This window comes from Elaeis guineensis, chromosome 7, assembly GCF_000442705.2.
Source record: "Elaeis guineensis isolate ETL-2024a chromosome 7, EG11, whole genome shotgun sequence".
In the NCBI taxonomy this organism is placed as follows: Eukaryota; Viridiplantae; Streptophyta; class Magnoliopsida; order Arecales; family Arecaceae; genus Elaeis; species Elaeis guineensis.
In genome coordinates, this window is record NC_025999.2 from 12245798 (window position 1) to 12389976 (window position 144179).

The 144179-nt window shown below is 37.1% G+C and overlaps 4 protein-coding genes across 4 annotated transcripts; 3 read left to right on the forward strand and 1 right to left on the reverse strand.

The window, feature by feature from the left end:
* Positions 1-5418: 5418 nt before the first annotated feature.
* On the forward strand, positions 5419-20026 carry LOC105049140 (T-complex protein 1 subunit epsilon). Its single transcript, XM_010928705.3, has 9 exons — positions 5419-5752; positions 6715-7033; positions 9985-10333; positions 10746-10878; positions 10964-11016; positions 15752-15854; positions 16612-16778; positions 16858-16971; positions 19610-20026. The coding sequence occupies exons 1-9, from the start codon at positions 5554-5556 to the stop codon at positions 19778-19780; spliced, it is 1608 nt and encodes a 535-aa protein (XP_010927007.1). The 5' UTR covers positions 5419-5553; the 3' UTR covers positions 19781-20026.
* A 197-nt stretch (positions 20027-20223) lies between these two features.
* On the forward strand, positions 20224-54755 carry LOC105049141 (AP2-like ethylene-responsive transcription factor SMOS1). The gene is made up of 10 exons (XM_010928708.4): positions 20224-20359; positions 29465-30536; positions 31199-31281; positions 31706-31794; positions 32932-33005; positions 33086-33136; positions 48622-48698; positions 48807-49378; positions 49486-54443; positions 54589-54755. The coding sequence occupies exons 2-9, from the start codon at positions 30226-30228 to the stop codon at positions 49717-49719; spliced, it is 1491 nt and encodes a 496-aa protein (XP_010927010.2). The 5' UTR covers positions 20224-20359; positions 29465-30225; the 3' UTR covers positions 49720-54443; positions 54589-54755.
* A 14968-nt stretch (positions 54756-69723) lies between these two features.
* On the forward strand, positions 69724-106500 carry LOC105049143 (uncharacterized). The gene is made up of 18 exons (XM_010928709.4): positions 69724-70368; positions 72536-73082; positions 74808-75056; positions 78802-78893; positions 82543-82753; positions 82835-83016; positions 83174-83416; positions 90634-90824; positions 93102-93195; positions 93295-93351; positions 93435-93569; positions 96197-96262; positions 98140-98253; positions 99087-99248; positions 99339-99467; positions 99578-99679; positions 105547-105626; positions 105721-106500. The coding sequence occupies exons 1-18, from the start codon at positions 69790-69792 to the stop codon at positions 106079-106081; spliced, it is 3594 nt and encodes a 1197-aa protein (XP_010927011.1). The 5' UTR covers positions 69724-69789; the 3' UTR covers positions 106082-106500.
* A 1535-nt stretch (positions 106501-108035) lies between these two features.
* On the reverse strand, positions 108036-118301 carry LOC105049144 (sm-like protein LSM5). Its single transcript, XM_010928712.4, has 5 exons — positions 118160-118301; positions 116853-117068; positions 116640-116763; positions 108764-108836; positions 108036-108246 (listed from the first exon to the last, which is right to left on the reverse strand). Exons 2-5 carry the CDS (start codon positions 116884-116886, stop codon positions 108214-108216), a joined length of 264 nt encoding a protein of 87 aa, XP_010927014.1. The 5' UTR covers positions 116887-117068; positions 118160-118301; the 3' UTR covers positions 108036-108213.
* Positions 118302-144179: the final 25878 nt, after the last annotated feature.

Genomic DNA, 144179 nt, shown 5'->3' on the forward strand with positions numbered 1-144179 from the left:
CCTAGTAAAAAAGTATTAAAATTCAATATCATATAATGTCTATTATTACACGTGATATCTTTGCTGTGCCGATGTTCATAATAGCATTGAAATCTATTTTTAGTACAGATCGATGTGTTCTAGACGAAAAGAGGAGTAGGATGACTTGCGAGATAATTGAGATACTGCTCTGCTTCAAAGATTGGTTGAATACTAAAACAAAAATTCAAGATAAAGATTGACATGATACAATATTCGATGATAACGACGACACAAACACTACCGATGAATGATGATTAGTAAAATTTTTAATTATTAATTTTTTATATTTGTAACTTTTTAATTTTTATCTTTTAATTATTGAGGTGAGTCACCTCTATTTCTTCTTTCTCCCTCATTATATTCTGGAGGTCAAACCTAGCCCCCTCCCTCTCTTGTACCATTTTAATTGTTATTAATAAATCGATAGGGATCAACGCCAAACCCCCCACCATTATAAGATGATGTTTTATTTTTATAAAAAATCCAACATTTATATTTAATTTTACTCCTTAACTTTTTTTTAATTTATAAAGAAAATAATATTTTTTAAATTCAAAAAAAATGATTGGGCCAGCATGCGGACCGTGCCAGACCCATGGGTCAGACCGGATCTGGCACGGGCCGTGCCAGCCTAGGCCCTTATGGGCCGTGTTGGGCCTAGGCCACAAGCCGCAAACCTTCAACCCAGTCTAGCCTCTTTTAGTGGGTCGTGCCTGGCGCGGCCCATTACTGTAGTAGTCAGGCGGGCCATTTACATGGCCCGACCCGTTTGCCCATGTCTAATGCTGATGATTTTATTTCCCTCCATAAATTTAATTTTGTTAAATTTGATGAGCTTTTTTGCCAAAAAATTATCATGATCTCTATTTAACAAATAAACACTAATTACGAACAATGCCATTCATGTTATTCTATTCCGTTATATGTGCATAGATATGCTTTGCATATCTTTTCATGATAAAAAAAAGTATGATATAATCATATTCACTTACCAGTTTTGTAGATGCCATTAGTTATATTATTGTTGTTGGTTTACAAAAGAAATCTAGAAATAGAAAATTTAAGGTCATAACTAAACTCTCCATTCTTATGTATCTTTATATAGTATGATAAAATATCATGAGATATTAATAATCATTTTATTTGATTGATAGTATGAAAAAAGACTTTAGTTTATTTTGGGGCAAATTCACCACAAAATTTAACAAAAATACCGTACGACAAAGAATGAAAAAAAAGTTCAATTATTATAATTTTAGTGTGCATGACTGTGAGAATATACAAAGGTAATTTATTTCTCTCTGTCTCTTTTTTTTTTAAAAAAGCTGACAAATCAATATATCTTTAACAAAAATAATATGTTTATCGTCGCCCTCTGCATCCAGATACTATATAGATTCATAAATATCCAAAATTATAGAATATTTAAATAGGTTATGAGATAAAATCTTATAATAATGTTCTCTATAAATATCGAGTTTGTATTTTAGTATTTGGATGTGGCTAAAAATTCATGTATAGGCTTGAAATGCTCATTGCTTGAATAGCAAACTATTTTTGACTCACAGCAGAAAGTTACTATTAATAGAAAAATAATTAAAAAATTACTTGAATTAGAGCTAGACTAATTCGGATATGGTCCAAAATTATTTTATGCTCAAACATATACTCAAAATAAGAATCTTAAATTGATTCAATATTTTTTCTAAACACAAAATTTATATGCAAGATAAACCTAAGATCGATTGATACATCCTATGACTTACGATATAAAGCCTGCTTTAGTTGTAAATCTACGGTAAAAACATATAATGATGCTTTTTAGTACAATCAATGGGGCAAGAATGGTCAATATCCAATATCATGATAAAATCATAGTCTTTTAAATTTAATTTGCTTTCCCAACAAATTAATAGTTATTTCTATAAAATGAATCTCATAAAAATCTAATATCCTCTACGATGCATAAATTGAATATCACTATCCAAGATGATACAAGTAAAACAACTTTCATTATATTTGAAAAATTGACTCAATAACTAATTGTTATATCATTTATTAATCTTGCATTAGACTTAAGATTCGATAAATTCACTCTTCTACCCATTATGAAGAAGATTCTTGACTAGACTATATCTTCCGGATCATGTTTGGTTAGTAAAATCTTAATGATAATTTCTTTAATTCTAAGATAACAAAAATTTTCAACAAAAATGATTTTGGATTAGTAGATTTTTAATCAAAATCACAAAAATGATTTTGGATTAGTAGATTTTCATCATAATTTTGATGTCCGACGTCAGTTCAAAACTTGAAAGAAGTTGTTGTTGTAAGTCCCAACAAAGAAGTTCAAATTGAATTTTTTTAGAAAAACTCTACTATAAAAACATCATTGCTCGTAGCTCGATAATATTTCATATTTTTTTAATTATTATTCTACTACTATTTGAATAATAAATTGAATAATTTTTTTATATCCTATTCAGAGATTTATCTTCATTATCAATCATTAAGAAACATCATGCAGGATAATTTATCATCAATCATTATCTTAATATTTTCTTTTTTTAACAAGTTCAAGGAGATGGCCAGGTTCTTGATCCAACCTTTATTTTTTCTATTTTGTAGCTCAAGCAAAGACCATCTAACCTTTAAAAAATAAGACTATTTATATTTGTTATAAATTTTCATACACTTTAATATATTTTGCTCTAACCTTAGAAAGATGTGATTTTTTGATATTTATTATCAATTTTACAACCTTCTAAATAAATTTCAATTAAAGTCCCATCACGAAGTATAAGTTACCTACTAATATAGTCAAAAGATGGTAGAACACTGGAAAAAAAGCCAAAATCTATTGTGGGATCATAAATATATCCCTTGGTTTCTAATCTTAGGATAGACATTGACACACAAATAGTTTAGTTTATATCCCATTCAAACTCACCCATAACAAAGTTTTATTATTATTATTATATTTGAGACTTCCAATAGATTCAAAAATCTTTTATTAGTTATCTTCTTAGACTAGAAAACTTTCAACTAAGAGATTTTACAGAAATACTAGCTAAAACCCATTAATTATAAATCAATAAGCATACTTTTATCAGCTTTTCTAACTTTTTAATAAAATTTCATAAAATTAATTCTTAAAATCAAGATGATAATGATTTTTAATGAACACCAATATATTATGAATTTGAAATCCAATATTATAATTTAAAATTACGAATTTCAGAGAGTTCAGTTTTTAAGGATATCATATCCATATATATATATCAACATCACAATAGGATCCTTTAAATTTGATGAGTTATCATATAAACACCAAAATTCGCAGTTTCTTTTGAAGCATAAATTAAAACATTATTGTTGTTTGCCCAATGTAAGGTCAAGACCTTGCATTAAATAACAAAATCAAGAATCTCATTTTGGTTGATTCTTTAATTTCTTATCGAGGTATGAATAAGGATATGCTTCATGTAAGAAGTGCTTAACGTTTGTGGAGTCCAAAGCTTCACTTATAATATTCACGTTCTAGGTCTAATTTGGTTTGATGCTGCATAATTCTAATTCTAAATACTTTTTTGCAACCTAAAGGCAAGGCTTGTTTTGATTGATTTATTGATTTTGTATCTTTATAATGATTCTAATTAAATAAATTTATCGGTCCTCAATGTTTATAGATAGAAATCGCATTCGTGTTTTTATATTGTAACATATATGCATTTTATATGTTCACATGTATGTATGCGCATGCATGCATATTAATGTAAATTATCTTAGTGTTTGCTCATGTGGCAAATCCAACTATGTGTCAGACACGGTATATAGCATATGGAATGGACATGCATTTTAAGAGATAGTGCGAGAGAGAAATCGGAAGAAATATTAAGATCATGATTTTTTCTATTTTTTATTGGCTCTAAGGGAGAAGTAGACGTATGGTAGCATGCTCTAGGAAAAGAGTTGAGTTTGGACACCTGGACTCTTTAAAAAAAGATAGAACATAATAATAATATAAATTCAAAACTTTTAAGAGATATAAGTTGAAAAATAACAAAAAAAAAAAAAAAAAAAGGATGGAATCGAACTTTAAGCTGGTGCTTATATATTAGAGTTCACATTATAATAATAAAAATATGTTTAAATATATATTTTGGAAACTAGAGTGACGGGAAGTTTGATCGGATAGCGGAGTGAATATAAGTAAGAGAGGAGGATGGCTATTGATTGACTTGTGCTGTATGGTATGGAAAGATTTCATCGAACATGTCCACAGAAGAGAACTTGCATATGATAAAGTGGACGCCCAATTGACATGGTGGTCCATGGAATAAACTATTAAAGTCGAATCTCATATAAAGTCTATATCTCGAAATTTACTTTAGAATTCTTTTGATTGGGATATGCAAGAGATAGATATAATCTAATGATTTCTAAGAATAATTTATCTAAAAAAAATTATAGAAGAAATAAATTTTATCATGTAAAAAAATTACTTGGCAAGATGCATTAGAAAAAAAAATTATTATATTTGATTGGAGACAATCTTATAAAAAAGTATTATCAAATTTTTAATAATACCCTTGGATAAAGAGTTTAAGCAATAACAATTTTTCTTCTCAATCTATTTATTGGCCATCCATGACCTAGTTACACAAATATTGGCAATATTAGCTAATTTGAATATTAAAATATATTTATAACTTAATAAATATTTTATATTAATTATACATATATTAAAAATATGCTTCTTATTAGAAATCAATTTTAGTATATTTTGATACATAAATAAATATATTAATTATCAATCAATCCTATGTTAGATTTATTGATAATTTATAAATATTTATTAATAATAAATAATAAATATAATAATATATTAAATATACTATTTATTAATATTATTAATCAATATATTAATATATTTATAATTTATTTATATATATTAACATTAAATATATTAATGTAATTAATATAATATTAATATAATTGAGGCCATTTTCATGCAGAAATGATATTTTTAGACTATCATAAGTTGGTAATTCAGCATTAGCAAATAAATCCTTTTGATGATATTTATTTTATCTTTTTTTTTTAAAATATAATTTTTTATATTAAATATAATAATTTAATATAAAATTTATTTATTTTTTTTTAATGTCAGAGTACCCCTAACCAAATAGGCCCACTAGAGATGAGAAAGGAACTTCGAACCAGAATACCCGTGAAGATCACAATCATCCCCCCACGTGAGTGGCGCGTGACATGCACCAGACCCGTTATGGGTGTTTTGAGTTAGGTGCTTGGCTCTCCCAGGAGGCCAGGATGGGTTTGAACAAGTTCGATCATCACCGAGCCCCAGCTCGGCTTATTTTCGGCTCCGTGGGGCCGGAGCTCCTGGACGAGAAATATAATGAGGTCTCCTCTTTTCTGGAACTTACCACTGCTTCCGCCCACTCTCTTCCCCCCTTGCGGCGGTCGGTGTTCCTCTTCTCCGTTCCAGGTTGGAGGAGGAGGACGAGAATGGCGTTGGCGTTCGACGAGTATGGGAGGCCGTTCATCATCCTAAAGGAGCAGGAGCGGAAGAGCCGGTTGAGGGGCTTGGAGGCTCAGAAGGCCAACATCTCGGCCGGGAAGGCCGTCGCTCGGATCCTCCGCACCTCCCTCGGTCCTAAGGGCATGGACAAGATGCTCCAGAGCCCCGACGGCGATGTCACCATCAGTCAGTTCTCTTTCCCATCGCTCTCTCTCCCTCTCTTTATCTCTGTTTGGTTTCTGTTTGTAGCTAGGGTTTTAGGAGTCCAGAAAGAATGAAGGAAATAAGTTTTCTTTTGTTTTATTTGATGCGTATTTAGTAGCATAAAAACTTTTTTTTCTTTTTTTTTTTTTTTAAATGTCTATGTTGATGGATTTAGTGGCTGATGAAGGAGTTTGGAAAATAATAGTGGGATTGAGCGGTACTGCGGAGAAAGATCGAGGGCGGGAGAGACGGTGTTTTTGGGTATTTTGGAATGATCTGGTGCATTTGGTAGGTTTCCAGCTCTAGTTAGGGTTTTGGTCGATGGTTGATATGGAGAGCTGGTACCTGCTTAATTTTGTTTGCCATTGATTTATACTTTTTTTTTTTTCTTCAAACTGTTTTTTTGGAGAAATGGGAGATGGGAAATTGTGGGATGGGTGAGGTGATGGGTTTTGTCAACTGAACTAATGTGACTGGCTTGGATTTTATCGTATTTTTTTGACAGAAGAGAGGAAGGGAGATGTTGCAGTGCCTCTCAAAAATCTTCCCGATTTAAAAGAATCATAAAAATTGGAAAATGTTGGTGGAGTTGTATTTGTTCCTGTGAACTAGTGATGGACTTTCAAAAGTAATGTAATGCCACCGGTGATGACTGTAATGATGACAGCATGCTATTTGAAGGTCAAGGGAGCAGATTATCACAAAGTAGGAGTGGCATTTATGATTGGCTTAGAACAGTTCTCTAAAAACCTGAAACTAGAGAGGATTAGGTTGAGAGTTCAAGTACTATCTTACGATCTAATAGTTCCTTGCATTTATAGAAAGGTTAATAGCTTTAGATCAATGTATCAGTGTAGCTCATAAATATCGGATTCATTTTCAAATTTTGCACTTTCATGAACACTTTTTCTTTTTTTTTTTTTTTTGTTTTGTTATATGGACAGCAAATGATGGGGCAACAATCTTGGAGCAGATGGACGTTAACAACCAGATTGCAAAGTTGATGGTGGAATTGTCCCGGAGTCAGGACTGTGAAATTGGTGATGGCACCACAGGAGTTGTTGTTGTGGCTGGTGCACTTCTAGAACAGGCTGAGAAGCTTCTGGAACGTGGCATTCATCCTATTTGGATTGCAGAGGGTTATGAGATGGCCTCTAGGATAGCTGTGGAGCATCTTGAGCGAATATCTCAGAAATTTGAATTCAGTGTTAGTAATATTGAACCTTTGGTGCAGACCTGCATGACCACATTGTCTTCAAAGATGTAAGCTCGATTAGTTTTTCAGTTTCTTTTTATTTTTAAGCAGAATGATCATAATATTTATACTTTAGGATTTTTTGTTTCAAGTCTTTTTCTTGTTTAATGAGTTTTGAGTTTAAATTTGGATTGTTGTGAGTTTACGTTTGGAATGTTGATATTTATACCACTATTGTACTATGAGTATAGTAAAATCTTTCTCTCTCTGCACATGCATGCTTGCTTGCTCGCCCACTCTGGTTTGTGCTGCAATCAGTCAGATGCTTATTGCTTTGGTTTGGCTTTTCTTATCTAAGTTTCTTTTAGATCATAATGTCAAGGAAGAATATAATTAGGTCAATTTGATTTTATGTTGATGCTTTTTTGGGGTTCTGCTTTGTCTGAAGCTTAATCTGATTCATTTTCATCTTTATAAAGAAATCATAGGGACTTTCAGTTATCTTTCTGCTATGGAAGTATGATTTGATGATCAAAGCATACATGATGTCTTTGTAGAAGATACAAGATTTGGATGAGTAAGTAATATATTCTTATTATGGAAAAAATAAAGATCTATCTAAAAAAAGAAAAAAAAAACACATTAAAGGAAGAAGAAGGTGCTTGGAATCCTTGTTTGTAATGCAAAAAGGCATTGGACTTAAATAATGAAGGAAAAAAATGGGGGTAGATTCATATCTCATTATAGATAGAAGCCAGGGAGTAATCCTTGTTTGTCAAGTGCAAACAGCAACCAAAGATTTGAGTGATCAAATATAATAAATGATAATTGAAACACATAATAAGATTCATGAGTTAACTTAGTTGGCTTTTCAATGTCTCCAGAACAATGCTAGAGAATCTGTTCACAACTTTACGATTTTGTGAAAATCTTTTAGAATTAAAATAAAATTATGGTATGTCGTTAGACCATGAAATAATTCGGCCCAAGATTTGTCTTGTTTATGGATTTTTTTTTTTCTTATTTGTGTTGTATGCCAAAGGCTTTCAAGGGTCCTAGGGTTAGTATGTAGTTGTAATATTGCTGAAATTTCAAGTTTTGAGTGCTTGGTTGGGAGTTCATCATCTTTTGTGGTGGAGTAGTGCGGCTCAATCCCTTGGTGTGAATCCAAGGATGCTTTTCCTAGGTGTGATTTCTTGGGATCCTTTTCCTGGGTGTGATTCCTTGGGATCCTTATATGAACATAGGTGCCACATTTCAAGTGTAGTATGAGAGGGCTTGTGAGATTCTAGTTTATTGGAGCAAAGGGACTCATGTGACAGGAATTTGGTAGCCCTTTGTCTAGATATAATATCTTACTTAAAGCCCATAGGTCATCTATGAAATAATTCATAACTTTCTATCTTTTCAATTTTGTTTGGTTGTATATAATTGATTTATTGTTTGCTTTTGTGACAACCTTGAACACCACTAGTTGCATTTTCTTTACCATAAATTTGCATCTTTGTTGGTCTTTATTGGTTCTGCTTGCAAACCTAATCTAATCACTTGAAAAAATGCGTCATCATTTGTGAACCCTCACAATTGTGAGGACTTATGCAAGCATATGTTTAGTCGTATATGGGCTATGCATTGGGTAGCAAGGATTCAGGTCCCAGCAAAATGTTGTATGGGACACTGGGACGAGATACTATCCCATGTGTCGAGAAAGAACGTCTTGCTAGCATTCCAGCATTTCGATCGGGACGCCTTGGGACATCCTCTGTCTCAAGTGTCGGGATGAGTCGGGACAGCGGCGCATCCAATTCCATGAAAAAGTTGAGACAGCCCCATCCCACGGAATTTAAAATCTTGCTGGGTAGATTTTGGATATTTATATAGGATCAAAGAATCCAAATAATACTTTTCGCTAGCATTTTTAGATGAGATTTTGGGTTGTGACAAATGGTATTGGAGTGAACCTAGTCCATGGTCCATGTGGACGAGGGGATGCTATAGCACGGGTCTATTGGGCTGACTATGTTTGCTATACCATCCTATACTGCTTAGTACAGGGCGTGCTGTACTATATCGATCTCATATTAGTATGTTGTCTTATACCATACTGGATCACATATTGACACCATGATAGGATGGTATCAGTATGGGATCCGATATCGAGATAGCAAAATTTGGGGCCGACCATGGGCCGATCATGGTATTTATAATTGGATTTATGGTACTTTTGAATGGATTTGGATGTTTAGCTTGGTGAGGATGCTGGGTCTTAAATGAGGAGAGTATGTGAGGATCAGCAGGTGTTCAATCCCATATCGGCTATGTATCCGGTAGATCTTGGGTACTTATACAGGGCCAAAGAATTCAAATAATATCATTCAGCTAGTCTTTTTGGTTAAGGTCTTGGGTTGTGACAAATATGCTGCATCACTCTCTTGATGTTGCTTTCAGCAAGTTGTTTAGTGGGGGGAAAATCTTTGGTCACTGGCGGTTGTGAGTCTCTAGTTGCTTATTTTCTTTCTATCTGATAACTTTTCCAACCTGTTTTTCTTTGTATTTACTACTGAAAATTGGAATTGCCTTCTATGTATTGTAAAAGTGAATGCATCTACTTGTCCTCTAAAACACTGACATTGGGTATTGTACCTCTTCTTCATAGGTTTTTTCAGCTGTATCTCCCATAGTCAGGTTAATTTTTTATGACCTTTGTAATGCATTCACTTAAGATATCTTTGATATAAGGTTATTATCCTTGATGTATGATTTAACCATTTTGGACTAAAACTTATCTGTATTTGTGAATTCACTTGCACTTAAAGCATATCTGTACCCACAAAGCATATTGTGTCGATAAGATTGAGGAAATTGTCATTTGCTTAAGGTATAGGTCTAATTTTTATGCTAATATTGTAAAGGACCATTCCTACTTGGAACAATAACAGCATAAAAATAATTGTCAGAGTCCTTGTTCTGTCATTCTATGATCTTGTGCAAGTAGAAGTTTATTTTGGTGATGTTGCAGTGTTAATCGATGCAAGCGTATGCTAGCTGAGATTGCTGTTAAGGCGGTTCTGGCAGTTGCAGATCTCGAAAGGAAGGATGTAAACCTTGATTTGATTAAAATAGAAGGAAAGGTTGGAGGTAAGTTGGAAGATACCGAGCTCATCTATGGAATAACTGTTGACAAGGAGATGAGCCACCCTCAGATGCCAAAGAGAATTGAAGATGCGAAAATTGCTATTCTGACTTGCCCATTTGAACCACCGAAGCCAAAGACAAAGCATAAGGTTGACATTGACACTGTGGAGAAATTTCAGACCTTACGTCAGCAAGAGCAGAAGTACTTTGATGATATGGTTCAAAAATGCAAGGTAAATAAGCTTTATAGTGTATGCCCAATCTAATATGTTAAAACTAGTACCTATTGACTATGGAACTGATCTGTCTAAGCAACCTTCAGAATCTCAAGGTTGTGCTGATGGTACAAGATTCTAGATCATACTGTATTTCATCTGTCTATTTGAATGATTCCTTCTTCTCAGACTTTGTCCACCTGATCTTCTGCCTTAATCTGTTAAGTTGTTTGCTTCTGTTTTTAGTGACTTTGTTTTTGTTAGAAATTTCAAAATTTAGATTCTTTGATTTTTCATTGTTTCCATGCTCATTAATATGAGAAACAAGCTGTATCTTAGTATCCTATCATATGAAAAGGTAAATTGTTATATGTGTTTCTGCTTTTTAAAAGAGAGCATTTTTATGTAGTTATTTTTGTGATACACACAGGATGTTGGAGCAACCCTCATTATTTGTCAATGGGGTTTTGATGATGAAGCAAATCATCTTTTGATGCATCGGAATTTGCCTGCTGTCAGATGGGTTGGTGGTGTTGAGTTGGAATTGATTGCCATTGCTACAGGTTTGCATTAATGCATTGTTGTTCCTGGGCAGCGAAGAGGTTGCAAATACAACCAAGTTGACTGATAATCTGTTTATTCTGACAGGTGGAAGAATAGTTCCCAGATTCCAAGAACTGACACCTGAAAAGCTGGGAAGGGTGTGATTTATTTTGAATTTTGTTAACATAAGGGTTTTATAATTTTGGAATTTTCAACATTTGCTTCTATCATATCTTGATCAGCTAAATTTTAAAGTCCAAATTAACTTGTTTAAATAATTTTAGTCTCTTGTTTTTGTGTCGATGATGAATGGACCACTGGTCTTCAAGAGATGATGCCTTGGTGGAGAATTAAATTGCTTGTAGTAGAGTGAGCAAAGTGCTATAATTAAATTCTGGATAATGTGCCGGGTGGATAAGACTTAGTTAACAATTTAACTAAATAAAGAGCATAAAAAGACTAGGGTAAAGTTAGTAGGACTCCTGCAATTTGATGACTCGAATATAGATCAATGACTTGTTCTATAATTTTACTTTCCTATTTTATAGTGGTTTAGATATACTTTCAAGTATATTTAGACCAAGTTAAGGGTAGATTGTGTTGGCAGTTGTTTTGGAGCATTTTTGGATTAAAGAAAATTGAACTAGAAAAGTGTATTTCAATTTTTTAAATGAGAGATAGAAGTATAGAAATGTGACTTTATGGAGAGTCAATAAAATAATATGAGAGTACATGTTTGTAGTAATTGTAGTGACTGACTAAATTTTAGATCTTCTAACAATTTAGGATTTAGAAAACTGAAGAGCATTAAGTATGTTGGAACACATATATACATACTCTTTTGATGAAGAATACTTTGAATAAAATTTGTGATTAAGAACTAGGGTATGTAAAGTCACGGATAATGCTGTCCTAAGCATGATTATATTTTATATCTTTATGGTAAAATGGCAGATTCAAAGCATGTGGAATGAAATCAGTCTGTTTTTTTATTAAGAACTTGCTGATAGGGCTAGAGCAAAAATCTTTTGATGTTCATTGCTATGTTTGGTAGGCCACAACAATTGAAACATTTGTTATGGATGTATGGATAAAACTCTATAACTACAATACATGTTTGTCTTGTGAGTCCATGAAAGGGTGTTGATGACATTTTTCACCATGAAAAATGTGAAGTAGATTCTTTTATCAATCAACTGCATTTGTTCTGTGTGATTTTTCGTAGAAAAATCTATTCAAGCAATTTATCAAGGGAAAACTAAGGTATGATTTTTTGCAAATTCATGCAGAACCACCTATCAAAACTAAAAAGTGTAACTAAAACTTCTTCCTTTTTTTTTTTTTTCCTTTTATCATCATGCTTTCTCATTTCAAGTTCCTTCTTTTCATTTTACAAACATAGTTTATCACCTGTGTAAAAACATCTTAAGTTGGCCTGGAATTTACAGTATTATCATTTTCTTGTCATAGTGCTCAAGTTCTTTATTTAAATCAGGTGCATGTATATTTGAAAATGAATTTGAGGATATATTATACGTAATTACATACATTAGGTACACCATGCATGCATGCTGATCACTCAGAGTTCTCACATATATCAAGTTGAGATAGAATCCTGTTAGTGGGATTCAATTTAGAAAGCAACTAGTGCAAAGCTAATGGTAGACTTGAGTTAATAATGTATCATAACTGATCATCTATAGCATCAAAATGCCTGAACCGAAGAAGTCATATGTTTTTGCAGTTTCTTATGTATTTACTAAATGAACACAAATGAAGGGATATTAAAAGGGCTAGTGTCTCAAAATGTTTATAGGCCTTTTAAATTAAGACTCCACATTAGGGTTCACTGAACTGGATAGAACCGTCCGATTTGGGGTGCGCTAAACCAAATGGGTGGTCAATCGGGATGGTTCTAGTGTGCAAAATGAGACATTGCAAGGATGGGGGAGGGAGAAGGAAAAAGAGGAAAAGAGAGAGGAAGGGGGAGGAGAAGGAAAGGCTAGGAAGGCCATCGGAGGATCGCTGAGGCCACTAGAGGGGTGTCGAGGCCACTCGAGCTCTGCCCTCCTCCTCCTCTTGGGGGAGAGGGGGAGAGGGAGTGAGAGAGAGGGTAGGGAGGCCGGCGGTGGCTGCTGGAGGGCCGTGGATGGCTAGACCTCCGTTTTCGACCTCCTGTGGTTTTGATTGATCTGTTTTACTTTTTTGATGACTTAGTGAAGTTGGCTGTCCTATTTCAATTGAAACAAGGGCGAGCACCCCTGTTTTATTTTTTTGTTGCCGATTTCACTTAAAACTGATCGATCAAAGTAGGAGCGAGCACCTAAGCTGCAAGAGGTTGGGGAGGTTTGGCCTCCCCACCCCCTTTCTCTCTTCCCTCTCCTCCCCTTCTTTCCTCTCTTGATTCTTCCTCTACCCCGCTCCTTCGGTCATTCGAAAACTCTACGGCCCTCCAGCGGCTACTGCTGACCTCCCCGATTTCTCCCTGCCCCTCTCTGCCCCCTCTCTCTTTTCAGTTCTCCCTCTCTTCTTCTCTTTCTCTATTGTGTTAGTTTGGATCTAGCACGGAATGGCATGGAGGCGTACCGAATCATACCACCAACTGATCGGTATGGGCCCCACTACTAGCACAACCAACCTTGCTCCACATTGTAGATCATTATCTACACATGTTAAAGTGCATAAGAACCAAACTTAAGGGAGGTGCTTCTAAGTTGCAATTCAAGTTCAAATAGTTGCTTCATGCCTCTGTGAGTCTATGGCCAGCCAATGCACAAGTAGAAAGTCTATCAAAAGAAAAGTGATTTGCATTTTAGAATGTTGTTAGTCATTCTAAATGAGATGATCAATGCCTCCATGTTTGTTAGTCATTCTTAATGACTAAATCTTTAGTTTGGATTGCTTATCATTGATTTGCACTGATAGAATGTGGGCTCAAATCTTGCTTCTAGGATTATGTTTCAAATCTACATATTATTTGTATATACGTGTAAGCTATAGATAGACTATGTTTATGGATATATGGGTTCATTATAATGCGAGACCCTAGGGTGAATTGAACAGTTTCTCTTATGCTATTATAAAGATGATCCTTTTGATTGAAGTTCTTTAGGAAGACAAAAATATGAGAATTACACTTACCGAGAAAGGGATATATTTCAGGACCCATAAATAAATTTATAGTACCGTCATCCCCAGCATATCATGAGTTGATGGCCTTTTATCTAATGCTCTTTTCTCTTGAATTACAACCCTTGTATGCACAGAATGCATCTTTCCTCATAAAAGGAGTGGGAGTTTGCCTTAAGACAACATAATATGCTATCTATAACAGAGTCTAACAGAGAAAAATCCAAGTACTCTACCTGAGATCTGTTAGATATGATGGTAGAATTTTCAAATTATTTTTTCTCCAATTCTCAAATCATTGGACTATTTAATAAACGCATGAGAAGGACCAAAGTTATCAACAAAAATCTTTTCATATTATATTTTTATAATTTTAAGGTGCTTCACATGTCTGCTTCATACTACTTTTTCCCCTTTTAAAATCTTTTCCCATTTATAGATGCTTTTCTTTGTTATCTATATTGTTTGTATTGTACTTTTCATATTAGAAATCAACTTTTTATGTCTTTGCTATGAATCATTTTGCCATCTGTTCCCATAAAGGACCAAGACTGCTTGTTTTACCAAACATTTCCTTACAATTTCTCTCCATGTTTTAGATCGCTCAGATGCTACAGTGCTAATGTCAGATCTAAAGTGTTCCATATTTAGATGCATGGGAACAACTAGAATTCAGGTTGCTCTAAATGCTTCCTTTTAAACTTGCAAGTCAAACCTTCTCCAACTTTTCCAAATCTTCTTTTCCCCTTTTGTTTGGAGAAGCTTGCTTGCTTCCCATTTTCAGTAGGCAATGCTTCATCAGCTGCTTTGGGTTGTTTTGACCAACTTTTGGCACTTCACTACCGAAAATGTAGGTGCCAAACCAGTTAAACATCTACCCTTTGGCATGCTTTTAACATGATTGCCTGGTAGATAAGACATTTTGAGGGAAATTTGTCAACCTAACATTTAGACTCAAGCATTGGGCTGATTTCAGCATAGAGTTAATATGCCACCTGTGGGCATGAGCATGATATCATGCAGCTTGGTCTCGGGGGCTTAAGAATAAGAAAGAGGAATCTTGTGGAAATATCATGGAATAAGATTCGATCTATTTATGGGGATTTTATAAGTATCCCATTCCAAAAATAGAAAGTTTGAAATAATTGAGATTTTTTCGAAGATTGGATGTAGTTACTAATTCATGATCTGGCATGTACAGAATGAAAACTTCATTCTTGATTCTATGAGAATTTTTATGAAAGCATTTCATTTGCTTCTCGTCTATGAAAGTTACGTTTTCCTATAATGTATCCTAATTTTTGGCCTAATTTTTCATCTGATGATCGATTCAGCCTCTGATAAAAAATATAGACCTTGCTTATATTTCACTCTTCAACAAGTTCAGTAAGTGCAGTCAATTTTGTCTCTCCTAGATGCTGGTTAGTGATCTCCCATTTTGGAACCTGTTCTTTCCATGACCCCCCTTAGAAATCTCATTGATATCTATTCTTTTTTTTTTTTTTTGGGTTCTGGCTTGGCTAGGTGGGATAGCCGAGCCATCCCCTTTTATTTCATATGAGGGGCCAGGCCAAATGAATGAAGAAACAAATTTATTCAACCAATAAAAGGAAGATGGTGGATCCTTTGCCATTGCAATGTCTATATGAATCTTCTGCCCTCTCTCTTACATTATCTCTTTAAATATTGTTACTGTTCTTAGTTGATTGCTTGCATGCATGTGTTTCCTGAGAGAATTGTTTTCTACTTGTTGTGACTAACCAGGCTGGACTAGTTAGAGAAAAATCATTTGGAACAACGAAGGATCGGATGTTGTATATTGAACAATGCGCAAACTCAAGGGCTGTGACCATATTCATTCGTGGTGGTATGTAAATATAGTTCATATCTGCCTTATTTTTTAATTATTGATGGAATAAGGTGTTGATTTGCGTTATCATTTATATAATGTCATATAATTTCCAGGTAAGCATTATTATTGGCTCATTGTGAGTCCACATTTGGTTTTATCATTGTTATTGGCTCATTGTGGTTTGCCTTGTCAAGTTGTTTGAGTTATACATACATAGATATATGCATGCATGCATATGTATATGTATGTATGTGCAAGCTAAGTCTGTGATGTAAATCTGACTAACATGAATGCTTGATCTGATTCCTTGGGCCTTGATTGGGCCTTGATGCTGTTATCAGCTAGTTCAGCTCCCACTAGCAAGACCTGCAGCTTAGTTGAACCAGCGCAGCTTGTAGAACTTTTAATGACACTTATCCATCTAACACTGTTTTATTATGTATTTTTGGGTGCACTTGCCTAGTGCATGTGCATATATATGAACCACTGAGAAATGATTCTGGAGAATAGATATTTATATCTTGTGCAGCAGAGTGGTGTGTCTGTATAGGCACACCTCAGTGTGCAGGTACACCTGGAAATGTCATATTTGTTAGTAATGCCTGCTTCTGGCCATGGATTTTGAGATTCTGCTCTAAACATATGTTTGTGATCCACTTAATGCTTGTCTTGGAAATTAATCTATTTTTGTTGTGCAAAATGGATGTAAAGGAATAAAAACTTGAGGAAAAATGCTGCTAATTTATGTGAATTTTCAATTGTGGTTGAATAGGTAACAAAATGGTGATAGAGGAAACTAAGCGTAGTCTTCATGATGCGCTATGTGTGGCAAGGAATCTGATCCGTAACAATTCCATTGTTTATGGTGGTGGTTCAGCTGAGATATCTTGCTCGATCGCCGTAGAAGCCGCTGCAGATAGATACCCTGGAGTCGAGCAAGTAAATGGCTTTTGGGTTTTTGAAATATTTGTTAATATATGATGATCCTACTTTCACCTTTTTCCTTCTATATCTGCAGTATGCTATCAGGTCCTTTGCTGAAGCTTTAGATTCTATTCCGATGGCTCTGGCAGAGAACAGTGGTCTCCAACTTATTGATACTCTCACTGCAGTCAAATCTCAGCAAATCAAGGTTTGTTGTTAAATTTACTGTTTCTACTGTACGAGAGTATTAAACATTGGGATGCTGTGCCTTTATTAAAAAAGGTGTGCTCTGTTTTGCTGCCCTTGTTTTTGATAATTTATCAACTCATTATGTTTTAGCTGGAAGCCCCATGATTCATGTGTTCTCCTACTTTTAATTCCATGCACTTTCTAATTTTAGGATACGAGGTATTGGACCAATATAAGTCATCTTTCCACTGTGTAGATCAACCAATATGGTCTGATTGCAGAGAGCCATATAATCCTTTTTTTTAAAAAAAGTCAAGCTAGTCCCGGAAAAATCTAGCAAAAAGCAAGTGGGGAAAGGATAAAAGACTCAGAAAAGACTGTTTGCACGTTGAGAATTGTCTCCTTTTCCATGTTCTCACTATTATGGTCTACTTTCAAAAAAACAGTACATTTTTTGTAATTAGAATACAGGTTTTGGTGTATCGACTATCCTATTTTCCTCATATGAACAGCATATTAAGTGAATTAAGTTTAAAATTAATTGTATTACTAGCTACAAAGTCTTCAAAGTTTAAAGTTACTATCATTTAATATGCAGATCTTCTCATTGTTAGCTTGGCTTATGTTTCTCCCTTTCAATATTCTGTATATGCTTGGGAGCAGAAGCAAAGCAAAAAGTAATAGTTTGCAAAATTTAAAAATGCACATAAGCATTACAATAAAAAAAACCTCTTTCATAAACTTCTATGTCTGGATGTTTTGTATCATATATCCATATTACTTTGTATGGAGCTATATAAATCAAGGTTTGCCATCTTGATACCTGGACCCTATATTAGTACCATCTTATTACATCATTAGTACACGGTATGGTACGGTAAGGTTCAGCATACCTAGTATTCTGTACAGCTACAATATGGTATGCTCGGTTCGGTATGGTACCAATTAGTATGGCAAATCTTGATATAAATGATGTACATGCCAGTGTGTGTGAGAGAGAGAGAGAGAGGTTTCATGGAGTGGCCGGCGATGTTGCTGGTGGTGTTGCAAGGGCTGGAAGAAAGGGAGGGAGTGAGACAAGATGTGAGAAGTATGGGACCCTGCCGGCCTTGACTGCCTTCACATCCACTGTGAGGCTTTCATAGTGCCACCTCACTTGGACCACCATCTTCTTGGGAATCCTTGTAGTGATTAGTTCTCACCATCTGTGCTCCTCCTCTGCTTTCATGGGTGTTGCCATGTTGTTGCCACAATGTTCTTGAAGGCTTTCTCCACCCTACTCTAGCTGACCTCCGTACAGTTGACCTCTATACTGCTGCCACCGACAACATGATGATGGATGAAGATTAGGGTAGGTGAGAAAGGGTGGCAGGTGAAGGTGGCAGGGCTAAGTGGGGTGTGGTAATGTGGGAGAGAAAGGGAAACTAAATACGGCTCTCATTTATCACATTCACCTGACTGAGCCGTTGAATTAAAATCTAACAGCTGATTATTTGTAACATAAAATTATAGATAACATAAAATTATATAGATAATATATAATAAATGTAATATTATATGTAATTATATTTGAGCTGGCTTGTGAGCCGAAACCGAAGTCGAGCCCAACTTGTGCTTGACTCATTATGTTCAGATGTCGAAAAACTGGCTTGAGCTCGCTTTGTTCGGTAATCTAGCAAGCTGAGTTTGAGTTGAATTATGAGCTGAACACAGGTTGGCATGTGAGCAGCTTGCTGGTTTGTCAGCCCTAGTTACAAGGATGAGGGGGTGGGGACCTTTTTTCCCCTTTTTTCGATGAATGTTGATCTTTTAGTGATGGATGGTTTATTTTAGAGTTTGTAATGTTGATACTATTGTATGGATTGCAATCTATGTATTTGAACAAGGACAACTTGGAGTTTGTGGATATTGATGTCATTGCCTGTAGCATGAATTATCAATATCGGGACAACCCATTATACTAAATTTTCTTTTCACATACAATTAATGTGAGTACATGTACCAGCTGAGTAGTAATATTTTTTTTCAGAGATTTGTTATATCAATGTATCTAGATATGTTGGAGCTGTAACCCTTGTCTGTGGCCATCCTTCATAGATTTTGCTAAAGATCAAAGTTCAACAATGGACATATACCATCTCATTTCACTTTTCATTAGATTTCTTTCAGACAATTCTAAGTATATTTTGGAAATTAGGAGGTGTCCAATCTACACTGGATGTACAAGGATAAGATGGCTGTAGTATCAGTGCTATACCACAGAACTAATTGACGAGATTTGTTGGGCATTAGTTTTTAATTGACAGGCATGTGCGGGGTATGTAATCACTTGTAGGGATTGTCAGGTCTTCTTGTGTCTCTTGTATTTTCTGATTTCTTCCTTACTCTTGACTCTTTTTCCCTGTTACAATGGCATGGTATCCATGTATAGCAACCCCAGGCATCTAAATGCCCCTAGAACCCTCTGTTTAATGGCTCTCTCTATGCATTATATAGGTCTTCATAGTTTGAAGTAGGTATTCCATTAATCAACTTTATTGACAGGAACCAGTAGCTATGTACGGTGGTTCTGGCAGATTTTACTTGTACCCTGACTTTTCCTAATATGGCTCAGAGATGTATGTGGTTTGTAAGCTTTTTTGAATGCTTTTCTGCAGGAGAACAATCCATATTGTGGCATAGATTGTAATGATGTTGGGACGAACAACATGCAAGAGCAAAATGTATTTGAGACGCTGATCGGCAAGCAGCAGCAGATCTTGCTTGCAACACAGGTGGTGAAAATGATTTTGAAAATTGACGACGTGATCACCCCTTCTGATTATTGATTGTATTTGAGAGGCCAAAATTTGTGGCAGAGTTATGCGTTCATGAGAATCCATTTAGCTATGTGGAAGAGAAAGTTACAGTTGTTAGATGAGTTTGGTGTCTGAATCTGTTATTCATTTTTTGCTTTGGGTGCAACTTTTGTGCTGAGGTTATGATTTGTAGATGGAGTTGTGACTCAAAATTTTTCTATTGCGTTTTTGGTGGTTTATTTAACTGATGTTAAAGCCATCTTTGTTTTCTACTCAGATTCTCGTATGAGCTTATCATGGGATTGTTTGTAACTACGAACTGGAGGAAGATATATGGCACGGCAAGTAGTATTTAAATTTACAATCATCAGGTCTCGCCTTGTTGCCCATCAGGGGAGAGAGCTATGTTCTGTTTCTTGGGTGCTTGAAGGCTACTATTTTCAATCCTAAATCTGTTTCTTAATGAAAAGCATTCATGTTTGGATGGCTGATAAAGGTCAAGGGTCGTACGTTAATCAAGAGTTCAATTGTAGCCATCGCGGTGATGGCAAAACCTGTGATCTACGGGCTGGTAATCTCATGTCCATCACGGTTTCTTGCGTTTGAACTGTAAGTCTTTGAGTGTGCCCTTTGTCTTCTGCCATGTACGTTTGGTATTTTGTACTTCTGTGCTTGCTAGATGTGCATAACAAAGTTCTTCAGAATGATGTGCGATAAGTTTTTGAGCTGTTGGGTATAAAATATCCACGATCGAAGTTCTCAGCGGGATTGATCTTTGCGAGTTCCGTCTACGACGTCAAGGAGGACTCCGTTCGGACTCCTACGAGAGTCGGGTTCCGTCCGCGACTCCAAAGAAGACTCCGTCCGGACTTCTACGGGAGTCGGGCTCCGTCGGCGACTCCAAGGAGAATTCCGTCCGGACTCCTACGGGAGTCGGGCTTCATCCACGACTTCAATCGCAAAGAGGACTTTGCTCGGGCTCCTAAGGGAGCCGGGCTCCGTCCTCAACTTCAACTGCCAGTAAGCCTTGTCCGGACTCCCACGGGAGTCGGACTTTGCCTTTGATTTTAATTGCAGGAAGACTCCGCCCGGACTCCCACGGGAGCCGGACTCCGCCTACGACTTCGACCGCAAGTAGACTCCGCCCGGACTTCTACGGAAGCCGGGCTCCGTCCTCAACTTCAACTGCCAGTAAGCCTTGTCCAGACTCCCACGGGAGCCGGACTTCGCCTTTGATTTTAATTGCAGGAAGACTCCGCCCGGACTCCTACGGGAGCCGGACTCCGCCTACGACTTCAACCGCAAGTAGACTCCGCTCGGATTTCTACGGGAGCCGGGCTCCGTCCTCAATTTCAACTGCCAGTAAGCCTTGTCCGGACTCCTACGGGAGCCGGACTTCGCCTTTGATTTTATTTGCAGGTAGACTCCACCCGAACTCCTACGGGAGCCGGACTCCGCCTATGACTTCAACTGTAAGTAGACTTCGCCCAAACTCCTACGGGTACCGGACCTCGCTACCGACTCCAACCGAACTTCGGCCGACAAGTCTGGACCCCCTGGCGCGACGCAGCAATGGCCACGATCCTGCTCCACTCCCTGCGGCGGACCCTACGCAGCTCCATCACTCCCTGACAGACCGTATTAACGGCCACAATTCTACTCCACTCCCTGCGGCGGATCTTGTACGATTCTACCACTCCCTGACAAGTCACGACGGCGGACGCCGCTCCACTCCCGTAACTGACTCCACGTGGCAAGCCACGGCGATAGCCACGATCCCACTCCACTACCCTCCGTAATAAATTTCTCCTGACTCTGGGCGGCCCACTATCAGACGGTTACAGGCGTCGCTATCAATTTGTCACCCCCTCCGCCTATAAAAGGGGAACCCCAGATACGTTATTCGATAAGCTCTAGTTTTTACCTAAAAACTCTGCTAAAATCTCCATTCGAGCACTCCATTCTTATTAAGGCAGAGAACTGACTTGAGCGTCGGAGGGTCTTGCCGGAGCAACCCCACCTCCGATTTAGACTTCTTTTGCAGGTCCCGACGGCGACCGCGACTCCCTCGACTCCAGCTTCTCCGACGCAAGCGGATTTTTGCACCAACAGGATTGGCGCTAGAGGAAGGGGCCTGTGTCTTCGCAGTATCCTTGTTCTTAAAGGAGCGCTCAACGGAGCCGCCTCCGGTCATCTTCTCCGGCGCCCACCCCTCCTTTCCCCCACTGGATCCTCGCCGGATGCCTTCTCGCGAAGCATCCGCGCAGCTACCCACGGCCTTCGCAGCCATATCTCGGACCCCGATCTCGCCTCTGGTTTCCCAGGCCTCGCATCCTCCGACTATGGTCGCCGACATGGAATGGCCGGGCGATCGGCCTCCGACGGACTCCGCCAACACCATCTCGGGAGGATCCCGGCAGAAAACGACCGGCATACCGGCTGTATCCCCCAAGCGGCAAAAGACTGAAGAGCCCATAACCTTTACCGAAGAAGACACTCAGGGAGTCCAATTTTCTAATAACGACGCGGTCGTAGTTTCCTTGAATATAGCAAACTACGACATCCGTCGCGTTCTTGTCGACAATGGAAGTTCGGCCGACATCTTGTTCTACGACGCCTTTTCAAGAATGTCCACCCTTGACAGCCATCTGAGGCCGATTAGCTCCCCTTTGGTAGGGTTTACCGGCGATGCCGTTCTGACGGAAGGAATAATAACTTTGACTGTGGCCGCAGGTCAATATCCAAGACAATCCAGAGCCCTGATGAATTTCTTGGTGGTGAAGGCGCCATCAGCCTACAATGTAATCCTCGGCCGACCCGGCCTCAACGCTCTCCGAGCCGTCGTATCGACCTACCATTTGAAGTTGAAGTTCCCCACCAGCCAGGGGATCAGAGAGGTCCGGGGAGACCAAGCCCTGGCCAGACACTACTACAATATAGCCTTGCAAAGAAGCGATCAATCCGACCCCTGTCCCGTCGATGGACTGGATGCTCGTGATGACCTCGCCGAAGAAAGGGGCGCCCCAATCGAAGATCTGGTACCAATCCCTTTGAATGACGGGAACGCGGAGCATGTAGCGATGATCGGCTCCAACCTAGGGGAGGAGGTGCGGACGCATCTCATTGATTTTCTGCGAAGGAATGCGGACGTTTTCGCTTGGGTTCCAGCAGACATGCCAGGGATTGACACGGAGGTCATGAAGCATCATCTGGCCGTCGATCCAAAGCATCGACCGACGAAAGAAAGAATCCGGAGTCACGCTCCAGAGAGACAGAAGGCGATAGCCGAGGAAGTGGATAAGCTCCTTAAAGCCAGATTCATTAAGAAAGTCAATTATCCCGATTGGATTTCCAACGTTGTCCTGATCAAAAAAGCAAACGGCAAGTGGAGGATGTGCATAGACTTCAAAAAGCTGAATAAGGCCTGTCCGAAGGACAGCTACCCCCTTTCCAGAATCGATCAACTGGTGGACGCGACCTCGGGCCACGAGCTCCTCACCTTCATGGACGCGTTCTCCGGCTATAATCAAATTAGAATGGCGTCGGAAGACGAAGAAAAGACAGCCTTCATCACTAATCGTGGCCTTTACTGTTACAGGGTCATGCCCTTCGGCCTCAAGAACGCGGGCGCAACCTACCAACGGTTGGTGAACAAAATCTTCAAGGAGCAGATCGGCCGTAACATGGAGGTCTACATGGACGATATGCTCGTAAAAAGCAAGTCTTCCAGAGATCATGTTGCCGACCTCGAGGAGACCTTCGACGCTCTCCGAAAATATAGAATGAAGCTGAACCCAACTAAATGCGCTTTCGGAGTAACCTCAGGAAAGTTCCTGGGCTTCATGGTATCAGGGCGCGGGATCAAGGCCAATCCAGAGAAAATTCGCGCCATCCAGGAGATGACCGCCCCAAAGTCGATAAAAGAGGTTCAGCGCCTCACGGGGAGGATAGCGGTCCTTAATCGCTTCGTCGCAAGGTCGGCCGAATGATGCTTGCCCTTCTTTCAAACCATCAAGCAGCCGAAGAACTTCTGTTGGACCTCCGAGTGCCAACAGGCGTTCGAAGAATTGAAGGGCTACCTTGGCTCACCCCCGCTGTTAGCAAAGCCTGAACCCGGAGAGGAGCTATTTTTATACCTGGCGGTCTCTCACATGGCCCTCGCGGTCATTCTTGTCAAAGAGGAAGCGAAAGTCCAGCGGCCAATCTACTACGTTAGCCGCACGTTGAGGGACGCCGAGACCAGGTACATCAAATTAGAAAAACTGACTTACGCCTTATTGATCGCAGCCCGGAGGCTCCGACCCTACTTTCAAGGGCACACCGTGACGCTACTCATCGATCAACCGATCAAGGTGGTTTTGCACCAGGCGGATACCTCCAAGAGGATGGCAAAATGGACGATCGAGCTCACGAAATTCGACATCAACTATCGACCCAGGCCAGCGGTGAAAGCCCAAATACTGGCAGATTTCATAGTAGAGTGTACCATCCCAGAGGAAGCTGAACCTGAACAAAGCAAAGTCGACGACCTAAAGTCCCAACCGAACTCTCTCGAAGAAGAGGCCGATCCCTCTGATCGCTTTTGGACCCTCTATGTGGACGGATCTTCCAACATGTCAGGCACAGGTGCAGACCTGATTTTGGTCAGTCCGGAGGGAGTCATCGCGGAATACGTTCTGCGTTTCGAGTTCTCCGCAACAAACAATGGAGCCGAATACGAAGCTCTGATCGCAGGACTAAGGATCGCCAAAGAGTTGGGAATAGGTCAGCTCCGGGTGCACAGTGACTCTCAACTAGTGGTGGGACAAGTCAGCGAGAGTTACGAAGTGCGGGAGGACAGTATGGCCAAATACCTTGAGAAGGTAAAGGAGCTCACTCCCGCCTTTAGCAGCTTCAACATTAGACAGATTCCAAGGTTGGAAAATACCAGGGCTGACCTTCTCTCCAAGCTGGCGACGTCGGCTCCGGCCGAATTGCCCCAAGGCATTCTCTTTGAAGTTCTAAGGCGCCCGAGTACAGAAGAATCGCAGCCCGTGATGGAGATTGACCACGAGCCCAGCTGGGTCGACCCACTGATAATCTATCTCAGAGATGGAGTTCTCCCCCAGGATGCGAAAGAAGCCTGGAAGCTCCGAAATCAGGCCTCCCGGTACATCCTTTATGAGGGCAAGTTGTACAAGAGATCATACTCCTTGCCCCTCTTAAAATGTCTCCGACCCTCGGAAGCTGACTACGCCTTGTGGGAAGTACATGAAGAAATTTGCGAAAACCATTTGGAGGCTAGATCTTTATCCCACAAGTTGCTCCGCCAGGGATATTACTGGCCAACAATGCATCATGATTCGATTGAATATGTCAAAAAGTGTGATCGATGCCAGAGATACGCCAACGTCCAGAGACAGCCCGCCACCGAGCTCACACCCTTGAGTGCCCCATGGCCTTTTGCACAATGGGGGATGGACATTCTCGGCCCCTCTCCCCTGGCATCTGGGCAAAGGAAGTTCCTCCTTGTAGCGATTGACTACTTCACCAAATGGGTTGAAGCCGAACCACTAGCGAAAATCACAAAAGCAAAAGTGCAAGATTTCGTCTGGAAGTCGATCGTGTGTAGGTTCGATCTGCCTAGAACCCTAATCACTGATAATGGACGGTAATTCGCGGGAGCAAAATTCGTCGAATTCTGTGAAGATCTGAACATCTCCCACAACTTCACATCAGTAGCCCATCCCTAGGCGAATGGCGAAGCTGAGGTAACTAATCGAACCCTTTTGCAGGGGATTAAGACAAGGCTCGAAAAAGCAAGGAAAACTTGGGCGGACGAACTTTATCATGTGTTGTGGGCGTATCGAACTACCCAGAGGCTACCTACGGGGGAGACTCCCTTTGCTTTAGCCTTCGGTATGGAAGCCGTCATCCCAATCGAGCTTAAACTCCCGTCGGCACGAGTCGTGGCATTCGACGAACACCAAAATTCGCAAAGTCTTAGAGCTAATCTCGACCTGCTGGAAGAAAGACGGGAGATAGCTCAGGTTCGAATGGCATCCTACAGACAGAAAGTCGCTCGATATTACAACACCCGGGTCAAGAACAAAATCTTTAGAGCAGGAGATCTAGTGCTTCGACGAGCCGCTGTCTCGCAACCTCAGGATCGGGGGAAACTCACCCCAAACTGAGAAGGACCGTATGAAGTCAAAGAAGTAGTCCGGCCCGGAGCTTATTATCTTAAGGAACTCGGAGGAGCCGACCTCCCACGACCATGGAGCTCGGAAAACTTACGGATGTACTACCAATAACTTCATTTTAATCAAAAGTTGTATACCTGTATGTCTTTGGACATTTCAAACAAACTAAAGGAAAACCTCGTCCCGACAAAGTCGAAGGCCCGGTTCCATTTAGACCGGATGGGGGGAGAGGCCCTGCAACGCCCACATGCGCCCCCACAGCCCTGTTAGGGACAGGAGGAAAACCTCGTCCTAACTTGAGCAAAGTCAAAGGCCCGGTTCCATTTAGACCGGATGGGGGAGAGGCTCTGCAACGCCCACATGCGCCCCCACAGCCCTGTTAGGGACAGGAGGAAAACCTCACCCTAACTTAAGCAAAGTCGAAGGCCCGGTTCCATTTAGACCGGATGGGGGAAGAGGCCCTGCAACGTCCACATGCGCCCCCACAGCCCTATTAGGGACAGGAGAAAAATCTCGTCCTAACTTGAGCAAAGTCGAAGGCCCGGTTCCATTTAGACCGGATGGGAGGAGAGGCCCTGCAACACCCATATGCGCCCCCACAGTCCTGTTAGGGACAGGAGGAAAACCTTGCCCTAACTTGAGCAAAGTCGGAAGGTCCGGTTCCATTCAGACCGGATGGGGGGAGAGGCCCTGCAATGCCCACATGCGCCCCCACAACCCTGTTAAGGACGGGAGAAAAATCTTGCCCTAGCTTGAGCAAAATCGAAGGTCCGGACTCCTACGGGAGCCGGGCTCCATCACCAACTTCAACGGCTGGTAATCTTCGTCCGGACTCCCACGGGAGTCGAACTTCGCCCCGGCTTCACCTACGGGAACCGAACTCCCGTAGCCTCGCTGAAAGTAGAGGAAAAATTTCAGGCGAAAAAGAAAAAGGAAGGCGATGGGCCACATCAGCGACGATTGGAAAATAAACAGCGCCCAAGGTGCGGAGAACCCTGTCGCGGCAAGGATTGGGGCCCTCATCAGGAATCCCAGCTTTCAAGAAAGCTTTCTACGCAAATCCAAGGTAGGATAACTTTCTCGGGGTGACAGAAGCTCAGACCTCCGAGCTCAAGCCCTAAGGGGGGACACCAAGCCCGAATGGCCCCCAGGCGAGTCCGCAGCCGCTGGCGAAAAAGATGGATCGATATGATGGCAACCGAGTATCTTCGAGCGATGCAAAAACCGAAAAGGAGCTCGGCAAACGACAATTCAACACAAATAAAAGAGCCGCTGGTGACCTAAGGACGACGTCAAAAAAAAAAAAAGAAGAAAAAAGAGAAAAAAGAAGATGAGAGAGGGAAGAAAGTTCGGCGGACAGCAATTCACGAGGTAACAAAATCTCCCTCTCATTCTTCAACTAACAGGATGTACGTTACAAGATCCGGAGGGCCAGAAAAGAATACATTATTATAAGGCTCGAAATACAGCTTGGAAAGGATACCCCGGAGGCCGCTTCAAACTGCAAACTTCTCTTTCCGTTCCTGTCCTTCCCGACCGCATTTTCCAGTGCGTGTACCAGATCTATCGGCTCTTGCCCCGCCTTGTTTCGCTCCACCTCCGAAATCCCAACCCCGAGGGGAAAAGAATGGGATAGATTCCACGGGGCAATCAGGGCGACGGCAGCGGCGACGAAGACCTGTTTCAAGAAGAACCGGAGTCACCTCGGAGGCAGCGGCGGTGCCAGAGATATGCGCTATCACCAAATGCTCCGCGACAACCACCGTCCAAAGTGTTCCGACAAGGTCGGCGTGCGCTACTTCCACCGTCCCCGCAACAAGTTTTGCTGCCCCGCCGTCGACGCCGACCGCTTCTGGTCCCTCGGCACCAACGACATCAAGGATCCCGCCACAGCTTGCGACGACAACTCTGCCCTCCTGACCGGTGTCACCCCGTCTTGCTACTCCGAAATTCTCAGGCAGAACGCCTTTACCGGCGATCTCCGTCATTAAACCCCTGTTGTTGAAGGAATTCTTCCTCAAACCCCCTTTGAAGCGACAGGGACCTTCAGCGGCCGCTCGATGACTGGAGAACTCACAGACCGCTGTTCTCCTCCTTGCCTTCCTCCAAGCCCTAGGCATCCTCTTGAGGATGGCCTTCGGGGTGGAGGACCTGACGGGGTTACCCCCTAGAGAGAAATCGGGGGGCTGAGGACGGCAGAGAGATGGCAAAGACCGGCGCGGAAGACGCTCGGAGTTGGCAGGGGTACCGAGGGAGTGGCTGAGTAGCCAGGCTCTCAGACGAAAGAAAGATGCCATCTTTTAGGCGGAGTAAAGCCCCGAAGGAAGGGTAGGGGGTTTAAATAGGCAGCGGATCTCAGCGCAATCATGGTGGCGGATATCCCTAGACCAATCGGTGCTTACCACGTGTCCCGCGTGTCCCACTCGCCGCTATCGAGGATTGACTGTTCGCAAATTTTCATGGCGCGACGCTTGGGATTGCATCTCGGTGGGAGTTCCGAAAAGACTTTTCGGATCACCCTAATCGGAAAAAGGGCTCTGGCATGCGCGCATTAAATGCTGACATATCCGAGGGCGGTTGCGCCGAGACGTCAGAAGGGAAACTTCGGCTGCGACAACCTCTCTGAACTTCCTTCATTCGAAATTCAAACTCGGAAGTGAGGGGACCGGTGTTGGGTATAAAATACCCACGGCCGAAGTTCTCAGCGGGATTGACCCTTGTGGGCTCCGTCCACGACGCCAAGGAGGACTCCGCCCGGACTCCTACGGGAGCCGGACTCCGTCCGCGACTCCAAGGAAGACTCCGTCCGGACTCCTACGGGAGCCGGGCTCCGCCTACGACTTCAACTGTAAGTAGACTTCGCTCAAACTCCTACGGGTACCGGACCTCGCTACCGACTCCAACCGAACTTCGGCCGACAAGTCTGGACCCCCTAGCGCGATGCAGCAACGGCCACAATCCTGCTCCACTCCCTGCGGCGGACCCTACGCAGCTCCATCACTCCCTGACAGACTGTATTAACGGCCACGATTCTACTCCACTCCCTGCAGCGGATCCTGTGCGATTCTATCACTCCCTGACAAGTCACGACGGCGGACGCCGCTCCACTCCCGTAACTGACTCCACGTGGCAAGCCACGGCGATAGCCACGATCCCACTCTACTACCCTCCGTAATAAATTCTTCCTGACTCTGGGCGGCCCACTATCAGACGGTTACAGGCGTCGCTATCAATTTGTCGCCCCCTTCGCCTATAAAAGGAGAACCCCAGATACGTTATTCGATAAGCTCTAGTTTTTACCTAAAAACTCTACTAAAATCTCCGTTCGAGCACTCCATTCTTGTTGAGGCAGAGAACTGACTTGAGCGTCGGAGGGTCTTGCCAGAGCAATCCCACCTCCGATTTAGACTTCTTTTGCAGGTTCCGGCGGCGATCGCGACTCCTTCGACTCCAGCTTCTCCGGCGCAAGCGGATTTTTGCACCAACATGAGCAAACGAAGTTAAATCCTCTATTTTTCTTTTTTATTCTAAGGTATGCATTACCGGATCCAAAGAAATTGGGCTGAATGCACTTTGAATGCCTCGCGGGATCTCCAGAACTTTGGAGTTGGCAAGTGCGGCGTCAGATGGTTGCATGAAGGGGATTTGTTTTTCCAATCCTGTTATTTGAAGCACTATTTGGAGGTCGTGCTAATCCAAGTCCAATCGCTTGTGATTTTTATGTTTTTTTTGGATCTTCAGATAGGGCACATCAGCCCCATTTCACAAAAAATACCGGAGAAATCTCTTTTTTTCCTTTTTCTTTTTGGGAAGATACCAAAAAGAAATCTTTGGGGGAGCCTTCTCGGAACGGACATTACACTGCCCGCCATCCCATCACAGTGATGGTTTGTGCTCCCCTTTCGGTGGTATCATGAGGTGACGTGCAGATGGGCATCGTGCGCATATCTCCGACAAAAATGCAGGCATTTGATCTGCAGAAAGAAAATTTTCATCCTGCCTAACAGCTTTAACGTAGGGAAGTGTTGGAAGTTTCCTCGCCAAATTGTAGACTTTTCATGCCGTTGGATCCCTCAAAGATCAAATTGGACCTGAAAGCGATGAGTCAGCAACTGTTCTTGCCTTGGATTCCCTTTCTTTTTTTTTTTTTCCCCTCCCCGATGCGTCCACACGAGCCTTCTCCATGGCCCCCACCACCCTTCCGTCCATTTGCTCTCCAGTTTTCTAGCGGGCGGGCCGTCCGTTTGAAATAGGCCCTGCAAGTCGACTACCCCATCATCACATATAAATGAAATGAAACTGAAACAAAAAAAAAAAAATCCCTTTTCGTTCTGTCCTTTTGGATCGGCGAACTCGATTCTCATGGCGACGGCTTCGTCGTCTTCGGCCGATCATGGGCTTCCGAAGGCGGAGGCGGCGACGGGCGAAGGAGGAGGAGGGGAGGGGTCGTCGGAGGGGCGGCGGGCGGCGGCCAGCGACCAGATGAGCTTCAGGGGAATCAAGAAGGCGAGGAAGGAGAGGGTTTGCACCGCCAAGGAGCGCATCAGCCGGATGCCGCCCTGCGCTGCTGGCAAGCGGAGCTCCATCTACAGAGGAGTCACCCGGTAAAAACTAAACCTGTCGAAGTGAAACCCTTGTCTTCTTCGTTCGTTTTCGCTCATTGCACGTGAACTGAGTGAATGCATTTCTTTGATTCAAATGGAGATCCCGGTTCTATATTGTGTTTAATCGAATGTTTGGTAAAAGGAAATTAAAATGGTTGAGCTGATCCTGTTAAATTTCTATTTGTTGATTTGATACTAAAACTACACTACTTGGAAAGTGAGATAAGAATTATCATGAAAAGGTGCCCGAAATCACGCGATATAAAACAGCACTTTTTTGCCTCCTAGGGTAATTAAAAGGACCACTTCATGGATTTAGATTATGTAGTGATGATTAGTCAAGGAGTTGGTGATTTTTTACCATGCGGGGTACCGTGGATCATGTTACCACCTTCTTTTATGTAAAGTTCTGGGATGTTTTAGTCTATTTCCTAGGCTTCCTAGTGTTATTTGATTTTGCATTATTGTATTCTCTTGTCGTGTATTCTGTAGTCTTGCGAGTTAGACTCGTAAACTATTGATTTGTGAGGATTATAACAGCTGTTAGATAATTACTTAAATTTATAATGGATCACATCTGATCCTTGCAGCAACATAGCTCCTTTTATTTGTACTACCTAGGTTTTAACTGCTTGCTGGATATTTTCTGTTTCAAATAATAGACACAGGTGGACAGGTCGATATGAAGCTCACCTTTGGGATAAAAGTACCTGGAACCAAAACCAAAATAAGAAAGGGAAACAAGGTAATTCTGAAAAAAGTACATTTCTAGTGTGATATATTACATGGAATGCTTGACTCAAATTGAAAATTACATGGACTACAGTATTCATTGGTATCCAAATGAAATTATGGTTATAACAATGAATATTTCAGGATATCATGTAGTTTTTCTAGTCAATTAGTCTTTGAGGAATGTGGACATATTCCTGCAAATCAAATTATTATCTACAATGCAATATAGGATCTTAGCTCGTATTTTCCTTAAAAGTTCTAACTCAGCCTTTCTTGATTTGCATGGGAATTTCTTGGCATGTGACTTGTTTATTCAGTATACTTAGGTATGTCAACAAATTTTTAGTAGTCAATCTTCTATACAGTTGGTAACCATTAACTCCTTTGGAAAATTCTTTCAAAATTATTTATTTTATCATTCTGATGTACTATAGGTGCATATGATGATGAAGAGGCTGCTGCTAGAGCTTATGATCTTGCTGCTCTGAAATATTGGGGTGCTGGGACAGTCATTAACTTCCCTGTGAGATATATTAATCTGCATTTTTGGTCATTAATTGTGGGTAGCTTTAGTTAGGGAATTCTTGACCCATTGTGGCCGTGTGATGTCATGAGTGATCTCAGAGTTATGCAGTATGGTTTTGTTTGGAGATAATAACAAGCATCTCTAGTACTACATTTGAAAAATTTGAGTGCATGGATCAAAGTTCAAAATATTGTGCTTCTTGCCTATGCTGGTCAGGGACTGCCAGACAGGCATAGCATGCAAAACACACAGTACCAGTATACCTGGTAAACACTTGGCTTGTACTTCCTCAGAAAGATACAGGACAGTGCCCAAATGTTGCATGCCTAAATAAGCTAAGAAAACCTCTTCTGCATCTAGTTGATTCTAATTGTTGTTCCATTGAAATTGGTCAAGTTTGAACAGTTAAACATGATTCTTAACCCATGTAAAATGTTCTGGCAGGCTAACTTATAGTAAAAGCCTCCGCTTTTGTTGATAAATGGGCCCTACACATTACATAGCATAAAGAATTCTGATCAACAGCATTCGTGAACTAGCATTTTTCAGATTAAACAGACAAGAAAAAGCTTTGAGGTAAAAGGTATATGAAAACCATGTGATTGATAAAAACTATGAAAAAACCATGTGATTACTAAAATAACTAGATATTCATGAACAGTGAATCAATGAACATATTATTCTCCAGAATAAGTACAAAAAATAGCTGTATGGTTATCTACCTGCTTGTACCATAATATGCTACATTTATGCATCATTATCGATGCATTCAGACCTTGAGCTATGCCTATTTTTTACAATGTTTTGGTACATGGTGGTGCAAAATTTTATTTCTTTTACAATGCTTCAAGTTGAGATTCAGTTACACGAATAGTTCATGTATTTCAACTTTTAGGTAGAGATTTAAAGGATACAAGTTAATGCGTGCTTGGGACAATGAAAGAACTTTGCTTATAAATGTATACACCTTTCTACTTTTAAGTGGCAATCGGGTTTTAGATGCTTGGACAGATGAACTTCTGACTTACAAGGCATAGTCATTAAAAAATTTTTGTCTCTAGGCTTTGTAATTTTGGTGATTGATTTTAGCATGCATCCACTGATCATATATTATCCTATATTTCACATATATAGGTTAGCGATTATGCAAGAGATCTTGAAGAAATGCAGATGGTTTCAAAGGAGGAGTATCTTGTGTCTCTTAGAAGGCATGCATCTATCCTAGAAGCATGGTATTCTTTTTCTTTTGTCATTGTTATCACTGACATAAAACGATCAATTACTGCAGAAAAAGCAGTGCTTTCTCAAGAGGGTTTCCTAAATATCGTGGACTTTCCAGGTATGTAATGTTCATCTAGATAATACATGTTCACTCAGTTGCTGCTTAGAAAAAACTAGAATACATCCCTTGGCCTATTCTTTGCAATTCAACAATTTGTCTGGCTGGACACTAGTCCATGTGTATGGATCATAGCAGGTTGACTTCTTACTTTCTATAGCTTAGGATGCTATTATATGATCGTAAGTGGTTCAGGAATGTATTGTGTTTTGTTATCTCTGACATGTAGGTAGAAATAAAAGGAAGAAGAAACTAACAACTATTATTATACAATGCCCATTGAGATTCTTTGGTGCAAGCAGAAATAGTTTAAAGATTATACATTTCTTTTGGACATCAATTTGCTGAAGACTATAGGATTGATTTGTGGCTATGAAACAAGAAGCTATACACAAAAGAATTCCTAGTCTCGCATTACACCCTATGTAGTATGTGCTGTGAAATATATTTAACCACGAACTCATCTAAAATATATCTTGTTCAATACCATTCATGATTATCTGGATTCTGGTGTCAGGGTCAAGGGATTCCATCATTCCGTGCAGGATTCTGAAGAGACTTCATGTGAAGCAAAGTCGGTTTTTTAAATGCCGAACTGTGGTGGTAAAATATGTACTGCATCCCAAGGTTTTAAATCTTGTGGGATGGGGCTGTCTCATTTTTCTCATGGAACGGGGCGCAATGCCATCCCACCCCATCCCGACATTTTGGATAAGGGATGCCTTAAGACCTGCTGATCGAGACACTGGGACGATAGCAGGACGGCCTTGTCCTGGCACATGGGATGTTAACCCATTCCGATGTCTCATGAGACGTCTTGTCGGGATTTGAATCCTTGCTCAGAAATTTGGGATTTGATGACACCTCTCAAAATTAATGTCTTAGAATGGCACCTATCTAAGGTTAGGATGTTTTCAAAGGACAATCTCATGAAAATAGATATCCTACTCAATCCTACTTGTGTTTTGTGTGGGGTGCAAGATGGAACATGGAACCAACTTCTTCATTGGTGTAGATTCATTTGATCACTTTGGTAAAAGCTTATGGTTGTGTTTTATTCGAAGTTTCGGTGCAAAGTTCAAATATCTTTTGGTCTATGTGGAGGAACACCAAATTACATTGCGATAAGGAAGCATTCAAGACCATCCAACACAAACACTATGAGTCCGATGTGTCTGATGGAGAGATACTTCAGTGTTTGATCATAATTTTAAATTGATTGAGGATGTTTGGAAGTTGACGTGGTTTTTATTCTAATCCTGGGTCTTGATCCAAGAGGACAAGGTATTGCAGGCCTGGATTGGAGATCTTTGGTGGACATGTTGCTACCATTGTCTTCATTTGTAACCTTAGCAACTCCGACTTAGATTCCCATGTGGAACCTTGCCTTTTGGGGTCCCCTATCTTTTACATCCTAAGCTAAGGAGTTGCATGCTTTCAAGTTTTAACTATAGGTTGGCAAGACAAGGAAATAATGGCTGAGGAAATGATGGTTAATAACATGAACTGTATGCTGCAGTCCCTTGCTTACTCGGAAGACAGTACCCTGGTTGTCACTTGTAGCGATGGCTTGAGCATTGCATGACAATTATCTTGAAGGCAAGTAAGCAATCTTGTATGCTTCATTTGTCTTCCGGAAACAGAAGTATCACTTCAAAAGGTTTGAAGGATGCAATGAAATATTACATAGTATCATATCCATCAATTGGCATTTGGCTGTATACTCAAGATCTACATTAAGGTTGCAAAGTGCAAAAAATGCAGTGTCGTGCAAGCAGTCTAATTAGACTAACAACAAAGCATTGGTGTAATGACAGAGTATCTAGTCACCTGCACAACTTTTCCATCAAGCTGAGACATGCTGAAATGAATGTTGCTAGCTTTGAGCTCAGGAATGATGGTAGGAAGAGGCTAACTATCAGCAGTTTCAGGAGGCTAACTATCACTGTTTCCATGATTCATGTTGTGCATAACGGAGGTGATGACAACATTAGTAGTAATTAAGCAAGGAAGAAGAGTGCATCACTGGTTCTCTCTTCATAATGGTAGATGTGCACAATACCCATAATCTACCTTGAAGTAAGGGGAAATTAATGTTAAGGACAAAAAATGATCAACTTAACTGATGTTGAAGTGATTATTCATTATTTAACTATTAGCTAACTCGTCTTAACAAATAATATTATTTACATCGAATATAAGAATAACACAAACAACCTAATTGGACAAGATGAATTACATGCTGTAATAGAAAGAGAATGATTGCTGAATCAGCCCAATTGTAAGGGCACCTAACTAAATTTCTCAGGTTAGATATGAGAACTTATTTAAACCGACAAATTAGAAAGTATGTGACAAGAATTCAGGAATTGGTACCGGTACCATACCGTATCGAGTGTCGGTACGGTGTGGCGTGCCGATTACGTATCGGCATGCAATTTTTTTATTTTTTTAATCTGTTTTGATTTCAATTAATTTTTTATTAATTTTTAAATTACTTTAGATCCAAATTAATGTTTATTTATATTATATAACAATTCTATCATCTTGAAATAAAATAAAAGAAGTCTAAAATAATGTATTAAACACATTTAATATACAAACTACAAAGAATAAAATACTAACCTCAAGATTTCTACTGATCTAATATCTCGTCGAGTGTCTGTGATATTTGTAGATATCCAGATGATCCACATATTCCGAAGGAACATCAGTTCATCCTTCTGACCAAGCAGTATTGTAGTCCTAAACATTCATCCCATAAGATATCCTCTCTGGATTGTAAGACATCTCAGATCTCTCGCTCAAATTCTGGCTCTGCAAGGTATCCTTGAGATGATGGTATGGCTGTGGAGGGGCCTATCTAAATATGTCAGTAGCAAAATTCGATCCATAAGATGTTCTGGATTGCATAGGGCAGTAGTTATCGGAAGACGATGTCTCCGATGCACCATATCTATATCCATATCCATATGGATCATAAGCTGCCTACGGATGATAGGATCTATAATGCGAGGATGATCTAGATATATCCATGGATCCTACTCCATATACAAGGTCATCTACAGTTGCATCATATGCTAGATGACTTCTAGAAGGCCATCGCCTATATGAAATCGTATCCTTGCGGAGGCCATCGCATATATGAAATCGTATCCTCACGAGCTCTATCAGCTCGTGCATCGTGGTTTCTATCTTGTATGGCATGTATAAATTGAGACTCACCAATGAATCGAATACCACCCTATCGCTGTATCTCATGAACAATGGTCTCATATCCTCCAGTCTCTCCCTGGTTATCAGATCCATGACTACTATCATCTCTCTTGATCTTCGAATCTGAGTTAGCTAACTTCTACACTTTCGAGGGTGCTGCAACTGTCTTTTCTTTTGCTTTGTCTTTTCGACCTCTCCTGATGCGTCTCTATGACTGACCTTGCTATGCCTGAAAGGATGGATATCTTCTTCCTGCTTGAGATAACCGGTCTAGTCTCAATATTTCTCACTCAAACATTTGGAAGGATGTCTCGGACATGGAGTCACATGATGAATGACTCTCTTGTGGCCCCTCAGGCTGTAGCTGATCAGCTAAAATCTTACGTGGAATATTTGTATCTGCCCATTGTCTTGGATCCACCCTGATCTCCCTAGTATCATATTGTCTGTTCTGTAGGGGATCTCGACTCATCAAGCTCTGGCTCCTGTTGTTAGCCTATAAGCCATCCGATCATTGGATCGTCGTCCTCATCAGCATAATCACCTAACATCGGATATGTGTACTTCAGCTGCATATCCTCCTGAATGTATTTTAGCCTCAATCTCAGATTACAGTGAATGTATACAAGATCATTGAAGCACTTCTGTGTCAGACTGTTTCTCTGTTTGCTGTGAATAAGGATGAAAGTCAATTAATTATGCTCACAACCACTAGAGGAGACCATTTAGGAAAGAATGCGGATAGCTACACCTTACAATTTTTTTATGGACTATTCAAAATGAATCCACCATTCAGCTGCAAAAATATTAAGCGAAAGTACATATCAGATTCATGATATTAGTATACATGTAATGTCAGCAAAGTTTTCTCGTTATTGATATGTAATTTATCTGAATTCATCTTCTTTTTGCTGATGACAACTGATGAGACTCCAAAATTGTCTGTCTCCTCTCTAAACTGTTTCGTTTGAAAAATATATTTTTAAATTAATAAATATATTATTAATTACAGACGGAATTCAGTTAAATGCTTATACGTTAGTTAATCTAACATATCTCTTGCAGACACATAGATGCAATTTATGAATTGGGCACCATCTTATATATCACATTACGGAGAGCAGTGAGAAGCTCATTATCTATATTTATTCTAGGTATAGTGTATTGAAATCTCAGATTCAAATAGTAAGTTGCAAATAAATTTCACAAATGATTAAGTAGACTTGTATAAGTACAAGAGAAGACAAATTTTCAGAAGATTCTTGAATTTATGCTTACTAGCTAGATGCAAATTCCTATCCATCTGCTTGTCCCAACAGTGCTCAATGATATTAATGTATTCGTGAGGCATGTTTCGGATCTATCTCACTGATCTGTTTCTTTGTTCTCTCCATCATGTGATACAAAAAACCCATCTAGAGGTATCTTTTGCTGTCCATGACATAAAGCACCTCATATAACGGCTTGATAATGTTCACTATCTTATCAATCCTTTGTCAGAATGACTGACTCATCATCAAGTTATTCATATGACTTTTCTTAGTACTGGCCCTCGCATATCTAGTCTTTTGCCACTTAACACTAACAAATATTTGACGCAAGACTGCTTTCTTCTTCAAAAAGTTATCAAGTGCTATGTAGTTTGTAGCAAACCGTGTGACATTTGGTTTCAAGATCTCTCTCCCATTACATGTCCGCATCAATGATGGATCCATGTTTCATAGATGAATCTAGTAATAGTTTGGGCTGAGTCCACTATCTGCTGCACCATATAAAGTTCTTCAATATCCATCAACATGAGGTCAACGCAATATGCATCACATGGGGTCCAGTAAATATGCGGTCGTTGCTCCATCAACAACTCTCCAATGGCCTCATATTACGGCCTATTATCTGTGATGACTTGCATGATATTCTGCTTTCTTACTGAATCAATCACCTCCTTCATCAAGCCAAGGATGTATGCGGCATCGTGCATCTTATCTAAAGCATCAATTGACTTATGAAAAAATATTTTTTCATCATAATATATCAAAAAATTGATGATGCTCTGTCCGGTAGGACTGGTCCAACCATCACATATCACCGTCAGTCCATATGTGTCATTTATTCTTGTAAGAAGAAATCTATCTTTACAGCTGCTCCTTGTTACTATCAAAATGCTGACCCTAGTATCCTTAGGTGCTGAGGGATCTACACGTGTCGATAGGCTATATGGCTGAAATGATGGACCACTAGTAAGTATGGTCTGCTGCATTCATTGAAATATGGTTGAAATGAAATCATGATCCAATAGCTCGCTTTATATCATTTTTCTTATCCTTCTTCAACATACTGCTAATCTTCTACTTTTTAAATTCTTGCTGGGCAGTCTGTGGATTCAAATCGTGGATAGTGGCTCCTACTGGAATGTCTCTAAAGGACCTCTTATTGTCAAAAACCCCCAGCATAAATGAAATACTCTGCCTGCCTCAGCTAACGTCTCTTTGACTGAGGTGGTCCTCTTGAACTTGGATTCTTCCCCATCGATTTTAGAGCCGGATCTCGATTCATAACATGATGGTCCAAATTATTCTTTATAACTAGTCATCTCCTCCAGTCAGTATTGATCATCCAGACTCGTCCGAATGGTCGTCTTAATTTGTGCCTTCTTGTCATCTGGAGTGAAGGCTTCTTCTGACTTTCGAGTGATAGGAAGGTGGCTCTACGGCTCGACGGTCTACCTCCATCCTTTTCTGTTTTATCTTCTCCTTCGCTGCTTTAGAATTAGCAAAGTGCTTCTTTATCAACTGTTGGATCTCCTGTAGGTATTTCGAATATGGTCACATCGGGATAACCATCAGTCAAATATTGCTTCAATCTAATCATAACCATCAGTCAAATACTGCTTCAATCTAATCACTCCCTTGAATTCTGTGTTGCATCATTTGTATTTTCAATGGTGCTGAGTCGAGAGTATCTCGTCATGCTCCTAACCAATGTCACACTCTGAATGCTTCTTTTTATTCATTTCTGCATGTTTAACAAAATATATCGATTTAATAATTATGTAAAACTATTATAATTTTTTATTATAAAAAAATCTATTTTTTAAACTTCAAAAAATATATCTAATTAATATATTTCATACTTCTAATTTCTTATAATTTTTATTTATATATAATTTTTTTAAATTTTTAATAATAATTTTAAATCTCATAAATTTAAAAAAATATGTTATGTGCTTCAAATAATACTTCTGAATTAGCTAAAATATATTATTAATTTTATATATTTTTTATTATTTAAGTAATTAAAAAATATTTTTTAATTTTAAAAATTTTAAAAAAATATTTGAGCTTAGATCCAAGTAGAAATATATCATGGATGCTACATATATCTTTTTAAGCCCATTAACATGTGTTAGATGCTATTTATTTTTTTATTTTATTCAAAATTAAGTCTAGGCTACTATGCACATTATACATCAAAATCTTCACAATTGAACATAAAATTTATACTGAAAGTAGCTTGAATCATCCTAAATAATATTTTAATTTTATATTTTTTAATTTTAATTTTTTATTTTTATTTCAAAAATATATATTTTAAAAAAAATATATAATTAATAAAAATTAATAATTTTAACGTCATCGTATAAATCATTCAAAGATCTATAGTATATAATAAAATCATATCAAAATTATAAATTTTGGCATAATTTTTTTTTATTTTTTTACTTCTTAGCATTTTTCGATCAAAAAAAGTGAAAAAAATATTTAGCGCAAGAATGGTGGATTATCTTACTTTCGATCAAAATATGTCGACTCATCGAAGAAATTATGAAAAATTTTTGGAGTGGGATGTTTTTTCCTAGCTTCGCATTCGTCATTGGAGCCACAGGGAAGAAAACTTCTCTGTGACTCTGAGTTTCTGCCTTTCATTTGAAAGGTAGAGCTGCATAATGATTCCCTTACTCCACAGCCCCTACTCATCCTCCCACGTGACCCACCCACCCCCACTCGGTATGGCTTGGTTCAGGCCCGAACGTAGCCGAACCGAAGCACACCAAGTGGTTCAAGCCGGAACCGGACCAAACTGATTGGTTCGGTGCGGTTCGGGCTATTTTCCAGAAATTCGATTTGTTCCCCATCGTCATGATTCGGTACGACATATATCGATCAGTTAGGCTCGATACAGAAAACTATACTATATGATATATATTCAGATAAGGGGTGTGTTCTAAATGTGAGAAGAACAATAAAGGTTGTTGATTACCTAGACAACCATTTAATCGACTAGCACATCTAATAAACAAATTATAGATATGATACTTTCACAAGTATGGTATTCTGTATCGATCGATACATCTCGTACTGAACAGTACCAGTGGAGAGTTGATTCGATTCAGATCGAATTTTCGAAAAATGGTCCGAATCGCATCGAACTGGTCGGTTTGGTTCAGTTCAGGCTTGAACTGCTTGAAACTGGCGGTATGCTTCGGTTAGGCTAGGTTTGGGCCTGAACCAAGCCGTACCAAGTGGGGGTGGGTGGGTCATACGGGAGGGGGTGGGTCGGGGCTATGGGGTAGGGAATCATTTTGTGGCTCTACCTTTCGAATGAAAGGCAGAGGCTCAGAGTCATAAAAAAGTTCTCTTCTTTGTGACTTCGACGACGAACATGAAGCCAAGAAAAAAACATCCAACACTTCGAAAATTTTTTACAAATTCTTCGAGGAGTCGACATATTTCGACCGGAAGCAAGGTAATCCACCATTCTCTTGCTAAATATTTTTTTTGCCTTTTTTTTGTCGAAAAACGATAAGAAATAGAAAAATTAGGAGAACTCATGTCAAAATTTGTGATTTTGATATGATTTCAATATATATTATAAATCTTTAAATGATTTACACGATGATGCTAAAATCATTAATTTTTATTAATTATATATATATATAATTATATATTTTTAAAATAAAATTTAAAAAATATAAAATCAGAATAGTTTAGGATGATTCAAGCGACTTTCAGTATAAATTTTATGTCCAATTGTGAAGATTTTAATGCATGATGTGCATAGTAGCCTAGGCTTAATTTCGAATAAAATAAAAAAATAAATAGTATCTAACGTATGTTAATATGCTTAGAAAAATATATATAGCATCCATGATATGTTTCTACTTAGATCCAAGTTTAAATATTTTTTTAAAATTTTTAAAATTAAAAAATATTTTTTAATTACTTAAATAATAAAATATATGTAATCAATTTAAAAAATATATAAAATTTAGTAATATATTTTATCTAATTCAAAAGTATTATTTGACATACATAATATATTTTTTGAATTTATGAGATTTAAAATTATTATTAACAATTAAAAATATATATAAATAAAAATTATGAGAACATTAGAAGTATGAAACATATTAATTAAATGTATTTTTTGTAGTTTAAAAAATAATTTTTTTTATGATAAAAAATTAAAATATTTTTATATAATTATTAAACTGACGTATTTTGTTAAACTTGCAGAAATAAGTAAGAAGAAGGATACAGAGCATGACATTGGTTGGGAGCATGGTGAGATGCTCTCGGCTCGGGACTATTGAGAATGCAAATGGTGCAACATAAAGTTCAAGAGAAGAGGGGTGACTATGTTGAAGCAGCATTTGACTGGTGGTTACCCCGATGTGGCCATATGTCAGAAATACCCACAGGAGGTTCAACAGCTGATGAAATACTTCACTAATTCTAATGCAGCGAAGGAGAGGGCAAAATAAGAGGGTGGAGGTAGATCGTCGAGTCTTAGAGTCACTTTTTTATCACACTAGAGAGTCAGAGGAGGTCTCCACTTCAGATGACGAGGATGCACAGGCTGAGGCTACCATTCAGACAAGTCTGGATGATCAGTACCGGTTTAAGGAGATTGTCAGGTACAGAGAATGATTTTGACCATTATGCTATAAATCGGGATCCGACTCTGCGATCGATGAGAGAAAATTTGAATTCAAGAGGACCATCTCAATCAGAAAGACCATTAGTAGAGGCAGGCATAGTATTTCATCTATGCTGGAAGCTTTTGGCAGCAGGAGGTCCTCCAGAGATATTCCAGCAGGAGCCATCATCTATAATTTGAATCTATAAGCTTTTTCCAATAAAAATTCAAAGCAGCAGAGGATTGACAATATATTAAAGAAGGATTAGAAGAAGGATATGTGACAAGTTATTGGATCATAGTTTCATTTCAGTCACATTCCAGTGAATGCAGTAGGCAATACTTACTATTGATCTGTCATTTCAGTCATATAAACTATCAGTTCGAGTATAGAATCTTCAGCATCTAAGGACATCTATGGTCAGCTTCTTGACAGTAACAAGAAACTGCAAAGATGAATTTCTTCTTACAAGAATAAATGGCCCACATACGGACTGACGGTGATGTATGATGGTTGGATCGGTCCTATCAGATGGAGTATCATCAGTTTTTTGACATATTGTGATGATAATTTTTTTTTCATTAATCAATTAATGCTTCAGATAAGATACACGACGCTGCGTACATCCTTAGACTGAAGGAGGTGATTGACTTAGTAGTAGAGCAGAATGTCATGTAGGTCATCACAGATAATGAGCTGCAAAATAAGATCACCTGAGAGTTACTGATGGAGCGGCGAGCCGGCGATCACATATTTATTGGATTTTATGTGCTGTATATTGCATTGACCTCATGTTGATGGATATTCGAAGCTTTATAGCATACAGCTGATAGTGGATTCAGCCCAGATTATTACTAGATTTATCTACAATCATACATGGATTCTATTATTGATGCGGACATATTCTGAGAAAAGATCTTGAGATCGAATGTCATACGATTTGCTACAAACTATATAGTACTTGATAGCCTTCTGGAGAAGAAAGCAGTCTTGTGTCAGATGTTTATTAGTATCGAGTGGCAGAAGAGCAGATATATGAGGGCCGACATTGAGGAAAGTCATATGGAGAACTTGATAATGAGTCAGTCATTCTGATAATTGACTGATAAGATAGTGTAGATTATTAAGCCGTTATATAAGGTACTTCGCACTGTGGACAATGAAAGATATCCCCACTTAGGCTTTTTATATCATATAATGGAGAGGGCAAAGAAACTGATCAGTGAGATACATCCAAAATATGCTCAGTAATACATCAACATCATTGAGCACCACTGGGACTACCAGATGGATAGGGATTTGCATCAGTCGGTATGTATGAATTCCAAAATTCTCAAAAAAAAAAATTTCTCTTGTACTTGTATAAGTCTATTTAATCATTTAGAATTTATTTGCTGCATACTATTTAAATATAAGATTCTGGTGCACCATATTTAAGATAGATATGGATAATGAGCTTCTTAATACTCTTTCTAATGTGATATATAAGATGATGTCCGATCTAAAAATCGTATTTATGTCTGCAAGAGGTATGTTAGATTAACTAAGGTATGAGCATTTAACTGAATTCGGTCTGTAATCAATAATATTTGTTAATTTAACAAATATATTTTTTACAAATAAAATAGTTTAGAGAGGAGACAGCTTTGAAGTCTCATCAGTTGTCATAAGCAAAAAGCAGGTAAATTCAGATAAATTATATATCAATAACGAGAAGACTTTGTTAACATTACATGTCTATTAATATCATGAAATCTAATATATAATTTTGCTTAATATTTTTGCAGCTGAATGGTGGATTCATTTTGGACAATCTGTACAAAATTTAAAAGATGTGGTTATTCGCATTCTTTCCCAAACAGTCTCCTCTAATGGCTATGAGCACAATTGGTCGACTTTCGTCCTTATCTATAGCAAATAAAAAATCGTCTGACACATAAATGCCTCAACGATCTTGTATACGTTCACTATAATCTGAGGTTGAGGCTAAAATGCATCTAAGAGGATATACAGCTGAAGTATACGGATCCGATGTTAAGTGATTATGTTGATGAGGATGACGATCCGATGATCAGATGGCTTGCAGCAGGAATCAAAGCTTTATGGTCTGCGATCCCCTCCATGACGAATCAGTGTGGTAGCTAGGGAGATCAGGGTGGATCCAAGGCAATGGGAAGATACAAATATTTCACATAAGATTCCAACTAATTAGCCATAGTCTGAGGGCCACAAGAAAGTCATTCATCATGTGACTCCATGTCCGGAACATCCTTCTAGATACTTGAGTGAGAAATGTTGAGATTATATCTATCATCTCAAGCAGGAAGAAGACATCCATCCTCTCAGGCATAACAAAGTCAATCATAGAGGAACACTAGGGGAGGTCGAAAAGATAAAATTTTGCAGCACCCTCAAGAGTGCAGGAGTTAGTTGACTTAGATTCGGAGACCATAGAGAGTGATGATAGTAGTCATGGTTCTGATGACTCGAAAGGGACTGGAGGATGCAAGACCATTATTCATGAGATGCAGTCATAAAGTAGTATTCAATTCATCGATAAATCTCATTTTACACATGGCACATAAGATAAGGATCACGGTGCATGAGCTGATAAAACTCACGAGGATATGATTTCACATAGATGACGACCTCTTAGAGGTCGTCCAGCACACAATACAGCTGCAGATGTCCTTGCACGTAGAGTAAGATCCATGGATGTATCTGGATCATCCTCGTATTATGAATCCTATCATCCGTAGGCAGCTTATGATCCATATGGATATGGATATGATGCATCGGAGACATCATTTTCTAGTGGCTACTATCCTATACAGTCCGAAATATCTTACGAATCGGATTTTGCTGTCGGTATATTTGGATGGGTCCCTCCACAGCCATACCATCATCTCGAAGATATCTCTCAAAGCTAGAGTTTGAGCGAGAGATCTGAGATGTCTTATAATCTAGAGAGGATATCTTATGGGATAAATATTCAGGACTACAATGCTACTTGATTAAAAAAATGGCTTGATATTCCTCCGGAGTATGTGGATGATTTGGATATTTACGAGCGTCACAAATAATCGACGAGATATTAGATCAGTAGAGATCTTGAGGTTAGTACCTTATTCTTTGTAGTTTGTATTTTAGATACATTTAATGCGTTGTTTTAGACTTCTTTTATTTTATTTCAGGATGATAGAATTGTTATATAACATAAATAAATATTAATTTGGATCTAAAATAATTTAAAAATTAGTAAAAAGAATTAATTGAAATTAAAATAGATTGAAAAAATAAAAAATTATCGATACGGAATCGGCATGCCAAACCATACCGACACTCGGTACGGTACGGTATCCGATAACGTACTGCACTGGTCAGGAACCGATATTGGTTCCTGAATCCTTGTTCGCAAGTGTTTTATGTTATAAATAATAAAGCTAAATATTGAGGCATCAATTTGATACTTCAAAAGAAGACTTATCACAATTGCACATATGTAAAAATCATGACTCATATTGATGACACTAATTGCTGAGGTGGCCTTGATGAGTCTTTTTTTTTGTTTAAGGTCAATGCACTTGGGAACAAGGCATGACAGTCACATTCAAGGTAGGTTGAATCGGTATCTAAGATGGTACCGATCGTCAGTCGATACGGTACTGGTTCGGTACAGTATTGGCACTCGGTACAGACTGACACTCGGTACCTAAGACCACTATTTATGAAATACAGCCACAAGGTGGTTTTGGATTCACTAATTAGTCCCAGTTTATGTATGCCACATAGGATAGGGACCACGGTACATGAGCTAGTAGAGCCCATGAGGATACGATTTTACGCAAATGACGGGCTCCTCGAGGTTATTCAAGATATCATGCAGCACAGATAATCTCATACGTGGAGTTGGAGCCATGGACGTATCAGATTCTTCATCATATTCTGGATCCTCTTATTCACAGCCACAAGCAGCTTATGGCCTCTATAGATATGGGTATGGTGCGTCCGAGGCATGGTCTTCCAGTTGCTCCTATCCTATGCAGCCTAGAGCATCTTACAGATCGGATTTTGCTGTCGGCATATTTGGATGGGTCTCTCCACAACCTTACTATCGGTCTGAGGATACTTTTTAGAGCTAAAGCTTTAGCGAGAGATCTGGGACAAGTTACAATCCAGCATGCATATCTCATAGGATGAGCACAGAGGACTATAGTGCTGCATGGTTAGAGGGATGGGCCGATGTTCCACCAGATTATATAAAAGATCCAGATATTTATAAACGACATTGATGTTCAACGAGATTCTAAATCTTGGTATGTATTGATTATTTATTTTTAATTGATTTTAGTATTTTAGGATTTAATACTATTTGGTCTTTATAAGATTGTTTTTCTTTGATAGAACATTATGTTAGATTCGGATCCACATCACACGCTTAATCGCGGGTGTATTGGAATGATACAAATATCAAATAACATCAAGAGATCAATTTGGATTTGAAATCATTCAAGAAATAATGAAAAATTGATTAGATATCTTAGAAATCAAAAAAAAAAAAGCAAAATAAAACAAAACAAAAAGAAATTTGGTGTAATCACGACGTACCAAGTATTGGTACCATACCGAACTGGTACCGTATCATACTGGCCAATGACCGGTACCATCTCCAGTACCGATTCAACCTATCTTGGTCACATTACTATGATATTAACAAGTAATTGAAGATAAGTTGGATAATGCGATCAGATTCAAATGTTTTGCTCCTTGAATGATGGAACAGAATCCTTGTCTCTTTTGTCAAGAATACACCTTGCTATTACATCAGTGAGTACAAACTTTAGAGGTTTGCTCCCTGAAAGATGAGGGACAAATGTTACACCTTACAATGAGTTATTCCTCACACATCCTTTAAAGGAGTAGTAGGAAAAATAACAATTCCAAGAGTAGGTATCTAAGGGGAACAACCTAAACAAAGAGACATTGACCAAAAACATTGATAAAAAGAACTGTAATTGTTGGATTCCTGCCGGGAAACTGGTTAATGAGGATTAAACTGAGAACACGAAAGGACCTTGAAGCAAATCTTCCCCCCTATTTGAAGGTTTTTTTGAATAAATAAATGCCTTCTATATTACTCACCCAAATATTGTTTGAGGCACCATATTCCAAAAACTAAAGGAATCACCTGAAAAATGTTAAACTAATCCATCAAACAGTTCCAAGTTTATTAGGACTATCACATCGAATTGCTTGAATCTCTATAGAAGGGTTAGAATAATGGAGGGGAAGTTCTAAGTTGATATGGATGGAAGTTGTCTAAATATCTTCCAGTAATGCTAGAGACAGCTTGTAAAACATGATTGGCAAATAGGGTTGATAATGCTGACAAAGATATGGGAAACGCGTCAATAGTTCCGACTACATTATGCTTAAAGCATCAATATGTTGCAGTAGGAACTTGCAGTCTTGCATGCTAGTGTATTGTTGTCTGGATGATGTAATTTACTTCCTAGTTTTATTATTGTATACCAATTTGTAGCACCATTTGGGTATGTATATACTTGTCCACATGAATATGCCCATCCCTGGGGCACCGCATATTAGTGATGTTCAAGATATAAAATCCTTAATTCTGAGTAAATAATTCTCATGATTATCTTCTTGTCCATCTTGGCATATATACAACATAATTACATATATGGGTAGAGTTACAGTACTCCCATGATTTAGAATGGCAAAAAAAAAAAAAAAGAGCAGCCTAGTGCACAAGGCTCCATCCATTGCAGGGTTTGTGGAAGGTCGGAGACTCAAATGTATGCTGCCTTACCTCACGTAGAGAGATGCTGTTTATATATCTCGCAGCCATGACCTTCAGGTCACAATGGAACAACTTTACCATGGCACCAAAGCACACCCTTAGTGGCAAATGACAAATATGACCCTATGTGTTTCGATGGATATGTATGTGGGGGTGCTTTTTGTCATCTAACCATCAATACATTAAAATGTGAAGCAACCATTGCCGCAGGAAAAAAAGGTGCATCGACAACATGAGCCAAAGGACAAAATTACCCCCATGCACATAAAAATATCATGCCATACAGGGCTAAATTTGTCGTTTCTGTTAGAAACAACCTACAAAGTTGCTTTAGTGGGAGCATTATTACTCCGGCATACATATATACACATGCATCTGTACATTCACAATTGAAATTCTGCTATTAATTTATTGCTTGTACATCAGCTGATTTAGCAGCTTATCCCTTGAATTGTTAGACCTCAATATTGTATATTTTGCCTTGCCAATAATAGATTCTTCCCAGTTGTTTTACTTCTGTTTTATTCTTAGACAACCTCAAAGTACCCGATGGGACGCATCCCTTGGACAGATGATAGGAAATGAATATTGCAACAACTTGAATTGCAGTAAGTCCATAAAAGATCTACCTTTGATTGAGATTGAGCAGACTTTTTTAAAAATAAACTCAAACATTTCGATCTTATGGATAGATAACTGGATTACTTCCTTGTAAGGTACAAGTAGGGATGTGGCTACAGATGGAAAATATGCTGGTAGCTTTGGCATGGAGAGAAAAGTTGATCTAACAAGTTATATCAGGTGGTGGGCTCCCAAGAAAACACGTCAGTCAGAATCAACCTCCAATGCAGAAGGTGTTGCTAGAGAACTCAGAACTCTAGAATGCTCTGTACGACCCACTGAGCCATACCAGTTGCCTTCACTTGGCCTTCCTCACAATGGGAAGCCTCATGCACGGGGTGTGTCTGCGTGCAGTATCTTATCAAAGTCAGAAGCCTTTAAGAATTTTCTTGAGAAGCGGTCAAAGACATCAGAAACGAAGGATGATACTTCTTACAAGGACATGGAACATAAAAAGGCGGCTCCTCTCTTCTTTTCTGGTGGTGGGCTTGATAGATCTGGAGTCACCTTAGGTTTGAGTGAATTGGCTGTCCAAAGAACTCCATACTCATTTGCTCCTCTTGTCTCTGCACCATTGAGGACCAGTTGGAACTCTGTTGATCCTGTTCCTGATCCTGTTTTTTGGACAAGTCTTGTTCCACCATCTGGACAATCTCTGACAACAATGGTTCAGACTCTGCCTGCAACTTCTTATCCTTCAAAGTGAAAGTTGACTATTTTCCCTTATCATATATAAAGCTAAGTTTTTTATCCTTTTTTATTTACTTAATGCAGTTTAGGAAGAATGATATAAGTTCTTCATATTCATACCAATGCCTGGACTGGAGCATTAAGGAACTGTTGCATGGACTAGTCTTGCTTTTCAAGGTTTGGCATGAGCAGAGTGATGTTACCTGTTGCGGGGATACACCCCCGCTAAGATGTAGATTAGCTGAAATGCACTTGTGGTGTATTAATGGTAGCATGTACAATTTTAAGAATGGCATTCACATCTTGTATGCCACTTGATACTCCCAAAGATTTCAAGTTGTCCTTGAAGAAATTACCGTCAGCCTGTCTGCAAAACCTGAAAATCTCAAGGAAATAAAATGTTGGGTCAATAGTCAGTTGAATTCTGACTGGACCTGAGTTGGGCTGGGAAGAAACTTGTAGATATTTTTGGTGAATTCAGTTGTTAGTTCCTAATGATTGATCTGATTTTTTTCTGCAAGTAATGCCCTTGATACTGTGTTTAAGAGACCTTGTCTTTGATGTGGTACCTCTGTTAGGCTGGGAAGAAACTTGTAGACATTTTTGGTGAATTCAGTTGTTAGTTCCTAATGATTGATCTGATTTTTCTGCTGCAAGTAATGCCCTTGATACTGTATTCAAGGGACCTTGTCTTTCATGCAGTACCTCTCTCTTGTTCCCAAAGTTCGATGGATCTCTTTGATATACTCCTATTAGTTGTAATGATATTGTACAGTTTTTGTAAATAAATAAAAGAAGAAGAAGTTTAATAAAACGGGATGTATCACTAATTGCGTGCTGCTCATCTTTCAAGTCTCTCGGTCTCTCATTTCTCTCTCTCTGTTTGACGGTCGATAATAATTCAGGTGTCAGCTCAGCTAGCTGTTGAGGAGTCAGTTAGCAATGTCGAGTTTGTTATAATTCTGAGTCGTGAATTTGTTGTATGGGCAGAAAATTGAAGAATTAGTTTTCAAATTAATTATAAGATTGATTTCTGTTGTAAAGAACAGTTACTTCTGATCTAATGAAAAAAATATCAATTAATGTTTCTTATCCTTTGTTCTGTGTTCTTGGTTTTTCTTCTTACATCAATTAGTATCAGAGCTATTGATAATCAAAGGAAATGTAGCATATGATGATTGGGAGGAGTATGTCAGATCTTTGGGGGCCAGATTTGGAAATCATGCCTTTGATGATCCACTGGCAAAACTCAGGTATCTTAAGCAGTCAGGATCTCTTCAAGAGTATCTTAATGCCTTTGATGAGTTGTACCCAAAAGCAGGTACTTTTGAAGGACTTTTGAAGAACAATCCTTCAGTTTTTTTCTTTCCGGCTTGAATAATGAACTCCAAATGCCAATTAGGATGTTTGAACCTAAATCTTTGTCAGAAGCCTATTCACTTGCAAGATTACAAGAACTTGCTGTAGCAGCTATTCAACAAAAGCCCAAATTTGTGTTAGTCAATCAAAAAAGCTCCATTCAATTCTTCCAATGTTAATAGCAACCATAACCTACCCAATCGAGTCCCAAAAACCCTAACTAGTAAGGAGATGGATGAAAAAAGGGCTAAAAACTTGTGCTTTTGGTGTGATGAAACGTATACTCCTGGTCATAAATGTAAAAAAAAAACAAGTATATGTGTTGCAATTGAAAGAAGTAAGTGATGAAGAGGAACTTGAGTTTATAGTAGAAAAGATTAAAGTGTGATAGAAGCATTCAAGAAGGTCAACTATCTTTGAATGCTGTGGGGAACTGGAACTAACCAAACTATGTTGCTTAGGGGAAGTTGTGGAAAGAGGAGGTTGCATGTGTTGATAGATACAGGAAGCATCCATAATTTTCTTAGTGAACAAATGGCAAGAAAGCTCCATTGTGCTATCACTATGGTTTCTAGTATATGGATTGAGGTAGCTAATGGCCAAGAACTCAAATGTGATTCTATGTGCAAAGATTTTCAATGGTGTATGCAACAGCAGGCTTTTCAGGCTAATATATACCTGCTTCTTTTAAGAAGTTATGATTTGATTTTAGGCATACAATGGTTGAAAACATTGGGTTCCATCAATTGGAATTTTGCAGACCTTGCTATGAGTTTCAATTTGAAGGGGGTGGATTATGCTTTGTGTGGAGAGCAGATTCATACTAAGGGTCAGCTATTTAATGCTATCAATGTTAAGCAAGGTGACTGGTTTCTTCATTTTATTGGTGAATTCAATTATGATCAAGGACAAATGCATGCCCTACAGGCTGAACAACAACAGCGGGATGCATTGAGAAGTTTGTTGAAGCAATATGAAGATGTTTTCTAAGAGTCAAAAGGGTTGCCTCCACAAAGGATCCATAATCATAGGATTCCAATTAAACCCGGCTCACAACCCGTCAATGGCCTTATAGACATGCAAGTCCTGTGGTCTTGGTTAAGAAGAAAGATAACACATGGAGGATGTGTTTTGATTACAGAAGTCTTAACAATATCACTGTAAAGGATAAATTTCTCATTCCATTGATTGAAGAATTGTTGGAGGAATTGGGAGGTGCTCAAATATTCTCGAAAATTGACTTGCAGTCTGGTTATTGGCAAGTAAGAATGTGGCCTGAAGATATTTTCAAGACTGCCTTCAAAACTCATGAGGATCACTATGAATTTTTAGTGATACCTTTTGGGTTAACAAATGCCCCTTCTACATTTCAATCCCTTATGAATGATGTCTTTAAGCCTTTGTTAAGGAAATTTGTGCTTGTGTTTTTCGATGACATCTTGATTTTCAACAAAACCAAGCAGGAACACTTAATGCATTTGCAGGTTGTGTTGCAATTGATGAGGGATAATCACTTATATGCTAAGGAAAGTAAATATAGCTTTGGAGTGAATCAAGTGGAGTACCTTGGTCATGTGATATCCGCAGCTAGTGTGTAAACTGATCCGAAGAAAGTTATAGCAATGCAGTCATGGCCAATTCCTCAAAATGTTAAACAACTAAGGAGCTTTTTGGGGTTAACAGGATACTACAGAAGGTTTGTACAAAATTATGGCAAGATAGCATGGTCTTTGACTGAATTATTGAAGAAAGACATTTTTCAGTGGACTATGGAAGCTCAACATGCCTTTGGAGTGCTTAAGCAAGCTCTGGTGAATGCTCCGGTTCTCTCTCTGCCAAATTTTTCAAAAACTTTTATTGTGAAAACTGATGCTTCTAGGGAGGGAATACGTGCTGTGTCGATGCAGGAGGGCCACCCTATTGCCTATATTAGTAAGGCATTATCAGCAAAAAATATGGATCTTTCAGCATATGAGAAGGAGATGTTGGCTATACTTTTTGCAGTCAGAGAGTGGGAACATTATTTGTTGACCAAGCACTTTGTCATTAGGACAGATCATAGGAGTCTCAAGTTTCTTGTAGAGCAGAGACTCACTACTCCAGCACAACAAGCATGGTTAACTAAATTGCAGCATTTTGACTATGAAATTCAATACAAGAAGGGACTGGATAATCAGGCTGCTGATGCTCTCTCTTGAGTTCATTCTACTGCTATTGCTATCATTGCCCATATAATTTCTGATCAGCTCATGGTGGCTATCAAAAATACATTACAAACTGATGTGACATTGAAACAACTGATTGTAGAATTGCAGCAAGATTTTACCTCTCATCCTCATTATACTTGGTAGCAAGATCAGTTATGACGACATGGAAAGCTGGTAGTTGATAATTGTGGAGAATTAAAATAAAAGTTGTTAGAACTTTATCATGACTCTGTAGTTGGAGGCCATTCTGGAGTTACTGTTACTGACAGGCTGCTTGCTTCAATCGTATATAAGAAGGATCTTTGAAAGAATGTTTGAGAATATATTCGAAATTGCTCTGTGTGTTAGAAAAATAAGTATAAAAATGTGGCATCCCCTGGTTCTTGGAGCCACTTCCTCATCCACAAGGAATATTCACTGACATTACCATGGATTTTATTGATGGACTACCTAAATCTCAGGGTAGGACAGTTATCATGGTTGTTGTGGATTGTTTGACTAAGTATGCCTACTTCATAGGCCTCACCCATCCTTACACTGCTAAATCTGTGGCTCAACTCTTTTTGGATCATGTCTTCAAACTCCATGATCTTCCTAATACACTTGTTAGTGATAGAGATGCCATTTTCACCAGCCAATTTTGGTAGAAATTTTTCAAGCTGTAAGGAGTATCTTTGAAATTGTCAACAACTTATCACCCTCAGACAGTTAGGCAAATTAAGGTGGTGAATCGATGCCTCGAGATTTACTTAAGATGCATGTGTGGAGATATACCCCATTCCTAATTTTAGTAGTTGAGTTTGGTTGAATTCTGGTACAATACATCTTATCATTTTACAATTCAAATGACCCCTTTTAAGGCCCTATATGGCTTCCCACCTCCACTTCAAACACCATATGTCCCTAATGATTCCAATATGGCAGCTGTGGATATCTTTATAAGGGATAGGGAGGCAACCATTGCTTTACTTAAGCATCATCTGACTAAGGTCTCTAACAGAATGAAGCAATTGGTTGACAGAAGGCGTATTGAGAGACAATTCCAAGTTGGGGACTTACTTTTCCTTAAGCTTAAACTGTACATTCAGTACTCAATGGTTCACTCTCATCATAAGCTCCATTAGAACTACTATGGTCCCTTTAAAGTCCTTGAATGCATTGAAGCTGTTGCCTATAGATTGCAACTTCCCTCAGATGCTAAGATCCATGATGTGTTTCATATTTCACTACTTAAAGCTGCTTGTTCCAATATCACAGCTTAATTTGAGCTTCCTAATTTTTCAGTTGCAGCCTATTCTTATCCTCAGGCTATTTTGGACAGACGTATGGTCAAGTACAGAAATAAGGCTGCTACTCAGTGGCTAATTCTTTGGCAAAATACTTCTCCAGCTGATGCCACCTGGGAGTTTGCTGAGGAGATTCAAATCAGATTTTCAGCCTTCACTCTTTGAGGACAAGGAGCTTTTCGAGGGAGAGGTAATTGATACTGTACAGTTTTTATAAATAAATAAAAGAAGAAGAAGTTTAATAAAATGGGATGTATCACCAATTGCATGCCGCTCATCTTTCAAGTCTCTCAGCCTCTCGTTTCTCTTTCTCTCTGTTTGACAATCGATAACAGCTCAGGCGCCAGCTCAGCTAGCTATTGAGGAGTCAGTTAGCAATATCGGGTTTGTTATAATTCTAAGTCGTGAATCTATTGTATGGGCAAAAAATTGGAGAATTAGTTTTCAGATTGACTATAAGATTGATTTCTGTTGTAAAGAGCAGTTACTTCTGATCTAATGAAGAAAATTTCAATCAATTTTTTGTGATTGTGTTTCCTATCATTTGTTCTGTGTTCTTGGTTTCTCTTCTAACATCATATAATTGCCAACAGCTTTTGGAAGACAAGCTTGATTTTCACATCACGAGCAGTAAATTTCTACTGCCTATTGTTCCATCTCTTGCTTCAAGATGTTAAAGCCTAATGGAGACTTTGCAGGAAAAAAATGTATTTTGTTTTCATATTTGTATAAGAAGGCATTTCTTTTTATAGCCTATTGTCAAATAGTTGCTCATAATCCCAACCAATGCTAATAGATGCACAAAAAATACAAGTCTAAGCATATGAAATAATTTCTTATGATAGTCCAGCAAAACAAAGGACATGGATGATAATGGGCAATGGTCTAGCATGCAGGAAAAGAGAAATTCTTTGTGCACCATGTGCGGTGCGGAATGCACGCACCGTATGCGGTAATTGGCTCACACGCGGGGTCGGACAGTGGAAAAAAATTTTTTTTGCCCGACCCCATGCATGAGCCAATCACCGGTGCATTCGATGCACAAAAAATTTCTTACAGGAAAATGGATTGCTCAGAAAAGAAAAGAAAAAAAAAGTGGCTAGTTTTTCAAATATGAAGATAAAGTAGATTTTCTTGCAAATTTCTGATGATGCAGAGGGTGGAGCTAATCATAGGCAGTTAGATAGGCTCAGCCAAAGCCTGATTAAAAATGAATAGACTTTAGCCCCAATGCTCGGCCCATAATCAGCTTTATCTGAGGAGGTTTTTTAGTTCTACTTCACTAGCCAAACTATGCAAGAGTAAGGGCTAATTCCAAGACAAATTGATCTGGATCGAACCCAAGGATCAGATATGGGTCCAAAAGTGGACCCATAAAAATTTTCAAGCCAAAGTCTAGATCTGGCAAAAGGATGGTTGGCCTAAATTTCCTCCATCAAATCCCACAATTTATTAGCTCACCAACAATTGCAATGCAGGCTTTAGGGCTGTACCCTTGGAATACACCTGTCTCCCTGAGGTAGCAATGTAGCACAGCCTTGACCTAACTTACAAGTGTGCCCTAAGATCATATGGCTGCTCGGGCACACATAGACTGATACCATTAACTATTTATATTTAAATTTACATGTGTTTGCATGTATATTTTCATTAATATGTATTTGTTTACCTCATTCAGCCTTGACCTCCTAGGCACACAATAGAACCATATGGCTTCTTGGGCACATAAAGTCTGATGCCACTGACCATGACTATTTATATGTAAATCTACATACACACACACACACACACACACACACACACACACGTGTATTTTCATTTATACACACACGCATTTATGTATATGCATGCATATGTTCGTACGTACGTAAATTTGTATGATATATGTACACATGTACATATCTACATTCAGTAACTTGATAACTAGCTCAATTGAGATGTCACCTATATCAACAGTCAATAAGCTTGGGATAACTAAATCAACAATACCAATAGCCCAAGGATATGTCCCCTTTGTTGTTCCAATTCTAAGCACAACCAAATCATTTGATTGTCACCTTACAGCAATTATTATCATATTAGCTACACTAATATTTAATTAGTGTAGATAGGATGTGCCAAAAAAAGTACCATATTTGTTGTTTCAATTTCAGCAGCTGTAACCACCGATATGGAGAGTATTGCTGCTAAACTCTAGAGAGGTCAGTCAAAGATCAAGCTAGAGATCAGTTTGAGGATGAGCTGGGTATTCAATGGGAGACTGAGAAGGATGTTTCCTTCAACCTGTAACCCAAAGTCCATTTGCTAAAGTTTGTCTAGCGGGGGATCCTCCAATGCTTAAGTTAGCTGGAGTTTAGGAAACAGCTGAATGAAAAAAAAAATGATGAGTAAGAACTTCTATATTTAAAAAGATTTACCTAAGGGTCCTCTCTATCCCTCTTTATATAGAGAGGGTTCACAAGCTGTTATCTCGGATATTAAGGGTGTAGTGAAAGTATTTATGGGCCAAAATCATGTATAGTTGTTACGGCCATCGTGGATAGTTATTGCACCCATGATGGCAGATTTCTCACTCCACGACTATGCAAAAATGGCCTGGAAGGCTCTATCTAGACCATTTAACTATGTGTCATTGGTATGTACCCAAAGATCAGATCAGCAACTAACCAAGGCCGAGAAAGAATATTTCTATTAATCTGAGGAGTTAGGTCAGTGAATAGTCGAGCTCGAAAAATTCAATTATCTCTATAACATTTGCCTCCACTCTCAAGCCCAAAAAGATATTTTCACTTTGGATGGAGTAGTCAATCAATTATTTATTTCAACCTTGATCATTGGTAATGGCTCTGACGATGTCACTTCAGATAATAGAAGTTCTCGACCAGCATTTAATTTGTCTCTTCGAACTTAGCTAATATTTAATGCATCGCTTTAGAGGTTGTGCTGCAATGTTGAGGCACGATAATCAGGACAATGCTCCACTTGAGCCAGAAATGGTGATCTAGGAGATCGTGCTTTGATCGATCCCCTGATGCCACATGGTGCAAGTCAATTGTCCTTAGTTATTACCATGTGCATATGGCTACATGGCATAATCAGAAGGTGGGTACGCTAAAGAGGCGTGTAATCTGATGCTGTGGATGCACACCATGTGTTGAGATCCGATGCAAGCATCATGATCGATGTGCCAATCTCGACGGTTGCAGAATAGTATAAATAGGGCACCATCCTCTTAGTATTTCTTCCTCATTTATCCAGTTACTTTCTCTCTCCAAACTTCTCTGCAAATATTTTCTTCATCCGAGCACCGCCATAGTCTACTGTAGCCACCACCATCATCCTCTGCCATCATCTTCTCCAGCACCAGTATTATCTTTTCTCTAGTTTCGATTATTAGTAGTTTCCTTTTGCTCTCACTATTCACTTCTTTCCTTCGAGATTCTTTTTTCTCTTTCTTTCTTTTTCCCCATAATGTCAAGTCATGGTAGCGAGGATAAGGGTAGAAATCGGTCGGACAATCAAAGTTCTCAACTATTTGAGCCCCAAGCTCCACCCGAGGATAGACCTCAGACCTCTACCAAAATGGGTCCTCATCTCAGCCCGCACCTTCAAACTCCTGATTCTTGGAGAGCTAGAAATATGAGCTCGTGAGGCTCCCTAAGCTGGAGAATGACATGTTTATTATTACTAAGCTCGAACTTGAGAGGCTTCGGATTAAGTTATTAATTTTAAGCTAGTACTGCTTGGAGGTCCCTAATCGGGATGACCAGGTGACCCAAGCTATTGAAGGGCATCTTGATATCTATAAGGAGTCTCTTCAATATGACCTTCGCTTCCTCTTGCATTCTTTCATCTGTAATATTCTTGATCATTATCAAAATCTTCTTAGCACATCTTCCTCACAATTCCATTCGCACTATCTATTCTTTCCTTATAATATGCGATCTTCTCGAGATTGCCCTGTGATATTCTCTTTTTTGCACATTTTTCATGCTGAAGAGGTATGTCGAAAAAAGGGCTGGTGGTATTTCGCTCCTTAGAACATCCTTCAGTTCATCAAGGGGCTATCTTCTTCAGTGCACAGGTAGAAGAAGAGGTTCTTCTTTATTTCTATCGACCATCTTTGGGGCTTCAACTATATCAAAAAAAAAATAATGCTTGCATCAACCCCGAGGATGAGGAAGACTAGCACACTCTGCTCAATGTCAACGTGCCGCCTCAATGCAAATTAACAACCAAGTAGATGCTGTACGATGCCGATCTAAGCCCGACGAATCCTCAAAGTATAAGTTAGCTCATTTTCCTCTTTCTCTTCTCTCTTTTTTCCTAACTTTTTTGTTCTTGATGTAGCTTGAGGCCCACAGTCGACTCCATCCACAATGCCTTCCGCAAAAAGTCGAGGTCATCTTAAGGAGAGTCTTCTCAAGAGGCTTCATCCTCCAAAAAGCTGAGGACTGAGGAGTCGAGGACCACCCCCAGCCCTAGGGCCATACTTCCTCCTGCTACTCTCAGGGTTTTAAGCTTAGAGCCTATGGAGATTGATGATGAGTTGGACATTGTCGAGGTAGTTCCTCTATGAGCAGCACCACCATCACTGAAGCACCTTAATCGTGCTCAAAGTCTAACCCCCTTATGATGGTGCTAGCTAACGCCCAAGCCGATACCAGCTGCATCTGCCTCACTAGAAGCAACTCTAGAGCCTGTTGCAGCCGACATCCCTAAACCCTCATCCTAATCTGAAGAGGAGACCTTTACTTTGGGGATAAGAGTTCAAGTTAATGACTTCGGACTCCACAACCATCAGCCTAATAAAGATGGTCATCTTGCTGACCGATTGGTCAAAGAGGAAATCTCATTTGCTGGATAAGATTCTGAACACCAGCTATGAAACTCTCCTCAGGGTACCATTTTTTATCTGTGAATTTTTTTTTTGATTTTAACTTAACCTTCTAATTTATTTATTTATTTTTTGCAGCTAGTGAACAATATCACTATCCTACATGAGGGGCTAGTCGGCTTCAACTGACTCAGCCGCTCGAACAAGAAGGCCCAGTAGCAAATGCTAGGGTCAAGGCCACTAACAAAGCAATCAAGGTGATGGAGGAGTGGGCGAAGGCTATCGATGAGAAGCTAAAGGTAGCTAAGGAGTTGTCTGCTCACAACGAGTCCAATTTTGCCACTGCCTGGGAGATCATCGAAGCAGCCAAACCTCGAGCAGCCACAGAGAAGGTGGTGGCCGATGTGTGCCATCGACGAGTCACCAAGCTCCAGCTGGAGCTCGAATTCAATATAGTGGCCACGTAGAAGGCTAAAAATGAAAAGGCCACCATCAAGAAGAAGGCGACCAAGTGGAGGTGGCTGCTCGAAAAGCTGGGCCTCTAAAGTAGTGGAGAAATACAAGGCTTTAGAGGCCTTCAAAGCCAAAGTCGTTGAAGGATCAACTACTACCTATAGCCTTAGGTTTGAGGACTGTAAAACCTTAGTGGCACAGTTATTTTCTAAAATCGACACCAGTCGGCTTATAGCCAAGGACGGCAATGAATTTGGTGGAGAGTAGGCTACCACAAAGCCATCGCCACTACCATCAAGATCGACTCCAAGAATACCATCAAAGCCAATCTCGAGCCTAATACTTGAGCTATTTTTCATTTTTTTTTGTACTCAGCTCAATCCTGAGCTTTTGTAAGAACTTTCCGCTAATGAAACACTCTCTTTTGTTTTATAGTTTAACTCTTCTTTCATCAAAATTTTTCTAAGCCATGAGCTCATAACTTGTTAGAGGTTGAATCTTAATGCTTGGTACCAGATCATGGTCGAAATATTTTGACACCATCATCTCTTTCATAAACTTATTTTGATTGAAATCTTGCTAAGTTTGGAGGTCGCCTTCAAACCAATGTTGGTAGTTGATAATGTCGTTGCTCATTATTAAGTCAAGATCAAATGATGGTGAGATTGTCTCTAACATAAGGTCGACATTTAGCAAATTCAGTAAAATAAATTTTTGATTTTTTTTTCTCGATCTTAGTAGAGTTTTGACCAGAGTCATAGTTATCGTGGTCAGATTTATCAAGAATTTGATCGATACTCCCAACTAGAGTCAAGACATGTTTGGAAGGTTGGTGTTCTTCCAACTAAGTTGAACAAATCCAACCCAAAGCTCATTGACTCATTAGGTTAGTTCTTATCCGATCAAGTCAAAAAAAAAATCTGAGCTAAAGCTCATACTTTCATTGGGTCAGTTCTCATTTGACCAAGATGAATAATTCTAACTAGAGCTTGGATATCTCTTCTTGATTTCTGCGATCTAGATTGGAGTTAGGATGCTTAGGATAGTCATTCATAACTAGATAGCAATCTTTTTTTTAATCACTTTTTATTAAAAAATTATTTAAAACTTAAAGAACAAAAAAAATTATTGATTATTTAATCAATGCAAGATCGAAGAGCTTATTGATAATACGTTTCAAGTTCTCGATATTTTAAGTCCGAGGAAGAAGAGTGCCACTAAGACCTTCAATCTTGTAGGGTTCAAGTTTAAGGACTTCTTTAATTTGGTAAAGTCCTTTCCAATTTGGAGACAACTTGCCATGCTCAGTTAGCTTTGATACTTCAGCTTATTTCAATATGAAATTATCAAGTCAGAATATCTTCATCCTCACTCAAGTATTATAGTAGCAGGCTACTCATCGTTGGTATGACACCATCCTAATCCGAGCACATTTTCTTGTTTCTTCTAACAAGTCAAGGTCGATATGAAGATGACCTATATTACTTTGTTCATCAAAGCGTTCAACTTTGTTCATTAGTAACCCAATCTTGACAGGGATCACCACCTTGGTCCTGAAGGCTAGACCGAATGGGATCTTTATGGTTGGGTTTCGAGGAGTAGTGCGATACACCTATAAGACTAGAGCTCATTGGCCTAGAGTCCTTTCATCTGAGTTAATCTTATCTTGAGATCCTATAAAAATAGTTTTGTTAGTTATCTTAGATTTTCTATTGGACTACAGAAGGCCAATTGAAGGGAGCCTATGATCAATGTGAAGGTCTGTGGAGAACTCCTTGAACATTGGATCATCAAACTGCTGCTCGTTGTCAGTAATTATTATTTGAGACAATTCAAAGTGATAGATAATAGACTTTCAAATGAAGTCTCAGATCTTTTTTCAATGATTTGTGCTAGTAGCTCTGTCTTGACCCACTTGATGATGTAATTGACAGCAACAATGAGGAACTTTTACTATCAGTTGCCTATGGGATGGCTCAAGGATGTCTATGCCCCATTGGACGAAAGGCCAAGGGGCAGAGATTAGATTGAGTTGAGATGCTGGTTAGTACTAGACGTTAACATATCTCTGATATTGATTACACTTTTTGATAAGATCGGATGTATCTTATTGCATAGTTAGCCAGTAGTATCTTTATTAGAGCATCTTGTAAGGCAAGAATCTACCTCCTAGTTGATTTTCACAAATATCCTCATAAACTTTTCAATGTGCATAGTCAACTTTAGAAGGTTGGAGGCACTTAAGTGGTGGTAAAGAGTAGGATCTCTTATATAATTTTTTCTCAAGGAGCACATATTGAGGAGCCTAATGCTTTATTCTCCTCACTTTGATAGGGTCAGTTGGAGTACTCTATTTATAAGATACTCCATAATAGGATCAATCCAATTTGGCTCAAGATCAATCTGTAGGACTAATCCTTATTCTTCAATACTGGGTTTCTCCAATTTCTCGATGTAGACTTTTTTTCTGAGCTCGGTGTAGCCTGAGGTGGCCAAACGAGATAATGAATCTATCGGGCATTCTCTGATCTGAGAAGTTGGCACACTTCAAAATGATTGAAAACTAAGGATGAGTCCTTCATCTTTTGTAGATATCTAGAAATAGTGGGTTCTTGGGTCTTGTACTCTCCTCAAGCTTTACCGACCATCAGTTGAGAGTTAGTGAATATTTTCAATCTTCTCATTGTGAGCTTTTTAGTGATGTTTAGATCAGCTATTAAGACCTCGTATTCGACTTGATTGTTAGAAGCTTCAAAATCGATCGAAAGAGCATAGTTCATTGCAACTCTTTCGAGTTTAGATAAGTCCTACTTCACTCTTAGATAAATTTGAGGCTCCATCAAGATATAAAACTCAAGTGGGTCCAATATTTTCTTCCTCAAAATTATTTGAGGTGGATTCTTCCTTGAAGATGGTGCATTCAACGATAAAGTCTACCAAAACTTGAGCTTTCATAGAAAATTAAGGATGGTAATCGATGCCGAATTCATTGACTTCAATCGCTCACTTGGCCATCCTCCAAGAGGTGTCTGATCTTCATAGGAGTATTTTTAGTGGATAGTCGGTTAGAATGACCATAATATAAGCTTGGACATATGGCCGAAGCCATCGCACCAAGGTGATGAGGGTGAACACTAGTTTCTCCACCTGAGAATATCTTGTTTCGATATTACGCAGGATCTTACTTGAATAATAGATAGGCTTTTGGAGACTCCCTTTTTTTTGGATAAGTATCGAGCTAACTGCATCATATGAGATAGCTAGATATATATATAAATTCTCACCGATGCTCGATTTTGACATCAAAAGGGGTGATCCGAGATATTTCTTAAGCTCTTCAAATACTGGTTGGTACTCCTATGATCACTTGAAGTCTTTAAATTATCATAGAATTTAAAAAAAAAAAGATAACTTTTCGATAATTTGAAAATAGATCAGTTGAGGACCACCACCCAGCCCATCGAGCATTGTACTTTCTTCCTCATGGTCGGATATTATATTTTCAGAATTATCTTTATCTTCTCTGGATTCCCTCACCTTGTCACCATAGACCTCAAGAATTTTTCTGAAGTCATGCCGAAGGCACACTTGCTTGGATTAAGTTTCATTTGGTATTGCCTTAGTTCGTTGAATGTCTCCTCCAGATCAGCAATGTGGTGGTTGGCTTCTATTCTTCTCACTGACATATCATCAACATAGACATCTATATTATAATTGATATAATCTTTAAAAATCTTATTGATAAGACATTGATTAGTTGTACCTATTTTTTTCAATTCAAAAGGCATGACTTATAACAATACATACCTTTCTCGGTGATGAGGTTGTTTTCTCCTTATCCTTGGATGTCATATAAATTTAGTTATATCTTGAGAACACATCCATGAAGCTCAGCAATTTATGTTTCGAGACGGCATCAATGAGCTAGTCGATCCTTGATAATGCAAAGCTATCTTTCGAGCAAGCATTATTCAATATAGTCAATGTAGATTCTCCACTTGTCGTTGATCTTTTTCACCATCACAATATTAGCCAACCAATCAGAATAGTCAGCTTATCAAATAAAATCCACCACCAAGAGCTTGTTGAGCTCCTCATCAATCGTCTAGTGCTGCTTTTAGGTTAAGTTTCATTTCTTTTGTCAAATAGATCAATGTTTCAAATCAATGTCTAACCTATGCACAATAACATCAATTGATATATCTGGCATATTTGAAGCCGTGATAAAGATGTCCGTATTTATCCAAAGGAACTCTACAAGCCGATCATGAAGGTCGATAGTCAATAATGATCTAACCTGGATGGTTTTGCTTGTTTCCTCTTCATTCAATAAGATAGAAATTAACTGCTCCTCTGGCTCGTCTCATTCATCTTCATCTCGAAGATCAAGTCCTCAATGGACAGAGATTTCAAAAAAAAAATTTTTGATTGTTGCCATAAATATTATCGAGTGAGCTATTGATCTTCTCGGACTTCGTCGATCCCATACCTTGTTGTGCAGTGCATAAGGAGATAATAAGTTAATATTATGGTCCGAAATGCATTGAGCCCAGATCGACCAAGGATGGCATCGTACACCAAAAGGACTTGGATGACAAGAAGGGTCAATTAGATGTTAACTTGATGATGTTCTTGGCTAGCTATCATCTAGAGTGTGATTTTTCCTTCTACATTGATCAAGCCATCAGAGAATCCGACTAAAGGAGTATTTACTTTCTTTAGTTGGTCTATAGGCAACTTCATTTAAAGAAAAGTATTACAAAATAATATATCCATCGAGCTTTCATTAGTAACTAATATTTTTTTTACATCATAATTATCTATCATCATAGAGTTGATGACAACATCATCATGAGGAGTCTGAACTCCTCACAAATCATCATCTGAAAAGCTAATGACATCATTGCACCTCCTCTTCGATGAGTGGTCTTTTGCTCGACTTTCTGCTCTTTGTCACCCGCATGCCCCACGATCATATTGATGATGCTAACTGTCTGTCAATTGTTATTCTCCTCCTTGGTCGGATGATCATCCTGATCTTGAACATACTTTCTGAGTTAGCCTCGATGAATTAGAGCTTCGATTTTATCCTTCAATTGGAGACATTCTTTGATGTTGTGGCTATAATCTCGATGAAACTTATAATTTTTTTACTTTGTTCGCTTGTCCGCTTGTCCGCTAGGGCCTTCATTGGTTGAGGCCTTTGGAGATACACTTGGCCCTCAATCTTTATAACGATCTGGGCCCAAGGAGTAGATGGGTGGTGTAGTTATGAAACAAATGGGAAGGGCTCCTAGGTCTTGGACTGTGAGGCTAATGTGGGGCCTCTCTTTTTTTACCCTTGGATTGTCACTGATTAACTGCTGCCTCAGTGCAAGCATATTTCTGAGTTTGCATGGGGAGCTTGATGTAATCTCTTAGGGATTTCTTATCTAAAAAAAAAAATAAACCTGGAGTTCTAAAGTTTTCACTTTAAAGTTGACATTACTAAGGATTCAGATCCCAGCGAGACGTCGGGACAGAGTACCATTCCATGTGTCAGGATGGGACCATCCTGCTAGCATCCCAACATTTTGATCGGGACATCTTAGGACATCCTTTATCCCAATTATCGAGATGAGGCAAGACGGCGGCATATTCTGTTTCATAAAAAAATCAAGACAGCGCTATCCTACGAAATTTAAAACTTTGGACATTAGGACCAACTCATTTAGATCATGAATCTCCAACGTGGCGGTGTTAAACCAAGCCGTGTATTCTCTCAAGGACTCACCTTCCATTTGTTGGATAGAGAAGAGATTATCCAAATTTTGTGACTGCCTTCTACTGCTATTAAAGTGTGCCACGAACTATCTTCCAATTGCTCAAATGAGTGGATGGAGCCCAACTAGAGACTGGAGTACCACATCCAATCAAACTTTTTAAGGATGGCAGGGAATGCAAGATAAAAAAAATATTATAAATTTTTTGAATCATCATAAGAATCTTATAGCTCTCAAGATGGTCGAGTGGATCCGAGGGACCATCATATGGCTCTAACTGAGGTATCTTGAATTAAGCTGAGATCGGTTCTTCTATGATGCAGTGAGAGAACTGAGGCCGTATATCAAAGCCAATACCATCCTCTTGCCCTCAGCTACCATCTTGGAGCATCGCTAACTGATGATCAATCTCTTCAACTTTACGATCGAGGTCGGTCACTCTTTAAGGCATCCTTCAGCAAGCATATCTTGGAGTGAAATCTCCCTTGAAAGACTCATAGGAGCATTGCTGCTGCTCCTCCTGTCTTAGACTTTGTTGGCAGAAAGATAACTTGCGAATTGAAAATTTTGAATGATGAGCCTGCTCAGTAAGATGCATCCCTCGAGGCTTCAACGTCAGAATTGATGGCTATGACAAGATTGTGCAGCCATGACAATTGGTTTCCCTAGCTGTTATTATTGCTAGTTCTCCATCATTTGCTGAAAGCTCTACATGGTAGCTGTGAGGGCTTGAATTTGTTGCACCAGAATAGTAAATTGCTACTGATCTACCATGGCAGTGGATGAGATGGATCATGATTGAGACATTAGTCTGATTGATCATTCTAATGAGATGACTACTGAGAGAGCTAGTAGAAGCATTTTGTACTTGAGTTTTCATCATAAATGACTCTCTCTTTTTTATGGTAGCATCGAAGTGGTCCTTCCTCTAGTACTAATCTATTACTGTTAAACTCCAAAGAGATTGGTAAAGAAGTGAGTTGGAGATCAGTTTGAGGATGAGCTAGGTATTTGATAGGAGATCGAAAAGGATATCTCCTTCAATCTACAACCAAAAGTCTACTTGTCAGAGTTTGTCTAGCAGGAAACTCTTTGATGCTTAAGTTAGCCGAAGGTTAGAGAACAATAAAAAAAGAAAGAGCATCTATGTTCAAAAAGACTTACATGAGGGTTTTCTTTGCCCCTCTTTATATAGAGAGAGATTCATGAGCCGCTATCCTAGATATTAAGGGTATAGTTAAGGCATTTATAGGCCAGAATTATGGATAATTATTATATCCACGATGAACCATCGTGGGCAATTATTGCATCCATGATGGTGGATTTTTTGCTTCATGACCATGCAAATAAAGAAAATAATGTAGAAGGCTCTATCTAGATCATTTAACTATGTGTAGTCGATATGTGTTCAAGGACCAAATGAGCAACCAACTAAGGCTAAAGAAGAATATTTTCTGTATAATCCAAGGAGTTAGGTCGGTCAATAATCGAGGTTGACGAATTCACTTATCCCCATAATAGAAAGCAATGACAAACATGATGAGAGTCACTGTCATCTAGATGTGATATAGTGAGATTTGAATCAACATATGGAAGGTTGTTACATGATGATAGTTTGGGATTACTCTAAATTGATATAGGAATATAGACAATCTAAAAAATATAATCACATTTTGAGCTAAAATTAAGAAATTAATTTTTTATTCTTCACAAATTTAAATGCTTAATTGTTGTCACTAAATGTAAATGAAGGTACTTTTATTTACATGTATTATCTTGCTTCAATAATTCACATGCAAATAACTTTAATTTTTTGTCTATCTCTTGGATTTTGTGAGATCCTATCTATTTTATTATAATCACTGTAGTGAGAAAGAAGCATTAAATCCAAAATATAAGGCTAAATTGTAATATGCATGCAAAAATATAAAAGTAATATGACTGAAAGAACATGAAAGTAAGCAAATAGATAAGCAAATAAATAAAATGGGCAAACAAGTCTAAGGAGACTATATCACATAATTGCATCAATCCTTGTAGATATATATATCATTATATCCTATCTTCTACTCTAAGATCTCCACCAATACCATCTGTCCACCATACTAAATTATCATTAATAAAACTTTATGAGGGAAAGCACACCTCCCCCTTTTTACTTTCTAAAAAAGAAAATAAACAAATAGATAAGCATGCAAATGAAATGAAATGGCAAGGAACAAGATGACAAAAGAAAAGTTAGCAAGTTTTCATGACTTGGTCAATTTATGAATAAGATAGTATGTTAACAAGTAGTTAGTATAGCAAGTAGGTGGATGAGTAAATAAAAGGAAAGTGAAGAATGAAGAGAGAAGAGGAAAAGAGGAATAAAGGTATGTAGAAGTCTTTATACTGGTGCCAAGAAAATCTTTCTCATATCCGAAATGAAACCAAGCCTTAAGATGTAGAGGCTTCTCCCTGACCTATTATTTTATGACTTTCTCCTTATACAATAAGATAGGGATATTTAGACTTAGTAGAGGGATGGGTATCTTATCTTCAAGGTTTTTGTAGTTTAATCGAGGTTAAGATTTTTGGGGGAAGAGAATTAAGAGTTTTAAGATTATTAAGAAAGAAAGCTAGGAGAGAGGATAGAGCTAAGATTATTTGAAAACTTGGGGCTTCTGTTTGATCTTCTTTTAATGAATGGAATGGAGGGGTTTATATATAAGAAGTTATGTGTTAGAACTACTACTTGTGTGAAGAACTAACTAGATCGAGTGGCTTTGATGCGTAGTTAGAACTCTATTTTAGTAGATTATAGGTATAGATGGATCAACAAGTATTGCTTGAACTGATTAAAATAGTGACTGTTAGGAAGCTCCCAAAAATAATCTAAATGGATGACATTATATGTCTAGACTTGACTCTTTTGAATTGGGAGGTGACGACAAGATGGTGAATACTTGTTAGGTTCGTATAGGTGATAAGCTCAAATACTTGAGTAAAGGTATGAGGTTGGCACATAAAAATTGGGCTTTTATATACGCTCATGGGCCACATAGTTTTTTGAGTAACTTCATTCTATTGGATCTAAAAAGCTACAATGAGCTTGATGTTATTATGGTTGTTTATTTAGAATACAATAGGGGTATAATTGAAGTAGGGTTGGGATGACCAATGGTTAGGTAGTTGAGTTTCTTGAAACCTAAATGGTTTGTGATATATCCAGTAAACTTAGAGCTTGGGCATAGATAAGAGTAATAGGTTGGATTTAGTTTGGGTCAATTGTGGATTAGATTTAATTTAGTACTACCCTTTATTTAGTGAGAAAATTATTAGATCAAAAAGAGGTGCAAAGTTGCCTGGACACTTATGACCTAAACTGCCTCTTTTCAACTACAAATATAGGCTAATGAGGGCTGGTTAGGAGAGAGAAAAGAAAGTATGAGTGGGGTTCATTGGAAGGAGGAGGAGAGTTTGTTAAGTGAATTTATTTGGTAATTCTATCTTATAACTTATAGACATAATGTTTTTTCTTTTTGGCTGAAAATAAAGTTAATGTTAGAAAAACCAACTCCAATAAAAATAGAATTGCTCATTAAAGTCAAGCATATGAAACTCAATCTACTTATTATTACTGTCTAAATCTACTTCCAAATAGTTTAGAAATCTATTGCTGTTCTCAAATTTTGATCCTAAGTTGGACCAGCTCACTTGTAGGCCTGCAGGCTCTCTCTCTTTTCTAGATCTTATGATTCTGTCCATTTAAATCATAAATCTAAATCATTAAGGATTTGTTTGGATATTTCTATAAGATCAGACTAAAAATCCCACAAAAATCAGATTTGACTCATCCAGCAGATATATGCTACATTATGTGCACAAGTTGTGTCTAATATTTTAAATATAAGGTTCAATGGAATCCACGTCAAGCGAACCTCTTCTAGTCCATTTTATAGGGTGGAAAAGAGAGGGTTATGGTCAAGTCTTTTTTTTCTCCTCGTGGAAGCGAACCTCTTCTAGTCCATTTTATAGGGTGGAAAAGAGAGGGTTATGGTCAAGTCTTTTTTATCTCCTCGTGGAATTTGGGCCGATCTGTTTTAAAAAAATTTTATGAATACTTTGGAATAGATCGATCTTGGACTGTATTCTCGTGGATGCTATAAGATTGCATAAGATTATCCAACAGACCTAATTAGGTTGACCCAGATTTTTCTTCGGATTCGGGTTCTATCTAACACAGAAAGAATGATTTCCCTTTTTTTGCGATGCCAACCGTTAGATTGCAAGTTACACAACATTTAAAGAATCCAATCTTTCTCCTTCACAGCTCTCAAAGCGGCTTTTTGGCGATCCAACGGTTAATCTCGCCAAAGAAGTAAAATCGTTCTTCGCGCAAAAGATACAACGGGAACCCCGTTCCTTCCGGATCCTCTGCCTCATAAACCCTAAACCCACCAGCGTCCGCCTCCCTTCTCCAATCTTTCCGCGTCTCGCTCTCCATGCTTATGAAGCGGAGGGCCGAAAGAGAGCCAATGGCCATGGCCGGAGAAGCCGAAGAGCACGAACAAACCAGGGAGGGAGAAGCCGAGGAAGGCGAAGAAGACGCCGTCTTCAAGTGCGCCGAGGGCTCCGACATTTGCCAGGCCCTCATGGACCGGTACGCCAAGTCCTCCGCCCCCCAGCACCGCCACCTCTGCGCCTCCGCCGCCGCCATGCGCTCCATCCTCCAAGAAGAAGGACTTCCCCTCACTCCACCCGCCTACTTCGCCGCCGCTATCACCGCCGTCCGTGATTCCGCCCGCGCCGACCCCAGCGCCACCGCCGCCCTCGCCTCCTTCCTTTCTATTCTCCTCCCTCTCGTTCCCGCCGGGTCCTTGCCCCTGTCCAAGGCCAAGGACGCTGCCTTTGTCCTCGCGGCTTTTCTTCGGGACCCACCCAGTGGCATGGCCACTGGGACGGCACGGTCCTTGGTCAAGTCGTTGGGTTTGCTGGTACTGCGTGTCGATTTGGAGGATTGGGGAGCGGTTGAATTGCCTTTGGAGACTCTTCTGGCTTTTGCAGTGGACCGACGCCCAAAGGTATCATTTTGCTACCATTTGTATGGACAATTTGATGAGTGAAATACGGTACTATCTTGTGAGGTATCGTTGCCAAAGGATTGAAATCACATGGGTAGTGGAATTGTCTTGGGGAAAAGTTATTTGCTAATAGTTGAACTAATCCAGGGAGAGGAAGGAATCTTTACTGTCACCAGAGATCAAGAGTGGCACAACAAAAGCAAGAGTGAAGCTAAAATTTAAATTTAAGGTGCAAAAACAAATTGAAACATTTTGGAATTTTGGGAACAAACCTAAAGTTAACTAAAAGTGTTGCAGTGCCCTTCCTGTTGAACCTTTGGGCTTGTACCTTTACTTGACAAGGCCTTGGTAGAAGCTTACCAGCCTTGTACCTCTACTTGTCGGTATACTTTTTGCCATTCGGAGTGGATCTTCTTTGGAGAGATTGGCAAATCTGTATGTTGAACAGATTGTGAGACTACATAGGGTTTCGGTTAATTTTATATTGGATAGTTTCAGACTTTCAGTTACCTTTATATCAGACAGGAATACTACATTTGTATCTCGGCTTTAGAAGAGTTTGTGTAAAGCTGTGGGGACCAAATTAAGTTTCAGCACAGCTTTCCACTCACAAATAGATGGGCAGTTCGAAAGAACCATTTAGATTCTACAACACATGTCGAGAGCTTGTGTCTTAGATTTGGGATGAGCTTGGGATAGCTATTTATCTCTGGTAGAATTTGCCTACAATAACAGTTACCAAGGAAACATACAGATTGCTCCTTCTGAGGTATTATATGGTAGGAAGTGCAGGTTGCTAATTTATTGGGATGATGTGGTGGAAAAGAAACTACTGGATCCCGAAATAATGAAGTAAACTATAAAAAAGTGCAGTTAATCAGGGAGCAGCTTCGCATAGCCCAGAGTAGGCAAAAGAACTATGCAAATAATAGAAAGAGAGGACTAGAATTCTAAGTAGGGGACCATGTTTTCTTGAAAGTGTCTCCTACGAAGGGTGTGACAAGATTTGGGATCCATGGCAGGATGAGTCCTAGATATAAGGGTCTGTTTGAATTTTGGATAGAGTGGGGGAAATTACATATTGACTATGCCTTCCCTTGCCCTATCTAAAGTGCATAATATGTTCCATGTACCAGTGCTAGGAAGTATGTGCTAGACCCTAGCCACGTAGTGGAATTTGAGCCACTATAGCTTCGTGAGGATCTGACTTGTGAGGAGCACTCTATTCAGATTCTGGATAGAAAGGACCAAGACTTGAGACATTATATTATCCCCTATGTTAAGATCTAGTGGAGTAATCATTCTAAGAGGGAGGCTACTTGGGAGCTTAATGATGAGATGAGGGCTAATTATTTTCAGCTTTTTGAAGATCCAAACATATCAATTGTGAGGATGAAATTTCTTTTGAGGAGGGGAGGATGTTAGACTCGGCCCACTCGACTTAGTCGGACCAAGACTTGGCAACTCGCCAGACTGGAGCTTGGTGCTAGTCGAGTGAGATTACTGAATGCTTGGAAGATTTATATCCCTTTCCTAGAAGATATATTGTTATCAAGTTGGTCGTGTCACACCATGTGAGATCACCATCATAATTCCCATCTAATGCCATTTGAGATGTAAAATACAGAGACTAGTAAGCTTTGTCTGATATCTTTGTCATCGCCTGATTCCTGCCCCCCACCTCTGGCAAAAAAAAAAAAAAAAGAAAAAAAAAGAGTCCTTGATGATCTTATGACTCTTATATGTATTCTTCTATATCATATATGAGATGTCAACAGCAAAACTTGCTTTTTTTTTTTGGGGGGGGGTGGTGGTGTGGGTGGGTTGTAATAGCCACTTATTCTGCAATTATGTCTCATGGAAATTGATATGTGGTTGCTGATAGCATTACCAGTTATGGGTTTGGTTCTGCATTTTGTCATGCCTTGTAAAATGTTAAATATAAAGGAACAAATAATGGGCAGTAAGCCTTGTCCAATATCTTTCCTGTCACTTTTCTTTTTAGGGTTTTTAACTGTCTTATATATGTTCTTAACAGTTACCGCAAAACATGCTTGCTTGCTTGCTTCTGTCACATGAGGCACTTATTCTACATTCATTCCCATGACAGAAATTTGATATCTGTTCATTGAAATGGTTGCTAGTTATTATATTGTTCATGCTTCAGGTACGTAGATGTGCTCAATTATGTGTTGAGAAGGTCTTTAGAACTTTGAAGAGTTCAGATGTTGTTAAAAAGGCAAGCAAAGTTGTGGCTTCGATGTACAAAAAATACATTCCATTGGCAAAAGAACTCAATTCTATGGAACTTTCAGATGCACCTAAAAGTAAAAAGCTGCCAATACCTGAGCATTTGGAAATCCTCCATATGCTAAATGTGTTGACACTTATCATCCCATACCTCTCTAAGAAAATCAAAATCAAGATCTTTTCTGATGCTCATAAGCTTCTGGGCTGTCGTTTCTCATTGCTTACAAGACACACTCTCAGACTTATTGATGCACTATTGGAACACTCAGAAGTTAAAGTTCTTATTTCTGAATCAGAGAACATTATTTCTGCTCTTACGTCCTATGTTTCTTTTGATGAGAAGAATCCTGTTGACACCATTTTTGCTGCATCAACATTGTTGAAAATTGTCTTGAACAAACTTCACGAAGCTCAGCCAAACATATGGATACACTGTCTTCCTCCTATCTTTACTTCAGTTGCAGGTATGAATAACTGCTCTTTTTTACTAGTAAATTTTGCATTTCATATGAAAAACTTCAACTTTCAATTCTCGGCCATACCAGCTAGAAGTTAAAAGAGTATTGAAAATTAGATTTTCGCACGACATAGCATGTCAAACATTAGATTAGAGCAAGTCTTATAGTCAACCACAAGGCCTCAGTAACTGCCAAGGACCAAGTACCTGTTACATCATATTAACAAGTTAAAATGAATTCAAATTCTAAATTCAAGATGTGAAAATAAGCAAGGAAGTGCAAAAAACAACGGTGAGTAATATTACCAACATCTAATCACAAATTCATTTCCGAAATTTTGAGGACAATCATAGAATTCCTAATTCCTGAACATATTACCATCATCATCATCATCATCTTTATAAGTTAACTATGATTCTTTGGTAGAACTGCCCTTGCAGTTATGTCTTATTATATTCATGGAAGGAAAAGAAAAATATGTAGCACTAAGGTCTTAAAAAACCAGTTCTAGAAGCCATACTCCTTTGCTGAGACACCAATACAGTACCGGGTATCGACATGTGGTATGCCCTGGATCTTGTACTGACACACTTGTACTGGTGTTGTTGTTCTGTCGCATTGATACAGTACTGCTCGTACCATCCTGTTCTGGCAGTTTTTAAAACCTTGTATGGCAATTTACTAGAAGTTTCTAGGTAGCTGTAATTAATATTATGTAACACTGGAATTGAAATAGTTCAGAGTTAAGTGCGATCACTTGCATGGATCTAAGTTCTCAGACAGTATTCTTAAACCTTTTTTTTCATGTAGGCTATTGATCAGATGGTCAGAAGTTTTTGATTTCCAACAAAATACCCAGCTGTCAGGTTGATGCCTATAATCAGATTCAATGGATTGGATTGGCTTCCTACACCACATCAAATACTGTTGGCAACAAACATTACTTTCTTGACATCTAACACCGCTGTATTATCCTGGGTTGGGATCATCAGCAATAGTTTCGACATGTGGCCTATGATCACGTATCTTTAGGTATGAGTCATGTAGGGATACCAGTTGGATTTTGATCCATTAATATACAATCCAAGTGGTAGGAGTTGCCTTTTGATATCAAACTTCAAATTTCTTAGAGTTTTAATTAAATGAGAGAATAAACCAAATGAATTTTACTTTCTTGATTGTGAAGTAACTTTCATTAACGAGCACTATTCTAATGTAAACCATTAGAAGTAATTTGCTAGATACATTGACTTTCCATATAAATAGAATATTCGCTGATCCATTTTTACTTTAACCGGCTATACCTGCAAATACATGCATTTGTGCAGATGTCATGTATCTGCATAAATGCATAATAATTCTTTCATTTGTGTTCATAAAGAGTCACATATCGTACCATGTTACAGTAAATAAATATCTATATTATGATCCAGTGCTGAAATAAATTGATGAGATTTGGTCCTGTCGGATCTAGACAATCTTTTTTTTTGGGGGACATGAAGAGATAAAGAAGCCATTTCAGTTGCCGGAAATATAAAATACTTGTAAACTTTATGAATGGTCATCGATTTTGAATTTTATATATTTTTTATTTGCTTGCGCACTCATCTATAAATTTATCCATAAATTATAGTTGGGCTCTTGACTTAAGAAAGTTGTGTGATTTACATTTTGCTGAAAGTCATAATCTGCTTGTGGGTAGTCTCATTCATTTGTTCTGCATCTTTTCAGGGTTTTTGGGTTCTGATGCCAATATTTCTAAAGATGCTGCGCATGTCTTGGAAGAATTAATAAACTTAAATATTGATCCAAGAATTTTCTTGACCAATGCAAGTCAATCATGCAATTTTGAGGAGGAGAGATCCCCTGAGGCAGCTGCAATTATATCTATCTGTTCTGTGTTTAATGACTTGCTCAACACTTGTGACATGCCTACTGAGTCTATGTTGGCAGTCATTTCAGTTTTGTTTCTCAGAGTTGGTATGTTCCTCCACTTTGCTCAAAAATACCACCCTTTTACATTGAAAACAAGTAATAACCAAGATGCATCAGTTGCCCAGCACTTGCTGGTTTTCCATGTTCCATTTTAGTCAATCTTGTAATTTAGATTATTATTTGGTTGAGTATTATTACCGAGCTCCTTGACTTGGGCAACCAACTCCAGGCATCTCGACTCTCTACATCTTTACGGAGAGTCTTATCTTTAAGAAACACATCCCTAATTCATTTGTTAATCTTTCTTCAAGGGTGAAAATAAGAGCAGGGAAGCAGCCAAAAGCAGTATATTTGTTTTACAATAGCAACCTATTTTTTGATCTGTTATTTGTAGCGTTATGTTTGCCTGAGATTTAGTTTGTTTTACCCCATTGTTATTAAATGTCAGGATATATTATATATGCACCAATTAACAGTATTTAGTTGGTGATTCTGCAGCACAACTGTTCCTTAATATGGATTAGGGTTCATGTAATGATGCCATTTTGCCATTAATTGTGGTTGGAAAGGCCAAATGTAATGCCTTTGTAAAGTGCGGCATATGTTTTTTCTTGCATGTATGTGAGTACAATGGGGTTTAAAAAATTTTCCTATTAGAAAACTGTATTGACTAAACTCTGCCACATATAGAGATAATATAAGTGATATACAACATTAAGAGAACTGGTGAAGCAAACAAAGTGCGGAATTGGAGTGAGAAATGATTTCCCCAGATTTGTTCCTAACAAATTCAATACATATTAAATAACCTTGACCAAACCCATCAGATATTTTGGACTCTGGATATGCTAAATGATACATAGATTTTGCACCAGTGAATATTTGCCAATGAAATTACTTCGAAATATAGTTTTGATAGGTCATAATTATCATTAAGTGAACTGGGTTTTTTTTTGCTTTACAATAAATAAGTAGAATAGACTCCATTTTTTTTCACTTTTTTAAAAATAAAGAATTCATATCTTATTTGTTATACTTACTAAACATTTAATTTTAAAAAAAAAAAGCTAATCACTAAAAGGGTGACTATTTTGGACATTGCATCAATAGTATATTGACCATGAACATATTATTCAATTCCATGCTTTGTTCATTTATATGGTATGGTATGCACCTATGCAGAGATTGTCTCATAATGTGGCTATGTGGGTGCAACATGAGAGTATACTAATAGGTCGTGTCCTTGTCACAGTCTTTATGTGTAGGGTTGCATGTTTATCATGGAGCTTTTACACAGCTCAAAACTGCATGGCATCTACTCTGCAAGATGTTCAGAGTTTCCTTCTGAAGGTCTTCAATGGAGAGAACAGGCTCTATGTATAAAATTTTCTCACTGGATAGATGTCATTAAATTTCTGAAAAGTTACCTGCTGTACCTGTGATTGGCATCATTGCAACTAGATTAGACATTGGGTGCTTTTGCAACTGAGTTGTTAGACATTTGCTGTGTCAGCGGCTTAGTTCATTTATTTCTCTGTATAAACTCTTGAGTCTTGCTCGGTCCATTATTTGGTTAATTTTTGGGATTGTGTTGACCATGAACCATTTTTAGGTACACTGACCTTTAAACTTATTTTTAAGTCTTTAGTTTCTAAAAGATTTGAGTTTAAATCCTGCTCTTAAAGATATTATTTTGAATGAAATAATTACCCTATTGAAGTCCTTGCACAAATGATACCTGGTGTACACTATATGCATGCATGCATGGTGGATGCTTCCAGTTGGGCATGAGTCATGATAAGAAGCGTAAATATTACAATATGATCATGATGAGATGTGTAATATTGTCTACTTCATACAGAAATATCATCTGACATATGGTTATAAATTACAAACAACTATATTAAGTTCTGACAACAACATATTATGATAACAAGTTCTTCAATCATTAACATAGGTAAGATATAATTAATTGACCGAGCAAGTATTAAATATATCTGTACGTTTAAGGTGAGAAAAGATTTCCATTTGCTTATATATCATGTCCAAAAGTTATTCCCTCAATTAAATATCATCATGATAATGAACGTATATGTAACATTTTTTTTCTTTGTTTTGTTAAAACTACTGTGTTATGTCATATATATCATAAGCATGTTTCTTGTGTCAGTATATACGTCCCATGTATACTTGTGTTGAAAGGAGTTTAAGATTAAAAACAGTAATTTTATTATTGAACATCATAATTTAAAGGAATGGATTGATTTTGACTATGAATACCTTCAGAAGGTAATGGAGGAAAGTAGTAGTTTAGTTTTGAATTATATTGCATTTTTTTAGTTTTTATTTCAGGTAGCCCTTAGTGTTGGTTTTAGTATCATATTTAATGTACATTTAATGTTTTGAGGCCCTAATTTGGGTATATATTAGGTTGGGCAAGTCTAAAGTCATTAGGGTTGAGTTTTGGTTGGCTTCAGGTGCCTTTCTTTATGGATTTCATGGGAAATTGAATTATGTTATTCAAAAAAAGTCTTAGGCGACTCCAACAATGCCAGTCCCAGGCTTGGATGAAAAAGGTGGTGGTTTGATGTTACGTGGACAACTCGTCATAAAGAGCACATTCAACTGTGAAATGGATCAAGAGTAGATATTCCTGAATGTCAGGCATCTCCTGTTTATAACATCAGAGGTAGCCTGAAATAGAATTCTGGTGACTGAGGATCCATAAAGTTGACCTGAGTAATTGTCAGAGGCTGGACAGTTATGGTTTTAAGAAAAAGGTTTTGGGCATTTATGATTGAGTGATGTAAGATTAAGTTCTACTGGACTCATATTTGTAGGTAAAAGAAATGCCTGTTTTTTTTGGTAACAAAACAAAGGTCTCTCAATCTGTAGAAAAAGACTATGGCTGGCTGGTATTTAGGAACATAATTACGTATTTATTTATTTAATTAAGGACTGTTTTGAGTGTGGAAAGTTTTAAAAGAATCTTGGTTTGGCTGTTCCTCTGTGCTTCCTCCCTTTCTCTTCTTTATTCTCCTTTTTTTCCTTTATTACTCAGATTTCTCTATGTTCTCTCTAGCTCTTATTTCTCTCTGTTTTTTCCTTACTAGTTGTCCTTCTCTTTCCAACATGGTCCAGCATAAAACAAACTTTAATCTGTGTCCCAGCCTCCAGGTTGGACTAGAGATAATCCCACCCAAGTTACTAGGTGATATTGTTCTCATGTGATAGATTTTTTTTTTCCTACTTATGTATGCTAATTAGTGTTAGTGATAAAACATTAGGTCTTCCAATGCTTTCTCCTGGTTGACCAGAACAGTGTTCTGAAGAGATAGTTGTCTTGTGGGGAAATCATTTGTTGTAAATAGAAATTTCCGAAGTTATCTGTGCTAATTATGAAGAATGTAACATGGGAGATGGCCATCATAATAAGGGTCACTTTTATAGGATGATCATGTGACATTAGCTCTCAAATGTATGAAAAAGTCAGTGATTTGTAATTAATGATGTTGATCAATTTCAAACATTATATGTAGAAGGCATAAGTTTCCTTTACCGGGTAAGATATCTAGATTTTGACAAGCCCACATGGTGCTTTCATTGTTTCTTTTATTCTATGCTTTTCAAGTTTACTATCATTTTTATCTTCTGCAATAGTCCTTTTTGTTACTCATGGAGTTCTTCTCTTTCATTGCTTTTATGCAAAGCATATGCTTGATGAAGGTTTTGCTTGCTTTCTGTATCCCGGATACATGTTGCTAATAAATACCATCTGAGTTTTTTGTAGGTGAATTCTCATATAACTTTATGAAGGAGATTTTACTTAAATTATCGCATTGGGCAATTAATGTAGATAAGGAAATGCAAAATGTGGAACATGTAAGTCTCCATGATGAGGACAGACTTGCTTTATGATTAATTGATCTTCACTTTTTATTAATTGTTGCTTCAGATGTTCTTGAGTTGTAGAAATGATAATTATTTTAACTCTTTTTTTTTGGACAAAATGTGATTCAAATATTCGTTTTTCCCCTAAATTTATGTGGCATTCAATATTTGTTAGATGAGGCTTGTACGTTTATAAGATTCAGTATTCTCTTGAATGAACGGCACTATATTTAATGCAGTGTTGGTTGGTGGAAACATCACTAATGAAACTGACTTTAATAGGACAGTTCATTCTTGGTGGCTTTATTTTTCAATATGTTACTTCAGCAGTTTAGCCTTTGTTCTTTGTTGTTGTCCTCATCTATTTAAGCAAGGTTGGGCTGGAGTTTGAGAAGGGGGAAAAGAAATAAAGAACCTAATCTTCATCCCAAGCCTAAGGGTGTGTAAAAAAGAAGGTCTTATACTCTATTGCCTCCCTGCACGTGTTACTCTGAAATCTTGTAATGATGTGAAGAAATTCTAGAATTTCTTGAGCATATCCATCTTCCTGTGTTCTGAAGCATTTATAGCCATCCAACCACCACCTTAGAATCCATTTCAATCCACAAGTTTATTTTAATGCCTTGAAGCAAACTAACATGCTTGAGACCTTGAAAGCTACTAAGAGTTGAGTGTATGATGTATATTGTATGATGGCAGACATCGCCTGGTACATATTTTCTAGACTTCAATTTTTAAGTTTTAACTCTAATCAAACCACCAGTAATGATCTAGAAGAACAAGCCAGTCTGCTAGGCTTCAGTTTCAGCCACACTGAGCAGGCAGTCCCCACTTCAGCAATCCCAACTATCTAACACATTTGTTTTTGCACTTACTGCTTCACTTTTCCTGCTACATTTTGATGAGTAACATAAAGCAACGGTAACAACTCTACTGAAAAGCTGAATTTTATGAATCTCATTATTTTTAAAGATTCTTCCATGTCCTTGCGTAAAATAAACCAGACAAAAGCCAAAAGCATAATCCTTGCCTGCAGATGGTGACAACTCTTCACAGCGAGGCCCAGCAGTATTCTATATTTCCATAAAGTAAAACAGAGTAGGAATATTGAAAAGTAAATGAATTTTTAATTACAGTAAACTACATAATACAAAAGGCAAATGTGATTGTATGAAGATTTTGCATTCTCAAAAATTTACCAATCTATTTGCCTTATATTTGATCTCATATAGTAACTCACTTGAATTATTTTATGCTGGTGAGGGATTTTTCTTGAATATAAAGTTATTAAAAAAATTCACTCATAATGCTATTTTGAGGGGACCAATTTGCAAGGACATTGCTGCATGGAAAGTTGTCGATGTTTTCTTTTTTTCCTTAAGGTTTTTCAGGTTCTGCTCTAATTTACTTAGAACTTTCATAAATAGTTGTATGACATTAACTGGATAATTAGTTTGATTGATCTGTAGTCAATAGTTGAGAGCAGAAATCTGAGTGTCAGACTACGCCGGTGATTTTGATCGCCATCAGGTTTCTCAGATTGTTTTGTCATCAAATGCATTTGCCATTGGATTGCTTGATAGGTTAGATGAGTAATCATCTATATGAGGGATTGAATCCTTGCAATGATGTTAAAACTTTTTTTAGATTGCTTCATAATAATTTTGGTGATACTTATATTTTTTTGAGAATTTTTTATACAATGTGGAACCTACTATTAGTGGAATTCTTAATTAGACTTGTGCATCCACTAGGCTAGGTCCGGTTCATGCTGGGTCTGAGCATATTATTAAGGGTTTAGACAAGGTTCGCGAACTCGATATCGGAACTCATGTTGGTTGCTGGCCGATACGATACTGTACCATACCATATTGGATTGTACCGTATCATATTGATAATAAAAAAAATCAAAAAAAAGTCCCATCCACCGGTACTAAAAAAAAAAAGAAAATCGGGTCGAACTGTATCGAACTGGACCAAACCACCCGGTATCGGTATCGAGCGGTTCGGCTCGATACAGTACCGAACCGATTGGTTCGATTCGGTTCAGCCCATTTTTTAAAAATTTGGCCTGAATCAGATCGACTCTCCATTGGTACGGTTCGGTATGGGATGTATCGCCCGGTTCGGGCCAGTACGAAATACCATGGGTCTAAACATGGTTTGCTGTACCAGTCCATATCGTCTGGTATGGGATGTATCGTATCATATCGATACCATATACTGATATGCCGTACCGTTCCATACCGGTATTATCGAATCGTCTCTAATCATTTACCAACACTATAATAGGATTTTATCGGTATATAGGGTGTGGTATCGGGATGGCTAATCTTGGGCCTAGACCTAGATCTTGTACCGATCATGGTACGAGTTTGGCCTAATGTTGGGCTGAAAATTTTCAACTGGAACCCAAAATGTCTCTCAAAACCTATGACTTGTTTTGTCTGGCCGACTCAGTGATGTAGAGTAAGCAGCGCTTTGGGCACGGGTTGCAACACAAGGGAACAAGATATGCCGTCTCGGTAGTAGGCTTTGTATGGTGCATCTTGTTACTTTGTTGATACGGGGCCAGTTCAGGGTATCGAGTGTCAATATGCCCCTAATACCGCATACCAGTATCGAACCTGTGTGGTACATACGTTCCATACTGCCTAATTCGGTACAGTACGCAATTCCTTCCAGGGGATAAGGGGGGAGGTTGTAGAGAGGGAAAGCAGCAGGAGGAGGAGAAAGTGGGCATAAGATGGCATCAGTCTGACCATTGCGAGAAGGATGGCTGAAATAGAGAAATGGCGGGGGTGGATGGAATGATAGAGAGACATTGAGACAGGCACATTCCAAAAGGAATTCATAGGTCGGAAGGGATAAGATTTGGGGATTAGGTTTTTAACTCAAGTAAATATATTGCATAATAGTTGGGTTAAGCCTAGGTGTAAGTTATTTATGAGTCAAGCCTAGCCTTACTCGATTTCTGATTGGGACTAAGAAATCTTAGCCCAGCATGGCCTATCTGGCTGAGATGTGGTGCCCAGACTGTGACCCATAAGCAGGCCGAGGAGGTTGGGCTGGGCTAATTTTGCTTAGGTTTATTCTTAAAGCAAAATTAAGGTTACGAATTAAATTCGTGTTTAACTAGATCATCTCTTTGCGCATGTTTGAGTTAGGCTGACTAATACATCAATGTCAATTCTTGAATTCTGTATCTGTTTGGAAAAAAATTTCCTGATTGGGCACTGCTTTCAGGCACATAGCAACATATATAGTAAGTCTTACATTTGTGTACATAAAAGTAAGCAACCCTAGTGAAAGGTAACTATTAAACCCTGCTTTTGTGAGGACTTCATGTGCATCCAAATTTTCTACTCCAATTGTCTACATAAAGGTAGCTTGGGGTAAAAGAAATGAAAAACAGAACAACTTGGTCCTATGCTCAGCCAATGTTTATTTCATCTGTAAGTATACAAGTAGAGGAGTGCATGAGGGTTGCAAATTGCAACAAAATTTCTGTGGTGAAATTAATTATTGGTTATATTTTCTCTTTTTGTAATGCAAGAATATTTTAGTGGTCTGAGAAGTTGAATTCGTTGGATAAATGTTATTTCCATTAATTCTAGTACATGGTTTTGTCTCTCTGCAGCTTCAGGAGTGTATCGGGGCTGCTGTAGTTGCTATGGGCCCAGAGAAGGTGCTTTCACTGATACCCATATCTCTTGACAAGGAAAAGTTAACTTGTTCAAATACTTGGCTCATACCTATACTAAAACAATATGTGGTTGGATCATCATTGCAATTTTTTATGGAGCATATTGTGCCCCTAGCAAACTCTCTACAAACTGCCCGTGACAAAGGTACTGCTGCAAGCTGCTTTTAATATTTAAAACTGCATTTGTTGACACAAGCATTTCTAAAATTTTCTTTTCATTTTCCAGTTAAACAAGCATCTAAGCAGAAAAAACTGAAGTCCTGTGTTCATGGCTTATGGGATTTGCTTCCTGCCTTCTGCCACTATCCAACTGATACTTATCATAATTTTAAGTCCTTGGCCAAGCTATTGATGGTGGTTTTAAAGGAAGATCCATCGTTGCATGAAATCATAGCTGTAGCCTTGCAGGTTAATTGGTTCAAATGTATCACAGTATTCTTGTTAACTTCATCTATGGAATCTATGGTTTCTTTATCTGCCATTTCCAAACCTATGTAATGCTATAGTCGTTTTTACCCATCATACTGAGTTTTCTGACTTCTTGAAAACTTTTGTTTCCTTTCAGGAACTTGTGAATGAAAACAGAAGTATAGTCCAAGCAAGTCAAGATGATAACCAGCACGAGGATCTATCGACTCGCCGCATTTTAGAAAATCTTCATGTTGAATCTAGATTTTCACCTTTTCATTACTCCAGGAAAACTGCATCTAAGAATATAAAGGCCTTGACCTCCAGTTCTATGGATTTAGTTGAGACTATTGCAGATGTTTTCTTCGATTCTCCTCCGGAAAAGCGTGCTTACCTGCAGGTGTGCAATTCTGTACCACTTCTTATCCTTGCTATACTGTGAAATCATGAATGCTGGTGTATTAATAGAGAATATTGATTGATAATTTGGTCAGGTTTTAGAGCACAATATGGTACACTTTGTTGTTTTAATTGATCTAGCATTTTCAAAGGAGGCTACCTAGGTGCCAGTTGATCCTGCATAGGTGCTTTAGCAGCCCAACTACCTAGTCACTGTGGGTGCTTAGGCGCCTTAGGCATCTAAAGGCCACCTAGTGCTCATGTTGCCACTTTAACTATGGCCTTCTACTTTTGGGCAACCCAGTAAATTTAGTTTTTTTTATTTTAGCATAAGGATAAAATTACCTTCCTTTTGCAATACTTGCAGACCTTATTCTACACTCCAAAAAGAAATTTAAAATACAGAGAGGTCATTAGTGCATATGTCCATTAACTGACACAAATACCCATTTAGTTAATAAACCTTCATTCTATTTATCCATACTCAGTCAGAACACAACCATTTAATGGTATGCTCCTTCATACTCTCTCTCTCTCTCTTCTCTTATTTCATAGCTGATTCTTTGGAACTTATACGTGAAGTAATAAATTAGAATACACAAACATATGGGTTTCATGAATTATTGCATAAGCTTAACTTTAGGCATCTGCTTGACTTTCCGGGCATTTCATGTGCACCTTTGCAAGGTTGATCACCTAGAACTAACTAGGCGGTTTGGCAATTTCCCTCTCTACCTTTTATATCCTCTAGATATGTGTAAAACAGATTTTTGTTTGAATATCTTATTACTTAATATATGTGTGCTTGATGACTTTTTGAGCTTTTCAAGATCTGGAAGCTCCTCATAACTAATGGTGTCAAAGCCTCAAACTTTGTCTATACTCTATTATGCTATCATGGATCTTTTTATAATCAGATGCTTCTTCTACTAGAGAAATAGGCAGGTGGCTTGTCAATTTGGAACATTATGTTCTTTGGGAACCCATTGCTGTAGAAACTTCTCTCTTGTATTTTTTAGGCGTAGAATTCTCTCATGATTTATTGTGATGGAATTTATGAAGTAGCATGTCCTTAAAGTCTCTTCATTTTTGCTGTTTCAGTCTTCTTGCAGTTGGTTGTTCCTAGATTTGGGTGGATGACCAGCATACTCATCTTCATCTCCAATTCAATCATTTGTTTACCTAATATACTGCTAGATGAAAAATAAAAGCATGGAATGACTTTTTGTACTGTTGACTGTAAACTAAAATGACTGATACCATAATGACAATAAAATGGTAAACTAAAAGCATGAAATGACTTCTTGGACAGTATTCTATTACATAATAAAAAACCTCAAATTGTTCTTGGCTTTTAACTTGGCTGAATGATTCTCTGAATTATTTTTGGACAGAGGAAGTATCAAGAACTCTTCGATTTTTCAAAATTATGCGCAGATTTTAGGATGATTAGTTCATGCATTGCTCATGACTAATTTGATAAATCTTTATGAAATACAAGTAAGTGATGCAATAATAGTGCTTCTTCCGCTATTGTTTAGTGTTCTTGCCTCTTGCATATGTGTCATTTTAGGATCTAGTTGTGTTCATTCCATTATTTGGTCATAGTTGGAGTTTGGTGATTTGCTCAAATGGTCACTAGTTGTGTATGTTGCCCATAAAGTTGAAGTAACCTTTATCAGATACTAGAATAAGGACCAAGGACTTCACACTTCCACCCTGGTGCATCATAACTTATGTATGGATTGATAAGGTTAAAACTGGACTGTCAGAAAAAAATTTCTCGTGTATAATGATCTTCACATATTGCCAAACCAAATAAGGCATTTCTATTAATATTGTTTGATGACAATTCAATGGTTGGGCTGCACGATCCATCTTACTCAATCGTGTTATTTGTGGCCTATTGGTACATGTGTTTGTTACTTAGTACATTTGAGATGCACTTTAGAAGGTTGATTAAAGAAATAAAAATCCAATGCTATTGAGTTCATCAAAGAAGCCTAGATAAATTGGATAAAGATAAGCATAAAACATTTTTATCTTTTTGCAAAAGTGTCTCCTTGGTGAAAGAATCTTGCCAGCATATTATCAAACCTTTAGATATAATGGGTTACAAGTATGATACATAATAGTTGTCTATTAGATGCCTATTATTGTTCATGAGGACTGATATGAGATATATTATTAGTGGAAGACCTTGAAAGCAAATAGTCAAACCATTTATTTTCAATTTCAAGAACTTCATTATGATGTCCTTTTCCTGATCACTTATTAGGTGTATGGGGTCATTTAAGACTCCATAAGTTCAAATACATAAGATGCAATAAATTCTGCACTTAAAGGCCTTCTATAGGAATTCCAAGTTCAACATACTTGCACAACTATATGTGCTAATGTACTAAGCTGGCTTATTTTTTTGGCTCAGTGACAAGTGTAGTTGGTTTGGACTTTGGCAGGACAATTAATGGATTGCATTTGTATGTTTTTATTTTCATTAATTTCATAAAGAATACTTTTATTTCAGGTGAGCTATTATAAGATTCCTTTTCTTTGAATTTCAACCAGATTGCAGATACCATAAAAAAAAGTCACAATCAAAATACTCCAATTCTCTGCAAAGATTTCCTTATGCATTTGTCGTCTTTAGATGACTGCACAGATATGAAAAAATTACTCCTTTGCCTGAATTGCAAATCTCTAAAAGTATTGTTAAAAATATTGGAAATTTGTGCACTAAGAAAACTGTGATTTTATGGTAGGAGTATTTTAACTTGGTACTTATTCCTATATCTTTCGCCTAGTTTAGCATGGCAGGCATGAAATTGTTTTCAATTCATCAAGAGCCTACTATGCTGCAGTCCCACATTGACAGGATGTGGGAGAGCCTATATAAGAGTTGGACTCCTCTTCTTATATTGTAGCAGGACTACTCTTGCTACGCTGTCTTAACAGCCTATGTACACTTAGATGGGTTATGCAAGCCCTCAATCACAACATCAGGGTGCCCATGTGACACATGATTCAGGACATGCATATTGTGTGTGAAGTACAAAGGCAAGTATTACATCCAAATCCCCCCATGTGGAACATAACTTTGTATGTAGTACTTGCTAAACAATATCCTATAATAGTTCTTTATATTATCCATCCATCCATCCATCTATACATATGTTAGTTGTCACATACTTACAGATTATCAGAACAATTCTTGGTTGAAAAACAGCATGAGGAAGTGGAACACATCACATAAAAACATCTTGTAATAATTATTGCATATAAATTTACTGAAACATGACAAATCTGACTTCTGAATATTTTGGTACATGGATTTTCTGTATTATTATATCTCGTGCCTAATCTAGATACATGTAGCAATAGAATCCTTATTGCAGTTTTACTTCGATCGATCACTGTATTCGGTCTAGCAATAGGATCCACATTGCAGCTTTACTTCAATTGATCACTGTATTCGGTCTATGTGCCTATTGAGACCACTGGAAACATTACAAGGGTTATTGACACCATTTAAATGGTGGCTCTCTACTAAGTAGATTTTCTAGTAGACCATTCATCATAATTCACATCCCTGTAGGAACCAAGTCTTTGATTGTCTAGGATGGAAAAGGCCTAGAAGATTTAGGTGTTGTCCATGATGCTCAAGTAAGTTCCCAGTTTCACCTAGAGTTCAAAAGTTTCATGTATGGCCACTATAAAAAATCTTCTTAATGTGAGAGCTTATGCGCATATGTGTTTAGTCCCCACGTTGGTTGGGATTGGGTGATTTATTATTACATTTTATATTTTCGGTTTCTGATATAATGTTGACTGACCAGAAGATAACAGCAATAAATGCTAAAGAGAAACTCTTGTATCATGAGAATCCTTTTTTCTGAGGGATTATAAAGGCCTCAGAATCAGGGGAGCATAAGTGGAATATATGGAATGCAGTTTTTGTGAAAATAGAAAAGAAGATGTGACTGTTGTGAAGATTGGTAGACAACAAGGGCAACAAAAGTATTTTCATGCGACTCTTGTCATCTCGGGTCTATCATACAAAAGAATGGAGATGAAAATGAAGGCATATCCAATAAAATTACTGCTGAATGTTTGAAATGAGCATATGCCTTAGTAACTTAAAGAGAAAAAATAATCAAATGATGATAAGGCTTGCAATGGTAAAGCTTACAATATTTAGCAATAAAGATGGTTTAAGAAAACAAGATGAATGTAACTGAAGTGAGTTTTGATTGATTTGTTGGTAAAATTAGGAAGGTTTTGAGGCACGAGTATATGTGAGGAGCTTTAGGAGTTTCACTAGTTATATTTAAAATGATAGAGAACCAGCAAGCATGGTGTAGCCATGTATCTTGAAGATATGAGGATGCACCATGGAGGAGGGATGCTCAAGTATTTGTTGAAGGATCTAAAAAAAGGATGAAGGGCCTTGTGGTCATAAGATGGAAGTCAACAAGTAATAGGGTCATATTGACCAGGTACCCGTTCAGAATGATGCCAATACATATTGTACCGACCCGAGGCATTTCGGAAGTAGGGGAATGGAGAGAGAGAGAGGGTGGAAGGGAGGAGAGGGAAGAGAGAGAGAGGGGTAGGTGAGAGAAAGTGGAGGGCTTTCTCAAACGTAGAGGGGGAGAGAGATGAGAGAGAGGGCTTGTTATTGTTGGTGAACATGAGAGAGTGGGGAGAATGGATAGGGCAAGTAGAGGTGTGCAACGGAACTGATCAAATCGTAAAACAAACCCAAACCAATTTTTTCAGTTTGGTTTGGATCGGTTTCTTGTAGATTCGGTTCAATTTCAGTTTGAACTTTTTTGGGAATAGGAAAAATCAGTTTGGTTTTGGTTTATGTTAAAAAAAAAAAGCCTAAAACTGACTTGACTGAGTGCAAACGGCCAACCCAAATGTTAGCTACACCCAAACTCAGAGACCACACCCACACACAGTAGGGTCACACTCGGTGGGAAAAGCTGTGGTGAATCTCATTTTAAAGGGAGAATCTTCCATATAAATAGTCAATGTATGACTAAATGAACCAGCCTCTTCTATCTTTTTAATCGTTAACACTTCTAATTCATCCAATCAAACATCAATAGCCTTCATCACGTAGGGCCCCATATATATATATATATATATATATATATATATATATATATATATATATATATATATATATATATATATATATATATATATATATTAAGCGATGAATCGGTGGTTATTGGTTCTGTTCTTCTAAACCTTAGCCGCCCCCGTTGTGCTTTCACCTCTCCCTCACTCCTCGCTCCCTTCCATCGCCCTTATTCTCTCCCATTTTCCTCCCATTGTTGTTCCTCCTGTGGCAATCTCTTGGATGCCCAATTGCAAGCAAAGGCCTAGATCCCCCATTTTTCTCCTTGCGATCTCCATTGTCGCCCTTGTTTTCTTCTGTCCTCTTATCCCCTTCGAATCCCCAACTTGGTGCTCTCCTCTTTGAGGGCAGTGGATGCGGTGGAGAGGGAGGGCACGAACCGGCTGGAGAGGAAGTAGTTGTATTGTAGGAGTCGGGTCGACTGCCTCAAAAAGCACTGTGACTTGTGTTTCGGCTTGGAACATCAAGAGTCTAGCATTAGATATTTAGGTGCACCCTTGAAGAGGCTCTCTTCCTTCAAAGGTGATTTTTTTTTTGGCTTTTCTGAATATAAAAGTTAGATGGTGTTTCTATTGTTGTAGACGGTTCTTGCTATTGAATTTGTCATAGATATTGCTCTTCTTTTTTGACTTGTTCCTTTTTCTTGAGAAAAATTCTTCTTTGCTTTCTAAATTCAAATTCATTTTTTTTTCTTTTAATTGCTTATGCTTTCTTCTGCCTTTTTTCTCTGTTAATGTTATATTCTTGAGTTTTTGTGTTAATTACTTTGATTTATATTAAGCAAATTGTTTGCATATTTAGAAAAACCATGATTTGTCTTCTATTGCAATTTTTTTCTTTCCATTTAGTTAATAGGTGGAATCGATAAACTGGATCAAACTGAATTTTTGGGGTCAATTTGAATCGATTTTTTTTAATTAGATTGGTTTGGTTTTGGTTTCAATTGTAGGAAACCAATTTAAGTTGGTTTGATTTTGAAAATACCCTAAAATCAATCTGAACCGAACCATGTGCACCCCTAAGGGCGAGAGAGACTAAGAGAGGACATGTAGCTGTCCATCATCATTGTCATTGCGTCGTTGGTGGCGGCGGCGATGATGAAGTCCTAACCCTAGAGTGAGAGAGGTGACTTAGGAGGCGAGTGAGGGTTGGGCAAAGCCGTGAGGGGTTAATCGTCTTGGACCGAGTGGAACTAGGCAGTTCCACATGGTTCGGCTAGTTTGACCTAGTTCTTGGCCCAGACCAACTTGGAAGGCCATTCCATCTGGTCGGCATGCCCCGAACCAGATGGTTTAGGATGGTTTGGCGATCTTTGAAGAAAGTTGTAAAAATGGATTTTTAAAAAATTGCTCTAACATCAGAGGTGGCCCTTGATAGAAATAATCTCTGTTATTATGGTTATGTGAATAATATGGCTTAGGATACCATGGATGGGCTATGATTAAGGTCCACAATCTCGATGTCGGGTACCATATTGGTACCTTACTAGTTTGGTATGGTATAGTTAGTATTAGTACGGTAGCTCTTTAACCATTTTTCTCAATTTTTATCTAGGTATGCCTCAATACAAGTCAGTATTCTTTTGTATGGGTCTGCATACACCTTGGTACGCTTTTGTATTGGGCTTCTACCAACTCAAAGTTGAGTTTCGTATCGGTTTTCTTCTGGTACGGTATGCTACGTCCTGTAACCTTAGACCATGGTTGTGATAACTTTACATGTGATTCCCTGTCATTTAAATGATACAAAATTTGTAAAGCTAGTAAAATTGGAGGATAAAGGGATGAGCAAACTCCCTAGGTCAAAGTTGGAAAGCTGGGTGCATGGGAAGATGTATTTATGTATGTATTTATGTTTCTATCCTATCTATTTATTCTATCTTTCTTTCTATCTATCGTAACTTCTACTAAATTTGCTTTCCCTGGTCTGCCTTAAGCAATGGCCATGCGAATTCATTGTTTCAGTTTTCATTGTGGAGCACAAATTTATGATATATAGGCTAAACTTAAGCACAAAAAATTTTAACTAAAAGAGTTCTTTTTTTTGTTTTTAATTTTGGATGTTTTCAGGAAACGGTTGGCTGCTTAGCTTCTCTTCTCGGGAGCAAAAGCATTCATAGGTTTTTTCTTTCATTATTGGAAAAGTTTGATTTAGTAGGTTCTTTAGTTGAATCTAAAGAACTGGAAGATCCAATTCAAGATGCTGATAAGAAGGAAGAGGGAGAAGAGTCAGCCAATAAGGAGAAACATAAAGAAAATAGGTAATAAGCATTTCTTATTTTTTATAACCACTTTTTAGTTGTTTGTGTTCTTTCTGCACAATGGATAAGCATTAGGATTGTTTATCTAAACATAGCTAATGATTTTAATGCTCCACATGTAAGACTAAAATGAGGGTAACATGGTCTATATCTGTTGAATATCTTATGCTATTTGAGTTTTATCTCCACTAGAAATACCCTCTTGTATGTTACTATGTGATGCAGTTTAATGTATGCATCTCAAATGAGAAGTACATCAGTTCCTGGTAAGTTTAATGGTAAAAGTTGCATACCAAAAAAAAAAAAAAGGTAGTGGATGTGCTGATTAATGGGAATCCTGATTAAAATGGAAATCAATGTTAGGTTCTTGTCTGAATAAAATGGCATTAAGTAGAAACATGAAGGCCACATGCCATGATGAGGACTACTGGAGAAATGAAGCCATTATGGAGAGTCGCATCTTCCATTCTATTTTCCAAGTTTGCCTTCAACTGGCTTTCTCCCAAATGTATAGGAGAATGATGAGTTATTTTTCAATAAAATTGGAGTTTGTTTATAGACCTCAAGTTGTGTTTTTACCAAAAAATATTTGTATAATAATCTAAGCCATTCAAACACAAACTCAAGGTATCAGTGCATTTGCATGTTTGTTTCTTTCTCCTTTTCGAGAATTGTAGCCAAAACTCTACTGCTCTTTCAGATAACAGCTATGGAATTGAACATGGAATTCCATTTTATTGTATAAACTCCTTGTTGCTTTTTTAAATAGCTTGGAGGAAGAAAATTGAAAAGAGCATGCATCTAGCAAGCATCATCTATTTAAGTAAAATCATCAAATGAATATGACCATGTCTGGTACTAGGATGTTGTGTGAAAATACGCACAAACAACACAGGCATGCCCATTGATGGGGAGATCTGAATTCAGAAGCCACATTATTGATCTAAAGGATGCATATAACAGAACAAGAGTGTATGCAACCAAAATTGCCGAGTGCATTTGCTTGCGCCTGATGCTTGTATGTACATATGCACATATGCTCAAAACACCCAGCCATATTCTTATGCAAAATATCACATGTTTTATAAAAATTAAGTTTTTAATATGCTTTAAAAGCAAGTTGAATGTCTTTGATGATTCTTAGTTTCTTACCTATGTATATTATTGGACAAGCATTGTTCATGTCTAGATATCTGAAAAAACAAATGGACCAACATTTAAAATACAGCTGGCAAAATCAATTTATGATTTTATTGCAATGCTTGAAAATAAAATGTTAATGTTAAGTAGAAAACATAATTTTTTTTAGTGTGCTAGCAACAAATTGAGTCATGTGATGCTAAAGAACATGTATGTTAGCAAAACTGATGGTATCTGGGAATGTAGTTATGTTTTAGTTCACTATTTCCTCTTAATTATGTTGTTTTGATTATTTAACTACTCTTGATATAATTCTTTGTACCTGTGCTCTAGTAATCTGTTCACAAACAAGGCATCTTGACTTTATCTTGGAATTTTTGTTTTAAATGCATTTAAAATGCTAATTTCAAACTTGATATGGTTGGCCGCTTAGTTTATGGTTTTTGCCTTAGAAATGATCTGGACAGTGAGAATTATCAGTGATTTCACCAGTATTACATGCATATCTGGTTAATTTTTTATGTACATGAATTGTTTATATGTGCCAGATGAATGAGGTTTCCTATTTTTGTCTGACTAGTCATTTTCAAGAGTAGCAATTTTTAAGTTTCACAAGTATATCTTTAAACAATTAATAGTTCAGTTTTTGACATTTATTATAATTAATAATGCAGTTAATTTTTAAATATAAATGGTGTCATGTTTTTAGATTTGCTACCTCCATTCATCATTCCTCTAAGAACAGATTGCAGATGGCTTGTCAAGTGAGTAATAAAAGAGTTCTTGCTCTAAGGATGAAGTTGGAGTGAAAAATAACAGTCCAAGCCCTTCGATACCAAGTGAAACAGTATAATGAAGATTGCCTGTGTGCTTATGGCCATATGGGACCTTTAATAACATGATCTTTTTACCTTGCATGAAATTTTCTAATCAGTGCTGTTCACAATTCCCTTTGGATCCAGCATAATCACACGTCATCATAATGAGTTCATAAAGTAATATTTCTGGAAATGCACTTTAGTTTCTACTGATTTATAATTAATTAACCATTAATATTTCCAAAGGTATTATGAGTTTATGTTCTTTGTTTTTTTAGGGTGCAGACCAGGAGGTTAATGCAAATTTTCTCTAATGCAGGTGTTTGGTTATGGAACTTGTATCCTCATTTGTTGAAGCAGCTGGCGAAGATCTCATCAATATATTTTTTGATTTTGTCAGGTCTTCTTTATTGGTAGTCTTCAGATAACTCTTCTCCCTTTGAAGCATTAGAAAAATATTTGTTCTGTTACTGCTAACTAATTTATCCAAATAAATTTGTATTTCTTGCCAGGTTTGTGATGGGCGTTGTCAACGTGAAGCATACTTTACTTTGTGTAAAATTTTGAAGGTCAAGAGAATAAATTTTGCTACATGGTGTTCAACATGATATGATCATTGCGCTTAAACAAACTTAGTTCTTTTGCCATGCAGGGGCACAGTTGGTTTTGCTCAGCTCGAGTTAATGAGTTAATTGATCTGTTTAATAGTGTTAAAAACCCTGCAGACAGTATGGCATTGAAAAATCGTTTGTCATGTTACCATTTTCTTTTGGTTCACATATTAAAGGTGAGAATGGAGAACTTTGTCACTGTTGCCTACTTGATGCATGTGTATTTGGGCTTCAAAACACTTAATTTTTGGTTTCTTGTTAGTTTTTATGATGTAGATCATGGTTAATTGTATGGATTCTCAATTTAAAATGTCCATGATTAATTTTGCATTGGCAGGACCGAGGCTTTGATCCTTTTGAAAGGAGAGTAGACAAACTCTATATGAGTGACCTTGCAACATATGCATGTTGAACATGGAAAGTAGTTTAATCTTAAACAATAAAAACATGAAAATCGTCAGAATAAAATTAATCATTTGATATATAAACAAAATAATGATATATGTACCAACCTTTTCATCAGCTGATGGAACTCATAACCATCATTCCTATCCTTGTTTCTCTTGTATTATTCATGTATATAACACACGGTAATATTAAATCATCCATCTCATAGTCTCTTTTACTTCACTTGCGTCTGATGTTAAGAAACTTAACATTAAACAATAAAATGATTGTTGTACTTATATTTCTGTTGAACTTATATGAGTCATAGATATGTAAAATCAAAATCCTATAGCATATTCATGGTAAATTATAGGAGAGTGAGGGTAAAAGAAAGAGAATGGATATGAGATGGCTAACTGAACATAAGGTATGGACCTTGTTTATTATTATTATTATTATTATTATTATTATTATTATTATAGTTATAGTTATTTTAACCCCCTTGAAAAGCGCATACCCAACAATGTATGATAGATTCTGATATTTATTAAATTGAATGATTGAAATCCATTGCAGTCTACATGGAACCAGTAATCTTTCAAAAGGCATAAAATTTTTGCATTATGTGTGTGTGTGTGTGTGTGTGTGTAGAGATGGATGATCTAGGCTTGTTGGACAGGTCTCTTTGAAATCAACAGTTAATATGTATGCATGTATGTAGGTATGTATATTGGATTTTGATGATCTTAGGCTTGTTGATACATAATGGACATTGGTGAATTCTGGTGTTTTCTGGATCAAAAGTAGCCGAAAGTTATAGCTTAATTTAATAATAACTATCTTCCAAACTTTTTTGGGTTTTGAATTATTAGTAGTTTAACTAAAGATGGTGAGGATTTCTTTAGTTAGATTTAAAATCTGCTTTTGCCTCTTAATACAAGTTATGTTCATGCTTCAGTATGACTTAATTTTTAAAATGATTGAACAAGGCATGACAGTCTTCACTAAGGGATACTTATAATATTTTATTTATTAATGTCCTCCATGTTATAGATGCAGTTTTATTTAAGTTACAGTTACTTAAAATAACCTAACCTGTAATCATATTTATAACCAAATCCAATGGAATGAAGCTTGCCAATTGCGGTTGTTGATTATTTTCATTTTTCAATGTCATGGGAAGCACAGGTGTGAAATTTTGGGAATGTTAAGTGGAGGTAGGAAATCTGAGAGCTGCATCTCTTCAGAGACGTCTCCTAGTTAAAATTACTTATATCAGTTTTTAACTTGAGTTCATTACCACTTTGCCTCTTTTCTTTGTAATGTATTCATTCTGAGTAACAAGTCTTGAGAGTTCAGATCCATCTCAAATTTTCTAACTTAAGACTTTGTTTCCTGACATGGAATCTAGTTGTATTTTACCAGCGTGGCATGAAAGTTCAGTGCCCTTAAAACCCATGCTTTTCCATAATAGTCAGGCTTCTTGTTTTCATGATAACCCTTCCAGCAATCTTGTTTTCACAAGCAGAAGCAGCACATCAAGATTGATTTTCACTTTGTTTGGCATTTCTGTCTAGCTGCTGGTAATGTTTTGCATACAGTCCTTCAGGTGATTTGCAAGCCATTTTGTGAGACCTATGCTACCCTGTGCTTCTGTTATTTGTTGGGATTTGTTATTTTTGTTTTTGATATTCCATCAGTTTGGAGGGAAGATATTAGAGAATGGAGATTGTAATCTATGCTACTGCTTAACACATACATGAAGACCTACATCTTGCATGTGTGGGCACATGCTTGAATTCTTTGGACATGCATGATGCATCTGCTAAGTCAAGTTATATCACCATGAACCGAACTTATTATCTTTTATAGATTTAACCTTTTGCAGTTTTATATATTCTTATAAAGCTTCGATAATGGATTCGTTAAATATAACAACCCAATCTTCTCAAGTTTTAGTTAATAACCTCAAATTCTTAGAATCAGTTATTAAGACGAAAAGAGATTTTATCAAATGCTGAGGTTTTGTTTGATTTATTTATCCACAAAGAGGCTCTTCCACACACTATCCTATACTTAATTCTTTCCCTAAAATTTCCCTAAATTTGAAAGTTCAAACAACACCAAAGCTCCCATTTTCATGTAGTTTTTGAATATTAGCTTTTGGATTTTCTACTTTTTTAGTCAGAGCCACCTCGGCTATTGTCCAACATGGCATTGTTCATTTGTCTTGTTGACTGCTATGTCTACTACTCGACATATAGATTCCTGGCATTATGGTAGTTGTATTTATCTATACACGCATGGAATCTCTGTGATGCTTCAAATTGTTGAGGTTTCATTTGCGGGAGGAGCATGTAGTTCACTCGGTTGACAATAAAGCTTCTCTAACCTTTAATTTTCAATTCTTTTGCAGAGAAATGAGGAGAACATGAACACAAAGGCATTTTTAATTCTGAATGAGATTATTCTCACACTAAAGGTGTGGTCACTACCCTGCCATGGATAACATTATTTTATTATTCATATATTATTTTACAGTTGTCTAAAAATTGTAATTTTCTTTCTTTTATGTCTATCAATTTTTATTTTTTGGAAGGTAGGCCTCATATGAGTCATAATTGCCCACGCAATTAGTAGGAATGGTAACCAATAAGTTGTTCTTAGCCAAATTCAATTTAGTTTAAGAGAAGCAAAGCTCCAATCATCAATGAGTCAGTTATTTATCTTTCATATTTGAGAAAAATATTGAATGCCTATACAGGGTATTGGTTCTGTAATAATCTTTTTGCAACATGAATCTGTTTTTAATATAGTCAGACAAGTCAACATGGGTCTTACCCACCACTATGAACTCTAACAAAGGTTCTGTCATACATGAAGTCACAAACCAACAATTTACATACAGATGTTTGGAACATGCCTGTCTGCTTCTTATGAAAAAAAGGGGGATTATTTAAAAAAAAAAGAAGAAGGTGCAATTTGTTTAGGAGGAAATTTGACAGGAAATTTGACCATTCTCATTGCACGATATCAAAAAAAAAAAAAAAAAAAAGGAATATTGACTGATAGAGGGATCACTGGTAGCATCAACTTACATCATTTCATTTTTATCAAATTGCATGCAAGCCTGAAAAACATTCGTATAACATGTTGAATTAGTGTGTGACTACATTATTCATTCCAGGATTGAGAATATGGTCATGCAAAACATATGTGCAGCTTAACATGCTTTAAGAGGAGAATGAAGTTAGGCTTAAAGAAACACTGTCTTGCCTCATTTTGCATGGAAACTACAACTGTTATTGTTCTCGTGGATGCTCGCTTATTACTAAGAGGTCGTTGTGCCTCACAGGAAGTTTTAAGAAAATTAAATTTATTGGCTCCTTTATGAAGATTGGGTATAAGACAATAATCTAAGGCAAGTGCCCCTTCTCTGGTTTTAAATGAATTATACTCATGAGTCATGACAGATCAAGAAAATCTAGTGCTTCATATATGTAATGGGATTTTTTTAATGATAAATGTTTGTTTTGCGTTGCATATGTCAAAATTAGTTTGGTATCATCTTGTATTATCGAAAAGAAGAACAGCTTTTTAGAAGTAATCTAAATATTGCATCACAAATGTAAATAAATGTCCAAATGTCCCTTTGTCATCAAAAATTCCAAAGCTTTTGTATATTTCTTGTAGTTACTGTTGGTCCAGAATTTCTCACCATCTTTCACTCAAATATGTTGTCCATCTTGTCTCTGTAAAATGCTTGCTAAATACTCGAATAGCACATGGTCCAATGAGCCCAAAGCAGAAACAGGCGATTCACATGAAGAAGAAATGGTAGCTTAGGTTTGATAATGCAATTATTAGGTTGCATGTTTTCCCACATTTTTTTTTCTGTTGCTTTTATCCATATTTTAGTTAGGCTTTACGAATTAGAATTTAGAAGTGGGTACATAAATGTTACATACTATACAAGATATTAACTGTGTTACAGTGATGTGCAGGCTGGCATTGACAAGGTATATGGTGTGGTGTAACATGCCAGTTCTTAGCATGCACTGCCATGCGGCTATGCCACATGCCAGTACATGCCAATCAACAATTTAGTCCTTAGTTATATTTTATCTATATTATGATTAAGACATAATACAGGATTAGTGTTTTAGATGAAGTTGAATATTAGCCTAGGATTTGGCATTATTGCAAATTATATTATTATCCATTTTTGGCCAAGTTAAATACATATTTGATCTATGATACGCACATTGAATTTCTTATTGTTAAAATATTTCATATTAGTTCAAGCTATTCAATCTATTATACAGATATCTTCAATTTTACTTTCTTAACCTTATGCAGTCCAAGAAAGAATCTAGAAAACTAGCATATGATGTACTCCTGACTATAAGTGGCAGCTTAAAGAACCCTCAGTCTAGTGATGCAGAATCGGATCTTCAACGGCTATTTAGTATGGTAATGTTACCCACACTGATCCCTCATAGACTGTCAGAACTGTCTCATCCATATATGCAATTGTGTTAAACCATTTTACCCTCACAATGTATTCGTGTAAAATGGTTATCTTTATTGTTTTAATCATTTCAATATTTTTAGTGTAATGATAGTTCCATGATTCATTGGACGGAAGGGACAGATAGTACCTTAAGAAAATATAATTAGAGATTCCTGCAAGAACTTTTATAATTAGGATTTAGAATTTGCTTGAATTACAATGCCATGGTACCAAGACCACTGAGTTCTGTGCAAGCCCTTTTTTCCTTTTTTTTTTTGTTGGGTTTCATTTTTCCTTTCTAAAAGCTAAACTTGCTGTCTTTAGAATTATTTTTAAAATTTTTCCCAATGTTCACATAGATTGTACCACTTGGTTATTTTTGTTGTTATTATATTTTTTATTTCCATTTACTATATCAATTTATTGTTAGCATTTTCATCTTCAGAAGTGTGCATTAGATTCTGGTCTTTAGGAAGAAGCAGATGGATAACTTACCTGCTCCTACATTTAATTGTTAGAACCTGAGATTTATATCAACCCCATGGGCTGTCACAGAACTTAGATGGATCTATTGATTGATTTATGATTTATCTAGGGATATATGCAGATAATCATTTAAAACATGTTTATGTACCACTTATTTTGCCCTCTTCCCATTTCCTAAGTATCTTTTTAGCTAATATAACAAAGCATGTTATCTGTGTTGAGGATGTTCCTCTTACATATCTCTGCATCATAAGCCGCTGCTAGCATACATTTAAGTTAATTTTATTCATTTTATTTCAATTTGCAGGTGATGGGATATCTCTCTAGTTCGTCTCCTCACATAATAAGCGGAGCAATATCTGCACTTTCATTGCTTATATACAATGATGCTGACTTTTGTCTGGCTGTGCCAAACCTGCTACCATCTGTTTTAGTTTTGCTGCAAAACAAAGATATTGAAGTTATTAAAGTGAGTTTCTGTGGCATGTTCATTTCTGGCTTTGGAGTTTGGACTTTATCTTCTAATACTAAATCTCATATGCGCAATGACATGTGATAGGCAGCTTTGGGCTTCGTGAAGGTGTTGGTTTCCTCCTTGCAGGCCAATAAACTACCGAAACTGGTCCCTGATATTGTCAATGGAATTTTGCCATGGTCATCTGTTTCAAAACATCATTTCAGATCGAAGGCATGTGCCACTTGAGCAATGTTTTGGTTCTTTGAATGATATCTGTTGTCAATTTATTTCCTCTCCTGTGAAATCTTGTCACACGATTAAGAAACTACGCCAAATTGCAGGTTGCGGTCATCCTTGAGATCTTGATAAGAAAGTGTGGTTTTGATGCCATCGACATTATTGTGCCTAAAATCTACAAGGCCTTCATTAAAACCATTGAAGAGGTAGAGTTTCTTTTTGGATATGACCATAATACTAGGAAGAAATGATCGTAATTATTTGCCACTTTAACCTATGCAAAGTGGTCATGGTAACAGTTGTCTTATATCTATTATATTGTAGCATAAAAAGGCTTGTATTTGATTGTATTGGATAACAATGACAGATGTAGGGTATGTTCACTCTGTCGTTATAAATTTTAGCTTTAAGACTTCTTACAGGTTGCCAGTTAGAATGGGTGAATTTATTCTTGAGCACATAGGGCCAAACTTGAACCTTTGGTAATTCCTTTTACATACCTCCATGGAAAAACTGGAGCACCTTCATGCACCGTCTATGCAGCATAGAAAGCTCACATTGAACAAGACCAAATATGTGGTATTTGCACTCTGTTATTATAAACTCCAACTTCATACATGCTCATGATTTACTACTTGGAGTTTGTTGGTTTGCTTTGAAAATCTTGGGGCCAAGAAGCATGCCAAGCTTAAATAATTCCTTTTTATGATGTCATGAACAGACTTAGGCACATGATGCATGCACCCTTCCTTCCAAAATCCAAACACTCAAAATTCACATGGCTACTTATATGAAGGCATAGATTCTTGCATACACCTCTAAACTATGCAATTACTGGAAAAACTTGCATGCATAAATCAATCAGAAGAGTATATTTACAAATGAATGGATATTTTACCTGTTTCTGGATAATGGTGCCTCTAGACCTAATATGTTTATCAAGTCAGTAAGGGTTAGCAGGTTTCCAACCTAGGCTAGGCTAGGAGCAAGAGAGGAACAATAGTGAAGAGTTTTGACCTAGGCTATGAGCAAGTTTTTCCCCATCCTTTGCCTTTTCCTGCAACTACCTATCTCAGATCATCTGTACATTCAGTCTTCGTTAACTGGTCAGCATGAGCTCTATTATTACTTGAAGACCTGGCTAGTCAAGTATTGAGGTGTGAAATGCAAATAATAATAATAATAATAATAGTAGTAGTAGTAGTAGTAGTAGTAGTAGTAATAATAATAATAATAATAATAATAATGCAAATGACCGCATGGCTAGACGTCTGCATATGAAGCCATGAGGCTTTGATTAATAACTAAGCTCCTAGTTTTAAATTATGTGCTTCTTTTGTTTCCCGAGGATTTAGTGACTTCAAGAAAATATGTATTTATTTAAGGGACCTGCATCTTGTGCCAAAAGCCCCACAACACATCCACACCGCACCCCGCACCCCCCTCCCCCCGAAGAGAAGGGGGGGCGTAGGGGAATGGGATGGTACTGCTGTACACTACCATTTTGACAGGACACTAGGATCTCAGACACCTATAGGACACCGATTTCCTTGAATTAGGACATCTCGGTCCATCCCAACTGTCCCTTTTACATCCCTATTGAACATGGGTCGCACTGGGATGGACCAAGACATATTTTGTTTTTTTTAGTCTTTTCTTCTCTTGTTGAGATTGGCTGTTTTGGTATATTGTCGTTGTACCAACCCGATACTGTGCCATGATAGAAGCAAACCAGGAAGGCACCTGGTATCGAGATTTTTAAACCCTTGTGTTTGGATGTATGGGTGCAAGCCTCTGCACACGCATATACGTGCACACAACCACATAATATTCATGTTCGGTGGATTTGTTATACATTATCTTTCAGTTTCAAAAAATGTTATTGCATCATTGTGTAGGACAAGTCAAATGATTACATAATATTAGATGAGTAAGAAACTATTTTATTTAACATTTATATCTAATTAATCCTACTATAGATATGAAGCGATGGTAGATGAGTTTCTATATTTCAAGATTTTAAATTCTGTGGGACAAAGGTGTTCTGGTTTCTCCATGGAACAGGACACCCCCCTATCTCGTTCCGTCCTGACAACAATCCTGATCATGCATCTCAGTGGATATCCTCCATCTTTTTCCCCCTTTTCTTTCCTTTCTTTCTTTCTTTCTTTTTTTCTTTGTTCCTTCTTTTCTTCCTGTTTTTCTACTTTCCTTTCCTTTTTCTTTCTTTTTCTTCTCCCTTGCTTTCTTTTTTTTATTTTTCTCTTTCTATCCTTTTATTTTTCTTTTTCTTCATCTTTCCTTCATTTCCTTCTTTCCTCTTTCTTCTTCTCTCTCTCTGCAAGGATGGGTTTCATAGTCACGAGATCGTTCGGGTTCCATTTTCTCATAGGAACAAGATGGGACGGTCGAGACGCTCCCTGTCCCGTCGAGACATAAAATCTTGCTATATTCAATAATCAGTTTTTGGTAAGAAATTTGTGTCTTATATAAAATACTGTACTATAAGTCAGCATCTGGTGGGTTATTGATATGCCTGCCAGCCATTAACAATCGAGACCACCATTCACCTAATCATTCTGAACCGAACAATTTTGGCTGTGTCGAACCATAGCTGCGGGATATCGGTCCAGTTCCGACATGAAAAATGGCACAGTGGCCATCTTAGAGGGAGGGAGAAGAAAGAGAGGAAGAGAAAGAGGGGGGAGAGGAAGAGAGGGCCTCCACCAGTCGTCGGAGGCCGTCGGAGCTCTTTTTGAGCTCAATAAGGACGGAGGGAGGGAAGAAGAGAGGGGGAGACCTCATCGGATCACTAGAGATCTTCGGAGACCTCGGACGAGTAGTGATGCCGCCGTGAGCTCTCTGATAGCCGGCGAGCTAGTGCCGAGGGAGCGGAGGGCGGCCAAGGCCAGAGGAGGGCCTCCGTCCTCTAGTTTGAAACAAGGTTCACCCCTGTTTTGATTTTTTTTTTTAAAAAAAAAATAAGCGAACTCGGCAACTATGTTGTCGACTTCACCTTTTTTTTGAAAAAATTTTGGTTGAAGTCAGCAGATCGAGAGGTGGCCAAGGTCAGAGGAGGGCCTCCGTCCTCCAGTTCAAAACTAGTTTGCCGACCTCAGTCGAAATTTTTTCAAAAAAAAAAAAAAGGTTAAGTGGGCAACATAATTGCCGACTTCATTCGTTAAAAATCAAAAAAAAAATTGAAATAGGGGCAAACCCCAGTTTCGAACTGAACGAGGACGAAGGCCCTCTTCCAGCCTCGGCCGCCCTTCGCTCCATCGGTGTTGGCTCGCCAACCGTCAGAGAGCTCGCGACGGTGGCGCCGTCCGTTCGGAGGCCTCTGAGGGCCTCCAATGATCCGGTGAGATCTCCCCCTCTCTCTTCTTCCCTCTACACTTACCAAGCTCGAAAAGGGCTCGGATGGCCATTAGAGGCCCTCTCTTCCTCTCCCTCTCTTCCTCTCCTTCTCCCCCTCTCTCTCTTCCTCTCTTCTCCCTCTCCCCTTCTCTGCCCTGTCGGTTCACATTGGTCCGATCCGATACGGACCCGTACCGACTCGTAATGCCAGCCGGCCGACATGGGTCTCGGTTCCGGCTTTGGGAACCTTGATCGAGACCAATTAAGATGCTAAAAAAAACTTTATTATGATTAGCGTCAACATGGGGAAAGTGAGTGACCCTTCTGGCCCTTCACAACTTGGTTTGAAACTTTTTTTTGGTTAGGGGCAGGGCTACCCCCTATTTTATGCTCAAACATTCTACTTGGTGTCAAGGATAAGATGGTACTTCTATGGTAGTTTGATTCTTAGTTATTGATCACTCATCTTTCATATACTAACAACTGTTTGCACCACTTTGCCTTGACAGTTTGCTTCATGACTCATCTTTTAATTGAGATGACCAAAATATAGTTCAAATTGCAATCAGTGTATATTTGATGAGCATGCAAACTACAAAGAGTATAATGACATACCAAGATATAATGACTGACTACTTTGCACGTGGCAAAGTGTATGTGGGCCATCAAGATAGATGATCTAGAACATTGTCTTCTGCTTCCAAAGTTTCACGTGTCTTTGATACTTAAATTCATTAATGAAAATTGGTAGTTTGTTTGTTATTTCCACGAATACATGATGCATGGGTGATAAGTCCCCAGACATCTGAGGTCTTTTAAGGATGTGAAATTGTGAATATTAAAAACTTTTTCCTCGCACAGTCACACCTGTGCATGGAGAGAGGGAGGGAGAGAGAGATTCATATTTATGATGGAAATTTTAACCTATCAATTTAAAATCAAACTATATAACATCTAAATTGAAAATTTGTACTTCTAAAAGAATCTAGAGCTTCAAAAAAACCTGGATATAAAAACCTATACAATTTGGAGGTCTCTTACCTAAACATCAAGTGGGCACAAAGCACCAATGAAGCTAGAATTCTAAAATATTAGATGATCATTTAAATTGCTCATCCATAATAGTGAGACATCTTGAAAAGTCAAGGCAAATTGGAATTGATTTACATGTTTCTAGACCATACAAAATCAAGACCTTGTGTCATTGCCATTGAGGTTAAATATTTTGGAACATTTGATGCATCGGTAGGAAATCTCCAAAACATATGATTCCTAGGATATTTAGATGTTTTAGGTTGTGCTTTTCATTGTTGATCTCATAAATGATAAAACTGGGCTTCAATTCTACTAATAAGATTCTATCTCAACTGTGCATGCCAATAGCACTTTTTTGTGCTGTTGTGCGGACAACGTTCTAGGGAATTTCATGCTCTATTCCTGCTTAGTAGGGGAAACTGGGTAGGTATCACCAGTTTTCTCCCTTCCAATCAAGTGAGAGTGATCAAGAACGTGCGAGGAGGTTTAGAAGCAAATGCCAAAATTTTAGTGTCATCAGACTACCAATTGCTTCTATTTTATATGCATACGTGTTAAATTGTCATAAATCTTGTTTGGAACAGTTTATTATAGTGGTTTTCTTGGCTCACTATCTCATTACTAAAGGTTCCTTAGCTGGAGGATGTTTTGCTTTCACTGCGTACCTGCTGTAAAGAGCTGCTGTTCTTGCCCAACTCCCAAATACTTGAGTTGATAAATATTGATGAGACCTTTTTCTGCTACAATGACTTAATATATAAATTACTTTTGTAACAATCATTTTAAGTGCTACATCAATGTTTTTTTTCTAAGGTGCCTATACTGGAAATAAGCAACTTTGTAGTTTACCATCAAGGAACTATTTGAAATGATCAGAATACAGATGAACAAAATACTTCTAAAAACACATTATTATTAAGGTTGGGAAAGATCCCGTGCTGTCTTCTTGAATCATAAACCAATGCCCTGCATTTTATCATGATGGTAAAGTTTTTTCATGTTCTAATATATGGCAGCATTATTGCTTAATAATGCTGCCATGCATAGACTTTAATATCTTTATTGTTCTGGTTTAGTTTTAAATCACAAGGGTGTCCTGAGGAAGATGCTGCTTTATAATTGCATTGGAATGCATTGTCAACCTTATGTCAATTGTAAAGAAATTGGTGCTGAATATCTAGCCAAAGAAATTTGGGCAAGAGAAGGGCTTGGGTTGAAAACTATCAAGCTAGTTGGTGGGTAGGGAAATCTGTGTTATCCATCACAGTTTAAACTTTAAACCCATCCTAACAAGGAACAACCCTCCAAAATGCTCTGGACTTGGACCCTACTCAGAGAGGTGGATGGTTACTTGGACTTGAGGAGTTATGTTCATATCCAAGGAACAAATAAGCCGAAGAGATGCAGCCCATTGTAGTTGCCAGTTTGGAATTTTATACATTTTAATAGCCAATATGAGACTTTCTGTTTATATGAGTTTTTCACAGGCGAGAGTTTTTGAAATATACATTCTTGAGTCAAATGGTGTGCTATAGAAGTGCACTGAGCTTGTACCTTGTGTCAATGTGAACTGCTACACATCATCTTATTGTTGAATCTGAATTAGTTATCATGCTTCTAATCATGTCCTGCATGTCCTTAGAATTCCCCAGCAATTTTTGATGATACTCTTTAACCGCAGGGTCGCCAAAGCAAGAAAAATCCTAAGGGAGTTGCCAGTTCAGAAACAGCAGTGGAGTTGGCAGATTCAGTCACAAAAGGGTATGAGATTCCTTAGTTATGTATAAACTATATATTTTCGTGACTCAAGTTTCCTTAAATGATATTTATGTCATTTGATTCTTTGATTATCCAGAGGGAAGAAAAGGGTGCTCGATGATGTAACTGGATCACAGGAGAATAATTCCAGGGCAACTTCCAAGGATCAGAAAGGGAGAAGAAAGAAACAAAGGAAAGACATCTTAAGCATGAACGAGACTTGTCAAACTGCTGGTCGAAACCAATTGATAAATGGTGCAAATCCTAAAAATTATGAGAGTCTACTTAAAGCACAGTCACGAGCGAACAAAAAGAGTAATGTGATTGAGAAACCAGAGGGGCGCAGTAGAGCCACTGGTGAACATAGAAGGGACAGCAAGAAGCTGAAGCATGCCCCAGCACATTCCAAGTTTGATGCATCTGCCAAATCCAACAAACATAATAGGTTAGGAAATTGACGACGAGGAGTTAAATGAGTTTCATAAGCATTTGGAAGATGGAGATATATGTGAGTGAGAGTCATCAGTCATGTCTCATGTCTCCGGGTTCATGGGTGGTATGTGGTATTTGCTTGGAGAACGTCTGAGCCATTGAAAGTCAGCACTCAAGCTGGGAACCAGAATTTTGCTGGAAGGACAACACACAACGTCTGAAAGTGATATGGAAGGTCAGGTGCTTTAACACATGCGGGGAGAAGGCAAAGTCATATTTTCGCACCTTGATCACCATATCAAATTTTGGCCTCACCCATGACACATCTTTTTGACTGTTCTCCCATAATGATGTGTGATCTGAGTTTTTTTGTTCTTTTACAAAACCATAAAAACTGTAAGTAGATTACAGTACATTATTTTCAATGCAAAATCTTGGTTTATAAGATAGATTTTTTGTTGTATTTGGGAAGAATTATCAGGTAGGTTACATAATCCAGAAATATCTTGTTGCGCCATGAAGTAGATTGAATCACAATTTATATAATCCCTTGTTTTTGTTTACATTGCAGTGGACTTATCTCTCCTTCACCCCTACTCTCCCTTCTTAATACTACCTTTCTGTTTGAGTGGTCACGTTGATGCGGGCAGGGATTTTATACGTTCCTTCGCTTGGCGGTTAAGCTTCCAGAGCTTAGAAAGTACATGTAAACCGAGCTCATTAGTGAAATGGCAATGAATTTGGTTGTCGCTTCAATTTGACAGACGAGTAGAAAATTCTTGTCGGGAGGATGATCCAAACTTAGCTTAATGATAGAAAGTTACCACCCCAAGCTTAGTACTTTCTAGATAAGGAAACCTTCTTGGTATGGTTTGCAGGTAGAGAAATAGAATAAAGTATCTAGAATAGGAGGCCTCTGTAAGAATGGTGGTCGCTGTATGAATCGGCTACCATCTGTCAGAATATCACTGACCATCAAAGTGGATTACGACAAAGTCAGCTGTTTTCTTCTGTCGATGTGCCTCCAGAAAATCTAGGAGGGTGCTTAGATGTTCGGAGAATACTGGTACCGGCCATCTCACACTGGTGGAAGCTGTTTATCTGAAGCTTTCTTTTCTTCACTAGTCTGCAACGAGCCATGTGGCTCGGACGCAACGCAAGCAATGTATGGTCTATCTGCCCATGATGTCCAAGCCCCAAGATACCACAAAACAGTAGGGCTTTATTTTGACCACTTGGCAACGAGGGATAGTAAGTGGAGGCAAAGAGCAAACACTAAATGCCAACAAAAAGCTACATTTTGACCAGTGAATCTTAATTTGGATGATACACGCCTTGACCTTTGCTGCAAGGGGCATGATGAATTTTGCAGGCATCCGTCCTTGCTAAACCCTCATATAATTTTTGGTTCTACAAACAGTCACGGTCTATCTGGATACCTGGACTCTCTAGTCCAAGGCTTAGTCTAAGAGATTACCATTTGTCTCTCTCCCTCGGGGGAAAAAAAAAAAAGGGCTTTCCACCTTTGATCGCTGGACTCTTTAACACAAAACGGAAACCAAAATTTGGCAGCATCCCCATGCTGCAGTAAGCATTATCCTGGACTGCTGCCACAAATTGGGCAGCGGAGCCGAGAAGCATCCAAGAAGAACTCCAAAAGCTAAACAGATACCGAAAGCACCAAACAAAGAGCAAGGTCCTGAATTCCAGCAATGACCAACAAGTGGATGGCCACAAACACGTTTCCTGCCAGGAGCCTAAGAGATACTGCCTCTCTTCCTTCAAAGCTGCTTGAAACCTTCAGGACTGGAAATGCTAAAGCACATAGAGCAGGGGAGCTGACTGACTGGTCCAAGTGCCCGGGTCCAAGTGGTATTGTTTTCTTGAGGAAAGTCCAAGTTGGTTTTGTCTACGAAGGTCCAAGGCTCTAACGCAGAGTCATCACAAATGCAAAATTTGCAACGAAAAGCATGTCAGCAATTGATCCAGGCAGATCGAATGTATCTGCGAAAATAGATTTCCATAGAACATAAGCATATGAACTGGTATCACCCTACATATTTGGTTCACAATAATCTATTGACATTTTGATTTTATATCAGTTCACCAACTTAAAAAAGCCAATAGATCTCAGCTCACTTCACAAATATCTGTTCTTTCATTCTGGATCAGGAGAACCACCAGGGACCAGCTGCACGAGGCATTAACAAGTTAGCAAGGAAAGATGAGAAAAAAAGAATAAAAATCAATCTTTCTAAGCAAATTCTGACATTTACATTCATAAGACAGCTAAATTGTTTTCGCTTGCGTTGCTCAGTACAAGACAAAAGGACAAAAAAACAAAAAAAGAAAGAACAGAAAGCATAAAACTTTCAAAACTTTAAGCGTGCATCACCTATCAGAACAATTCTAATACATGGTATAACGTGCCTAGATGAAATATTGATCATCAATCTAAAGATTTTCTTTTAACAAAGTTTCAAAGAGTAAAGATAACAGATCCTTTAAACAAATCATCAACTACCTCTAACAAAATTAGCAAATACCTGATATTGCAAGTTTGTTTTAGAAAATGCATCAGAAACTTATGCTGATCCACTTTTATTTGACAACTAGATCAGGAATTTTTATATCAGAAGACTTCAGTCATGTCTTTTTGGAATTTGATATCAAATTTAATGTCATAAAAAATAGTTCCGCTAACTTACGATGGCAATATTGTTGCCGTTCAGCAGTATCTGATCAAGCTTTGTTATCCGGCGACCTTCAGCTGTGATTTCACTGCGGCCAATGTATGAAAATATTAATTAAAAAACTGGAAAATTCGCTCAGCATGAAATGCTTGTAGAATTATTTGTTAACACTTTTTAGATGAAATGAAAATAAAATCATATAAACATGAGACTGCTAAACAATTCATATTGTAAGGGTTGTAGCTTAAGACACATGCACACATCTTGCATGCACAACTTACTGTAAAGAAACTATCTTCAGTCATAATTTCAAATAAACAACCTCCCTCCTCCAACAGTCTTTTTCCCATCGCAGCTCCCATCTCACTTTGATTCAACCCTCAAATCAGGTATTTCATCTTGCACAAACGCCATATCCTTTCCCCTCCACTCATTATGCTTCCCTTCACAGCCACAATCACTTCCATTATGGGCACCCCACTAGCCCCAATCCTCTTATAAACACCCCAACCCTTCATCTATATAATCAGAAAGGACCCAATCCAACAATTTTTGGTTCTATCTAACTGGATTAGATGAGACTGGCTTTACATAATCCAACATTAACAGAGAGGCAGGGAGTTATCAAAAGCATTTGTTTTTTCCACAGGATGAGGCTTTCAGTTCCCACTGTAAAATTAAGTAGGAAAAGAAGATCTCTTCTTGAGTTAATCTATAAACAACTGATTGCTTTATGGCAAAATTCTAATCATAACACAATATTATGTCAATTTGACAATTTAAAAATTAAAATCTGAAACTAATATGCTCAAGAAAATAAATTAGAAACTAACCTAGACAGACACAAAGATTATGAATGTTTAGTGCTAAAGATGAATAGCATGCCAAAAACAATGTTAGATAATAGCTTATATGTGAATTAATATAATTTCACGGAGCAAAATATCAGAAGATACCAAGGGAAAGTGGGCGGATTTGAGATGATGGTGCTGCATTTACTTAAGGTGCTACAATCACCTGGAGTCAGTCGTATCTCTAGAAGCCTCTTCAAAACAGATTTAGGGTTCACATATGGAAAAAAAAGGCAATAAATTTGCATATATGAGATTAATTTCAAAATTGAAATCTCGAACAATCAAAAAGGAAAAGTTCAAACATCAAATTTAGGATTTGTATTCAGGGGATGTAGACATGATAAGGCTTTATTAGAAGAAGAGTAAGTTGTCTAGGCTTGTAAGAAGAATTAGAAAAGACTTCTGCCCAAATGAGATTATAACCAACAGGTAATCTATCCACGATCCAGGCATGTTCTTTAGATAGGCCTGTTTGACGACTGATAGTTGCTACCATGTAAGATGCTGTTGGGCAGCAAATGAAAGGGTGAAAAAACAAATAAAACGAAGAAACAATGAACATAAGATGCAGAAGAAACAAACAAAGAAAAGATATAGACAAAGGAAAGCAACAATTTTGCACCAACTTGACAAAACATCCCTGCAGCCTCACTCAATTTCCCTGCCTCACATATAGGACCGCAAAGGAAAAAGAACTTTGTTTTTCTTTTCTTTAAATTACAAAGCATCATATGTCATAGCATTGCAGAAAACCACCAGAAAGAAGCTTTTGATAGGCCCAGCAATGTAACATTACTAGAGTTCCATGAACATTAATCAGCCCAAGGTTTGACCCATCTCGATACCAGATCTCATACTGGTGCTACAGTGGTATAGTGTTGGTATGCCTGGTAAGGGTCAGTTCAGCATGCCTGGTGTTGGTTCAATAACAGTGCAGCATAGTATGTGCCCCATATGGGGCAGTAGACACCAGTATGGTGAACCATGAATCAGCCTTTTACTTTCTCTAACTCACATGTGATTAACATACTTAAGTCTACCCATTTTCTTCTGTCTCAGTTGCAGATGATGTGGGATGGTAGGTTGAGGGATTGCTGACACTAAACTTGATGGATATAGCCTTTTGGGGTGAGGTCCTGGATTGTTACATCAACATTAGTAGTAAGAGACAAAAAAGAGGAAGGCTCAATAGGGATGTTTGTCGGTTCCTTATAAAGCATCAATCATCCTGGATAAATGGCTGATCTGCATGTCTTTTGGAAGATCCTACTCAGAGAAGTATGCACAGCCATTCATGAGAGATGATAGGAACCTTTCACATGCAGCTTTTCCAAAGCTTCAAACAACCTCTGAGCAAGAGCAATACAGCAACTTATCATGTCTATTCTAGAGACCCATATGCCAATCCCATATCTTATAGTCCAAGCCCACCAATCTTATCATGCCTATTCTAGAGTCCCATATGCCAATCCCATATTTTAGTCCAAGTCTAGTCATAGAGCAATTATTAGTCATTAATATATAATGCCTGTTAAGCTTTAATTTTGTCATAAATGCCAAATGTGTCTTCATAGAAGTATGCACAATCATTCACAAAACATGATAGTAACCTTTCACGTGCAGCTTTTCCGAAGCTTCAAGCAACCTCTGAGCAAGAGCAATACATCAATCTTATCATGTCTATTCTAGAGATCCATATGCCAGTCCCATATTTTAGTCTAAGCCCACCAACCTTATAATGTCTATTCTAGAGACCCATATGCCAATCCCTTATTTTAGTCTTAGTCTACTCATAGAGAAATTATATAGTGCCTGTTAAGCTTTAATTTTATCATAAATGCCAAATGGTTCTTTTACAATTTTTGAACATTATATAATTCAAACATGCATCTCTTAAAGATTATAAAAGCAATTGTTGTATATATCTTTTGGAAAGCAGTCATGTATTAACGTAAGGTATATGAAGAGTTATGGAGTGTCTACATAAAGCCATAGTTGAATGAGAAATAGGTATTTTTTAGTTTAATTTGAAGCAGTGATGGATTCAACTAAATGGATGATGGACAGGACACACGGAAGGACAATTAGGCATAAGAGCTGTCATCATATAGTTAAAACTTTGATGTGATGTTCTAACTTCATTAATCTTGTTGACTGATTGTTTGCACTTTTGTTGATCGACTTTGCATGGATGAATCACAATCTGATAACTGTCATTCATTTGAAGAAATTTCAATTGTGATGAGTTGAGATAGCATTACTTATAACTTATCAATTTCTTGAATATTTCTTTTTTGTTCTTTGAATCCTTCATCTATCTTTTTCCTCTATTCTAGCCAAGCTTCTTCACACAGACAAAATAGTTCCTCACAATATTGAAAGTTTATAACGCTTGTTGTTATTGCAAGGCATGATTTTAGCAAAGAGATGCCTTCTTAAAGAGAATAGGAGCAAGGGTGCAAGTCAAAATAATACCTTGATAAAAATTGATAACAAAAAACATTAGGATGTTAAGGATAAAAGGAAAGACATCAAGATAGGAGAGAAGTAGGAGAGCGAGATATTAAGTGGAATCCACCACTATAATCGAAAGAGATAAACTTAAATACACCAATTCTTTACTCTTCCAACATCTATTATAGACATTACATGACCCTTCATATTGATCACATTAGCACATGACTACTTTTCAAAAGGCAAATACAACAGTTTCCTTTACAGACATTAAGAAACACATGCATTAACTAGAACTAGTTATGTCTAAAAATTCTAAAAGATATGTTTAACATTTTTTAATAAATGAAAAAGCTTAAGGACCACCAACTATTAGTACGGTATGAGGTGTACCATACCATACCATAATGGGAGGACACCAGTACGAAACTCAATGTCAAGTCGGTACAAACCCGTACCAAGATGTACTGATCCATACCGTCCGTACCATACTGTACTGAGTTGCAGACTATTCCGTACCAAAACATACTGACGTGTATTGAGGTGCACCAAGAGAAAAATGGTTACAAAGCTATTAAAATATCAGATGAGTATTGTATTGTACCGATAATACCATACCGTATCGATAAGGTACTCAATACCAAGATTCCGGACCTTGGACTAAAATATCAATCAATGTTCACCGAACCACCTCGAACCAAGCGGTTTGGAGAGTGCCAAACCGTACCAATGGTTAATCGATGTAGTTCGAGCATTCGATTCAGAACGTTAGTCAAAATCAAGTGAGGGAGAAAGAAAGAGAGGAAGAGAGAGAGAAAGAGAGGGAAGGAAAGGAAAAAGCCAACGATGGCCCATCGAGGCCTCCAGAGCTCCGTAGTCCTCTGCGAGATGTGAGAAAAGAAAACGAGATAGAGAGAAAGGGGAAGGGAGAGAAAAGGAAGGGGAAGGCGGTAGGGAAGCCACTGGACAACCTAAAATAGCCCCACGGCCACCGTAGGTTCAAAATAGGGACTTCACAAATGTTTCATCATATTTTTTGAAAAATACGATACACAATGAAGCCACAATGAAACAAAGGCTTGCCAGCTTCACTGTATATCATATTCCTTAAAAATACAACAAAACAGGGACAAAGCCCCTATTTCCAACCTGCAATCACCGCAAGGCTGTTTTGGACCATTCGACAGTCTCCCCGCCACCTTCCCCTCCCTCCTCTTCTCTTCTCTCCTTTTCCTTTCTCTATCTCTCTTTGGTCTCTTTTTCTCTTACGGAGGACCGCGGAGCCTGGGAGGTCTTAGCGGCCCTCCAATGGCCTCCGCAACCCTTCGGTGGCCACTGCCGGCATCTCTGTCGACCTTCCTTCCCTTCCTTCCCTCCCTCTCCCACCCTCCCCCCTCTCTTTTTCTCTCTTTTCCTCCTTGGTTCATCTCTCATTTCTATGTCGGTTTGGACCAAGTATAGGGCCGTATCGACTTGTACCACCGGCCGGCCAGCACGAGATCCGATTCCAAGTCGACGATCCTTGATATCAACTACTCCAAACTATTAATAGCTGATAACTACTATTAATGTTGAACCACTGCTCTGGCATCAGACTCGATTAGCGACCATGTCTCCTCCAAACTCCACTTGTGATGTCTGTCTTTTGTAACTTTGTAGCTTTCATTTCTCAAAGCTATATGCTAACACACTTTAGTATGTAAATCATGCATATAAGTGTAAACGAATCTACCAACTCACTAGGTCTAGATGCAGCTAGCAGGGCAAACCAATATCCTAGTTTCTTAGGTTGGTTGATAGAAGTTGAGATGAATTCCACATTTACATTAGGGGCTCAAGAAGTCTTCCAAGTCTTTGGATTAATGTCAACAATACTGAATCTTAATGAGAGCTTGATGAACACCATTATAGATTGGTGGAGTCTAGTGGTTAAGTCTTTGCTTGTCTGTTATTTATTTATTTTATTGTTATTTTATGTTTTATCTTTGTTTTATTTAGTCTTAGGGAGAAAGGGGGCAAACTTAAGTGACTAGATAGTCAACATGTTAATTGGAGAAAGTGAAGGGCCAGTAATTACTATCTACGGTATATAGTGTAAACAGTAACATAATAGATTTAGGCCTATTTAAGACTTGTTTCATTAAGGTTTTGGTAATGCTATGATGTATGATGCTTTGTTCCTTTTCCCATGACATGGGAATCAAGTGCGAGGCACTACGGCAATAGTTCTCATTAAGCCAGCGTAAAATCGATGGTTTTCTTATTTCCATGTCTTTTGTTCATTTGTTTCTTTTGCATTTTCTGCTCATTGTTTTTTATTTTTTATTCTGTTACTCTTCTACCACCACAAACCTATCATCCAGCAGTCCTCCGAGCATATGACACCATAGCGATCATCATCTATCACACAGGCCCTTCTAAGAACCAGCTAGATTGCAAATGACTCACCTTTTGGTTACTTGACTTTTGTGCAGGGTTCCTTTCTGATCCCCATTGCATGACTAAACAGCCCAATTTTTTCTAATAGAATTTCATAGAGTTTGTAACCCTTAAACACAAATCCTGCATCTGCTATTTGAACCTTTCCCCTTTGATGGTTCTAGATTTTCATATCTAAAGTTAATCTCAAACCTATAAATTAGTCAATTTTCAGCACAACCCTAATTTGATTTGAAGGAGCTTCTAGACTGCATCAAGCATTCCATTCTCTCAACAAGGCTATGATTCATAAGTCATGCACAACCCACCTTGCAAGGACACATGACGCGATAGATTCTAGATAATGACTGTAGCAAATTAGTTAAGCAAACAAAACACTATCATCAAAAATCTGTTGACTTGTTTTCGTACCTTTACATATTTTTCTTCCAGAAATTTTCCCTAACTTGCATATAAGCTATCATCCAACATTATCTTCATAAGAGTATTCATCTTCGAACACTTACATGCATCATCTTCACATCTAGGTTAGTTTCTATTTTCTAGTTTATTTTCCTAAGCATATTACTTTCAGATTTAATTTTCCAATCATTAGATTGCCATAATATCATATAAGGCTTAGGGTTTTGCATCATTGTAAATCACAGGGTCTCATTGTCTCGCATTCAGGGGTTGGATTGTCCTGCATCAATTAGGCCTCATAAATGATACTCAAGACCAGCTTCTACAAATTCCCCTATGCACTTGACCATCACCCTTTTTTTCTTTTATTATTAATAATAATTCAAATATGGCTTACAAGAGGAGATAATTGGATGATCATCATGAATCTACCTGCTAATCATGAAATCACCCTGGTAATTTGACAGAAAAAAATTGTCGAATAACCCTTTGCAGACAGAAATAAATGGGAAAAAAATTTACTGAGACAATTACGCACCAAGTTTCCTAATATAACAGTTAAGTGGGCCCAATGAACTTCTTATGCACTAAGTTTTGATGCATCAAACGGTTATTAAATTACAGTTTCCTAATCTATTCCATCACATTATAGTCTTGATGATCTGCCAATATTGAAAAGTTGCACTTATTTTTAGACACTGTTGATTCTGCCCTTCAGATGTGACCAAGGGTTCACAGCAATTCAATTATTAGCGTTGCAGTTGTTAGATAAATCAACAATGCAAAAATTCAATATAACATACACCAACACATGTACAGTATACAAATAATAGCCAAGTAAGGGACAAGTAAAGGCTGGACTTATGCGAGGCACATCAATACACTGCCACAAAGCACTATTGAAGCCTCCCCATTTGTAGGTTCCATCGGCCATCAGAAGCTCCAAGGTACATACCAAGAAAAGGAGAACAGACCCCTTTCTTACTCATTTGCCCAGAAAAGAAGAAAATGAATTTTGGACAGGAAAGAAATCTCAATGGAAAGAGGACTGCATAAGATAACAGAATGGAGTGTGGAGACATCAAATCTCTATGTGATGGTATCCCATTCACAGGACTCATATATAGAATCATGTGTGATTAATATCGGGCCTCAACAGCATGGAGAAACATTCCTCCAACCAACCTCAAGTCTTGCAACAAGCCCACAAATCTCTCTACAACAATCCAACATTAAAAAACAAAACCCCATCAAATAGAGCTAATAATGATAAAGGAAAAGTTTTGAGGCTTTAGGAGTTTGAGAAAAAAATAAAATACTTAAAAAATTGGAACAAATAAATAATTAAATAGATAAGGTGAGACTCAAACATGAAAATCACAGACTGTTGATCTTAGGACCTCCAATGATATCTTCACCTTAATAGTATGACATGTTAAAATTAAAAAAAAAAAAATCTTTCTTGTTTTCTTATATTTCAGTATCCATTCCTTGCTCATGACACTGCAACCAACTGGCACCAATTAGATGGAGAGATATCACCATGGAAATTTACTTCAAATAATCTACCAACTTGAGGAGAAAAAGCGAACTAGAACAAAACCTAATCTTTTAGATTCATCCTCCTTTTTCAGCAAGTGCATAGAAATTGATGCCTACTATAACCCTAATTTCACATTCAGGGCCAGATGCGAGCATAAAGAGAGTGGGAGAGGGTGAAGGGGATTTAGGGTTTAGCTTACTATTCGGTGACATCTTCGAGGACCATATTGACATAGACATCGAAACCCCTAAGCGTTCCGACGAGCTCCTTGTCACCCTTCATTATCACCCATATCTTCGATCCGATGCACCGATCAATCAACTCTACAAACATGCACAAAGAAGAGAAGGGAAAGGATTAGAACAAGCATTGAGGAGAAAGACACATTGAGATAGAGAGAGAGAGAGAGCACCAGAAGGGAGGAGCTGAGAAGGGTTGTGTGACATCTTCGCCTTCGACTCCTTCCACTCTCCTCTTTTTCAGCAAGTCCAAGATTTTATGTGGATTACAGCAGTATTCAAGCACGCAGCAGCAAATAGGAAAGAGGAGCACCAAGCAGGTTTCCTTGATATACTGGTTTACGGCACGTGCTAATGTTTATTTTGTACCGAGAACGGATGCATTAGTGCTGGTGAAGATGGAAAAAGGTTAGTCTTTTTTTTTTTTTTTTTTGCATGTATACCTTCATGTATAACCTAATGCTGCAGCAGAATTGTCGTAGTAATTCATCATGGGATAAGAGAGAAACTATCTTGTCTATATGCTCTTTGTAATTTTATTCCCACCGCATCCCATCTATCAGTTCTATGACCAAGCACATTGGATTTTCTCAGAACAAAGATAACTAGAACTCATCAAAATATCTTAGTTTTGAACCTAGCTCATATATCAATAATAATCAACTTTATCTGCTCGATACGTCTGCACCCTCCCACCCATGTACTTTGCTAGGGATGGCAATGTGTACGATACTCACAAAATTTGCCCTACAACATGTTTAAAATCTTACTACCCAAGCCCTACTCAAACCCGATTACAAAATTAACCTACCATGCCATTTAAAATTGGCACACCTGCTGGGTATCCAAACCCAACCGATTATCCTTTATTCAGGTCGAGTTATTCAGTACCCGAATCTGCCCAACCGAAAATTGGTTTCTCTGATTCCGAGCAGGACTCCTACCCGACCTTTCAAAACAATTAGACCACCTCCTAATCTCACAAAGCTAATGATCGTAAAGTAAGGAAAAGGACATGTTAAACCATCAGCCTTGAATGCATTTGGCCCTTGGAGTTGAGTAGCGTCAGAAAGGCCTTGTTCATGTATCCCAATGACAGGATGACAGTTCCGAAAGGTGGAGCTTAGCCCAGTGCAAGTCTCACACCGTGGATTTGGTATTATCATATTCATATTATCATGAGAATAGAACTCCATAAATTGAAAATTTTAGAGACGAAGGAGAATCCTTTGGGTCAAAAATCCCCCAAATCACACAAGATATCATGCTTCTACCAAGATTAAGCTCTCAATACCTCAAGGGACCAACTCACACCGCCACAACTCCCGCGAAAAAAAACCACAACCGGAACCTAAGAAACTCCTCCGATCTCCCTCAGGTACTCTCCTTTCCCACAGATATCCGAAAAAAAAGAATAAAATGAAAAGAAAAGAAGCGAAAAGAAAAAAAAATGATCAATCTACGTGGGAGAAGGTCTTACCTTTCAATTTTTTCTGCTTTTCCTTTGTTTTCCTTGATTTGTCCCTTGTTTTTCCCCGGCTTTCCCTCTCTCTTTTCCGTCCCCAGCAGTCTCAATCGGGGGTAGAAGGCTTGGAGCGGCCGAATAGGGAAGCTTGACGATGGCTAGGGTTTTGTGTTCCTTATTCGTATACAAGCGAGTTTGGGTAGCGGGTACCGGAGGGCAAGTCCAAATCCGTTTGGATTTAATTTTAAATTCAAAATCCGTTCCAAGCCCTATAAAATATTATTAAAAGATCCTATTAGGATTTGGATAGACCAGCTACCCCAAAAAAAAATGTCCGACTGTCATCCTATACTCTGCATTCAAAGCCCACTTTAAAATTTTTCTTTGACAAAATGGAGAGGGATTTGCTGGCTGCTACTCAAGTGCACACAAATTTGAACCTAGATCACTCAGCCAATTAGCACCAACAAGACCAATTAAAAATTTCATAAAATTTATGTTAAGGCATTCCTCTAAAAACATGGAACGTTGAGGCATCTAAATTAGTTTTTATACTTATTTTGTAAATGATGGTGTTTCCAAGTTTATCAAAAAATATTTTTGGCAGGGAATAAAAGTGGTAGGATCCTAAATTTAAACAAAAAATATTTTTATCATCACTATAACTTTGATTTAAAATTTTAAAAATATATTTCATGTATAAAATAAAATTTTTCATGCAAAAAATATCATTTAGTTTATATAATCAAATTATATGTTTATATTTTTAGATTAGATAAGTTAAGATTTGAGAAGTAGATTTTGGATGTAATATGAAAGTTCTCCGCATATAAGTATTGATCCTTTTATTTAGTTTTTCATTTGAAAAAAAATAATTCTTTTGGCAAAATTCTTTATATTTAGTGTGGGGCAAAGCAGAAGTCAAATACACCCGCTTTATTCCATCTACTTCCCAATTTCGAGTTGTTTCTTAGTTTGATAGTTTTTTTATACTTTTTCCGTTGTTGGTGTTGGTTTCAGCTTATTTCTAGAAACGAGATCTTTTTAAAAAATATCATTTAAAGAGTAAAAATGCTATTCCAAATGACGCTTTAGTACCAATTCAGCCAACCTGATTGCTCATGTTGGAATATTTTTAAAAAAAATAAAATAAAAATATCATTTTGAATGGTACCTATAGAAGTATCTTTCAGGATAGCACTTTTAAAAATACCATACCAAATGGTATTTTTAAAAGCGCCATTCTGAATGGTGTTTTTAGAAGCGCTATCTTGAATAGCGCTTTTCGACCAGTATACATCACGGATTTTATTTTTTTCACTTTCTCTCTCTCTCTTTCTCTCTCTGTGCAACCTTAAATCTCAACTCAAATAGCGAACGTCCTATTACTGCCAGTCGTTGCCCCTACCCCTAGTCGTTGTCGTCGGCCATTGCCATCAATCACCATTGATCAAATCATTGCGGTTAGTTCTCTCTCTATTTCTCTCACACACCGACCATGTCTGAGTTGAAGCTGGCGGTCAGTTTTTCATTTTAAATGACATTAATCCACATTATGTTTGCCTATTCTATATTTTTTTATGTGTTTTTTTATGTTAATCTTTCCAAAGCATTTATAGTAATGATGTTGACTTAGTATTTTTGAATGGGATATGCATTTGAAACAATCAACTGCCTACACATCAATGATCTTTTACATTCTGTTTATTCCCTTATTGTTACTTAATATTTAGAACCTATCTACACATCAATTACAGCACTGTGGATAATTTTTATTATAATTTCTATGGAAGGTAAATTTCGTTATTACTGCACTCTCTTTCTTTCTTTCTGAAAGACCTGAGCCTTGCTTTATTTCATGAGTAGTGCAAGTTAGGGCTTAAGACACAAATACAAAAGCTACAATAATACTTGTGCTTGTCTTGGCGGTAGAACATGTGGAAAACATAAAATTACTACTAGTTAGGATGTTTCGGTTTAATAGAAATAAAATGAATTTTGAGTATGGCCAATATGTTTAAATTCTCAGTTCAGCCACCTTTGTGCTGTTTTGAAATGCATACAATTACAGAACATTATATGTTCATATTCAATCCGTTAATTGAATTTGAATTGGATGGTTGAAAAATTTTTTATTATGTGTTTGTCCATTTTTTTTCTTTTTTAAATTTCTCTCTTGGCAATTAATGTATTGTTTATTTCATTGTGTGTATGTGCATGTGTTTGTGAGTTTGTGGAGCTAGCTATTCATGAATTAAATTAAATTTGAGTTATATGATTGAAACTTTCTCTCCTCTGTGTTAGACCATTTTTGCAATATAGTGATATTTTTTTATTGGTTGTTATCTTGTTAAGTTGATGGCTACAGTACGTGTCCATATGCTATTATATTGTGATAGTACAATAGAGAATGGTGTTAGAACAGAATATAGCGTGCATCCTATTTCTTCAATCAGATTGAGTTTGACAGCAACTTATAATGATTTGTTGGAGATATTGTACAATTTCATGAAAATAGATAGGGGCTAATTTCGTTTAAAATTAAAATGGCGCTATCCTGTTGCTTTTGGACCGTCGATGGAGATTAGGTATGCTACGACATTAGTTAAGAATGATGAAGATGTGGAAGAGATGCTTTCATTTCCTATAAAAAATCCAGAATGTAAGTGTTTGGAGTTATATATTGAGAAAGAGGAAATTGTCCACCCCGATATTGCAAATGCTCTGGGCACGATCCATGACAAAGATTATTTTAAAAGCTTATTAACATAATCAGAGAATACTCCATCACTTTCTCCAATGTCCATATATGGCTGATCAAATCCTATGATTGATCATGGTTTACAGAATATGGGTCTTAGCTGCCATAGCACAGCGCCACCATGCTATGATCGTTGGAGGAATGATGAGGAGAGGAGTTCTATGACGAGGAGTTCTATGATGAGAAGTCCTATTATCAATGAATCCATGTACATAGGACAAACTGATGAGATTAACACAAGCTATGAATGGGCAACCATTGAGCCAATGTTGACAATCAAGGTATTGAGTCAGATGAAAATTATGGGGATGAGCACTGGTCTGGTGATGGTATGCATCAGATGAAGATTAAGATGATACAGTTGTGCCACCTGTTAACTGTTAGAAACACTAATCTGAACCACCACATGAACCATCATAATTGTTCACTAATCTGGACATACCTAGTAGGAGTGGAATGGCTACTAGTCGATGCTTGTAGGAGGACAACTTGTTTTGAAACTTAAAAATTAATGAATTTTTCATATATACTGCCTTTCTAGGTAAAGAAGAGGTGAAGAAAGCTGTTGATCTATATCATATAAAGAAACATCGGCCATATATCATAGTTGAGTCCAGGCTAAAAACTTGGGCAATTCAATGTGTATCATGTGATAGTGGAAATGAATGCAAGTGAAGGTTACGTGCTTTATTCTTGAATAAGAAAGATTTTTGGATTGTCAGCAGATACGAGAGTCCTCATACTTATCTATATGAAGGTCAAAGCCGAGACCACAAGCATATTAGTTCAAAACTCATTTCTACTATGATTCGACATATTGTAGAAAAAGACTCTAGTGTCAATATTGAAGCTATTATGATAAGCGTGAAAGAGTAATTCTACTGCACTATCTCATATGGAAAATAAAAGGCCTTGATTGATATCTATGGAGAGTAGGACATCTCTTATGAAAAGTTGCCTTATTACATAACAGCCCTAAAAAAATGCAAATCATGGTACCATTATATGCTGGAACTTCTTCAATAAAAGTGCTTCTAACGTAAGACATCTTAACTGTCTTTTGATCTTTTAGGCCATCCATTGAGTAATTTCAATATTGTCGTCCCATTATCAGCGTCGATGGCACCTATCTCTATAAAAAGTATAGAGATAAAATGCTTATTGCCATAGGTACTGATGAAGAAAATAGAATATTTTCACTGGCTTATGCTATTATCGATGAGAAAACAACCGCCAACTGGAGTTGGTTTCTCTATAATTTGAGAATGCACATTGTGGGTGAAGTAAATGGCATATATTTAATCTTTGACCGGTATCCTAAAATTTTAAGTGCCATTGCTGATCAATTAAATGGATGGAATCCAGTATGTGCATATTATTGATTTTATTTGAGGCACATATATAGCAACTTTTAACAGTCGATTTTCTAGTGTACAACTTAAAAGGATGGTTTGGCAAGGAGATAGTGAAAAAAAATGGATAGTTCAAAGTATGTATTTTTAAAATTTTATAGCGAAAAAATAAAATATTAAATACTTTAATCTTCTAAACATGTCTTAGATCAGATCTAAACTATCGTTAAAGATCTATGATATAAAAAATTTATATATAAAATCTGATATAAAATAGAAAACTGCATCGACCATATCGATGTCTTGAATCTGATCTAACCTTCAGATCATATCGATTGAGTTCAAAACTCATCATCTTTTCATAGATCGATGATCTCTACTGCTGATAGGTATGGTATGAAGCTCTCGCTGATGCCAAATAGCCGCATAGATTATCTGATCTCTATAAATCATCCACTCGAAGCTTTGATCAGATCTTCCTTCGTGGGAGTGCTAGCTCGCGTCGAAGGCTCTAGATGGCTGATCCAAGCTCCTTTCTTCGGATTGTCCAAACTTCTCCGGATCAAAAGATGAAGCTTTACAAGGAAGTGGTGGTGTGGGAGATTGAACAAGACTCACTCTTGTATTTTTCTTCTCATAAAATCTAGAGTTGAAATTCAAGATCCTACACGTCACGCCCAAGAGGAAGATCACTTCCTCTGTTTCTCATGCACGGAAGCCCAACACACCCTCAACATTTCACGCCCGAACTCTAAGGTTTCTCATGCCAAAATCACTTTTTTTTTGCACAAAACTGATCCCTTCTTAAGGATGGTATCTCATGGAAAATAAGGATAAGGATGAGGTAGTTTCGATTCAATTTCAAACGTTGGTTGATCTTTATCACCAATTCAAATCAAATTTGAATTAAATTTTGAACCAAATTTTTTTTTTATCTTATGAACTCACAGAGGGGCGACCAACATCAGAATGGTATAAAAATTTTAAGCAAAAACACTTTATGCGTGGAGAAAGATGGTGGCGTAAAGAGAAGAATCTAACTCAATTTAAACTCTAGATTTTTATTCAAATTCAAACCTATTTGAACTCAAATTTAAATCAATTTTAATTTTTAATTCAAAAAAAAATAAATGTGGATGTGAAATAGCTTCTAGGTATGAAAAAATTTATGTAAAAAAATTTTTCACATGAAGAATAAGAGGGCGCAGAGAAGGCACAAAAGATTTGAATTCGAATTATTTTCTCATCCAATTAGGTTCTTAACCCAACCGAATTAGATTAGACCTAATTAGACCACTAAACCTAATCTATTTAGATAGCATACAATCTCAATTAAATCTTAATTAAATCAAAAATTAATCAAGCTCAAGTCCTGATCAAATCAAAAATCGAACATCCTTAGCGATTAGGTCATCTCATAACTTAATCAGATCAAACTAAATTAAATCCAACTCAATTAGATTTGATCCAAACCTTAATGATCAATCAAATTGAGCTAATTAGCAATCTAATTACTAATTAATCCTCCTATAATTCATCAACAATTAGTGAATTGATTTATTATAATTTTTGCACAGGGTTAATCATCAATCGAATTGACTGTTTTACTCTAGAATGATTCTTAATCATCGATCAGTCATATGATCAGTCAGAAACTTCTTTTGAGTATGATCCTATAGGTTCGAATCTAAGTCGGTAGTATAAGAATAATCTTTCTATATGAATTAAAATGACCATCTAGCAATAATATTCGACGTCTGGATAGGTCGAAAGATTGCAAAGCATCATTCTAGAACCTATTAGTATATGATTATCGTATAATTCATCTCTTTGACACAAATGCTCAAGATGATCTAGGGTTTAATTCTTAACCCTGATATGGTCATTCACATTGTATTTTTATTTTTCAAAATCCATCATATGGATTATCCCGACTGAAATTTTACTGAATTGAAACATACTGATACATTAACTTTTACTTATTCTGAGAGGTTAATTCCATCTTGACTCACACACCGACTTTGCAAGTACTTGACTGTATCCAGAAATCTTTCATCACTGAATTAAAAATTCAGATAATCCGACACCAAAATATAGTGAGTTGCTTGCAGGTCACCATAATGATCTCAGATCGGAGGGATATTTATACACATATCCTTCACAAGCTATTTTTGACAGTAGAGTGCTCAGCAGTTGGTCACATTCAGTGAGATGTACTCTTAAGTCTCACTTGCATGCTATACCAGTGTCTCCACACTTTTTGGTTAAGAGGACAACCAACGTACATGACATACAATGACCTATACTTGATATAGCTATCATCCTAATAATAGTATATCATTTGACCGTGAACTTAAAGTTTAAGGACTAAATGATATATCCTCCTATATCGAATCAAATAGTCCTAAAAACTTCATCACATAATAAGAGTTCAAAATAAGATGTACACAGTGATGAAAAAATTAAATAATATTTATTAATTTAATAATTTATATATAATTATAAAAATAAGTACAACCATCAACAGACTGATGATTGATTTTGGGACATAATTCCCAACAACTCTCACTTAGATTCAAGCCAATCAGTACAATATTGTATATCCATCTTTAATTTATAGTCTTCAAACTCTTGGATATCGAGGACTTTGATAAATGGGTCGGTCAGATTCTCCTCTCCATCGATCTTCTGAAACTTGATATCACCTCGATCCACGATCTTTCGGATCAAGTAGTAGCGGCATAGAATATGCTTGGTCCGCTAATGTAACTTCGATTTCTTCGCTTGAGCAATGGCGCCAGTGTTGTTGCAGTACAACAAGATGGGGCCATCAAGAGAGAGTGCCACTCCGAGCTCATTGATGAACTTCCATAATCACACAACTTTCTTTACAGCATCGGATACCACGATATATTCCAACTCGTAAGTAGAGTCAGCCATAGTGTGTTACTTGAAACTCTTCTAGTAGATTGCTTCATCGTTCAAGGTATAAATATATCCCGACATGCTCTTGTTGTCGTTATGATTTGACTGAAAATTGGAGTCTGTAAATCCCACAAGTTTTAAGTCAGATTCTCTATATATAAGCCACTGGTCCTTAGTATTTCTTAAATACTTAAGGATGATCTTTACGACCTTCCAATAGTTCTCACCTGGATCTGACTGGTATCTACTCACTACTCCTAGTGAGTATGCCACGTCCGATCGCATACATATCATGACATACATAATAGATCCCACTGTCAAAGCATATGAAATTCTACTCATACTCTCTCTCTCTTAAGGAGTTGTCGGACAATCACTCTTCGAGAGAAAAATTTCTTGATCTATCGGAAGACAGTCTTTCTTGAAATTCTCCATACCAAATCTTTTCAGCACAGTATCCATGTACGTCGACTGGGATAATCCAAGCAATCTTTTAGATTTATCTCTATAGATCTTCATCCCAAAGATGAAAGATATTTTTTCGAAGTCCTTTATAGAGAACTGTAATGACACCAAACTTTTATTCTCTATAATGTAGAGATGTCATTCTCAATTAAGAGAATATCATCCACATACAAAATAAGATATACTATCACAGAGTTATTAACCCACTTGTATATGCAGGGTTCCTCTCCATTCTTAATGGAACTATATATTCTGATCACTTTATCAAAACACATGTTCCAACTCCGAGATACCTGCTTAAGTCCATAAATAGACTTCTGAAGCTTGCACACCTTAGACTCATCTGTGGATATGAAACCTTCAGATTGTATCATATACACCTCTTCTTTCAGCTCTCCATTTAGAAAGACTATTTTCATATTCATTTACCAAATTTTATAGTCCAGATATGCTGCTATCGCAAGCATGATCCGAAGACTTGAGTATTGTCACAAGAGAAAATATGTCGTCATAGTCAATACCATAATACTGACGGTAATCTTTGACAACTAGACAGGCTTTATAGATCTCTATCTTTCCATCTGCGCTCCTATTCCTTTTGAAGATCCACTTACACCCTATAGATTTTATCCCTTCAGGTGGGTCAACCAATGTCCATACATTATTGACTTTTATGAACTTCATTTCGAATTTCATAGCTTTCAGCCATTTATCGGAGTCAGACCTCTGCATAGCATCCATGTAAGTGATAAAATCTTCATTGTTCTCATCGAGTTCAACTAGATTATCGTCTCGGATCAAAAAATCATAGTATCTATCTAGTTGATGCGGTACTCTATCGGATCTCCTTAAAGATTTTCTACAACAGGTTCCAGATTTGATCTAATCAAGTCCAACTCTATGGGTTTACTAAATTGTGTCGGTTCTTCTATCGATCAAATTTTATCAAGTTCAATCTTTGAGGAATTAGTTCTTTCTCCAAGGAACTCCTTTTCTAAAAAGACTGTCCTATTGCTGATGAACACCTTCTGTTCATTAGTAAGATAGAAGTAATATCCCTTGGTCTCTTTTGAATACCATATGAATAGATACTTGTCAGACCTAGGTCCAAGCTTATCAGTTTTCAAATATTTGACATAAGCCGGATATCCCCAAATCCTAAGGTAAGAGAGTACTAGCTTACTCTCTGTTCACATCTCATATGGTATTTTACTTACAGACTTACTCAAAATTTTATTTAAAATATAACAAGTCAACTCGAGTGCATATCCCCAAAAAGAGATCGACAGACTTGTAAAGTCTATCATGGATCGAATCATGTCTAACAGGGTTCGATTTCTCCTTTTCGATACATCATTATACTGTGATGTTACAGGAGGGGTCCATTATGAGAGAATTCTAATCTCTTCTAAGTATATCAGAAACTCACTGGAGAGATATTTTCCTCCTCGATCAGATTGAAGAGTTTTAATACTCTTTCCAGTTATTTTTCTATTTCATTGTGAAATTATTTAAATATTTCAAATGACTCTGACTTATGTATCATTAAGTAGACATGCCCATACCTCAATAGGTCGTCTGTAAATATAATAAAATAATAATATCCATCTCTGACACTGGTGTTCATCAGTCTACATACATCAGTATGTATCAGATCTTGAACTTCACTGACTTGCTCATCTTTTTCAGTAAAAGGTGACTTGATCACTTTTTCAAAAAGATAAGACTCACAGGTTGGAAGTGATTCACAATCACTGACTTTGAAGATTCTCTCTTGTGCCAACCTGTTTATTCTGTTCTTGTTAACATGACCTAACCTACATGCTAAAGGTAGATATCAAAGACATCACTAATTCTAAAATATTTGCTGGACGTATACATTATACTAACAGGTTATGACAAAATATAAATTTTATTGTTCAGCTATCCATTCATCACACTAACATCATTCATAATGATATTAAAATTATTTTCTTTTATTGAAATTTCATAATCGTACATGGCTAAGAGGCCTATAGAAATAATATTCAATAAAAAAGAAGGACAAAAATGACATTCACTAAGAACCATTATATTGGACTTGAATACAAGCTTAATAGTCCCTAACACTAGAACTAAAATTGATCTTCTATCTCCAACATTAAGGAATCTTTCATCTTCTTCAAATCTCCTACTGACCTGCAGATCCTGCAACGAATTGCAAATATTAAAAAGATTTTCGGTATCTAATATCCAGATAGTAGAATCATAAATTAAAAAATTATAAGATGTTATGATATAATTATCTTGTCCGACAACAACTTGCTTCTTTCTCAATCTGTTCGGATCCAGGGAGGCAATGTACTGAGGATAATTTCTCTTTCAGTGCCACTGCTTCTTGCAATAGAAGCATTCCACTTGACTATGATCAGACTTGGATTTCTAGATTTGACTTGGCTTGGGTGCTCAAACACTTTACACTCTTTTCTTGTTCTTTTTGTTCCTCTTCTCTTTCTTAAAGGATCGACATACAGAAGAAGACTCTCCCACTATATTCACTGACTCCTTGTGGAGCTGGTGATCCTTCTTAAAATTTTGCAGCAACCTCAGCAAACCATGATAGTTGACTGCAGGCTTTATCATTCGAAAATGAGTAAGAAAAGAAAGGTAGGACTTGGACAAAGAGTTCATAATGACATCTTTCCTCAGCTGCTCATGCAAGAAAAAGTCGAACTTATTTAAGTTCTCAATCATCTCAATCATGTACAATAAATGATCGGTGACTGACGGTCCTTCTCTCATTCGAGCATTGAAGATGGCATAACTAATTTGGTGTCTCTCAACATCGTCGGGTGTGCCAAAAGATTTGCTCAATATTTGCAACATGTCCTGTGACTGAGCATTCTCGAAATGATGGCTAAACTCATCATTCATTGCTGCCAACATAATATAACGAATCGTAGTTCGATCGTTGAGCCACTTCTGATAAGTGTCTCTGACCGTGCTACGCGCATTCGGAGCTAGCTCCTCGAGTGTCAGATCTGTCAACACATATAAGATCCGTTTGTGCTCCAAGACTATTCTGAGCTTTCGATACCAGCTATCAAAATTTGGTCCCATCAATTTATCACTATCTAATAGTGATCGAAGCGACAAAGTGGTGGCCATAACTATAAAAAGAAAATCAAAATCTAATTAGTATATGAATTGATTAAGTCTAAAAATATGAATTTTAGTCTAAAAGTTCTCTCACTATTTTATTTGAATCGGTAGTCTCTACCTTCAATTCGAAGAATTATACTAATTTCTTAGTGGATACTAGAATCCACATGGACTGCACATGGGCTCGAGTGTGGCTCGATCAATCTCTGCACATCCATAGGTAGGTTCTTCATCAATTGTTTCACCACACAATTTCTAACATTCAATTTTGTCCCAGACACCTTTTCAGCAGGCGTGTGGTGCTTCCATTGAAAGTTTTGGTTATGTCCAACCATTAACATGCTAGAATTTAGTGCATCTAACAAACGAATGATCAAGCTCGAGTATGGCTCGGCCAACCTGATCATCATCAGAAAGATACAACTAAATCAACATATTATGAATGATAATTCTGACAGCCAGATGAACACCAGACATGTGGCACCTCCAATGATCATCTAAACTATTGGACTCATTATCATCCAACTTAATGGAAGGCTATGATCTAGTTATCACCATAACTATTTTATTTTTATGGACCTAATAATTTTGAAGATTTAATTAGTTGAATTGAGAGATGAGAAAAGACTTGATCAGTTAATCTAAATTCTCCCACTGACTTTATCGAGTCAGATTAAAGAAGATTAGGCATAAGCTGGTCCAGCCAATCAGTCATAAATCCTCCTACTGACTTTATCAAGTCATGAAGAGAACTCAAGATAACTTGAACTAAGAGCATCTAAATCAGTCATACTGATTTCTTAGTTAGCATGGGTCAACCTCAATCATTAAGTGATCTAATCAAAATATGATTCACCATGTTGGTCAGGTAAGTGAGATCGATGAGAGGGATATGCCATTAACTCGACATAGATTCAATCTATGTGAGTAGCTTCAATTAATAACCACCGATCAAAGCTGCCATACTTATCTTAGACACTAACTGGTTAGTCATTTTCAATTTGATCAACTTATAGACTTGGGTTCGACCATGGAGCTACGATCAAAGTTCATATTGGTCTAATCAAAGATATGGACTTGACCAACTACAACTATTGAAATTGATCAAGAGAAAAAATTGACCTAATCAGAATTAACTTTTAATTAGATTTGATCAATTACTAACATGGTCCATTATCAATGATTTCTCACTCTAGGTCTAACCTACTTAAATGGACTTGACTCGAGCTAACCCATTAACCCATGAATTATGAAATTAATATCTTAGATCTTTAATTCTCAAATTTAGATCGCTTAATTCTTAATTAAGTTTTAGGCTGACATGGATTCGGATTTGGTGTTTGAAAATAGTTTTTAATTTTATAAAATATTTTTACAACCAATTATCTAATGATCAAAATTCTAATTTTAAATCTAATATATATTATTTTAAATCTAAAATAAAATTTTAAATTTTTTTTCATTATTCATCATCATGAAAAAGATCACACAATACCTCTACACGCCATAGGAGATCCCATCGAATAGATAAATAGGATTGCAAAATCTTGATTTCTCCTATGATCGGATGGCTATGAAGATCTATCCAATCAGATTACTATACTACTCAAATTTTAAATTAATTATTTAGATCTAATCTAAATAATTAAAATCAGATTTTATAAGGATGAGCACAAACTAGAACAATCTTTGCACTATAAGAGATAAACCTTACAGCATGATAATTTTAAATCAATTTATACGATAAGATTTACTGCCCAGATATGGAGCTCAAGAGAGTGGGTTGAATTAGATCTTTTTGAAATTTCAAAGATTGCACTACTTAAGCAATGTGCCAAGGTGAAGAGTGAAGTGTATCAACTTGCAATAGAAATAAAATCAAACATAAATAAGAAGTAAGCAAGTAATGAGCACAAAAATAAGAAAAGAGAGGCAAGCACAACAAACACAAAAAATTTATAGTGGTTCGGTATCAATCTTGCACCTACATCCACTCTTCAAGTCCCTACTAGAAAATTCAATCCAATAAATAGATAACAATAGATTACACTACATCGGACACCTTCGACCCTTGCCTTCCAAGCAAGAACACTTATTTTTTGGGTACAAATCAATCCTCAACACTTTGATTCAGGGTTCGGATCAATCCAAACAAGTTTTGAAATCTTCTAAAATTCAAACATCCAAAAATTATTTGAGAAAAATAGGGTATACAAATTTCAGCATACAAACCCCTTAAATACACACAATAAAAGCAATAAAAATACAATACTTAAGAGGTGGAAGTCTTTGCTTTACACTCTCAATGAATTTCACACTTGATTACGGCTGGAGAGTGGTTGGTGAGGTGCTTAAATACTTCAATTTCTCTCTTAAGACTGAAAATAATTTTTTTCGGATTTAATCTTTGAGCTTGCAAAAACTTTTTGATTTTCCACTTGAATAGAGTATTTATAGTTGCCATTCACCCTTGAGAATATCTTAGAGTTGATTTTGAGCTGTTGGAGTATGTTTAATGTGCATTAAATGTATCAAAAATAGGCTAAAAACTAGTCATTACACATGCTCGCAGAAATAGGACATCCCATGGGGCATCCCACTGGCCTTGGGGCATTCCATGGGGCATCCTAATTGGTCAGACAAAAAGTCTTGCTTTCTGTTTTGGTCTCAAGTCTTAGGAGGGCATCCCAATTACATGAAACATCCCAAGTGGGTCATCCCACAGCATGCCATGATCCAAAACGCTGCATGTCAGTTGCCTAACAGAAGGAGATGACCCAGGTGGGTCGTCTCATCATGTTCTAACCTAGTTTTTTATGCATTTAAGGTTCGAAACTTATCAGAACTCATCCAAACACTCTTAAATAAATTCAAATCAGTTTGGATATTCTCAAAAACTTTCAAAACTTTACCAACTTGCTGAAATTTTAATTTTTGACATATTTGATGAAGCTTTTCAAATCCAATCTCTTGGACTACCTGAAATATCATAAAAATAATTTTCAAACATAGAAAACTCATTAGTAATCTTCTCAAATAATTTATGATCATCAAAATCAATTTTTAGAGTAACAATCTCTCCCTTTTTGATGATGACAAAATATTTGAGTGTTCATAAAAAAATATCTTTAAAGCTCATTTGCGAAGCACTAGAAGAACTATGCCAAGAGTTCAATCATAGAGGATCATGATATACAAACTTTAATGAATTAACTCATTTAGCTTAAATAATTTATGAATGAATTAGAGAATTTCTAAAGATTGTTCTTATTCAATCAAAATCCTCTTCTTTCTTGTATGGATTAAATTATTTTGATTATTTGAAAACAAATCTCTCCCTTTCTTATATAAAGAGTATATATATATATAAAAAAAAATCTTTGATTCGAGTATCATAGCAATAGATATGAGAAGGTATATCTCTTTTTTTTTCTTGTCTTGATGTTAAAGTAAGAGTGAGACAATTAGAGCAAGAATCAAAAGCGAATGTATCGAGTCAATTTGGTATCAGTGCAAAAGTAAGATTAATGAAGTATTTAAGATAAATAAGTTAATTAGAGTAATTTTTTAAATAATATCAAAATAAATATAAAAATAGATGTATCAAAGTTTTTTTTAAAAAAAATTATGAATCAATATCAGAGCTGTTTTAAAAAAATGGATGAAACAATATCGGAGCTTTTACCATTTAGTATAGAATATTGTATCAGAGTTAAAATTGTTAAAAAGCTTAAAAAGAACAAAAGTTTTTTAAAAGATTTTAAGAACTACACCATTTTCACACTTTATCATTATTTCTCCCTCAAATACATTATTTTCTCCATTTACCTTTATTTCTTTCCCTTTATCATTATTATTTTTTTTATATTCCATTATTTCTCCTCTTTTTTGACATCATCAAAAAGAATAAACTAGAAGAGTAGGATGTTCATGGTGTTAAGTCAAATATCAAGAAAATAGAGCATGATACCACATTCATCCATCCAATAAAAAATGATACTAAGCACTCATTGATCCAAAGAGACACAACAATAAATATTCATACAACCAAAGGGATATGATAATAAACATTCATCCAAAGAGACATGAGTAGAAAGGAAACAACCTCATTCATATACACTAAAATAGAGGTTACAAGAGTCATAAAGAGAATAAAGATCTCATACATCCAATCTATAAAATATAACTAAGTAATCTAATACAAAATAAAGTCAGGGAGACAGGACATCGAGCACAAGATCCAGATAGATGAAGACATGATCAGCCTCGTCCGCGACCGAAAGGTCTGGTCCGAGAAGAGGATGCAGGAGGATGAAAAGCAATGGGCTGTACGAATGCAGGCTCAGTAGATGTAAAGGACCTAGACTGAAGCTGAGTCCTAATACCATCTAACTGAGATAGAATACCCCTCACAGTAAGTCTAAGTCCATCCAGATCAACTATCATAAAATCCCTGGAGTCTCTGATATCTGTCCTAATCACCTCGAGAGAAGAGCAAAGCTGTGAGTGAAGTGTGTCTATCTCTCGAGCCAGGTCATCCATCTGTAGTGCAGAAGAAGTCAATGTGCCCACTCCAGCAGAGAGAAAGACTACAATCCGTCTAACCTCCCTCTCTATATCAAAAATTCTATCACTGAATCTGAGAAGGGAGCTCTCCACACTCTTTAGTCTAGCACTCAAGTTAGACAAGAGTTTCATCAAAGAGAAAATATGTGGCACAATAGAAGACTCCAAGAAAGAATCAGAGAAGGCACTCGATGGAGCTGGGTGAAACTGCTGTGGCTGCTGCTGTGCCTGCTGCTGGAAAATCTACTATAGAATCTGCTGTTGAAACTGATGAGACTGCTGAAGAAGCTGATCCTGAAACTACTGCAGCTGAACATATAAAATCTCTGTCACTCCCTCAGCTAGCTGTCCCATATCAACATCCTCTAAGCTAAAAATAGATATGGTATGACTCAATGGGGGTACTCTGAATGAAGGTCCTACCTCAGACTCCGAAATATGGTGATCTGCTGGGCTTGGCCTAGGCACAGGAGAAGAAGGACCCTCCCCCTTAGCACGCTCCTCATCCTCATTACTGTCCTCCTCCTCTACAGCATGATTTTTGGCCCACCGGCCATCCACTCTCACAAATCCCATCCTCCTAAGAGAATGGTTGTTGTAGGTGTCAGTGTATGTCAGCCTACAAATAGCCTCTCCATCAAAACTGACTCCATCCTCTCTAAAGATAACTGTGAGGGCCATACCATAGGGCAAGGGAGCCTTGGATCTGTTCAAGGCTTTCTTCATAGTATCAATCATCAAAAATGGAAGGTTCAGGGGAGACTTTGAAATAACATGGTGCATGAGACATATGTCTCTCTCCGTCATTAGATCATATCTTCCTCCTCTAGGGAAGAAAATTCTGGAAATCATATGGTGAAGCAGTCTCATCTCCACACTCAGATCCTTAGCTTTAATTTTTAGAAAACCTTCCACATCATCCTTCCTAAGTATGGTCTCAAGTCCAACTTCTTTCTTAGACAGTTCATCCAAACAACTACCTTCACAGGGCATTTGAAGCAATCTACCTAGTCTTGGAGCATTTAAAATGATCTGAACACCCTTAACAGTAGATTTTAAGACTCCTTCAGAGAAAAATAGATTGGAATAAAATTTCTTCACAAAATCTATGTAAACTAATTCGGACAAGCTCAAAAAAAATTTCCAACCTTGCCTAATCATCTTCTCCCCAATAGAAAATCTATCATCTTAAAAACATGAAATTTACATTTTTATCCAATGCAACTTTTCTAGCAGACAAAGGGATCATACTTGGAGTCACAGGAGGTGAAGCATGGGGTGGCTCTTGAGTAATCTTCTTCCTTCTCTCTTTAGCCTTCAAGGATCTCACAGACTTTCTCCTTTGTGGCATCCTCATCTTGGGGGCCATGATGCAAAAAGATGATGAAAAGTGATCTAGAGAGTAGAGAAGGATTGGATTGAACCAAAATCAAAGAGGAGAAGAGGATTTTTGAGTGATTTCCCATGGATTTGATGGATAGGGCTTGAAGATTTGAAAAAAACTGAAAATGACCCGTAAGAACGATGGATTTGAAAAGAATGAGTTTTGGTTTGGAGAGATTTTGAGGTTTTTGGGAGAGCAAGGATGTGGATTCTTGATTGGGTCGAGAGAAAAAGGAGAAGGCTTGGGATTTGAGATGTCCCAACTTTCTGTTCTATTGAAAAATGATCGGGTGGGCTCACTTATAAGTGACCTACCCGCATAAATGGGATACCCCATTCAGGACTCTTTCAGGCGATGAAAAAAATGATTTAAATAGAAAAAAATTAAAAAAAAATAAAAAATAATCACATTGAGTTAAGAAGGTCATAGAGGGTCTATGTAAATTTTGATGTGATTTTTGACAGAAAATTTCAATGGATAAAAATCCAAGTAGGTATCTGAATAGTATTGAAGAATTTTTAAATGACTTGAAAAATTCTCAAAAAATGAAAGATGGCTTCCAAAATTAGGATAATGAAATTAAGAATTTTTAGAAGAATTTTAGAAGCAAATTTGTGATAAAAATTCAAATAGAAGGATCTAAGATGCCCAATTCTCTCCTAATTTCATAAAATTTATTTTCATTAAAGGCTTTAGTGAAAATATCAGCCAATTGATTTTCGATATTTATGTATTCAAATATTATATCATTATTTTGAATATATTTTTTTATAAAATAATATCTAATTTCAATATGTTTTGACCTAGAGTATTGAATTAGATTTTTGATTAAATTGATGGCACTAGTGTTACCAAATTTTATGAGAATATTTTTAAGTTCAATGCCAAAATCTATGAGTTGTTGCTTAATCCATAAAATTTGAGTACAGCAACTTTCAACTACAATGTATTCGACCTCGATCGTAGACAAAATCACTGAATTTTACTTCTTGCTAAATCAGCAAATTAAGTTTACTTCTAGAAATTGGCAAGTTCCACTAATACTTTTTCTATCAAGTTTACATCCAGCAAAGTCTGCATCTGAAAAACCTATTAAGTCCATAGATGATTGTTTTGAAAATCAAAGACCTGGGTTTTGTGTTCCTTTCAAGTATCTAAAAATTTTCTTAACAGTATTTAAGTGTGATTCTTTAAGATTTGATTGATATCTAGTACACATACATAAACTGAATATTATATCAGATCTACTTGCAGTCAGATATAATAAAGATCCTATCACGTCTTTATAAAGTTTTGTATCAACACTTTTACCATGCTCATCCTTTTCTAATTTACAGGAAGGGGTCATAGGGGTACTTATAATTTTTAAGCTCTCCATTCTAAATTTCTTTAATAGCTCTCTTGTATACTTACTTTGGGTGATGGAGATCCCTTCCTTTGTTTGATCTGGAGTCCGAGGAAGAATGTGAGTTCTCCCATCATGCTCATTTCGAACTCCCCCTGCATAAGCTTGGCAAATTCTTGACATAAATTTTCATTAATAGATCCAAATATAATATTATCAACATATATTTGCATGACTAAAATTTTTTTATCTTTTCTTTTTATAAAAAGAGTAGTATCAACTTTTTCTCTTGAAAAACTATTTTCTAATAAAAACTTATTTAATCTTTCATACCAAGCTCTAGAAACTTATTTTAATCTATATAATGCTTTGTTTAATTTAAATACATGATCTAAAAATTTATGATTTTCAAAACCAGGAGGTTGTTCAACATAAACTTCTTTAGCAATATAACCATTTAAAAAAGTACTCTTAACATCCATTTGAAACAAATTAAAATTCATAAAGCAAGCAAAAGCAAGTAGTATTCTTATAGCTTCTAGTCTAGCAACTGGAGCAAATATTTCATCAAAATTAATTCTTTCTTGTTGATTATATCCTTTAGTAATTAATCTTGCTTTATTTCTTATAATATTTTCATCTTCATCTAATTTGTTTCTATAAATCCATTTGGTTCATATTATTGGATGATTTTTAGGTCTTGCAACTAGTGTCCATACATTATTTTTTTCAAATTGATTTAATTCTTCTTGCATGGTAATTATCCAGTTATTATTTTTTTCAGCTTCATCTATTGTTTTAGGTTCTAAGTGAGAAACAAAAGCTACATAATTACAAACATCTCTAAGTAAAGATCTAGTTCTTACATCTTGTATCGGATCATCAATTATTAATTCTTTAGGATGATTGTGGACATACCTCCATTCTCTTGGAAGATTATCTGTGTCTTGAGGTTGCTCTTGAAATTCTGATCATTAATGCTGTCATCCTCATGTTTTTCATCCACTGATCCTTGTTTTGTTGATCCATGTCATTTAGGGTGAGCTCCTTTATTCCATCTTCTATGATACTTGCATCATCAGCATCCTCTCTTTTTTGATGAAAGATCATTAGTTTCATCAAAAATAACATGAATTGACTCTTCCACTACTAGTGATCTTTTATTAAATACTCTAAAAGCTTTACTAAAAGTGGAGTAGCCAAAAAAGATAGCTTCATCAGATTTAGCATCAAATTTAGCATCAAATTTACTTAAGCTATCTTTGCCATTATTCAAAATAAAATATCGGTAATCAAAAATATAAAAATAATCTATATTAGGCTTTCTACCCTTCCATAGTTAATAAGATATTTTCTTTAAAATTGATCTTATTAAGACATGGTTTAAATGCAACATGCTGTGTTAATTGCTTATACCCAAAAATACTTTGAGAGCTTGCTTTCATATAGCATGGTATGTGCTATTTCTTCTAGTATTTTATTTTTTCTTTCAACTACTCTATTTTGTTGTGATGTTCTAGGTGCTGAAAATTTATGATCTATATCTTTTTCATCATAAAATTTTTTAAAATCTTTATTTTTAAATTCAGTTCTATGATCACTTCGAATAAAAATAATTGATAAATATTTTTTATTAAAATTTTTTTGGCAAAACTTAGAGAATGCAGAAAATACTTCATCCTTAGAAGTTAAAAATAAAACTCATGTAAAATATAAAAAATCATCAATGATAATAAAATCATATCTTTTTTCTCCTAGACTAGTTGTCCTTGTAGGATCAAATAAATCTATATGCAAGAGTTTTAGAGGTTTAGAAGTTGAAACAATATTTTTAAATTTAAAAAAAACTCTTATTTGTTTACCTAATTGACATGCATCACATATTTTATCTTTATCAAAACTAATTTTTGGCATACCAAAAATCAAATCTTTTTTAATAATTTTAGAAAGTATGTGCATACTAATATGTGTAAGCCTACGGTGCCAAAACCAACTAGTCTCATTAATTTTAGCATTCATGACCATAAAACATTGCATACTTTGTAAAGAGAGATTATCCAAATCAATCATATAAATATTGCCATACCTATGTCCAATGAATCTAGTACTAGCATCAGTGGGATTAGTTACAATATACATAGATGATTTAAAAACTACTTTATAACTTTTATCACATAGTTGACTAATACTTAACAGGTTATATTTAAGATCATCTACAAGTAAAATATTTTTAATATAAGAGGAAGTGATACTATTATTACCGGTACCGATGATTTTTTCTTTGCCATTATCTCCAAAGGTGACCATCCCTCTATTTTTGGCTTCCAATATGATGAATTATAATTCATCACCTCTCATATGTCTTAAGCATCCACTATCAAGATACTATTTTTTTTTGTTGCTTGGGATGCACGACACACCTGCACACATGGGATCAAATTTTAACCTTGGGTATCCAAGCTAACTTGAATCTTTTGGGGTTAGTCACAATGGTTTCTTTTGGAATCCATATTTTCTTAACCTTTCTACCATCAAATTTGTTTGATGAATATGTATACGCTTTATGTCCTACCATACCACATCTAAAATAAGTAACATTTGGCAAATTTCTTGTGGATTCATTGACAAAAATATTTTTGAAGGACTTTTATTTTCTTAGAGTGTTGTAGTCAAGTCCAACTTTATCATATACAGCCTTTTGACTGTCAATAATCATCTGAAGTTTGTTTGAACTTAAAGTAAATTTGTCAACTATAGATTTTAATTTTGATATCTCTTCTTTTAGTTTTTGATTTTATTTTATAACAGTTTTATTTTAACTAGAGAGTTCATCTTTTTCTTTTATTAGTGATTGATTTTTTAGATCTAATTCCTCATTTTTCTTATCAATTTCTTTTTTTTCTTACTTAATTCATGATTTCTTGATTTTATATTTATATTTATATTTTTTATTTTTTTTAGGTCATTTAAGAGTTCATGAAAAGCTTCTAATAATTCATCATAAGTAAATTCAGGTTGAGTTTCAGATGATACCTCATTTTTATGTGCCATAAGGCACAGGTTGGCTTCTTCTTGGATTTCTTCATCAGTGGTTTAGTCATCACTATCACTCCATGTAGCCATCATGGCCTCCTTCTTCTTGAACTTTTTTTTGGCCTTTCTTGAGCTGAAAGCATTCTGATCTGAAGTGACCAGGCTTCTTACACTCATAGCAAATTATAGGCTGCTCCTTTTCTTTCTCTTTACTTGGCTCCCCCTTAGCTGGTGGCCTTCTCTTGGTCCCTTGTCTTTTCCTTCTCATGAACCATCTGAATTTTCTAGTGATCAGGGTCAAGTCCTCATCTTCCTCGCTGTTGTCTGATTTTTCTGAGTTATCTTCTTCTTGAGCTGTTGACTTGAGGGCTATGATCCTCTTTCTTCTGATTTTCTTCTCAGTGTGCTGCTTCATGATCAGTTCATGGGTCATGAGGGATCCAAGCAGTTCCTCCAATGATAGAAAATTCAAGTCTTTAACCTCTTGGATTGCAGTGACTTTCGCTTCCCATGATCTTGGTAATGACCTGAGTACTTTTCTCATAAGATCACTGTTAGAGTAACATTTGCCAAGACTTTTTAAGTCATTTATGATGTCAGTGAATCGAGTAAATATTTGAGTTATTGATCTTCAGATTCTATTTTAAATAGTTTATAGTTGTGTACAAGCATATTGATTTTAGATTCTTTTACTTGGTTGGTACCTTTGTGTGTGACTTCTAACCTATCTCAAATTTCTTTAGCAAATATGCATGTGAAAATACGATCAAATTCATTAGCATCCAAAGTACAATATAAAATATTCATTGTTTTAGCATTGAGCTGAGCCATTTTATTATCAAAATCATCCCATTCATCTTCTGGCTTAAAGATAGACATGCCATCAATTAATTTGGTGGGTGTATGTGGTCTATTTACTATAACACTTCATATGTCATAGTCAAATATTTGAATAAAAATTTTTATCCGAGCTTTTCAATAGGTGTAGTTTGACCCATTGAAAAATGAAGATCGGTTTGTGGATTGCCCCTCGAATAGGGATGTGCCAAATTGGGCTGCCATGGATCTTTAGCTCTTGATGGTTAAATCAAGTAAGAACTAGAGCACCGGACTCTGATATTACTTGTTGTCTAGATATAGAGCCTAATAGGGGGTGAATTGGGTCTTTTTGAAATTTCAAAGATTGCACTACTTAAGCAATGTGCCAAGGTAAAGAGTGAAGTGTATCAACTTGCAATAGAAACAAAATCAAACACAAATAAGAAGTAAGCAAGTAATGAGCACAAAGAACAAGAAAAGAAAGGCAAGCACAATAAACATAAAGAAATTATAGTGGTTCGATGCTAACCCTGCACCTACATCTACTCTCCAAGTTCCTACTTAGAAATTTAATCTACTAAATAGATAACAATAGATTACACCACATCGAACACCTCCGATCCTTACCTTTCAAGCAAGAACACTTATTTTTCAGGTACAAGCCAACCCTCAACACTCCGATTCAGGGTTCGGATCAACCTAAATAAGTTTTGGAACCTCCAAAACTTAAACACCTAAAAACTATTTGAGAAAAATAGAGTATACAAATTTCAGCACACAAATGCCTTAAATACACATAATAAAAATAATAGAAATATAATACTTAAGGGGTGGAAGCCTTTACTGTATACTTTTAATGAATTTCGTACTTGATTGCTGCTGGAGAGTGGTTGGTGAGGTACTTAAATGCTTCAATCTCTCTCTTAGGGCTGAAAATAATTTTTTTTGGATTTAATCTTTGAGCTTGTAAAAATCTTTTGATTTTCTACTTGAATAGAGTATTTATAGTTGCCATTCACCCTTAAGAATGTCTTAGAGTTGGTTTTGAGCTGTTGGAGTACGTTTAATGTGCATTAAATACATCAAAAAAAGACTGAAAACTAGTCGTTATGCGTGCTCGCAGAAATGGGGCATCCCATAGGCCGTCCCATTGGTATTGGGGCATCCCATGGGATGTCTCAATTGGCCAGATAAAAAGTCCTACTTTCTGTTTTGGTTTCAGATCTCAGGAGGGCATCTCAATTATATGGGACGTCCTAGGTGGGTCATCCCACAGCATGCCATGATCCAAAATGCTGCATGCCGGCTGCCTAACAGAAGGGAATGATCCAAATAGGTCATCTCATAATGTTCTAACATAGTTTTTCATGTATTTAAGGTTCGAAACTTACTAGAACTCATTCAAACGCTCTCAACTAAATTCAAATCAGTTTGGACACTCTCAAAAACCTTCAAAACTTCACCAACTTGCTGAAACTTCAACTTTTGGCATATTTAATTCAGCTTTTCAAACTCAATCTCTTGGGCTATCTGAAACATCATAAAAATAATCTCTAAATATAAAAAACTCATTAGTAGTCTCCTCAAATGGTTTGTGATCATCAAAATTAATTCTCGAAGTAATAAAGTTTAAAATTAATTTCAGATCTAAATATTATATATCATATCTAATATAAATTAAATTATAGATTTAAAAGCATGTATCAGGTTATATGCAAAAAAGTCATATCATAAGAAATCTGGCTCTGATACTATTTGAAGGAAAAATAGATAGTTCAAAGCATGTATTTTTAAAATTTTATAATAAAAAAATAAAAGATTAAATATTTAAATCTTCTAAACATGCCTTATATCAAATCTAAACTATCATTACGGATCTATGATATAAAAAATTTATATATAAAATCTGATATAAAATAAAAAACTGTATCGATCACATCGATGTCTTGAATCTGATTTAACCTTTAGATCACATCGATTGAGTTCAGAACTCATCATCTTTTTATGGATCAATGATCTCCACTGCTGGTAGGAATGGTATGAAGCTCTCACTGATGTCAAGCAGTCGTACAGATCATCCGATCTCTGCAGATCGTCAACTCGAAGCCCTGATCAAATCTTCCTTCATGAGAGTTCTAACTCGCATCGAAGGCTCTAGATGGCTGATCCAAGCTCCTTTCTTCGGATCTCCTAGACTCCTCCAGATCAAAAAATGAAGCTTTACAAGGACATGGTGGTGTGGGAGATTGAACAAGACTCACTTTTATATTTTTTTTCTCATAAAATCTAGAGTTGAAATACTAGACCCTACACCCCACGTCTAAGAGGAAGATCATTTCCTCTGTTTCTCACGCACGAAAATTCAATCTACTCTCAACATTTTATGCCCTAACTCTAAGATTTTTTACACCAAAAATTACTTCTTTTCTCGCACAAAACTGATCCCTTCTTAAGGGTGGCGTCCCATGGAAGATAAGTATAAGGAAGAGCTAGTTTCGGTTCAATTTCAAATGTTGGTTGATCTTTATCACCAATTTAAATCAAATTTGAATTAAATTTTGAATAAAATTTTATCTTCATCTTATGAACTCAAAGAGGAGCTGACCAATATCAGAATGGCATAAAAAATTTTATGAAAAAAATACTTTATGCATGGAGAAAGATGGTGGCATGAAAAGAAGAGTCCAACTCAATTTGGACTCTATATTTTCATTCAAATTCAAACCCATTTGAACTCAAATTTAGATAAACTAATTTTTAATTCAAAAAAAAATAGATGTAGATGTGGAATAGCTTTTGCGTATGAGAAAAATTTACATAAAAAAAATTTTTATGTGAAGAATAAGAGGGCACAGAGAAAAGAGGTATAAGGGATTTGAATTTGAATTATTTTCTCATCCAATTAGATTTTTAATCCAACCGAATTAGGTTAGACCCAATTGGATCACTAAATCTAATCTAATTAGATAACATATAGTCTCGATTAAATCTTAATCAAATCAAAAATTAATCGAGCTTAAGTCTTGATCAAATCAAAAATCGAATATTTTTAGCGATTAGGTCATCTCATAACCTAATCGGATCAAACCAAATTGAATCTAATTCAATTAGATTTGATCCAAACCTCAATACTCAATTAGATTGAGGTAATTAATAATCTAATTACTAATCAATCCTTCTACAATTCATCAACATTAGTGAATTGATTTATGATAATTTTTGCACTGGATTAATCATCAATCGAATTGACAGTTTTATTCTAGAACGATTCTTAATCGTCGATCCGCCATATGATCAGTTAGAAACTTTTTTTGAGTGTGACCCCATAGGTTCGAACTTAAGTCAGTAGTATAGAAATAATCTTTCTATACCAATCAAAATGACCATCTAGTAATGATACCTGACATCCAGATAGGTCGAAAGATTATAAATTATTATTCAAGAATCTATTGGCATATAGTTATCATATAATTTATTCATTTGATCCAAATGTTCAAAGTGATCTATAGTTTAACTATCAATATTGATATGGTCATCCACATTGTATTTCAATTTTTTAAAATCCATCACATGGATTATTCTGATCGAGATTTTACTGAATTAAAACACACTGATACATTAACTCATACTTATTCGGAGGGATCAATTCCATCTTGACTCACATACCGACTTCGCAGATACTTGACTGTACTCAAAAATTTTTCATCACTGAATTAAAAATTTAGATAGTCCGGCATCAAAGCACAGTGAGTTGCTTGCAAGTAATCATGGTGATCTCAGATCAGAGGAACACTTATACCCATATCCTTCATGAGCTACTCTTGACAACAGAGTACTCAGCAGTTGGTCATGTTCAGTAAGATATACTCCTACGTCTCACTTGCATACCATATCAGTGTCTCCACACTCCTTGATTAAGAGGACAACCAACGAATATGGCACACAATGACCTATATTTGATATAGCTATCGTTCTAATAATAGTATATTATTTGATCGTGAATTTAAAGTTTAAAGACTAAATAATATATCCTCCTATATCGAATCAGATAGTCCTAAGGTCTTCATCACATAACAGAAGTTCAAAATAAGATGTACACAGTGATGAAAAAATTAAATAATATTGATTAATTTAATAATTTATATATAATTATAAAAATAAGTACAATCATCAACAAACTGTTGATTGACTTGGAAATATAATTTTTAACAGATGTACTTATCAAGTATGTAAGTTCAATTTCA

Coding starts and splice junctions, on each gene's coding strand:
- LOC105049140 (XM_010928705.3), top strand. CDS start 5,554: ATGGCGTTGGCGTTCGACGAGTATGGGAGGCCGTTCATCATCCTAAAG. Junction 10,879..10,963: donor ATTGATTGCCATTGCTACAG/GTTTGCATTAAT, acceptor TTATTCTGACAG/GTGGAAGAATAGTTCCCAGA. Junction 16,972..19,609: donor TCAAATCTCAGCAAATCAAG/GTTTGTTGTTAA, acceptor GCTTTTCTGCAG/GAGAACAATCCATATTGTGG.
- LOC105049141 (XM_010928708.4), top strand. CDS start 30,226: ATGAAACTGAAACAAAAAAAAAAAAATCCCTTTTCGTTCTGTCCTTTT. Junction 31,282..31,705: donor AAATAAGAAAGGGAAACAAG/GTAATTCTGAAA, acceptor GATGTACTATAG/GTGCATATGATGATGAAGAG. Junction 49,379..49,485: donor GACAATCTCTGACAACAATG/GTTCAGACTCTG, acceptor TACTTAATGCAG/TTTAGGAAGAATGATATAAG.
- LOC105049143 (XM_010928709.4), top strand. CDS start 69,790: ATGCTTATGAAGCGGAGGGCCGAAAGAGAGCCAATGGCCATGGCCGGA. Junction 70,369..72,535: donor CAGTGGACCGACGCCCAAAG/GTATCATTTTGC, acceptor TTCATGCTTCAG/GTACGTAGATGTGCTCAATT. Junction 78,894..82,542: donor AAATGCAAAATGTGGAACAT/GTAAGTCTCCAT, acceptor GTCTCTCTGCAG/CTTCAGGAGTGTATCGGGGC.
- LOC105049144 (XM_010928712.4), bottom strand. CDS start 116,886: ATGTCACACAACCCTTCTCAGCTCCTCCCTTCTG. Junction 108,837..116,639: donor CTCGAAGATGTCACCGAATA/GTAAGCTAAACC, acceptor CATTGGCCGCAG/TGAAATCACAGCTGAAGGTC. Junction 108,247..108,763: donor ACGGCAACAATATTGCCATC/GTAAGTTAGCGG, acceptor TGCCTCGTGCAG/CTGGTCCCTGGTGGTTCTCC.